The 136,784-nt window shown below is 44.7% G+C and overlaps 5 protein-coding genes and 1 pseudogene across 7 annotated transcripts in view; 3 read left to right on the plus strand and 3 right to left on the minus strand.

Moving 5' to 3' along the window:
- Positions 1–821: 821 nt before the first annotated feature.
- Positions 822–885, minus strand: LOC139581969 (U6 spliceosomal RNA; annotated as a pseudogene).
- Positions 886–18,930: 18,045 nt separating this feature from the next.
- Positions 18,931–19,491, plus strand: LOC139581925 (sodium/potassium/calcium exchanger 1-like). Its single transcript, XM_071412119.1, has one exon. The coding sequence runs from the start codon at positions 18,931–18,933 to the stop codon at positions 19,489–19,491; it is 561 nt and encodes a 186-aa protein (XP_071268220.1).
- An 8,319-nt stretch (positions 19,492–27,810) lies between these two features.
- On the plus strand, positions 27,811–47,189 carry gabrp (gamma-aminobutyric acid type A receptor subunit pi). The gene is made up of 10 exons (XM_071411636.1): positions 27,811–28,084; positions 36,234–36,323; positions 36,506–36,621; positions 36,840–36,907; positions 39,367–39,584; positions 40,329–40,411; positions 40,886–41,023; positions 42,959–43,111; positions 43,690–43,883; positions 44,094–47,189. Exons 2-10 carry the CDS (start codon positions 36,268–36,270, stop codon positions 44,418–44,420), a joined length of 1,353 nt encoding a protein of 450 aa, XP_071267737.1. The 5' UTR covers positions 27,811–28,084; positions 36,234–36,267; the 3' UTR covers positions 44,421–47,189.
- Positions 44,620–45,997, plus strand: LOC139581927 (phospholipid scramblase-like). Its single transcript, XM_071412120.1, has 2 exons — positions 44,620–44,624; positions 45,481–45,997. The coding sequence occupies exons 1-2, from the start codon at positions 44,620–44,622 to the stop codon at positions 45,995–45,997; spliced, it is 522 nt and encodes a 173-aa protein (XP_071268221.1).
- A 473-nt stretch (positions 47,190–47,662) lies between the features above and the next one.
- On the minus strand, positions 47,663–119,946 carry LOC139581650 (actin filament-associated protein 1-like 1). Of its 3 annotated transcripts, none has more exons than XM_071411633.1 (18): positions 119,827–119,946; positions 71,140–71,265; positions 70,412–70,495; positions 70,049–70,233; positions 66,837–67,074; positions 66,065–66,285; positions 65,703–65,882; positions 65,044–65,124; positions 60,759–60,843; positions 60,151–60,276; positions 58,930–59,141; positions 58,506–58,651; positions 58,207–58,279; positions 54,527–54,623; positions 52,917–53,084; positions 49,310–49,485; positions 48,871–48,984; positions 47,663–48,631 (listed from the first exon to the last, which is right to left on the minus strand). In XM_071411633.1, the coding sequence occupies exons 1-18, from the start codon at positions 119,843–119,845 to the stop codon at positions 48,605–48,607; spliced, it is 2,358 nt and encodes a 785-aa protein (XP_071267734.1). In that variant the 5' UTR covers positions 119,846–119,946; the 3' UTR covers positions 47,663–48,604. The 3 variants fall into 3 exon arrangements, with proteins under 3 accessions (XP_071267734.1, XP_071267733.1, XP_071267736.1); XM_071411632.1 differs by lacking the exon at positions 119,827–119,946 and adding an exon at positions 85,248–85,407; XM_071411635.1 differs by lacking the exon at positions 119,827–119,946 and adding an exon at positions 81,361–81,466.
- Positions 119,947–123,487: 3,541 nt separating this feature from the next.
- Positions 123,488–136,784, minus strand: part of LOC139581652 (actin-binding LIM protein 3-like) — a 94,368-nt gene continuing 81,071 nt past the window's right edge. The window contains exons 16-23 of the mRNA XM_071411637.1: positions 135,138–135,211; positions 134,698–134,866; positions 126,406–126,435; positions 126,145–126,197; positions 125,850–125,919; positions 125,728–125,735; positions 124,693–124,773; positions 123,488–124,526 (exon numbers count right to left, since the gene is read on the minus strand). Coding sequence (XP_071267738.1) covers positions 124,413–124,526; positions 124,693–124,773; positions 125,728–125,735; positions 125,850–125,919; positions 126,145–126,197; positions 126,406–126,435; positions 134,698–134,866; positions 135,138–135,211 — 599 coding nt within the window. The 3' untranslated portion in view covers positions 123,488–124,412. The remainder of the gene's footprint in view (positions 124,527–124,692; positions 124,774–125,727; positions 125,736–125,849; positions 125,920–126,144; positions 126,198–126,405; positions 126,436–134,697; positions 134,867–135,137; positions 135,212–136,784) is intronic.

Below are 136,784 nucleotides of genomic sequence, written 5' to 3' on the forward strand. Positions count from 1 at the left end.
ACCCCCAAAGCCAATTCCTCCTTCGGCCGCCTTTCCTTCCAGTTCTCTGCTGCCAATGACAGGAACGAACTGTAAAAATCACTGAAGCTGGAGACTCATATCTCCCTCACTAACTTTAAGCACCAGCTGTCAGAGCAGCTCACAGATCACTGCACCTGTACATAGCCCATCTGAAAAAGCACATCAAACTACCTCATCCCCATACTGTTATTTATTTTATTTATTTTGCTCCTTTGCACCACAGTATCTCTACTTACACACTCATCTTCTGCACATCTATCACTCCAGTATTTAATTGCTATTTTGTAATTATTTCGCCACTATGGCCTATTTATTGCCTTACCTCCCTTATCCTAACTCATTTGCACACACTGTATATAGACTTTCTCTATTGTATTATTGACTGTATGTTTGTTTATTCCATGTGTAACTCTGTGTTGTTGTTTGTGTCGCACTGCTTAGCTTTATCTTGGCCAGGTCGCAGTTGTAAATGAGAACATGTTCCCAACTAGCCTATCTCGTTAAATAAAAAAAAATAAAAAAAATAAAAAAAGTATTTTCACTTAAGTGCTTTACACCACTGACAAAGCATGCTTAGACTATTAATTTCAGACAGACAGCATTTCAGACTATATGATCATAGGCTAAACCCATAACAGGAGCAATGATTACAATGTGAAACAATGTATTCTAACTACAAAGCATGCCATCACTGATACATTTCAGATATCATTGTTTAACTACCACGGTTGAAAGTTGAAACAGTCAGACCACCAGATGCAACGCTTGTAGCTAACATTGTCAATGCTGTTATGTGATAGAGGGGCCATGCTAATCTTCTCTGTATCGATCCAATTTTAGTATATGTGCTGCCGAAGCGAGCACATATTCCAAGCCAGAAAGCACATGTTCCAAGCCAGAAAGCACATATTCCAAGCCAGAAAGCACATATTCCAAGCCAGAAAGAATCCAGGCTTGTCGTCATCTGACGAGCTGCAGCTTGCGCTCCTCTAGAAGTTTGGCACACAGGTATCTGTGCAGAAGTTACCATAAAATCCAAACAAAAACCGTGCCATTTACCAATTTAACATGATGACAGTTTTATGTCTAATGTTGCGACATCTATCAGGATAATTATTAGGCTAAAGCAAACATGCCATGCTAGCTAGCTAACGTTAGCCAACAGAACCTTTTACATAGATGGTTCTTCCACGTACCTCTTTCCATGCTCGTTTCCCTTGTTTTTGTTCTCCCTTGAGAACGATGTAAGGTTTCCCTACATCCCTCAAGTCTTCCATTAATTTATGTTTATTCTTCTATTTTTTATGATATTTGACGGGTTTCGCCCACTGCGCTCAGACAAACCACTGCCCTCTCCATTTTTTGCATTGGACATATAGGTTTTTCTGGGTGAGCCCAGTGCTTCATTTGAGCCGGATCCGGCACTTCTCGGTTTCATGTCAAATTAATTTCACTTTTAGCAAAGGGACTGCAGCACCCCTGATAAATTGAAATACATTTGCGAAAGTTATAGAATAACTGCTGTCTGTTCAGAAATAGATGAAATAATTCAGAGTAGCCTACTACACCACGATAATACCCATAATTTAGCCACAGAGGATCAATAGATACTTAAAAAAAATAGCCTAGCTGTGGATTGTAGCCAAATAAAAAGGAATAATCTATAGTCCGGAACGCGCCAAATCTGTCAGTGAAAAAACAGCATGCAGACAAACAGGCCTTTCGCAATACTTCAAATACAATCGAGGGAAAACACAGGTTGGGAAGCAAATGGTTCCTGCTGAAAAGAAGACTCTATGCTGTAGGCTACCAAAATATATTTGATCACCTTCCAAATAAAACAAGAGAGAGAGAGAGAGATAGGCTTTATCGGCCATCACCAGTGAGTGACCTGCTCATCGTTGGGTGAGTCAGTGAAACTGGAAAGCATGTTCATGACTATAATTTTAATTGAACTTAGATTCTCAGTTTGTCAGTGTCAAAGTATCCTGCCATTTTGATAATTTGTGTGGTTTAAAAAAAGATTCTGCCAAAGTCTCCAGTCATGTAAAATGAAGTGGAAGTGCATGAAATGCGTTTATGAAAGGACACATTTTTCCCGGACCCTAGACTGCTAAAAATGTTCCCCATGTGTGCAACCTCTGTAAGTGCCTCAACTCTACTGCTCTATGGCACTATGGAAATGCGAAGGTATGCACGCAACGCTTTATTACAAAGGAGATTTTTTTTCTCATGAGTTCCGGTACCTCGGAGCTTCCCAGATCCCCCCCCCCCCCCCCCCCCTCCCTTCCCTGCTCACTTTTTGCTCCGGCACCTCCCGATTTACAAATGAAGCACTGGGTGAGTCTATTTTAAAATGTGAAATACCGGCTAATGGGTGCGTAAAGAGTTTGCGTGACCACTTCATTTTATAGACAGGATATCAAAAAATGGTGTATGATGTTTATTTTAAAAGTAGTTAAATGTCAGATATGTGGTTCTTCGTCTGTAAGGCTCAACTATAGACAAAGAACATGCTTCATAACTAAGTCAAGAACATTTATTTCCAGTGCTGTTTCTTGTAGTTAATATAATGGTACATTTTTTTAAACTTTAGTTAATTTAGTAAATATTTTCTTAACTCTATTTTCTTAAAACTGCGTTGTTGGTCTTAAGGGTTTACAATTGGCTCATTCATCCCCCTCCTCTCCCCTGTAACTATTCCCCAGGTCGTTGCTGCAAATGAGAACGTGTTCTCAGTCAACTTACCTGGTAAAATAACGGTAAAAAAAATAAAATAATAATAAATAAAAGGGCTTGCAAGTAAGCATTTCACGGTAAGATCTACACCTGTTGTATTAGGCTCATGTGAAAAATACAATTTGATTTGATTTGAAATGTGTCCATATCAAATCAAATCAAATGTATTGGTCACGTACACAGATTTGCAGACGTTATCGTTATGTTTCTAGCTACAACAGTCAATAATATTATGTTTCCAACTCCAACAGTCAGTAATATTATGTTTCTAACTCCAACAGTCAATAATATTATGTTTCTAGCTCCAACTGTCAGTAATATTATGTTTCCAACTCCAACTGTCAGTAATATTATGATTCCAACTCCAACTGTCAGTAATATTATGATTCCAACTCCAACAGTCAATAATATTATGTTTCTAACTCCATCAGTCAGTAATATTATGTTTCTAACTCCAACTGTCAGTAATATTATGTTTCCATCTCCAACAGTCAGTAATATTATGTTTCTAGCTACAACAGTCAGTAATATTATATTTCCAACTCCAACTGTCAGTAATATTATGTTTCTAGCTACAACAGTCAGTAATATTATATTTCCAACTCCAACTGTCAGTAATATTATGTTTCTAGCTACAACAGTCAGTAATATTATGATTCCAACTCCAACAGTCAATAATATTATGTTTCTAGCTCCAACTGTCAGTAATATTATGTTTCCAACTCCAACAGTCAGTAATATTATGATTCTAGCTCCAACTGTCAGTAATATTATGATTCCAACTCCAACTGTCAGTAATATTATGATTCTAGCTCCAACTGTCAGTAATATTATGATTCTAGCTACAACTGTCAGTAATATTATGTTTCTAACTCCAACTGTCAGTAATATTATGATTCTAGCTACAACTGTCAGTAATATTATGATTCTAGCTACAACTGTCAGTAATATTATGTTTCTAACTCCAACTGTCAGTAATATTATGATTCCAACTCCAACTGTCAGTAATATTATGTTTCCAACAGTCAGTAATATTATGTTTCCAACTTCAATAGTCAGTAATATTATGTTTCCAACTATAACAGTCAGTAATATTATGTTTCCAACAGTCAGTAATATTATGTTTCCAACAGTCAGTAATATTATGTTTCCAACTTCAATAGTCAGTAATATTATGTTTCCAACTACAACAGTCAGTAATATTATGTTTCCAACAGTCAGTAATATTATGTTTCCAACAGTCAGTAATATTATGTTTCCAACTTCAATAGTCAGTAATATTATGTTTCCAACTTCAATAGTCAGTAATATTATGTTTCCAGCTCCAACTGTCAGTAATATTATGTTTCCAACTACAACAGTCAGTAATATTATGTTTCCAACAGTCAGTAATATTATGTTTCCAACAGTCAGTAATATTATGTTTCCAACTTCAATAGTCAGTAATATTATGTTTCCAACTTCAATAGTCAGTAATATTATGTTTCCAACTACAACAGTCAGTAATATTATGTTTCCAACAGTCAGTAATATTATGTTTCCAACTTCAATAGTCAGTAATATTATGTTTCCAACTACAACAGTCAGTAATATTATGTTTCCAACAGTCAGTAATATTATGTTTCCAACAGTCAGTAATATTATGATTCCAACTCCAACTGTCAGTAATATTATGTTTCTATCTACAACAGTCAGTAATATTATGATTCCAACTCCAACAGTCAGTAATATTATGATTCTATCTACAACTGTCAGTAATATTATGATTCCAACTCCAACTGTCAGTAATATTATGATTCCAACTCCAACTGTCAGTAATATTATGATTCTAGCTCCAACTGTCAGTAATATTATGATTCTAGCTCCAACTGTCAGTAATATTATGTTTCCAACTCCAACTGTCAGTAATATTATGTTTCCAACTCCAACTGTCAGTAATATTATGATTCTAGCTCCAACTGTCAGTAATATTATGATTCTAGCTCCAACTGTCAGTAATATTATGATTCTAGCTCCAACTGTCAGTAATATTATGATTCTAGCTACAACTGTCAGTAATATTATGATTCCAACTCCAACTGTCAGTAATATTATGATTCCAACTCCAACTGTCAGTAATATTATGTTTCTAGCTCCAACTGTCAGTAATATTATGATTCCAACTCCAACTGTCAGTAATATTATGATTCTAGCTCCAACTGTCAGTAATATTATGATTCCAACTCCAACTGTCAGTAATATTATGATTCCAACTCCAACTGTCAGTAATATTATGTTTCTAGCTCCAACTGTCAGTAATATTATGATTCCAACTCCAACTGTCAGTAATATTATGTTTCCAGCTCCAACTGTCAGTAATATTATGATTCCAACTCCAACTGTCAGTAATATTATGTTTCTAGCTCCAACTGTCAGTAATATTATGATTCCAACTCCAACTGTCAGTAATATTATGTTTCCAGCTCCAACTGTCAGTAATATTATGATTCCAACTCCAACTGTCAGTAATATTATGTTTCCAACTCCAACTGTCAGTAATATTATGTTTCCAACTCCAACTGTCACGCCCTGATCTGTTTCACTTGTCTTTGTGATTGTCTCCACCCCCTCCAGGTGTCACCCATATTCCCCATTATCCCCTGTGTATTTATACCTGTGTTTTGTGTCTGTCTGTACCAGTTTGTCATGTTTGGCAAGCTTACCAGAGTTTTGTCTTGTCAGATCCTGTCTTTTACCAGCCTCTCATTTTCTTGCCCTCCTGGTTTTTGACCCTTGCCCATCCTGACCCCGAACCCACCCGCCGGACCACTCTGCCTGCCCCTGAGCCTGCCTGCCATCCAGTACCTCTGCCTCTAGATGTTTTGCCTCTGTTCACCACAATAAACAATGTTACTTCGACATGGTCTGCACTTGGGTCTTTCCTAGTTCCTGATACCAAAAGTCAATAATATTATGTTTCCAACTGTCAGTAATATTATGTTTCCAACAGTCAGTAATATTATGTTTCCAACTTCAATAGTCAGTAATATTATGTTTCCAACTACAACAGTCAGTAATATTATGTTTCCAACAGTCAGTAATATTATGTTTCCAACAGTCAGTAATATTATGTTTCCAACTTCAATAGTCAGTAATATTATGTTTCCAACTACAACAGTCAGTAATATTATGTTTCCAACAGTCAGTAATATTATGTTTCCAACTACAACAGTCAGTAATATTATGTTTCCAACAGTCAGTAATATTATGTTTCCAACAGTCAGTAATATATTATGTTTCCAACAGTCAGTAATATTATGTTTCCAACTACAACAGTCAGTCATATTATGTTTCCAACAGTCAGTAATATTATGTTTCCAACAGTCAGTAATATATTATGTTTCCAACAGTCAGTAATATTATGTTTCCAACTACAACAGTCAGTCATATTATGTTTCCAACAGTCAGTAATATTATGTTTCCAACAGTCAGTAATATTATGTTTCCAACTACAACAGTCAGTCATATTATGTTTCCAACAGTCAGTAATATTATGTTTCCAACTACAACAGTCAGTAATATTATGTTTCCAACAGTCAGTAATATTATGTTTCCAACAGTCAGTAATATTATGTTTCCAACTACAACAGTCAGTAATATTATGTTTCCAACTACAACAGTCAGTCATATTATGTTTCCAACAGTCAGTAATATTATGTTTCCAACAGTCAGTAATATTATGTTTCCAACTACAACAGTCATGATATTATGTTTCCAACTACAACAGTCAGTCATATTATGTTTCCAACAGTCAGTAATATTATGTTTCCAACAGTCAGTAATATTATGTTTCCAACAGTCATTCATATTATGTTTCCAACTACAACAGTCAGTAATATTATGTTTCCAACTACAACAGTCAGTAATATTATGTTTCCAACTCCAACAGTCAGTAATATTATGTTTCCAACTCCAACAGTCAGTAATATTATGTTTCCAACAGTCAGTCATATTATGTTTCCAACTACAACAGTCAGTAATATTATGTTTCCAACTTCAACAGTCAGTAATATTATGTTTCTATCTCCAACAGTCAGTCATATTATGTTTCCAACTACAACAGTCAGTAATATTATGTTTCCAACAGTCAGTAATATTATGTTTCCAACAGTCAGTCATATTATGTTTCCAACTACAACAGTCAGTCATATTATGTTTCCAACTACAACAGTCAGTAATATTATGTTTCCAACAGTCAGTAATATTATGTTTCCAACAGTCAGTCATATTATGTTTCCAACTACAACAGTCAGTCATATTATGTTTCCAACTACAACAGTCAGTAATATTATGTTTCCAACAGTCAGTAATATTATGTTTCCAACAGTCAGTAATATTATGTTTCTATCTCCAACAGTCAGTAATATTATGTTTCCAACTCCAACTGTCAGTAATATTATGATTCTAGCTACAACTGTCAGTAATATTATGATTCTAGCTACAACTGTCAGTAATATTATGATTCTAGCTACAACTGTCAGTAATATTATGATTCCAACTCCAACTGTCAGTAATATTATGATTCTAGCTACAACTGTCAGTAATATTATGTTTCTAACTCCAACTGTCAGTAATATTATGATTCCAACTCCAACTGTCAGTAATATTATGATTCTAGCTACAACTGTCAGTAATATTATGATTCCAACTCCAACTGTCAGTAATATTATGTTTCTAACTCCAACTGTCAGTAATATTATGATTCCAACTCCAACTGTCAGTAATATTATGTTTCTAGCTACAACTGTCAGTAATATTATGATTCCAACTCCAACTGTCAGTAATATTATGTTTCCAACTCCAACTGTCAGTAATATTATGTTTCTATCTACAACTGTCAGTAATATTATGTTTCTAGCTACAACTGTCAGTAATATTATGATTCCAACTCCAACTGTCAGTAATATTATGTTTCCAACTCCAACTGTCAGTAATATTATGTTTCTAACTCCAACTGTCAGTAATATTATGATTCCAACTCCAACTGTCAGTAATATTATGTTTCTAGCCACAACAGTCAGTAATATTATGTTTCCAACTCCAACTGTCAGTAATATTATGTTTCCAACTCCAACTGTCAGTAATATTATGTGTCTAGCTACAACAGTCAATAATATTATGTTTCCAACTTCAGCTGTCAGTAATTGTAACGTCAGGTGAATGATGGGTGTAGAGTCAGGCGCAGAGAGAGCAAAAGTATTACGGGGACAAAACGCTTTAATGTCCACAGCATAAAACAGGAACAGGTACAAAAGGGTGACGCCAAAACACAGGCGCAAAACAACCCACAGACCACTGTTTAAATAAAGCTGGACAGCGAAAATCCCACAATCCAATAATCCACTCACGACGTAAAACATGAACACACAAAATAAGCCCGCACAAACACTAGCGGGCGAAACTAACCTAAATAGTACCCCTCCCAAAACCCCAACAAGAAACAGGTGAAAACAATTAGACAGACATAAACGAAAAGGAAAAAGGGATCGGTGGCAGCTAGTAGACCGGCGACGACGACCGCCGAGTGCCACCCGAACGGGAAGGGGAGTCACCTTCGGTAATATTCGTGACAGTAATATTATGATTCCAACTCCAACTGTCAGTAATATTATGTTTCTAGCTCCAACTGTCAGTAATATTATGTTTCCAACTCCAACTGTCAGTAATATTATGATTCCAACTCCAACTGTCAGTAATATTATGATTCTAGCTACAACTGTCAGTAATATTATGTTTCTAACTCCAACTGTCAGTAATATTATGATTCCAACTCCAACTGTCAGTAATATTATGATTCCAACTCCAACTGTCAGTAATATTATGTTTCCAACTCCAACTGTCAGTAATATTATGATTCTAGCTACAACTGTCAGTAATATTATGTTTCTAACTCCAACTGTCAGTAATATTATGATTCCAACTCCAACTGTCAGTAATATTATGATTCCAACTCCAACTGTCAGTAATATTATGTTTCTATCTACAACAGTCAGTAATATTATGATTCCAACTCCAACAGTCAGTAATATTATGATTCTATCTACAACTGTCAGTAATATTATGATTCCAACTCCAACTGTCAGTAATATTATGATTCCAACTCCAACTGTCAGTAATATTATGATTCTAGCTCCAACTGTCAGTAATATTATGATTCTAGCTCCAACTGTCAGTAATATTATGTTTCCAACTCCAACTGTCAGTAATATTATGTTTCCAACTCCAACTGTCAGTAATATTATGATTCTATCTCCAACTGTCAGTAATATTATGATTCTAGCTCCAACTGTCAGTAATATTATGATTCTAGCTCCAACTGTCAGTAATATTATGATTCTAGCTACAACTGTCAGTAATATTATGATTCCAACTCCAACTGTCAGTAATATTATGATTCCAACTCCAACTGTCAGTAATATTATGTTTCTAGCTCCAACTGTCAGTAATATTATGATTCCAACTCCAACTGTCAGTAATATTATGATTCTAGCTCCAACTGTCAGTAATATTATGATTCCAACTCCAACTGTCAGTAATATTATGATTCCAACTCCAACTGTCAGTAATATTATGTTTCTAGCTCCAACTGTCAGTAATATTATGATTCCAACTCCAACTGTCAGTAATATTATGTTTCCAGCTCCAACTGTCAGTAATATTATGATTCCAACTCCAACTGTCAGTAATATTATGTTTCCAACTCCAACTGTCACGCCCTGATCTGTTTCACTTGTCTTTGTGATTGTCTCCACCCCCTCCAGGTGTCACCCATATTCCCCATTATCCCCTGTGTATTTATACCTGTGTTTTGTGTCTGTCTGTACCAGTTTGTCATGTTTGGCAAGCTTACCAGAGTTTTGTCTTGTCAGATCCTGTCTTTTACCAGCCTCTCATTTTCTTGCCCTCCTGGTTTTTGACCCTTGCCCATCCTGACCCCGAACCCACCCGCCGGACCACTCTGCCTGCCCCTGAGCCTGCCTGCCATCCAGTACCTCTGCCTCTAGATGTTTTGCCTCTGTTCACCACAATAAACAATGTTACTTCGACATGGGCTGCACTTGGGTCTTTCCTAGTTCCTGATACCAAAAGTCAATAATATTATGTTTCCAACTGTCAGTAATATTATGTTTCCAACAGTCAGTAATATTATGTTTCCAACTTCAATAGTCAGTAATATTATGTTTCCAACTACAACAGTCAGTAATATTATGTTTCCAACAGTCAGTAATATTATGTTTCCAACAGTCAGTAATATTATGTTTCCAACTTCAATAGTCAGTAATATTATGTTTCCAACTACAACAGTCAGTAATATTATGTTTCCAACAGTCAGTAATATTATGTTTCCAACTACAACAGTCAGTAATATTATGTTTCCAACAGTCAGTAATATTATGTTTCCAACAGTCAGTAATATATTATGTTTCCAACAGTCAGTAATATTATGTTTCCAACTACAACAGTCAGTCATATTATGTTTCCAACAGTCAGTAATATTATGTTTCCAACAGTCAGTAATATATTATGTTTCCAACAGTCAGTAATATTATGTTTCCAACTACAACAGTCAGTCATATTATGTTTCCAACAGTCAGTAATATTATGTTTCCAACAGTCAGTAATATATTATGTTTCCAACTGTCAGTAATATTATGATTCTAGCTCCAACTGTCAGTAATATTATGATTCTAGCTACAACTGTCAGTAATATTATGATTCCAACTCCAACTGTCAGTAATATTATGATTCCAACTCCAACTGTCAGTAATATTATGTTTCTAGCTCCAACTGTCAGTAATATTATGATTCCAACTCCAACTGTCAGTAATATTATGATTCTAGCTCCAACTGTCAGTAATATTATGATTCCAACTCCAACTGTCAGTAATATTATGATTCCAACTCCAACTGTCAGTAATATTATGTTTCTAGCTCCAACTGTCAGTAATATTATGATTCCAACTCCAACTGTCAGTAATATTATGTTTCCAGCTCCAACTGTCAGTAATATTATGATTCCAACTCCAACTGTCAGTAATATTATGTTTCCAACTCCAACTGTCACGCCCTGATCTGTTTCACTTGTCTTTGTGATTGTCTCCACCCCCTCCAGGTGTCACCCATATTCCCCATTATCCCCTGTGTATTTATACCTGTGTTTTGTGTCTGTCTGTACCAGTTTGTCATGTTTGGCAAGCTTACCAGAGTTTTGTCTTGTCAGATCCTGTCTTTTACCAGCCTCTCATTTTCTTGCCCTCCTGGTTTTTGACCCTTGCCCATCCTGACCCCGAACCCACCCGCCGGACCACTCTGCCTGCCCCTGAGCCTGCCTGCCATCCAGTACCTCTGCCTCTAGATGTTTTGCCTCTGTTCACCACAATAAACAATGTTACTTCGACATGGTCTGCACTTGGGTCTTTCCTAGTTCCTGATACCAAAAGTCAATAATATTATGTTTCCAACTGTCAGTAATATTATGTTTCCAACAGTCAGTAATATTATGTTTCCAACTTCAATAGTCAGTAATATTATGTTTCCAACTACAACAGTCAGTAATATTATGTTTCCAACAGTCAGTAATATTATGTTTCCAACAGTCAGTAATATTATGTTTCCAACTTCAATAGTCAGTAATATTATGTTTCCAACTACAACAGTCAGTAATATTATGTTTCCAACAGTCAGTAATATTATGTTTCCAACTACAACAGTCAGTAATATTATGTTTCCAACAGTCAGTAATATATTATGTTTCCAACAGTCAGTAATATTATGTTTCCAACTACAACAGTCAGTCATATTATGTTTCCAACAGTCAGTAATATTATGTTTCCAACAGTCAGTAATATATTATGTTTCCAACAGTCAGTAATATTATGTTTCCAACTACAACAGTCAGTCATATTATGTTTCCAACAGTCAGTAATATTATGTTTCCAACAGTCAGTAATATTATGTTTCCAACTACAACAGTCAGTCATATTATGTTTCCAACAGTCAGTAATATTATGTTTCCAACTACAACAGTCAGTAATATTATGTTTCCAACAGTCAGTAATATTATGTTTCCAACAGTCAGTAATATTATGTTTCCAACAGTCAGTAATATTATGTTTCCAACTACAACAGTCAGTAATATTATGTTTCCAACTACAACAGTCAGTCATATTATGTTTCCAACAGTCAGTAATATTATGTTTCCAACAGTCAGTAATATTATGTTTCCAACAGTCAGTCATATTATGTTTCCAACTACAACAGTCAGTAATATTATGTTTCCAACTACAACAGTCAGTCATATTATGTTTCCAACAGTCAGTAATATTATGTTTCCAACAGTCAGTAATATTATGTTTCCAACAGTCAGTAATATTATGTTTCCAACTACAACAGTCAGTAATATTATGTTTCCAACTACAACAGTCAGTCATATTATGTTTCCAACAGTCAGTAATATTATGTTTCCAACAGTCAGTAATATTATGTTTCCAACAGTCAGTCATATTATGTTTCCAACTACAACAGTCAGTAATATTATGTTTCCAACTACAACAGTCAGTAATATTATGTTTCCAACTCCAACAGTCAGTAATATTATGTTTCCAACTCCAACAGTCAGTAATATTATGTTTCCAACAGTCAGTCATATTATGTTTCCAACTACAACAGTCAGTAATATTATGTTTCCAACTTCAACAGTCAGTAATATTATGTTTCTATCTCCAACAGTCAGTCATATTATGTTTCCAACTACAACAGTCAGTAATATTATGTTTCCAACAGTCAGTAATATTATGTTTCCAACAGTCAGTCATATTATGTTTCCAACTACAACAGTCAGTCATATTATGTTTCCAACTACAACAGTCAGTAATATTATGTTTCCAACAGTCAGTAATATTATGTTTCCAACAGTCAGTCATATTATGTTTCCAACTACAACAGTCAGTCATATTATGTTTCCAACAGTCAGTAATATTATGTTTCCAACAGTCAGTAATATTATGTTTCCAACAGTCAGTAATATTATGTTTCTATCTCCAACAGTCAGTAATATTATGTTTCCAACAGTCAGTAATATTATGTTTCCAACAGTCAGTAATATTATGTTTCCAACAGTCAGTAATATTATGTTTCCAACAGTCAGTCATATTATGTTTCCAACAGTCAGTAATATTATGTTTCCAACAGTCAGTCATATTATGTTTCCAACAGTCAGTAATATTATGTTTCCAACTTCAACAGTCAGTAATATCTAGCAATACAATAACAATACACACATAATCCAAAAGTAAAAAAATATTGGAAATATCAGAACGAGGAATATCATAAATTATAATATGGCATGATATAGATATATATGGCATAACCTTTTGTTCTTCGGTCTTCATTGGGCCTTCTGTCCTGTTATTCAGCATATGAACTGGTGCATGGTCCTGTCCCCTATAGCTGATGGTGTGTGTGTGTGTCTCCATTGAATCATGGCGGTGACTCAGTCCTCCAGGGCAAATCACACGCGCGCGCACACAAGCACAATACTCTCTCACACTCACACACACACACACACACACACACACACACACACACACACACACACACACACACACACACACACACACACACACACACACACACACACACACACACACACACACACACACACACACACACACACACACACACACACACACACACACACACACACACAACCACACACACACACACACACATGCACACACACACACACACACACTCATGCACAATGTACACACACACACTCATGCACAATGCACGTACAGTGGTTCCTTCTTTAAAAGCTGCGAGCTTGCACCGCGGGAATTAGAGGTGCCCAGCGTCACGGCTTTATTGCTCCAGACCACCACTAAGTGTCCACACTAAGTGGCTACAGAGTACTTTATGCAGAAAAACAGACACATGAGGACAAACAATAGAAGATAATGTCAATAGAAGATACTGTATGTGACACAGACACCTATCGGAGTGTACCTGAAACATTTAAATATAGAGAGCTATGTGTCTCACCACTTGGTTATTGCAAGGCTAACCCCCAGGGATATCATGACTTGGCAGCAACAGATAGTCCAGTGAAAATGGCTGTGTTTATGTTGTGTATCTCTGAAAATTAGCAACTGACAACTTAATGTTTTTTAAATTAATGCATGTGAGACAGGTTCCGTGTTCAACAAGACAGGCAGAGATAAAGAAAAATAACACAGAACTGTCACGACTTCTTCCGAAGTAGGTTCCTCTCCTTGTTCGGGCGGAATTCGGCGGTCGACGTCCACGGTATTCTAGCCATCGCCGATCCATTTTTCATGTTCCATTTGTTTTGTCTTGTTTTCACACTCACCTGGTTTCAATTCCCTAATTACATGTTGTATATGTTCCCTCTGTTTCACCCATGTCCTTGTCGGGAATTGTTTATTGTAAGTACGTGTGCATTGTGTACCAGGTGCGATACGGGTTTGGTGCCCATGTGTTTGTTGTTTTTTGTATGCCGGTAGTTATGTTTATTAAACAGCTCCGTCTATTTACCAAGTTCTGCTCTCCTGCGTTTGACTTCACTGCCACCAGTTACGCACCCCTTACAAGAACAGTTTAACTACCTCCGGTTATGGACACTTTTGCCAGCAATAAAGCTTCCACGGCCTGTTCCTCGGACAGTGAACATCTGACAATATCAACATTTTCGACCCATTGATCAGCTTGCTCTATGAAAGTAAAGAAAACAGATTATTTTTTATAGATATGAAAACAATAACTGAGATATGACCGTTCAATCTAAAGCAGCAGATGTCATTTTTAGGATATGTAAATACAGCCCAGTGCTGCTTACCTGAGATGCCATCTTTGTAGGTGTCCATAGAATTCTTGACGCACAACCGAAGATGCTGCCATATCCTGCCAGCACGCCCACAAGCGAGCCACTCAGGAGCAGAACGATGACACGTGGAAGAGGGAAAGGAATGAGATGGGAACAGCAATTTGTTGCAAGCTGGGGAGGAGGGCTAATAGCTGAACAATAGACTATTCAACCTTTACTAAATAATAGTCGAGCTAGGTGTGAAAATCCCCCCTCCTATCACAGAACAGGTTTGCCCTAACGACCAAGGTGTAGCTTGCTATTCAATGTAATAAAGTAATGACTTTTCAAATAAGTTACCTTACACGTTATGTTGGCTGACAATTTGTTAGCTACGCTATCCTTACGAACCACATAACATATCATTACAGCAGTATGTACCGGTATGTTATCTAGCTACCTAACGTTATACATCAAACTTGCCAGTATATTAACCATAGGCTATCTAACTACCCAACGTTTATTGACTTGATCCTTCCCGTCATTCTTAGCTAAATGGTATAGTCGTTGTGCTTTCTCAATGGACATTTGTGTTCTTTCGTAAATTCGCTCTGGCTATCTATAGGCTGGACAATAGAACGAGTCAAAATTCACCCAAGGCTGAAAAACGGCTTCAGGACGTTGGCTGAACTGGAACATTAGCGTGAGCCCGTAGCAAATTAATGGAATTGAACGTTCGCAGAGGATGTTTTGACTGGAATGATGCTTAGAATTCCATTTAAAAAATATATTTTTATTTTACCAATACAATCTGTTCGTCGGACGAAACTGGAAAAAACGACTTGTGTAGAAAGTAAACATCCGCACCTCAATGGTGTCAACTGTGCTTATGTCTGCGTAATGAAAAAGTGGGGGAAAAATTAAAACGTATGACTATTTCTGGTCTAGCGATCGATGACAAACGAGCTCGCTGCCCAGACTTACATAATTACAAAAATATTAAAATGGTGCCCTGATTAAAATGGTGCCCGTGTAACAGTTTTGCTTCCGTCCCTCTCCTTGCCCTTACCTGGGCTCGAACCAGGGACCCTCTGCACACATAGACAACAGCCACCCTCGAAGCATCGTTATCCATCACTCCACAAAAGCCACAGCCCTTGCAGAGCAAGGGCAACAACTACTTCAAGGTCTCAGAGCGAGTGAAGTCACCGATTGAAACGCTATTAGTGCGCACCCCACTAACTAGCTAGCCATTTCACACCGGTTACACCCGACTTGAAAAAAAATCTAAATATACAAATTGCGAGATATTTGCCGAAATAGACAGACATGCCTATAATTTCCCCCATAGGAAACAATGGGAAGACCGCAGAGTTCCAATATTATTTTTGTTGTTTAAATTTTAACTATAAAACAACGTGAGCAGGTCTCATTGCCAACAGCAGCGAAGCAGGCATTGTGACGTTCAACAATAAGCTGGGAATAGAACATTCGGAAGGCGAGTTGGTGCCACGGTGCTCAATAGAACTAAAGGGAGCTGGTGCTCAATAGAACTAATAGGAGCTGGCAGGGTGAAAAATGCACTAAAATAAGGCCTGTTGTTTCACGATTACTTTAAAACAATGGCAAGCAGCTGGGAAATATGGTCATATTATGAAACTGGGCGGATGGATGCAATGAACTAGTTATCAGAAAAGAACGTTGTTAAAAATTTCATGTGTTCAGCCTACTATCTACACAGATTTCAGAGCACTCTCGTCTGAGTGTACCAGAGCGCAGAATAATTACTTTACGAGCGCTCAACACCCATTGAATATGGACGGTGTCAGTAAACGTCGGAAAACTGCAGTTGTAAGGCCAGAGAGCTCAAACCAACCCTACTCCTCGGCCCGAAGGTCCAGTGTGCGCTACGAGAGCGAAACGGTCTCAATTTACAAACTGACAATTTTTCTCTGAATGGAAACACCATAACCATAATATTAATCAAATGAATCAAGCCACATTTCTTAAAATCAATCCCATATACTGTGTTATTACAAAAAAGGTTTTAAATTCTCTGTTAATGCCAATACGGAATACAATCAAATGCTTCTCAAAATGCCCTCTGGTGGTCAAACTAGCAATAACTTGCAGTAACAGAAGAAATGGCTAAGAATGAAATGACTTGCCACAGAACGCTGCAGCAGCATGCAGGGTGTGCAGCAGTATGACGCAACTTTTAAAGGAGGAACCACTGTACACACACACCCTCTGCTCCACTACCTCCTAAATGAGATGCCAACTCGTCATAGACACTAACTACTAGTGACACCCAGCTCATCTGAACTTCAAGCAGACAAACAGACGGATGGAGGGAGAGATAGAGAGAAGAGATAGATGGAGGGAGAGATAGAGGAAGGGAGGCCGGTAGCTCAGGGGAAAATTAGATTATTCCTGGAGAAGATAACATGGGTTGACGTGCTGGATAAACTTAATGTAAAGGCATGATTAACCAGTTCAGTGAATGTGAGTTGGATCCTGAGGCATAAGGCCTGCAAGGAAGACCAACATGTGCAATGACACATTTTTATTCAAGGAAATCTCTCTGTTTTGTTAGGAAAAGTGGACTTCAGAAATGTCAGTCACCAAACAAAGACAACACACTATGGAATATCTATAAAGGAGAACTGAAAAGTAACATAGAATGGACCAGCAGACCAACATGTTGTAGTATTCCGATGGGGAAAATCCTAATGGAAGGAAAACATGAAAAGGACTAGAGCGTTTATGTGTCCACCTTGTCTTCTCATCTCCCGCTCCGTTTACCTGGGTTACAGAACTGTTTCCTGGGTGACTCGGACCAGGGTTATTCCCAATGGGATACGGGATGGTTAGTAGAGAGGAAGAGATGGAGAGAGAGAGAGAGGGGCAGAGAGAGAGACAGAGGGAGAGAAAGAGAGAGACAGAGAGGAAGGGAGGAAGGGAGAGGGGGGAGGGAGAAAGCCTGCTTAGTACTAGAGAGAGAAGGGACAGATCGCTGTAAAGTTGGTGGGAAAATAATGATGCACTGATGAAGGAGAGAAAGACGAAAATAAATGAGGGATGAAGAGAGGGAAAGAAGGACATGGTGAGGCACAGACTCCAACACATTGTTTCCCTTGTAGAAAAAGTAGAAGAAGGAATGGAAGCGCTACTAAGGTACACAATAGTAAATGTTGGTAGACAGAAGGTACTCTTTGGTAAAATGGGTGAATTGGTCATCAAAAAGAAGCGAGGACCAAGGCACTCTTCATATAATATATTAAAATGTATTTGTATGGCATGTTCAATAGAAACAAAGTTTAAAAAATCCGACGCGTTTCGGCTGCATGGCCTTCGTCAGGGAGTACAAAGAAATCATACAATGTACTCTTTTGAACAGCTTTTCCAATTAGCCCTAATTTGGGAACGTTTTGGGATTTACAAACTACAGGCCACTAAATACCCTGGTTTAAATGAAGATATGGATTTACAAACTACAGGCCACTAAATACCCTGGTTTAAATGAAGATATGGATTTCTCACCCTTCCTGTAGGGTCGTGATAGGTCCATTTGCTGTCATCTAGTGGACATTTTGCTTAATTGCCCTCAGCTATGTTTAGACTGTTGTTGTTCATGTTTTGCTGTGTTCTAGTGTCCTATGGAATATATTGCTTTCTTATTCTTGACACTTCTCCCGGTCATATTTAAGGTTAGAACTACCTTTCTAAGTGTCCTGATACTTCTAGCTTGGAGTTGTATTTTTATGATAAGATAGCTACAGTATTTCACTTTTTAATGTGTATAGTATTGCTTACTTGGTGTGTCCAATCAATTTTGTAACCACTCCCTCTTCCAATTAGGCTAATTGGAAAAGCTGTTCAAAAGAGGACATTGTATTATTTCTTTGTACTCTCTGATGAAGGCCATGCAGCCGAAACGCGTCAGATTTTTAAAACTTTGTTTCTATTGAACATGCCATACAAATAAAGGCATTTTAATTAATTATATGAAGAGTGCCTTGGTCCTCCTTTCTTTTTGATGACATTGTTTCCCTTTTTCCTTTTCAGATACCTTGTTACAGATGGATAGATACCTTGTTACAGACGGATAGATACCTTGACACTGACAAACACACTAATTGTGGTGGAGAGAAAAAGAGAGAGGCGGGAGGGGCAGAAGGAGACGAGGGGAGAGAGTGTGGAGAGGAGGAGAAGATAGAGGCGGGAGGGGCAGAAGGAGACGAGGGGAGAGAGTGTGGAGAGGAGGAGATAGAGGCGGGAGGGGCAGAAGGAGACGAGGGGAGAGAATGTGGAGAGGAGGAGAAGATAGAGGCGGGAGGGGCAGAAGGAGACGAGGGGAGAGAGTGTGGAGAGGAGGAGATAGAGGCGGAGGGGCAGAAGGAGACGAGGGGAGAGAGTGTGGAGAGGAGGAGAGAGAGGCGGGAGGGGCAGAAGGAGACGAGGGGAGAGAGTGTGGAGAGGAGGAGATAGAGGCGGGAGGGGCAGAAGGAGACGAGGGGAGAGAATGTGGAGAGGAGGAGATAGAGGCGGGAGGGGCAGAAGGAGATGAGGGGAGAGAGTGTGGAGAGGAGGAGATAGAGGCGGGAGGGGCAGAAGGAGACGAGGGGAGAGAGTGTGGAGAGGAGGAGAAGATAGAGGCGGGAGGGGCAGAAGGAGACGAGGGGAGAGAGTGTGGAGAGGAGGAGAAGAGAGAGGCGGGAAGGGCAGAAGGAGACGAGGGGAGAGAGTGTGGAGAGGAGGAGAAGATAGAGGCGGGAGGGGCAGAAGGAGACAAGGGGAGAGAGTGTGGAGAGGAGGAGAAGATAGATGGTGGAATTTGTTCACTGACTGGCTTGAATATTAACTGAGATCCGTCATTGTATCTAATGAAGATGCCAATACCATGTCTATACTGCAGTGTCTGACAGCCTACAGCCAATCTATACTGGACTCCAATCCCTTGAGCTCTGTCTCTCCCTTTCTCTTTTCTTCTCTCTCTCTCCCTCCTTCTCTCTCTCTCCCTACTTCTCTCTTTCAAAAAATGTTCTGTAATGTTTTATTCATCCCTTTCTCCCTGCCTCTTTCTCCACTGGTGAATTGGCCTCAGAGATATTCTCTTGAAATATCTTCTCATATTTTCTTATAGGAAAACTACTGTGTGCATGTGTGTCCCATGCCATCCTACAGTATTATAGACCAACCTCATGCCATCCTACAGTATTATAGACCAACACCATGCATCCTACAGTATTATAGACCAACCCCATGCCATCCTACAGTATTATAGACCAACCCCATGCCATCCTACAGTATTATAGACCAACACCATGCCATCCTACAGTATTATAGACCAACCCCATGCCATCCTACAGTATTATAGACCAACCCCATGCCATCCTACAGTATTATAGACCAACACCATGCCATCCTACAGTATTATAGACCAACCCCATGCCATCCTACAGTATTATAGACCAACACCATGCCATCCTACAGTATTATAGACCAACCCCATGCCATCCTACAGTATTATAGACCAACACCATGCATCCTACAGTATTATAGACCAACCCCATGCCATCCTACAGTATTATAGACCAACCCCATGCCATCCTACAGTATTATAGACCAACCCCATGCCATCCTACAGTATTATAGACCAACACCATGCATCCTACAGTATTATAGACCAACACCATGCATCCTACAGTATTATAGACCAACACCATGCATCCTACAGTATTATAGACCAACCTCATGCCATCCTACAGTATTATAGACCAACACCATGCATCCTACAGTATTATAGACCAACCTCATGCCATCCTACAGTATTATAGACCAACACCATGCATCCTACAGTATTATAGACCAACCCCATGCCATCCTACAGTATTATAGACCAACCTCATGCCATCCTACAGTATTATAGACCAACCCCATGCCATCCTACAGTATTATAGACCAACACCATGCATCCTACAGTATTATAGACCAACCTCATGCCATCCTACAGTATTATAGACCAACCTCATGCCATCCTACAGTATTATAGACCAACCTCATGCCATCCTAAATCAAGGTCTCTCAGTTACATTCCTGGTAACTGGTTACCAACTGATAATATTTTTGAGTGCACTGTGGCAGTTCTCCATTTCAACACACTACAGTACATTACAGTACATTACCCCCATCCACAAAGGCTCTGTTTCGAGGATTAAATGTTGCTTTAATTCAAATGTAATTGTGAATTATTTTAATGAGCACATTTAGATATGCATATTTATGTTAATGTTGCCGCAGGATATTTCTAAAAATAAGCCAACAAGCAGAAATACTGATAGGAATCGAAGAGATTGTAAGCCGGAATTATCCAGCGGAGTCTCCTCACAAAGCACACACAGTGAGTTGCCAGGAAGCGCTGTTTTAATACTTTAGTTATCCTTTCCTCCTGTCTTCCTTGAAGGTTGGATAGAGAAATGTCAAAACAGAGAGGGAAAGTAAGCAGAGCCACTGCCTTACAAGTACTTTGAAATTATAGGCAGAAAGACAAATTCAACTCTATCTTTCATTGACTCAGATGGCTTATTCATCACAAAACCATTTGATGTCACCAACTATTTTAATGATTCCTTCATTGGCAAAGTGGGCAAACTTAGGCAGAAAATGTCAACAATGAACAGTGAGCTATCGTATTCATGTATAAAAAAACAAATAATGGAAAAAAAGCATTGCAAGTTAGAATTTTGTAAAGTAAGAGCGGGAGTGGTGGACAAAATATTGCTTTTGATTAATAATGGCAAACCTGGCATTGACAACTTAGATGGAAAGCTACTCTAGCTGACTCTATAGCCACTCCTGTCTGTCATATATTTAATTTGAGCCTAGAGGAAAGTCTTTGTCATCAGGCCTGGAGGGAAGACAAAGTCATCGTGCTACACAAGAGTGATAAAGTGGCCTTTACTGGTTCTAACAGCAGACCAATTAGCTTGCTGACAGCTCTGAGCTGTTTGACCAAATACAATGTTTTTTTTCTGTAAAAAAATTAACAACAGACTTTCAGCATGCTTATAGAGAAGGGCACTCAACATGTACTGCACTGACACAAATGACTGATGATTGGTTGAAAGAAATGTATAAAAAGAAGATTGTGGGAGCTGTGCTGTTAGATTTCAGTGCAGCCTTTGATATTATTGATCATAACCTGTTGTTGAGAAATCTTATGTGTTTTGGCTTTTCAACCTCTGCCATATCGTGGATTCAGAGCTATCTATCTAATAGAACTCAGAGGGTTTGATCGGGTTCAAGTCCGGGCTCTGGCTGGGCAACTCAAGGACATTCAGAGACTTGTCCCGAAGCCACTCCTGCGTTGTTTTGGCTGTGTGCTTAGGGTCGTTGTCCTGTTGGAAGGTGAACCTTCGCCCCAGTCTGAGGTCCTGAGCGCTCTGGAGCAGGTTTTCATCAATGATTTCTCTGTACTTTGCTCCGTTCATCTTTCCCTCAATCCTGACTAGTCTCCCAGTCCCTACTGCTGAACAAAATCCACACAGCATGATGCTGACACCACCATGCTTCACTGTAGAGATGGTGCCAGGTTTCCTCCAGAATTGACGAATGGCATTCAGGCCAAAGAGTTCAATTTTGGTTTCATTAGACCAGACAATCTTGTTTCTCATGGTCTGAGAGTCCTTTAGGTGCATTTTGGCAAAATTCAAGCGGGCTGTCATGTGCCTTTTACTGAGGAGTGGCTTCTGTCTGGCCACTCTACCGTAAAGGCCTGATTGGTGGAGTGCTGCAGAGGTGGTTGTCCGACTGGAAGGTTTTCCCATCTCCGAAGAGGAACTCTGGAGCTCTGTCAGAGTGACCATTGGGTTCTTGAACACCTCCCTGACCAAGGCCCTTCTCCCCCAATTGCTCAGTTTGGCCGTGCAGCCAGCTTTAGGAAGAGTCTTGGTGGTTCCAAACTTCTTCCATTTAAGAATGATGGAGGGCACTGTCAACAGTGGGACATCATATAGGCAGGTGTTTGCCTTTCCCAAAAATGTCCAATCAATTGAATTTACCACAGGTGGAATCCAATTAAGTTGTAGAAACATCTCAAGGTTGAGCAATGGAAACAGGATGCACCTGAGCTCAATTTCGAGTCTCATAGCAAAGGGTCTGAATACTTATGTAAATAAGGTATTTCTGATTTATTTATTTATTTTAATTTGCAAAAAAATATATCTGTTTTCGCTTTGTCATTATGGGGTATTGTGTGTATTGTTGATGAGGAAAAACATTAATTTGATCTATAAGGCTATAACTTAACAAAATGTGGAAAATGTCAATGGGTCTGAATACTTTCCAAATGCATTGTAGATAGTTTGTGTGTATGTATTGATACAGTTGAAGTCGGATGTTTACATGCACCATAGCCAAATACATTTAAACTCAGTTTTTCACAATTCCTGACATTTAATTCCAGTAAAAATGTCCTGTCTTAGGTCAGTTAGGATCACCACTTTATTTTAATGTCAGAATAATATATAATAAATGTCAGAATAATAGTAGAGAGAAGGATTTATTTCAGCTTTTATTTCTATTCAGAACTAGTCCAAAATCCCACAAATCTTCATCTGAAGGGAGAGAGAAAGACTAAACCTAACACTGAGCTGTGTTTTATAATCCCCTGGGGTGGCTGTGGGCAGAAACTGATTTGGGAATGATAAACAAAGGATAAACTCAATGTTTGGCTTCATCACCATCAGGGCCACTGTATCATGCATGAGAGACTTCTCCTTGAATGCCCTGTGTTCATCGCCAAATTGTGTGTGTGTGTTTTTATAGGCTCAAAGACAGGAGAGAGAAGAGGGACAGACACAGACAGGATCCATAGGAAGACAGAGAAGAGAGCCACTATACTACAGCCATGGAGAGTCAGTTTCTCCAGCTCTACCATTGGACAGGCCTGTAGAGTCAGTTCCTCCTGCTCTACCATTGGACAGGCCTGTAGAGTCAGTTCCTCCTGCTCTACCATTGGACAGGCCTGTAGAGTCAGTTCCTCCAGCTCTACCATTGGACAGGCCTGTAGAGTCAGTTCCTCCAGCTCTACCATTGGACAGGCCTGTAGAGTCAGTTCCTCCTGCTCTACCATTGGACAGGCCTGTAGAGTCAGTTCCTCCAGCTCTACCATTGGACAGGCCTGTAGAGCCAGTTCCTCCAGCTCTACCATTGGACAGGCCTGTAGAGTCAGTTCCTCCTGCTCTACCATTGGACAGGCCTGTAGAGTCAGTTCCTCCAGCTCTACCATTGGACAGGCCTGTAGAGTCAGTTCCTCCAGCTCTACCATTGGACAGGCCTGTAGAGCCAGTTCCTCCAGCTCTACCATTGGACAGGCCTGTAGAGCCAGTTCCTCCAGCTCTACCATTGGACAGGCCTGTAGAGTCAGTGCCTCCTGCTCTACTATTGGACAGGCCTGTAGAGTCAGTTCCTCCAGCTCTACCATTGGACAGGCCTGTAGAGCCAGTTCCCCCAGCTGGCCTGCCTGGACACTGGGTGAGTACTGGAAAGCATATAGTAAGGTCCAAAATGATTGGTACTCTTGATAAAGAGAAGCTAACAAAATAAGGGAAAATTATTTTAGTTTAAACTAATACAATTGCTAAGCAAGAGATTTTGTTTAACAAATAAAAACATGTTATTTTTAAGATAGGGGTAAAAAATGATTGGCACCCCTGTTTTCAGTACTCCAGCACCCTCCCCTTGCAAGGATAATGTTTTTCATCTGATAGTTTCAGAAGGCGAAGAAGGAAGGGAGGACTTAAATGTTTTTTTAAAATTTCTCTCTCTCATTAATCCACACAGCATCATTTTTTAATAACTGTCACTAATTAGCACAGGTGGGGTGGGGGGTGGGGGGGGTGTTGCATCATTTGTTGGGGACGACATGTTTACAGTTGCCTTGTTCATACATGTTGATGGCGTCAACATCCTTTTTAGAGAGATTTACCTCTCAACATGCCTGGGCTGAACCAGTTGACATTTCTATTTGTCTGCAGTACACGTCACGTGTCTATAAGTCATACTGCCCAAATGGCTCCCTATTTCCTACGTAGTGCACTAGCTCCACGGGCCATGGTTAGGGAATAGAGAGTCAATTGGGAGGCAAACAGCATCCAAAAGACGGCGTGGGGTTATTGATCCATGTTTCAGCCTGGCGTGGGGTTATTGATCCATGTTTCAGCCTGGCGTGGGGTTATTGATCTATGTTTCAGCCTGGCGTTGGGTTATTGATCCATGTTTCAGCCTGGCGTGGGGTTATTGATCCATGTTTCAGCCTGGCGTGGGGTTATTGATCTATGTTTCAGCCTGGCGTTGGGTTATTGATCCATGTTTCAGCCTGGCGTGGGGTTATTGATCCATGTTTCAGCCTGGCGTGGGGTTATTGATCTATGTTTCAGCCTGGAGTTGGGTTATTGATCCATGTTTCAGCCTGGCGTGGGGTTATTGATCCATGTTTCAGCCTGGCGTGGGGTTATTGATCCATGTTTCAGCCTGGCGTGGGGTTATTGATCCATGTTTCAGCCTGGCGTGGGGTTATTGATCCATGTTTCAGCCTGGCGTGGGGTTATTGATCCATGTTTCAGCCTGGCGTGGGGTTATTGATCCATGTTTCAGCTTGGCGTGGGGTTATTGATCCATGTTTCAGCCTGGCGTGGGGTTATTGATCCATGTTTCAGCCTGGCGTGGGGTTATTGATCCATGTTTCAGCTTGGCGTGGGGTTATTGATCCATGTTTCAGCCTGGTGTGGGGTTATTGATCCATGTTTCAGCCTGGCGTGGGGTTATTGATCCATGTTTCAGCTTGGCGTGGGGTTATTGATCCATGTTTCAGCCTGGCGTGGGGTTATTCATCCATGTTTCAGCCTGGTGTGGGGTTATTGATCCATGTTTCAGCCTGGTGTGGGGTTATTGATCCATGTTTCAGCTTGGCGTGGGGTTATTGATCCATGTTTCAGCCTGGTGTGGGGTTATTGATCCATGTTTCAGCCTGGTGTGGGGTTATTGATCCATGTTTCAGCCTGGCGTGGGGTTATTGATCCATGTTTCAGCCTGGCGTGGGGTTATTGATCCATGTTTCATGGTGATATCAGAGAAGTGGCGTTCTGAACTGAACTAAGACGGAGGGGAAAGGCAAGCGGGTGGAGGGGGAGGTAGATGGAAATAAGGAAAGAGGGGGTAGGGAAAGACAGAGAGAGAGAGAAAAGGAGGGATAGAGGATACAAGAGGAGCATTACATTATTCTGGACAAGCAGCACAAAATGAAATGAGGGGATGATGGATGGATGGATGGAGGAGATGGGTGGAGGGATGGAGGAGATGGGTGGAGGGATGGAGGAGATGGAGGTGATGATGGTAGAGATGGAGGATAGAGATAAATCTAACCCTAGCTCCTAACCCTAAACCTACAACTAACCCTAGCTCCTAACCTTAATATTTAACTTAATTCTAACCCTAACACTAATTCTAACCTTAACCCTAAACCCCCTAGAAATAGCATTTGACCTTGTGGGGACTAACAAAATGTCCCCAGCTGGTCAACTTTTTGTTCGTTTACTATTCTTGTAGGGACTTCTGGTCCCCACAAGAATAGTTAAACACGTCCACACACACACACACACACACACACACACACACACACACACACACACACACACACACACACACACACACACACACACACACACACACACACACACACACACACACACACACACACACACACACACACACACACACACACACACACACACACACACACACACACACACACACACACACACACACACTTGCTGGTGTCTCTCTTCCATCTGAGCAGGGTTCCTATTACCTGACAACAGCTACAGGCTGGGTCAGCGTCCCAAATGGCACCCTACTGTAGTGCTCTAATTTTGACCAGAGCCGTGTAAGTGAAGTAGGGCATTAAGTAAGGAATAGGGTGCCATTTGGGACGCAGACACAGCCTTGGAGATGTAAGACGTTCGTATTTATTTTTATTTTTAAACAAAACATACACGTACAAACAACAACATACAGACTCACCAACATCAGCAACATCACCCTGCCCAGACACACCACAACATCCCCCCTGTCCAGCCCCACCACAACATCCCCCCTGTCCAGCCCCACCACAACATCCCCCCTGTCCAGACCCACCACAACATCACCCCTGTCCAGACCCACCACAACATCCACCCTGCCCAAACCCACCACAACATCACCCTGCTCAGACCCACCACATCACCTCTACCCAGACCCACCACATCACCTCTACCCAGACCCACCACATCACCTCTACCCAGACCCACCACATCACCTCTACCCAGACCCACCACATCACCTCTACCCAGACCCACCACATCACCTCTACCCAGACCCACCACATCACCTCTACCCAGACCCACCACATCACCTCTACCCAGACCCACCACATCACCTCTACCCAGACCCACCACATCACCTCTACCCAGACCCACCACAACATCACCTCTACCCAGACCCACCACAACATCACCCTGTCCAGACCCACCTGCTCACACCCCCATCTCCAGCACCCACATCACTCTCCACCACATGTCCTCAAATAGCACCGCTGTGTTTGTAAGACATTCTGATACCTCGTCCACTATGCAATTCTACTATGGTTCAGTATGTACATGGGGCATTAAACCTGAACTACAATGGAATGGATATATGTCACAGTTGTCTGAGTGTCTTAGTGTTTGTGTGTGATCATCAGTCTCTCTTCAGGCAAAACTGTCTGTGTCTAATTATTCAACTCACCTCTGGCTCTCTCTGGCATTCCATCCCAGGCAAACACCTGTCACCACACACACACACACACACACACACACACACACACACACACACACACACACACACACACACACACACACACACACACACACACACACACACACACACACACACACACACACACACACACACACACACACACACACACACACACACACACACACACACACACACACACACACACACACACACACAGGCACACACACAGTGAGAGAGCAAGAAAGAGGAGCGAGAACATAAGAGGGGGGAAGGAAGGTGGTGGGGGGAGGGTGTGAAAGACTGAGAGGGGGAGGGGAGGGCAGAAGCGCAGAAGAGATTTCAGTGACAGAGAGAAAAAGACAGCGTACAGACACTCATTCCCACATACCAGACAGGCATACATTGTGACTGACAGTGATGTATTGGCTTATGTGGAAAACATTGAGATTAATCCATATTAATACGCAGGCTTAAGGACCAATCACTGTCACTGGACCCAGAGGAGCACAGGAAGGAGACAACAGAGGAGAGAAAGATCTGGATGAAGAAGTGGTGAAGGAATGACCTGAGTCTGTGAGACAGAAAAACAGAAACAAAGAGTTTTGGAAGACAAATAAACGAAAGGTAAGAAATAGAGGGTGGGCGGGAGGCGGGTTCTGAGAGGGAGAGAAACAGAGATAAATAGGAAAAGAGAGAGGTGTTGAGAGGGAGAGAAACAGAGATAAATAGGACAAGAGAGAGGTGTTGAGAGGGAGAGAAACAGAGATAAATAGGAAAAGAGAGAGGTGTTGAGAGGGAGAGAAACATAGATAAATAGGACAAGAGAGAGGTGTTGAGAGGGAGAGAAACAGAGATAAATAGGAAAAGAGAGAGGTGTTGAGAGGGAGAGAAACAGAGATGAATAGGACAAGAGAGAGGTGTTGAGAGGGAGAGAAACAGAGATGAATAGGACAAGAGAGAGGTGTTGAGAGGGAGAGAAACAGAGATAAATAGGACAAGAGACAGGTGTTGAGAGGGAGAGAAACAGAGATGAATAGGACAAGAGAGAGGTGTTGAGAGGGAGAGAAACAGAGATAAATAGGACAAGAGAGAGGTGTTGAGAGGGAGAGAAACAGAGATAAATAGGACAAGAGAGAGGTGTTGAGAGGGAGAGAAAGAGAGAGAGATAGGGAAAGAGAGAGATTGTCTGTTCAATTAAAGAGATAATTGGGAAAAAGTGTTCATCTGTGGAGTGGAGAGAGAGAGATGGAGAGAGTAAAGAGAGAGCTGGAGAGAGTGAAGAGAGAGAGAGATGGAGAGAGTGAAGAGAGAGAGAGATGGAGAGAGTAAAGAGAGAGAGAGATGGAGAGAGTGAAGAAAGAGAGAGATGGAGAGAGTGAAGAGAGAGATGGAGAGAGTGAAGAGAGAGAGAGATGGAGTGAGTGAAGTGAGAGAGAGATGGAGAGAGTCAAGAGAGAGAGAGATGGAGAGAGTGAATAGAGAGAGATGGAGAAAGTGAAGAGAGAGAGAGATGGAGAGAGTGAAGAGAGAGAGAGATGGAGTGAAGAGAGAGAGAGATGGAGAGAGTGAATAGAGAGATAGAGAGAGATGGAGAGAGTGAAGAGAGAGAGAGATGGAGTGAGTGAAGTGAGAGAGAGATGGAGGGAGTGAAGAGAGAGGGAGATGGAGAGAGTAAAGAGAGAGATGGAGAGAGTGAAGAGAGAGAGAGATGGAGAGAGTGAAGAAAGAGAGAGATGGAGAGAGTGAAGAGAGAGAGGTGAAGAGAGAGGGAGATGGAGAGAGTAAAGAGAGAGATGGAGAGAGTGAAGAGAGAGAGAGATGGAGAGAGTGAAGAGAGAGAGAGATGGAGAGAGTGAAGAAAGAGAGAGATGGAGAGAGTAAAGAGAGAGATGGAGAGAGTGAAGAGAGAGAGAGATGGAGAGAGTCAAGACAGAGCGAGATGTAGAGAGTGAAGAGAGAGAGATGGAGAGAGTGGAGAGAGAGAAAGAGATGGAGAGAGTGAAGAGAGAGATGGAGAGAGTGAAGAGAACAGCTCTACAGGAAACAGGGAGGGTAGCGAGTGACAGTGACAGTCAGTAAGAGAGACTGAAGGATGGATGATGGATGGATGGATGAGAAAAAGAAAGCAGGGATGACGGGGGGAGGTCTTAGATGCTGTGGGAAGAATGAGGGATAGGATTGAGTAGTGAGAGATGAAAGATGAGAATCGAAATAGAATCTAATGTTATTTGTCACATGCTTTGTAAACAGTTAGTGTAGACTAACAGTGAAATGTTTACTTAATGGCCATTCATAACAACACAGAAAAAGAAATGTAGAAATAATAGAGAAATAATAAAGATGAATAAACACACCATAGAAATAACCTGGCTACATGCAGTACACAGGGTACAAGTACCAGACGATGTGCAGTGTTACCAGTACCGAGAAGATGTGCAGGGGTACCAGTACCAGACGATGTGCAGTGGTACCAGTACCAGACGATGTGCAGTGGTACCAGTACCAGACAATGTGCAGGGGTACCAGTACTGAGACGATGTGCAGTGTTACCAGTACCAGACAATGTGCAGTGTTACCAGTACCGAGACGATGTGCAGGGGTACCAGTACCAGACGATGTGCAGGGGCACCAGTACCAGACAATGTGCAGTGTTACCAGTACCGAGAAGATGTGCAGTGGTACCAGTACCAGACGATGTGCAGGGGTACCAGTACTGAGACGATGTGCAGGGGTACCAATACCGAGACGATGTGCAGGGGCACCAGTACCAGACGATGTGCAGGGGCACCAGTACCAGACAATGTGCAGTGTTACCAGTACCGAGAAGATGTGCAGTGGTACCAGTACCAGACGATGTGCAGGGGTACCAGTACTGAGACGATGTGCAGTGTTACCAGTACCAGACAATGTGCAGTGTTACCAGTACCGAGACGATGTGCAGGGGTACCAGTACCGAGACGATGTGCAGGGGTACCAGTACCAGACGATGTGCAGAGGTACCAGTACCGAGAGGATGTGCAGGGGTACCAGTACCGAGACGATGTGCAGGGGTACCAGTACCGAGACGATGTGCAGGGGTACCAGTACCAGATGATGTGTAGGGGTACCAGTACCAGACGATGTGCAGGGGTACCAGTACCGAGACGATGTGCAGGGGTACCAGTACCGAGACGATGTGCAGGGGTACCAGTACCGAGACGATGTGCAGGGTACCAGTACCGAGAGGATGTGCAGTGTTAGTGTACCAGACAATGTGCAGTGTTACCAGTACCGAGACGATGTGCAGGGGTACCAGTACCAGACAATGTGCAGGGGTACCAGTACCAGACGATGTGCAGTGTTAGTGTACCAGACAATGTGCAGTGTTACCAGTACCGAGACGATGTGCAGGGGTACCAGTACCGAGACGATGTGCAGGGTACCAGTACCGAGACGATGTGCAAGGGTACCAGTACCAGACGATGTGCAGGGTACCAGTACCGAGACGATGTGTAGGGGTACCAGTACCAGACGATGTGCAGGGGTACCAGTACCAGACGATGTGCAGGGTACCAGTACCGAGACGATGTGCAGGGGTACCAGTACCAGACGATGTGCAGAGGTACCAGTACCGAGAAGATGTGCAGGGGTACCAGTACCAGACGATGTGCAGGGGTACCAGTACCGAGACGATGTGCAGGGTACCAGTACCGAGACGATGTGCAGGGGTACCAGTACCAGACGATGTGCAGGGGCACCAGTACCAGACGATGTGCAGGGGTACCAGTACCAGATGATGTGCAGGGTACCAGTACCAGACGATGTGCAGGGGTACCAGTACCAGACGATGTGCAGGGGTACAAGTGCCGAGACGATGTCCAGGGGTACCAGTACCAGACGATGTCAGTGTTACCAGTACCAGATGATGTGCAGGTTACCAGTACCAGACGATGTGCAGGGGTACCAGTACCAGACGATGTGCAGGGTACCAGTACCAGACGATGTGCAGGGGTACCAGTACCAGATGATGTGCAGGGTACCAGTACCAGACAATGTGCAGGGGTACCAGTACCAGACGATGTGCAGGGGTACCAGTACCAGATGATGTGCAGGGTACCAGTACCAGACGATGTGCAGGGTACCAGTACCAGACGATGTGCAGGGGTACCAGTACCAGATGATGTGCAGGGTACCAGTACCAGACAATGTGCAGGGGTACCAGTACCAGACGATATGCAGGGGTACCAGTACCGAGACGATGTGCAGGGGTACCAGTACCAGACGATGTGCAGAGGTACCAGTACCAGACGATGTGCAGAGGTACCAGTACCGATACGATGTGCAGAGGTACCAGTACCGAGAGGATGTGCAGGGCTACCAGTACCAGACGATGTGCAGTGGCACCAGTACCGATACGATGTGCAGGGGTACCAGTACCAGATGATGTGCAGGGCTACCAGTACCAGACGATGTGCAGTGGCACCAGTAACAGACCATGTGCAGGGGTACCAGTACCGAGACGATGTGCAGTGTTACCAGTACCGAGACGATGTGCAGGGTTACCAGTACCGAGACGATGTGCAGGGTTACCAGTACCGAGACGATGTGCAGGGTTACCAGTACCGAGACGATGTGCAGGGGTACCAGGTCATTGAGGTAGATACTGTGTGTACATATAGTTAGGGATAAAGTGACGAGCTAACAAGATAGATAATAAACAGTAACAGCAGTATACTGTAGGTGGGGATAAAGTGACGAGGCAACAAGATAGATAATAAACAGTAACAGCAGTATACTGTAGGTGGGGATAAAGTGACTAGACAACAAGATAGATAATAAACAGTAACAGCAGTATACTGTAGGTAGGGGTAAAGTGACTAGACAACAAGATAGATAATAAACAGTAACAGCAGTATACTGTAGGTAGGGATAAAGTGACTAGACAACAAGATAGATAATAAACAGTAACAGCAGCGTATGTGATGAGTCAAAAGACTTGTGTGCAAAAGAATCAAGAGATTCAGACAGCATAGAATGGAGAGCATAGAATGGACAGCATAGAATGGACAGCATAGAATGGACAGCATATAGAATGGACAGCATAGAATAGACAGCATATAGAATGGACAGCATAGAATAGACAGCATAGAACGTACAGCATATAGAATGGACAGCATAGAATAGACAGCATAGAATGGAGAGCAGATAGAATGGACAGCATAGAATAGAGAGCAGATAGAATGGACAGCATAGAATGGACAGCAGATAGAATGGACAGCAGATAGAATGGCCAGCATAAAATGGACAGCAGATAGAATGGACAGCATATAATGGACAGCAGATAGAATGGACAGCAGATAGAATGGACAGCAGATAGAATGGAGAGCAGAAAGAATGTACAGCAGAAACAGCAGATAGAATGGACAGCAGATAGAATGGACAGCAGAGACTGCAGATAGAACGTACAGCATATAGAATGGACAGCATAGAATAGACAGCATAGAATGGAGAGCAGATAGAATGGATAGCATATAGAATGGACAGCATAGAATGGACAGCATAGAATGGACAGCAGATAGAATGGACAGCATAGAATAGAGAGCAGATAGAATGGACAGCATAGAATGGACAGCAGATAGAATGGACAGCATAGAATAGAGAGCAGATAGAATGGACAGCATAGAATGGACAGCAGATAGAATGGACAGCAGATAGAATGGCCAGCATAAAATGGACAGCAGATAGAATGGACAGCAGATAGAATGGACAGCAGATAGAATGGAGAGCAGAAAGAATGGAGAGCAGAAAGAATGTACAGCAGATAGAATGGACAGCAGAGACAGCAGATAGAATGGACAGCAGATAGAATGGACAGCAGATAGAATGGAGAGCAGAAAGAATGTACAGCAGATAGAATGGACAGCAGAGACAGCAGATAGAATGGACAGCAGATAGAATTGTCAGCAGAGACTGCAGATAGAACGTACAGCCGATAGAATGGACAGCATAGAATAGACAGCATAGAACGTACAGCATATAGAATGGACAGCATAGAATAGACAGCATAGAATGGAGAGCAGATAGAATGGACAGCATAGAATAGAGAGCAGATAGAATGGACAGCATAGAATGGACAGCAGATAGAATGGACAGCAGATAGAATGGCCAGCATAAAATGGACAGCAGATAGAATGGACAGCATAGAATAGAGAGCAGATAGAATGGACAGCATAGAATGGACAGCAGATAGAATGGACAGCAGATAGAATGGCCAGCATAAAATGGACAGCAGATAGAATGGACAGCATATAATGGACAGCAGATAGAATGGACAGCAGATAAAATGGACAGCATATAATGGACAGCAGATAGAATGGACAGCAGATAGAATGGACAGCAGATAGAATGGACAGCAGATAGAATGGAGAGCAGAAAGAATGTACAGCAGAGACAGCAGATAGAATGGACAGCAGATAGAATGGACAGCAGAGACTGCAGATAGAACGTACAGCATATAGAATGGACAGCATAGAATAGACAGCATAGAATGGAGAGCAGATAGAATGGATAGCATATAGAATGGACAGCATAGAATGGACAGCATAGAATGGACAGCAGATAGAATGGACAGCATAGAATAGAGAGCAGATAGAATGGACAGCATAGAATGGACAGCAGATAGAATGGACAGCATATAATGGACAGCAGATAGAATGGACAGCAGATAAAATGGACAGCATATAATGGACAGCAGATATAATGGACAGCAGATAGAATGGACAGCAGATAGAATGGACAGCAGATAGAATGGAGAGCAGAAAGAATGTACAGCAGAGACAGCAGATAGAATGGACAGCAGATAGAATGGACAGCAGAGACTGCAGATAGAACGTACAGCATATAGAATGGACAGCATAGAATAGACAGCATAGAATGGAGAGCAGATAGAATGGATAGCATATAGAATGGACAGCATAGAATGGACAGCATAGAATGGACAGCATAGAATGGACAGCATAGAATGGAGAGCAGATAGAATGGATAGCATATAGAATGGACAGCATAGAATGGACAGCATAGAATGGACAGCAGATAGAATGGATAGCATATAGAATGGACAGCATAGAATGGACAGCATAGAATGGACAGCAGATAGAATGGACAGCATAGAATAGAGAGCAGATAGAATGGACAGCATAGAATGGACAGCAGATAGAATGGACAGCAGATAGAATGGCCAGCATAAAATGGACAGCATATAATGGACAGCAGATAGAATGGACAGCAGATAGAATGGACAGCAGATAGAATGGAGAGCAGAAAGAATGTACAGCAGATAGAATGGACAGCAGAGACAGCAGATAGAATGGACAGCAGATAGAATGGACAGCAGAGACTGCAGATAGAACGTACAGCCGATAGAATGGACCGCAGATGGAATGGACAACATATAGAGTGGACAGCAGATAGAATGGACCGCAGATAGAATGGACAGCAGAGGACAAAGAAAACCCAACAGGAAGGAGACAGAATATTGCAAAGGTGGAAAACCTGTGTGGTGAAGGTTCTAGAAGCTGTGTGGTGAAAGTTCTAGAAGCTGTGTGGTGAAGGTTCTAGAAGCTGTGTGGTGAAGGTTCTAGAAGCTGTGTGGTGAAGGTTCTAGAAGCTGTGTGGTGAAAGTTCTAGAAGCTGTGTGGTGAAAGTTCTAGAAGCTGTGTGGTGAAGGTTCTAGAAGCTGTGTGGTGAAAGTTCTAGAAGCTGTGTGGTGAAGGTTCTAGAAGCTGTGTGGTGAAGGTTCTAGAAGCTGTGTAGTGGTTCTCCAAGGTAGTTTAGATGCCACCACTAACTGTGATGAACTTGATATACAGTAAGTGGGATAATGAGCTATATAAATCAGTAGGGGCCAGACCTGCTGACATTGATGAGAGAGAGACTATTGGTACGACACTGCTAAAAAACTGTACATAGCTGATAACATAACACTTGAAATGTCTTTTTCTTTTTTAAATATTTTTGAGTGAAATGTTTACTGTTAAATATAATCGTTTTTTGTTGATGTTAAATTAGTTTCTTCTCACTTTTGTTTATTGTTTATTTCACTTGCTTTGGCAATGTAAACACATGTTTTCCATGCCAATAAAGCCAATAAAGCCCCTTTGAATTGAATTGAGAGAGAGAGTTAGCGACACAGAGAGATAGAGAGAGAGAGAGATAGAGAGAGAGAGAGAGAGAGAGAGAGAGAGAGAGAGAGAGAGAGAGAGAGAGAGAGAGAGAGAGAGAGAGAGAGAGAGAGAGAGAGAGAGAGAGAGAGAGAGAGAGAGAGAGAGAGAGAGAGAGAGAGGTGGGGGAAGAGAGGGTAATTGGTGGGAAGTAACACAAGAGACCACCGAACAGTAGAAAGAGAGTTACATCTGAAAGTCATATTCCTATTGACTTCCAGTGTAGTGAGAGAGACTTTATCACGGTGCTACGTCACACCGGACGGATTTCTACCTGCTTGAACGCCATTAACTCAGATACACATGAAAACCTAGAAATGCAAAAATCAATACAACATTCAAAACCTTTCCTTTAAGAACCAGGGCTAAAACAACACCAGGCACTGAAAGGAAGACAACGGTCTGAAACAGGTATCATTAACCAATAAAAAAATGTAATTTTAGTATTTTTTCACTAATGAATATGCCCCTAGTTGAGTAATAATCAACATGTTGTCTGTATATCTAGCAAGAAAACCTAGTAGACTCATTCACTTCCTGTTTCCCAGCTCTGTTATCTCTATCTCTGTCCACAGCTGCTGACCTTTGGAGACCTTTGACAGCCTGATCATGATACCTACCCACCCTTTGACCTTCCTGACCCTGGGCATGGTCCTAACTCAGAGGTGAGAAGTTAGGGGTCATGGGTCAGGGAGAATCAGGAGATTATATATGGAAGGACTTGAATACACAGTGGTTCTCATATTGGTACTAATCTCACAGTTACTGATCTTACAGGTGGCTAGCTCATATTCCACACCTTTCTTCTTCTCTTCTCCCCTCCACCTCTTCTCTCTTTCTCCTACAGTGGATGTATGCTCCCTGAGAGTCACCACTGGGAGGACTCGAATGGCTCCCAGCTGCATCCCACCATCCAGAAACTAATGAAGGGATATAACCGCTACATGAGGCCCAACTTCAATGGTGAGGAGAGTTAACACACACACACACACACACACACACACACACACACACACACACACACACACACACACACACACACACACACACACACACACACACACACACACACACACACACACACACACACACACACACACACACACACACACACACACACACACACACACACACACACACAAAACCTACTGAAGTGCTATAACAGTCTCTCTCCTCTCCAGAGGGCCCTGTTGAGATTGGGATGAGTCTGGATATCGCCAGCATTGATGCCATCTCAGAAATCAATATGGTAATGTTGAACCTGTGTGTGTGTGTTTGGGTCTGCTTGCATGCATGTCTGTTTTAATGTGTACATCTCTCTCTCTCTCTCTCTCTCTCTCTCTCTCTCTCTCTCTCTCTCTCTCTCTCTCTCTCCCTCTCTCTCTCTCTCTCTCTCTCTCTCTCTCTCTCTCTCTCTCTCTCTCTCTCTCTCTCTCTCTCTCTCTCTCTCTCTCTCTCTCTCTCTCTCTCTCTCTCTCTCTCAATTCAATGGGCTTTATTGGCATGGGAAACATGTGTTAACATTGCCAAAGCAAGTGAGGTAGGTAATATACAAAAGTCAAATAAACAATAAAAATGAACAGTAAACATTACACATACAGAAGTTTCAAAACGATAAAGACATTACAAATGTCATATTATATATATGCAGTGTTGTAACAATGTACAAATGGTTAAAGCACACAAGTTAAAATAAATAAACATAAATATGGGTTGTATTTACAGTGGTGTTTGTTCTTCACTGGTTGCCCTTTTCTTGTGGCAACAGGTCACAAATCTTGCTGCTGTGATGGCACACTGTGGAATTTCACCCAGTAGATATGGGAGTTTATCAAAATTGGATTTGTTTTCGAATTCTTTGTGGATCTGTGTAATCTGAGGGAAATATGTCTCTCTAATATGGTCATACATTGGGCAGGAGGTTAGGAAGTGCAGCTCAGTTTCCACCTCATTTTGTGGGCAGTGTGCACATAGCCTGTCTTCTCTTGAGAGCCATGTCTGCCTACGGCGGCCTTTCTCAATAGCAAGGCTATGCTCACTGAGTCTGTACATAGTCAAAGCTTTCCTTAAGTTTGGGTCAGTCACAGTGGTCAGGTATTCTGCCACTGTGTACTCTCTGTTTAGGGCCAAATAGCATTCTAGTTTGCTCTGTTTTTTTGTTAATTCTTTCCAATGTGTCAAGTAATTATCTTTTTGTTTTCTCATGATTTGGTTGGGTCTAATTGTGCTGTTGTCCTGGGGCTCTGTGGGGTGTGTTTGTGTTTGTGAACAGAGCCCTAGGACCAGCTTGCTTAGGGGACTCTTCTCCAGGTTCATCTCTCTGTAGGTGATGGCTTTGTTATGGAAGGTTTTGGAATCGCTTCCTTTTAGGTGGTTGTAGAATTTAACGGCTCTTTTCTGGATTTTGATAATTAGTGGGTATCGGCCTAATTCTGCTCTGCATGCATTATTTGGTGTTCTACGTTGTACACGGAGGATATTTTTGCAGAATTCTGCATGCAGAGTCTCAATTTGGTGTTTGTCCCATTTTGTGAAATCTTGGTTGGTGAGCGGACCCCAGACCTCACAACCATAAAGGGCAATGGGCTCTATGACTGATTCAAGTATTTTTAGCCAGATCCTAATTGGTATGTTGAAATTTATGTTCCTTTTGATGGCATAGAAGGCCCTTCTTGCCTTGTCTCTCAGATCGTTCACAGCTTTGTGGAAGTTACCTGTGGTGCTGATGTTTAGGCCGAGGTATGTATAGTTTTTTGTGTGCTCTAGGGCAACGGTGTCTAGATGGAATTTGTGGTCCTGGTGACTGGACCTTTTTTGGAACACCATTATTTTGGTCTTACTGAGATTTACTGTCAGGGCCCAGGTCTGACAGAATCTGTGCAGAAGATCTAGGTGCTGCTGTAGGCCCTCCTTGGTTGGTGACAGAAGCACCAGATCATCAGCAAACAGTAGACATTTGACTTCGGATTCTAGTAGGGTGAGACCGGGTGCTGCAGACTGTTCTAGTGCCCGCGCCAATTCGTTGATATATATGTTGAAGAGGGTGGGGCTTAAGCTGCATCCCTGTCTCACCCCACGACCCTGTGTGAAGAAATGTGTGTGTTTTTTGCCAATTTTAACCGCACACTTGTTGTTTGTGTACATGGATTTTATAATGTCGTATGTTTTACCCCCAACACCACTTTCCATCAATTTGTATAGCAGACCCTCATGCCAAATTGAGTCGAAGGCTTTTTTGAAATCAACAAAGCATGAGAAGACTTTGCCTTTGTTTTGGTTTGTTTGGTTGTCAATTAGGGTGTGTAGGGTGAATACATGGTCTGTTGTACGGTAATTTGGTAAAAAGCCAATTTGACATTTGCTCAGTACATTGTTTTCATTGAGGAAATGTACGAGTCTGCTGTTAATGATAATGCAGAGTATTTTCCCAAGGTTACTGTTGACGCATATTCCACGGTAGTTATTGGGGTCAAATTTGTCTCCACTTTTGTGGATTGGGGTGATCAGTCCTTGGTTCCAAATATTGGGGAAGATGCCAGAGCTAAGGACGATGTCTCTCTCTCTCTCTCTCTCTCTCTCTCTCTCTCTCTCTCTCTCTCTCTCTCTCTCTCTCTCTCTCTCTCTCTCTCTCTCTCTCTCTCTCTCTCTCTCTCTCTCTCTCTCTCTCTCTCTCTCTCTCTCTCTCTCTCTCTCTCACCTGGTCCTCAGGACTACACAGCCACTATCTTCTTGCGTCAGCGTTGGAGGGACTCACGGCTGGTGTTCCCAGGGAATGAGAGTGTGAGTGTGGATGGACGACTAGTCTCCCTCCTCTGGATCCCAGACACCTTCATTCCAGACTCCAAACGCTCCTTCCTGCATGACGTCACTGTGGAGAACCGTCTCATACGGATCTTCAGCAACGGGACCGTTCTCTATGCTCTACGGTACGTACTAATGTCTTGTGTACTTGTGGCTCAGTCGCTAGAGCATGGCGCTTGCAATGCCAAGGGTTGTGGGTCGGAATCCTTCTGGGGCCACCCGTACGTAAAAAATGCCTGACTATGCCTGACTGTGATTCGCTTTGGATAAAAGCGTCAGCTTAATGGCATGTATTATTATATTATTATAAACTGCCCTGGTGGTGTTGAAGTACAGATACTCCCCAAGAGTAGACTCCATTCCTGTGCATCTAACCCTCTCTGCAAAAACTATTCCCTTTCCAACTGGATGACCGTAAGGTACAGCAACAGGTTGTCCACAGACCAGCTGTTTATCAACAGGTTGTCCACAGACCAGCTGTTTATCAACAGGTTGTCCACAGACCAGCTGTTTATCAACAGGTTGTCCACAGACCAGCTGTTTATCAACAGGTTGTCCACAGACCAGCTGTTTATCAACAGGTTGTCCACAGACCAGCTGTTTATCAACAGGTTGTCCACAGACCAGCTGTTTATCAAAAGGTTGTCCACAGACAGCTGTCTATCAACAGGTTGTCCACAGACCAGCTGTCTATCAACAGGTTGTCCACAGCCCAGCTGTTTATTAGCATGTTGTCCACAGACCAGCTGTTTATCAACAGGTTGTCCAAAGACCAGCTGTCTACACACCACCTTTGCATCTATCACTCTCTATATCTCACTCCATCTCTCTCTCTCTCCACCCCCATCTCCCCACCCTCCCCATCACAGAATAACAGCGACCATCGCCTGCAACATGGACCTGACCAAGTACCCAATGGACAGACAGGTGTGCACCCTGCAGCTGGAGAGCTGTGAGTAGCCCACCCTTCCTGTTGGTCTTGGCGTGGACACACACACACACACACACACACACACACACACACACACACACACACACACACACACACACACACACACACACACACACACACACACACACACACACACACACACACACACACACACACACACAGACACAGTCTTGTACAGTCTTGTACACAATTCAGTCCCATTCAAAAATCCTATTTTCCCTATCCCTAAACCTAACCCTAACCTGTACTCTTACCCTAACCTTAACCTTAACCCTAACCTTTAACATAGTTCGAACAATAAATCTAACCTTAACCCTAAACTCCCTGAAAAATTGCTTTTGACCTCGTGGGGACTAACAAAATGTCACCAGTTGGTCAAATGTTTGTTCGTTTACTCTTCTTGTTGAGACTTCTGGTGCTAGTATAGTTAAACACGTCCATGGAGGATAAGTGTGCGATTGTGTGTGTTTCCAGGGGGCTATAACCTACAGGATGTAATCTTCTACTGGACTAGAGGGAATGACTCAGTGAAGGGTCTGGACACACTGCGCCTTGCCCAGTACAGTGTTGAGAGTTACTACACATCTGTTTCTGAGGCTGTCTATGAGACAGGTACCTGTGTGTGTGTGCGTGGGTGTGTGTGTGTGTGTGTGTGTACGCGCGTGCAAACATAACTTACCTTACAGTCTACTGGTCTACCTCACCAAGTACGACACTATAAAGTCAGATAACTGCTTCTAACCTGTTCGCGCATGCTTTGTGTCTGCGGGCCTGCTTGTGTGTGTGTGTGTGTGTGTGTGTGTGTGTGTGTGTGTGTGTGTGTGTGTGTGTGTGTGTGTGTGTGTGTGTGTGTGTGTGTGTGTGTGTGTGTGTGTGTGTGTGTGTGTGTGTGTGTGTGTGTGTGTGTGTGTGTGTGTGTATGTACAGTGGGGAGAACAAGTATTTGATACACTGCCGATTTTGCAGGTTTTCCTACTTACAAAGCATGTAGAGGTCTGTAATTTGTATCATAGGTACACTTCAACTGTGAGAGACGGAAAAAAAAAAAAAATCCCGAAAATCACATTGTATGATTTTTAAGTAATTAATTAGCATTTTATTGCATGACATAAGTATTTGATACATCAGAAAAGCAGAACTTAATATTTGGTACAGAATCCTTTGTTTGCAATTACAGAGATCATACGTTTCCTGTAGTTCTTGACCAGGTTTGCACACACTGCAGCAGGGATTTTGGCCCACTCCTCCATACAGACCTTCTCCAGATCCTTCAGGTTTCGGGGCTGTCGCTGGGCAATACGGACTTTCAGCTCCCTCCAAAGATTTTCTATTGGGTTCAGGTCTGGAGACTGGCTAGGCCACTCCAGGACCTTGAGATACTTCTTACGGAGCCACTCCTTAGTTGCCCTGGCTGTGTGTTTCGGGTCGTTGTCATGCTGGAAGACCCAGCCACGACCCATCATCAATGCTCTTACTGAGGGAAGGAGGTTGTTGGCTAAGATCTCGCAATACATGGCCCCATCCATCCTCCCCTCAATACGGTGCAGTCGTCCTGTCCCCTTTGCAGAAAAGCATCCCCAAAGAATGATGTTTCCACCTCCATGCTTCACGGTTGGGATGGTGTTCTTGGGGTTGTACTCATCCTTCTTCTTCCTCCAAACACGGCGAGTGGAGTTTAGACCAAAAAGCTCTATTTTTTAATCATCAGACCACATGACCTTCTCCCATTCCTCCTCTGGATCATCCAGATGGTCATTGGCAAACTTCAGACGGGCCTGGACATGCGCCTGCTTGAGCAGGGGGACCTTGTGTGCGCTGCAGGATTTTAATCCATGACGGCGTAGTGTGTTACTAATGGTTTTCTTTGAGACTGTGGTCCCAGCTCTCTTCAGGTCATTGACCAGGTCCTGCCGTGTAGTTCTGGGCTGATCCCTCACCTTCCTCATGATCATTGATGCCCCACGAGGTGAGATCTTGCATGGAGCCCCAGACCGAGGGTGATTGACCATCATCTTGAACTTCTTCTATTTTCTTCTATTTTCTAATAATTGCGCCAACAGTTGTTGCCTTCTCACCAAGCTGCTTGCCTATTGTCCTGTAGCCCATCCCAGCCTTGTGCAGGTCTACAATTTTATCCCTGATGTCCTTACACAGCTCTCTGGTCTTGGCCATTGTGGAGAGGTTGGAGTCTGTTTGATTGAGTGTGTGGACAGGTGTCTTTTATACAGGTAACGAGTTCAGACAGGTGCAGTTAATACAGGTAATGAGTGGAGAACAGGAGGGCTTCTTAAAGAAAAACTAACAGGTCTGTGAGAGCTGGAATTCTTACTGGTTGGTAGGTGATCAAATACTTATGTCATGCAATAAAATGCAAATGAATTACTTAAAAATCATACAATGTGATTTTCTGGATTTTTGTTTTAGATTCTGTCTCTCACAGTTGAAGTGTACCTATGATAAAAATTACAGACCTCTACATGCTTTGTAAGTAGGAAAACCTGCAAAATCGGCAGTGTATCAAATACTTGTTCTCCCCACTGTATACAGGGCTGTACCCGAAGCTGGTGCTCCACTTTGCTCTGCGCAGGAACGTGTTGTTCTTCATCCTGGAGACATACGCCCCTTCTACTCTGTTGGTGGTGCTCTCCTGGGTCTCCTTCTGGATCAGCCAATCATCTGTCCCCGCACGCACCTGCATCGGTCAGTCACACTGCGTGTGTGTTTTAACCATGTCACTTACATATTCAATCATTCATTTGAGTATAGAGTACAAGCAAGTTCCATTCCTCATCCATCCACCCATCCGCCTAGGTCTATTACTACTGACTATGACTGTCATTCTAATGATTCTCCAGGTGTGACCACAGTACTGACTATGACTGTCATTGTAATGATTCTCCAGGTGTGACCACAGTACTGACTATGACTGTCATTCTAATGATTCTCCAGGTGTGACCACAGTACTGACTATGACTGTCATTCTAATGATTCTCCAGGTGTGACCACAGTACTGACTATGACTGTCATTCTAATGATTCTCCAGGTGTGACCACAGTACTGACTATGACTGTCATTCTAATGATTCTCCAGGTGTGACCACAGTACTGACTATGACTGTCATTCTAATGATTCTCCAGGTGTGACCACAGTACTGACTATGACTGTCATTCTAATGATTCTCCAGGTGTGACCACAGTACTGACTATGACTGTCATTCTAATGATTCTCCAGGTGTGACCACAGTACTGACTATGACTGTCATTCTAATGATTCTCCAGGTGTGACCACAGTGCTGACTATGACTACTCTCATGATGGGTGCCCGTACCTCTCTCCCCAACGCCAACTGTTTCATCAAGGCCATAGACGTGTACCTGGGCATCTGTTTCACCTTCATCTTTGGGGCGCTGCTGGAGTACGCCTGCGCCCACTTCTGTACCGTGCAGCACCAAACCGTAGGAGACATACATAGGGTGGGTCAAATAGAGAAAAGTGTGTGTGTGTCAAATGAAATCAAATGCTATTTGTCACAAGCTTGGTAAACAACAGGTGCAGACTAACAGTCACGGGTCCATCCCCAACAATGCAGAGTGTGCATGTATATATGTGTACTTGTCTACCATATTTCTAAAATGAGACCCCCCCCCCCCCCCCCCATGACAAAATGTCTCTCTTCTCCTCAGGAGCTCCTTCAGGAGTTTGATGATTCCAACAGAAACGGTACCATGCCCGTGGTCAGCTCCAGCCAACCAAATCAGGTCCTGGAGCTAGGCTCCACCCAAAAGGATCTTGTTGACCAATCGGGGACGAGTGTCAACGAGGCCGAGGCTACAGAGAAGAAGCCGGGGAAGGGGTGTGGCCTGACGTCGTTTAGGAACGCGTCACGGCGTGCGGTGTCTGTGTTCAGTGTAGAGAACCCTCACAACATCGACCGCCACGCTCGCACCGTGTTCCCCCTCACCTTCCTGGCGGTTAATGTCTTCTACTGGCTCTACTATCTCTTCATCTGATCTGAGTAGCACACATCCCATCATCTGATCTGATAAGAGTAGCACACATCTCTTGATCTGATCTGAGTAGCACACATCTCTTGATCTGATCAGAGTAGCACACATCTCTTGATCTGATCTGAGTAGCACACATCTCTTGATCTGATCTGAACAGTCTCTTCTCATCATCTGATCTGATCCGAATGGCTCCCTATTTCCTATGAGGTACACTACTTTTGACCAAAGCACAGTAGTGCGCTATATAGGGACTGTGTCCAAAAATGGCCTCCTTTTCCCTATGTAGTGCACTACTTTGACCAACACCTATAGAGAAGGACCCTGGTCAAAAATGGTGCACTACACTCTTAGAAAAAAAGGTTCTAGCTAGAACCTTAAATGGTTCTTCAGTTGTCTACATAGGAGGACCCATTGAAGAACCCTTATTGGTTTAAGGTAGAACCTTTTTGGTTCCTGGTAAAACCCGTTTGGGTTCCATGTACAGTTCATTCAGAAAGTCTTCAGATCCCTTGACATATTCCACATTTTGTTACATTACAGCCTTGTTTTAAAATGGATGAAATAGTTAATTATTCTTCTCATCAATCTACACACAATATCACATAATGACGAAGCAAAAACAGATTTTTCGGAATATTAGCAAATGTATAAAAAATAAAAACTGAAATATCAAATGTACATGAGTATTCACTCTTTACTCAGTACGTTGTTGAAACACCTTTGGCAAAGATTACAGCCTCGAGTCATCTTAGGTATGACGCTACAAGCTTGGCACACATGTATTTGGGGAGTTTCTCCCATCCTTCTCTGCAGATCCTCTCAATTGAATTTTCCACAGGTGGACTCCAATCAAGTTGTAGAAACATCTCAAGGAGGATCAATGGAAACAAGATGCACATGAGCTCAATTTCTTGTCTCATAGCAAAGGGTCTGAATACTTATTTAAATAAGATATTTCTGATATTTCGAACCAAAAAGGGTTCTATCTGGAACCGAAATGGGGTTTCCTATGGAGACAGTCAAAGAACTCTTTTGGAACCCTTTTTTCTAAGTGTGTATATAGGGATGAGGTGCCACTGGACTGCCCCACACTGGACTGCCCTACACTGGACTGCCCCACACTGGACTGCCCCACACTGGACTGCCCTACACTGGACTGCCCCACACTGGACTGCCCTACACTGGACTGCCCCACACTGGACTGCCCCACACTGGACTGCCCCATACTGGACTGCCCCACACTGGACTGCTCCACACTGGACTGCCCTACACTGGACTGCCCCACACTGGACTGCCCTACACTGGACTGCCCCACACTGGACCGCCCCACACTGGTCTGCCCCACACTGGACTGCCCTACACTGGACTGCCCCACACTGGACTGCCCTACACTGGACTGCCCCACACTGGACTGCCCCACACTGGTCTGCCCCACACTGGACTGCCCTACACTGGACTGCCCCACACTGGACTGCCCTACACTGGACTGCCCCACACTGGACTGCCCCACACTGGACTGCCCCACACTGGACTGCCCTACACTGGACTGCCCCACACTGGACTGCCCTACACTGGATTAAACCTATCATTCAATGGTCTTCATAAACTTTGGATGCATTTTTTGTATCTGTACATTTTATTTAATGTTTTATCATGGGTATATTATTTATGATAATAATTATTTATTTGTGTACTTGTGTTTGTCTTGTGAATTTGCAACAATAAAATAGGACCATATATATTTCAATGTGATTTGTCTTTAGTCAGTAGGCCTATCCAGACATACTGACCACACTGCTCGGGTCGCGTGCGAGATCGTTGCAAAATAAATGTACAAATACATGTTATTCAATCATTGCACCCACACTCTCCCATCTCCTCATTGGTTTTTAGGAGCATATACCCACGTGGGTGATTGAAAGATGAACTGAGGTCCACACTCCAGTCCAGTTGGTGGTGGTAATGCACCTTAAAGTTAGTTACCAACTGCCATATAAAGTCAAAAGAAGAAGAAAAAGCCTTGAAAGAGGAGAGATTACTAGAAACAAACTCTATTTACCATTTTATCTGTGGATTAAATGTCGGAGTAGAGGACCTTATGCATTTCAGGTAAAATAACAACAATAATTGCTAAATTGCCGTACATGTTTAATGCTTTTCGACCTGTCCCCAAATTAATATAGATGGTTTAGGGTTCGTTTTGATATTTCAACCTGCATGTCCTGATGGCGTCTGGTGTGAGTGGACAAAATCAACATGCGCCCGGTCTAGTCAGCATGTAAGCTTAACTTAGAGTTAATACCTTTCTGAATCAAATGCTGGGAGTATTGCTCTTCAGAGACAAAGGCTTCATCTGACACTGATATACACTACATGATTAAAAGTATGTGGACACCTGCTCGTCGAACATCTCATTCCAAAACCATGGGCATTAATATGTAGTTTGTCCCCCCTTTGCTGCTATTACAGCCTCCAGTCCTCTGGGAAGGTTTTCCACTAGATGTTGGAACATTGCTGCAAGGACTTTCTTCCAATCAGGAGGAAACCTGGTACCATCCCGACGGTGAAGCATGGTGGTGGCAGCACCATGCTGTGGGGATGTTTTTCAGCGGCAGGGACTGGGAGACTATTCAGGATCGATGCAAAGCTCAATGGAGCAAAGTACAGAGAGATCCTTGATGAAAACCTGCTCCAGAGCGCTCAGGACATCAGATTGTGTCGAAGGTTCACCTTCCAACAGGACAACGAAGCTTAGCACAGCCAAGACAACGCAGGAGTGGCTTCGGGACAAGTCTCTGTATGTCCTTGAGCGGCCCAGCCAGAGCCCGGACTTGAACTAGATCGAACATCTCTGAAGAGACCTGAAAATAGCTGTGCAACGCTCCCCATCCAACCTGACAGAGCTTGAGAGGATCTGCAGAGAAGAATGGGAGAAACTCCCCAAATACAGGTATGCCAAGCTTGCAGCGTCATACCAAGAAGACTTGTGGCTGTAATCGCTGCCAAAGGTGCTTCAACAAAGTACTGAGTAAAGGGTCTGAAAATGTACGTAAATTCGAAAAACGTGTTTTTGCTTTGTCATCATGGGGTATTGTGTGTCATTTAAAAAATATATTTTTTTAGAATAAGGCTGTAACATAGCCAAATGTGGAAAAAGTCAAGGAGTCTGAATACTTTCCAAAGGCTCTGTAGATACAGTCTTATCAGCGGTGTGGATTCCTGTAGATAAGTATTGACACCTAGTGTACATCGTTCAGATAATATTTATTATTAGCACAATTTTATTTGTCATCATACTGTTTATAAAGTACATCTCAATTTGAGGGTAAAAGGAACATTGTGCAGTTTAAAAATCATCCTATAAACAAAACAGTAGGTATGGCTTCTGTCTGTACAGATAGAGGTGATGCTTCTGTCTGTACAGATAGAGGTGATGCTTCTGTCTGTACAGATAGAGGTGATGCTTCTGTCTGTACAGATAGAGGTGATGCTTCTGTCTGTACAGATAGAGGTGATGCTTCTGTCTGTACAGATAGAGGTGATGCTTCTGTCTGTACAGATAGAGGTGATGCTTCTGTCTGTACAGATAGAGGTGATGCTTCTGTCTGTACAGATAGAGGTGATGCTTCTGTCTGTACAGATAGAGGTGATGCTTCTGTCTGTACAGACAGAGGTGATAAGGCAAAGGGGGAAAACAATGTTAAAGGGATAGTTTCGGATTTTGGCAATGAAGCCCTTTTTTCTACTTAGCGAGAGTCAGATGAACTCATGGATACCAATTGTATGTCTCTGTGTGTAGTTTGAAGAAAGTTGAAGGGCGGTTCTGGAGCCATTTTTGCAGCTTAAATGCACTGACTGGAACTCTACAGAACAAGTTCAAGTAGCATGGAGCTAGGAAAAAGTCTTAATTTACAAAATCTGGAAGTATCCCTTTAAAGCGCATCACATACAGTAAATCACTCTGTTTTTCTTCCAACTCCATTGTCTTCCATTCCTGTTCTATGGAACATTCTCACCTTAAATCGCTCATTGTCCCTTTGTCATTTATTAAGGTATAATTTCATATCCTTTCTGTACACTGGCTCAAATATTCAATTTCGTCCATATCTCTACAACAATCTGAAAGACACATCCTCCCTCTGATATTCCTCCAATCATCTCCAATCTTTCCTTAACATCGTTATGCCTTAGGTGCATTTCTTTGACTCCCATTCCTGCAATGAAAATCAACAGTTTAATATTTGTGTGTGTTATACACACACACACACACATGCACACACACACGCTGTGTATTTTCTGTGAGCTCTCCTCACACTAACTGCTGGGACACCGTTAGACCCTGATGATGGAACTGGCTCAAGTGACAGACTGTGGAGCTGCGTCCCTCTAAGGTGCACAATTTGGGACGCAGTTAAACTGTGTGTGTGTGAGTGTGTGTGTCTTTCGTCCTTACCTTGGCTTTCTGCATGACTGTTCTTTTAGATGTTGAGTAGACAGGAGGTTTCATACGGGCCGCAGAGACACAGCTGACTGCTTTAGACTCAGAGTAGTAGGGCCTGCTATACACCTGAGACACACACACACATTCAAATCATTAGCATCAGTGATCACTCTTGAGTGGCACAGCGGTATAAGGCACTGCATCTCAGTCCTAGAGGCGTCACTAAAGGCACCCTGGTTCAAATCCAGGTTGTATCACAACCAGCCGTGATTGGGAGTCCATCGTGACGTGCACAATTGGCCCAGTGTCGTCTGGGTTTGGTCTGTGTAAGCTGTCATTGTATATAATAATTTGTTCTTAAATAAAGGTAAAAAAAATATATACATTTGCTGGTGGGTCTATGTGTGTGTCTGCACATACATGTGCAGATATATATATGTGTGTGTTGTACCTTGCTGGAGGGTTTGCTCTCCCCAGGTGCCCCCAGAGCCCCTCCTGCTAGACTCTTCTTCAGGTTGTCTTTAACCTGGGTGAGGCGGAGCTCCAGGTCCACCCTCTCACTCTCCTTCCCCCGGCACGTCTCCTCTAGCTGGGACACACGCTCACTCAGGGAGCCCTTCTGCTCCTCTGATCCAGGAACACACAGAAAAAGAGAGGAAAATGATTAGGGAGCCCCTGTATAGTTCTGCCAGTAGGTGTTGCTGGTGATCTGTTTGTATTTTGTGGGTGCATTAAGTGCTGTAGCCTACTGAGATTGTATTAAAGCGTTCTGTGCATATCTGTTTTGTGTGTTGTATTTATCAGGGATCCCCATTAGCTGTTGCCAAGGCAGCAGCTACTCTTCCTGGGGTCTAAACACATTAAGGCACTAACATTACATATAAAACAAAAGATAAAACAGTACATCATATAACATTATTACACCACTACACATCTACAATACAAAATGTTTGATACCACCATACTACAATATTACAATATTACAGTGTAGCTAGCGTGTGCGTGTGTCTGTTCCTGTGTGTGTGTGTGTGTGTCTTCACAGTCCCCGCTGTTCCATAATGTGTATTCTGATTATACTGCTTGCATCAGTTACCTGATGTGGAATAGAGTTCCATGTAGACATGACTCTATGTAGTACTGTACGTCTCCAATAGTCTGTTCTGGACTTGGGGATTGTGTAGAGACCTCTGGTGGCTTGCCTTGTGGGGTATGCATAGGTGCACTCAATGTGTCAACACTTCTTACAAAAAAAAGTAGTGTTGAAGTGAATCTCTCATCTACTTTGATCTATGAGAGATTTACATGCATATTTTAATGTTAGCTCTCCATGTACAGTTGAAGTTGGAAGTTTACATACACTTAGGTTGGAGTCATTAAAACTCGTTTTTCAACCACTTCAACCACAACCACACTGCAACACTTTGTTAAGTGAAGTGGTTGAAGTGGTTGATTTCACTCGCTGTAGTAGCTGACGCGTATAGTGATGAGTCATCCGCATACATAGACACACTGGTTTTACTCAAAGCTAGTGGCTTGTCATTAGTAAAGATGGAAAAAAGCAAGTGGCCTAGACAGCTGCCCTGGGGAATTCCTGATTCTACCTGGGATATGTTGGAGATGCTTCCATTAAAGAACACCCTCTGTGTTCTGTTAGACAGGTGATTCTTTATCCACATTATAGCAGGGGATGTAAAGCCATAACACATATGTTTTACCAGCAGCAGACTATGATCGATAATGTCAAAAGCTGCACAGAAGTCTGAAAAAACAGCTCCCACAATCTTTTTATCTTCAATTTCTCTCAGCCAATCATCAGTCATTTGTATAAGTGCTGTGCTTGTTGAATGTCATTTCCTATAAGCGTCTCCCACAGGAAAATAGCATTGTATCTGCTCAAACATATTTTTTTACAAAGGTTTACTAAGGGTTGAAAACAGGCTATTTGAGCCAGTACAGGGGGCTTTACTATTCTTGGGTAGCGGAATGACTTTTGCTTCCCTCCAGGCGTGAGGGCACACACTTTCTAGTAGGCTTAGATTGAAGATATGGCAAATAAGAGGGGCTATATCATCCACTATTATCCTCAGTAATTGTCCATCCAAGTTGTCAGACCCCAGTGACTTGTCATTGTTGATAGACAACAATCATTTTTTTACCTCTTTCACACTACAATGCTTGTCTTTCCTAATTTGATTAGTTATACTTGGATGTGTAGTGTCAGCGTTTGTTGCTGGCATGTCATGTATAAGTTTGCTAATCTTGCCAATGAAAAAATCATGAAAGTAATTGGCAATATCAGTGGGTTTTGTGATGAATGAGCCATCTGATTCAATGAATGATGGAGCTGAGTTTGTCTTTTTGCCCAAAATGTAATTTAAGGTGCTCCAAGGCTTTTTATTATCATTCTTTATATCATTTATCTTTGTTTCATAATATAGTTTCTTCTTATTTTTATTCAGTTTAGTCACATGATTTCTCAATTTGCAGTATGTTTACCAATCAGTTGTGCAGCCAGACTTATTTGCCATTGCTTTTGCCTCATGTCACGCCCTGATCTGTTTCACCTGTCCTTGTGCTTGTCTCCACCCCCCTCCAGGTGTCGCTTATTATCCCCGGTGTATTTATCCCTGTGTTTCCTGTCTCTCTGTGCCAGTTGGTCTTGTTTTGCCAAGTCAACCAACGTTTTTCCTAGCTCCTATGTTTCCCAGTCTCGGTTTATTCCTAACCCTCCTGGTTTTGACCCTTGCCTGTCCTGACGCCGAACCCGCCTGCCTGACCACTCTGCCTGTTCTGACCACAAGCCTGCCTATCCCCTTGTACTGTTTGGACTCGGACCTGATGACTGAACCCCTGCCTGTCCTGACCTCGACCTGCCTTTTGCCTACCCCTTTTATTATAATAAATAGCGGAGCTCAACCATCTGCCTCTTGTATCTGCATTTGGGTCTCGCCCTTGTGCTCTTTTACCGCATCCCTCTCAACCATACAATTTTTCAATTCCTCATCAATCTAGAGGGATTTAACAGTTTTTAAAGACATTTTCTTAATGGCTGCATGCTTATTAGTAACTCAAATAAGCAATTTCATTAATGTGTCAAGTGCAGCATCTGGTTGCTCCTCATTACACAGCAAAGACCAGCAACTGTTGAGTGAGCAGCTTGATGAAAGCCAGTCAATATTTAAATCCCCCAGAAAGTAGACCTCTCTGTTGATATCATGTACATTAACAAGTAGCTCATACATATTATCCAGATACTGACTGTTGGCACTTGGTGGTCTGTAGCAGCTTCCCACAAGAATGGGCCTGTAGCTATATTACTTCAACAGTAGATCCTACATTAGATCCTCTCTAAGCTTTACAGGAATGTGGTTCTGAATATAAACAGCAACACCTCCACCATTGGCATTTCTGTATTATAACCATGTATTGCTACCACTATATCATCAAATGTATTATCTAAGTGAGTTTCAGAGATAGTCAGAATATGAATATCATCTGTTACAAGCAATTTATTTATTTCATGAACCTAGTTTCTTAGGCTACATATGTTAACATGGGCTATTTTTAGCACTTTTCTAAGATGCTTGATTGTTTTCATTGCTTAATTAACTGGGAAGCTTAGCCGAAGTAGACATGCTAATGTTATTTATGTTTGAGCTGATAGTGCAGGGTGAGCTGCACACAGTGGACACAGTATAACTCTGGTTCATAGGTACATGATTACTGCATACAATAGCTGTAGGATCAACAGAGGCATTCAGCGCAGTTAGAGAGACATACAGTACATTAGGTATCTTACATTGTGTCTGCCAATGCCCCTGGGATAATGTACATTTGCTGAAACATTATGACAACTCAGCGACACAATGGTAGGGATTGTTTGAGCTGGGCTTGGGTCATTGATAAGCCATTGTCTCAATGCAGCCTTATAATGCTGTGAAAGGATCCAGGAACCCAAATTGTTCGGGTGGATCCCATCCTCCTTATAAAACGTGTTTTGTTTCCAAAGGGTTTGTGTGTATGTGTGTGTGTATGTGTGTGTGTTCTCTCCCTCTTACCTGTAGCAGTCTTAAATCTCTCCTTCACCTCTCTCCTCTCTTGTCTCAGTGTCAGCAGAGTGGTCCGTATCCCTTCCCTCTCTCTCTCCAGGTGTTCTTTCTCTCTCAGGAAGAGTTTAGCGTCCTCCTCTGCTCGTGTTTTTCCATAGAGGCCATACTGATTGGCGTCTGGGGGGGGGGGGGGGGGTCATAGAGGGTGAGATGTGAAAGGTCAGAGGTCAGACCTGGAGAGGTTATGGGAAGAAGACGTAACCTCATTCCTCTCTCTCTCTCTCTCTCTCTCTCTCTCTCTCTCTCTCTCTCTCTCTCTCTCTCTCTCTCTCTCTCTCTCTCTCTCTCTCTCTCTCTCTCTCTCTCTCTCTCTCTCTCTCTCTCTCTCTCTCTCTCTTCGTGAGTAACTCTTTCTCTACCTCTCACATATATAGAGTAGGAGAGAGACCACTGTGACTGACCCCAAACTGAAGGAAAGCTTTGACTATGTACAGACTCAGTGAGCATAGCCTTGCTATTGAGAAAGGCCGCCGTAGGCAGACCTGACTCTCAAGAGAAAACAGGCTATGTGCACACTGCCCACACAATGAGGTGGAAACTGAGCGGCACTTCCTAGCCTCCTGCCAAATGTATGACCATATTAGAACACAGATTTCCCTCAGATTACACAGATCCACAAAGAATTCGAAAACAAACCCGATTTTGATAAACTCCCATATCTACTGGGTGAAATACCATAGTGTGCCATCACAGCAGCAAGATGTGTGATCTGTTGCCACAAGAAAAGGGCAACCAGTGAAGAACAAACACCATTGTAAATACAACCTATATTTATGTTTATTTATTTTCCTTTTTGTACTTTAACCATTTGCACATCGTTACAACACTGTATAAATACATAATATGACATTTGAAATGTCTTTATTCTTTCGGAACTTTTGTTAGTGTAATGTTTACTGTTCATTTTTGTGTGTTTATTTCACTTTTGTATATTATCTACTTCACTTGCTTTGGCAATGTTAACATATGTTTCCCATGCCAATAAAGACCCTTGAATTGAATTGAGAGACAGACAGGCGGAGAGAGAGAGAGGCAGAGAGAGGGAGAGAGGCAGAGAGAGAGAGCAAGGCAGTGAGAGAGAGAGAGAGAGAGAGGTAGATAGAGAGAGAGAGCGAGCGAGAGACAGAGGTCAGCAGCGAAGCTAATGAACTTGTCTCAGAAATCTCAGGTTCCATTCTCTCATCTCATCTGTTCTCCTCTCCTCTCCTCTCATCTGTTCTCCTCTCCTCTCCAGATAGACAGACAGCAGGAGGCTTTGAAGTAAAAGACAGGGAAGGAAAGAAGGTTTCCCACTGGGCTTCATTTCAACAAAGAAATTCAATGTGAAGACATTGAATGATTGTGGAAAACTGATTGGATTTGCAAAAAGTCCTCAACGTAAGGGATTTTCATCTATTTTTCTAGTAATATTAAATCCAATAACTGTGTGACATTTTTTGTTGATTTCACGTTGAATTCAAGTCAGTTAAATACCATGTAAATCACAACAAGAAGTTGAAATGATGTCTGGGCCCAGTGGGATATGTGTGTGTGCATACATAAACGTGTGTGTGTCTTACTGGAGCCCGCGTGTTTCAGGGCCAGACCAGGTTTGGTCCTACCGGAGTCACTGCTGGTGGAACTGAACCTCTGCTTCGGGCCTCCATCCTCGCCAGGCTGTAGAAAAGAGGGATGGGGAGGAGAACCAGATGAAGAAGAGGAGAGGATGAAGGGAAGAGAAAGGAGGACCATGGTTAGAGGCATCACAACAAAGAGAATCAGTAAAAGGAAACAAGTGCCTAGGCTTTAGCTCAGCGGGATAGCACAGTCTGGTGGCATGCAGGAGACAGGAGTTCAACCCTGGTCTGTCATATAAGACAAGGCTGTGCTGTGTGTGTAGCAGAGAGCACAGTGAGGTTCAGCAGGGGGTCAACAGGCAATAAAACGGTCAAGACCCTTTAATACAAGCTCTCTCTCAAATGCAGACAACCACACTTTCTCTATCTGTGTCTCTGTTTCTCGCTCTCTGTCCCTGACTCACCACCATCTCTTTCCCCCATATTTATCAATTCAATTCAATGTAAGGGCTTTATTGGCATGGGAAACATATGTTAACATTGCCAAAGCAAGTGAAGTAGATAATATACAAAAGTGAAATAAACAATAAAAATGAACAGTAAACATTACACTCACAGAAGATCCAAAATAATAAAGACATTACAAATGTCATATTATGTCTATATACAGTGTTGTAACGATGTGCAAATAGTTCAAGTACAAAAGGGAAAATAAATAAACATTAATATGGGTTGTATTTACAATGGTGTTTGTTCTTCACTGGTTGCCCTTTTCTTGTGGCAACAGGTCACACATCTTGCTGTTGTGATGGCACATTGGTATTTCACCCAATAGATATGGGAGTTTATCGAAATTGTGTTTGTTTTCGAATTCTTTGTGGGTCTGTGTAATCTGAGGGAAATATGTGTCTCTAATATGGTCATACATTTGGCAGGAGGTTGGGAAGTGTGGCTCAGTTTGTGGGCAGTGTGCACGTAGCCTGTCTTCTCTTGAGAGCCAGGTCTGCCAACAGCAGCCTTTCTCAATAGCATGGCTATGCTCACTGAGTATGTACAGTCAAACTTGCTTTAAGTTTGGGTCAGTCACAGTTGTTAGTTATTCTGCCACTGTGTAGTCTCTGTTTAGGGCCAAATAGCATTCTAGTTTGCTCTGTGTTCTGGTAAATTCTTTCCAATGTGTCAAGTAAGTATCTTTTTGTTTTCTCATGATTTGGTTGGGTCTTATTGTGTTGCTGTCCTGGGGCTTTGTGGGGTATGTTTGTGTTTGTGAACAGAGCCCCAGGACCAGCTTGCTTAGGGGACTCTTCTCCAGGTTAATCTCTCAGTAGGTGATGGCTTTGTTATGGAAGGTTTGGGAATTGCTTCCTTTTAGGTGGTTGTAGAATTTAACAGCTCTTTTCTGGATTTTGATAATTAGCGGGTATCGGCCTAATTCTGCTCTGCATGCATTATTTAGTGTTTTACATTGTACACAGAGGATATTTTTGCAGAATTCTGCATGCAGAGTCTCAATTTGGTCTTTGTCCCATTTTGTGAATTCTTGGTTGGTGAGCAGACCCCAGACCTCACAACCATAAAGGGAAATGGGTTCTATAACTGATTCAAGTATTTTTAGCCAGATCCTAATTGGTATGTTGAATTTTATGTTCCTTTTGATGGCAAAGAAGGCCCTTCTTGCCTCGTCTCTCAGATCGTTCACAGCTTTGTGGAAGTTACCTGTGGTGCTGATGTTTAGGCCGAGGTATGTATGGTTTTTTGTGTGCTCTAGGGCAATGGTGTCTAGATGGAATTTGTATTTGTGGTCCTGGCGACTGGACCTTTTTTGGAACACCATTATTTTTGTCTTACTGAGATTTACTGTCAGGGCCCAGTTCTAACAGAATCTCTGCAGAAGATCTAGGTGCTGCTCTAGGCCCTCCTTGGTTGGTGACAGAAGCACCAGATCATCAGCAAACAGTAGACATTTGACTTCAGATTCTAGTAGGGTGAGGCCGGGTGATGCAGACTGTTCTAGTGCCCTCGCCAATTCGTTGATATATATGTTGAAGAGGGTGGGGCTTAAGCTGCATCCCTGTCTCACCCCCCATCCCTGTGGAAAGAAATGTGTGGTTTTTTTTTGTCACATTTTTTTGGGGTCAACACTTGTTGTTTGTGTGCATGGATTTTATAATGTTGTATGTTTTTTCCCCGAACACCACTTTCCAGCAATTTGTATAGCAGACCCTCATGCCAGATTGAGTCAAAAGCATTTTTGAAATGAACTTTAGCATGAGAAGACTTTGCCTTTGTTTTGGTTTATTTGTTTGTCAATTAGGGTGTGCAAGGTGAATACGTGGTTTGTCATATGGTAATTTGGTAAAATGCCAATTTGACATTTGCTCAGTACATTGTTTTCACTGAGGAAATGAACTAGTCTGCTGTTAATGATAATGCAGAGGATTTTCCCAAGGTTGCTGTTGACACATATCCCCCGGTAGTTATTGGGGTCAAATTTGTCCTTGGTTCCAAATATTGGGGAAGATGCCAGAGCTAAGGATGATGTTAAAGAGTTTATGTATAGCCAATTGGAATTTGTGGTCTGTATATTTTATAATTTCATTGAGGATACCATTAACACCACAGGCCTTTTTGGGTTGGGGGGTTTGTATTTTGTCCTGTAGTTCATTAAATGTAATTGGAGAATCCAGTGGGTTCTGGTAGTCTTTAATCGTTGATTCTAAGATTTGTATTTGATCATGTATTTCTTTCCATCTGATAGGGGTGTCAGTGGGTTGACTGTGAACGCTCTGAGAGACTCTGGGTTGAGGTCAGTGGTAAAGTAGTCTACAGTACTACTGCCAAGAGATGAGCTATAGGTGTACCTACCATAGGAGTCCCCTCGAAGCCTACCATTGACTATGTACATACCCAGCGTGCGACAGAGCTGCAGGAGTTGTGACCCGTTTTGTTGGTTATGTTGTCATAGTTGTGTCTAGGGGGCATATGGGGGGGGGGGGGGGAGGGAATGCTGTCACCTCAGGTAGGTGTTTGTCCCCCTGTGTGCTGAGGGTGTCAGGTTCTTGTCCGGTTCTGGCATTTAAGTCACCACAGACTAGTACATGTCCCTGGGCCTGGAAATGATTGATTTCCCCCTCCAGGATGGAGAAGGTGTCTTCATTATGGAGATTCTTGTGGGGGGATATAGGTACCACACAGGGGGACATCTTTCTCTGTTGAGATCATTTCCTTTTGAATTTCAAGCCAAATGTAAAATGTTCCTGTTTTGATTAATATAATAGAGTGAGTAAAGTCTGCTCTATACCAAATTAACATACTCCCTGAGTCCCTTCCCTGTTTCACACCTGGTAGTTTGGTGGATGCTCTCTGTAACTTAGAGGGCAACCAGTGGGTCCATCTCCTCTATACCATGTTTCTTGTAGGATGACAATGTCTGTATGTCTCTATCTCCCTCTCTCCTCTCTCTCTCACTCTCTTTCTCTCTCTCTCTCTCTACAAAGGTCATCTTTTGAAAGGCATGTAACAGAGTGTGATGTGTTTGGGTGAATGATCAGAGGTTTCATATTCGGACCAGACAGTGACTGTCCCAACAGCTGCACCCCCCCACCAAGACCAATCAGCCTGTTACCAACCCTACTGTCTGAGAATAATCCTTGTACAGTCCATCCATGTGTGTGTGTTCCCACCTGCTCTCCCTCATAGGGAACCTCGTCGTACGTCCTGGAGTCAGTAGAAGTGCTACTAGAAGATGTGGCCCACCTGAGAGAGAGATAGGGATAGAGGGAGAGAGAGGGATAGAGAGATAGAGAGGGAGGGAGAGAGAGGAAAGTGTGAGATTGTAAAATGTGATGATTAGAGACTCGAACATTTGACAAACACGTCATCTCTCCATTCCCCTCTCTCTCTCTCTCTCTCTCTCTCTCTCTCTCTCTCTCTCTCTCTCTCTCTCTCTCTCCCCCTCTCTCTCTCCTTCTCTCTGACTCACAGGAAAGAGTGTCTCGCGGCATCTTGGATGTTAGCGATGGTTTCCACGTCTACATAGTCGTAGTGTAGTGACTCTGGATCTGTGGCTGTACCTGTCTCTACCAGCAGAACACCCAGCCATCGCCCCAACTCCTCAGAGCTACACGCCTACAGGAGGAAGGAGGTGGAGGAAGATCGAGAGAGAGAGAGAGAGAGAGAGACAGAGAGAGAGAGAGAGAGAGAGAGAGAGAGAGAGAGAGAGAGAGAGAGAGAGAGAGAGAGATCAGATTAGACAGACTCATTATACAAACAATCTGACATTATCAGCACATGCAGAAGACATTTTCCAGTATTTCAGTGTTCCGATCTGCTAAACTTCTTGAAGTACTGTGTTGTAATGTATGGTGTCATGAATTGTATTCCATATTGCATGTAGAGTATTTTACCTCCAATGCAGCCACCTCTGTGCCTCCCTTCAGTATCCTGAGGGCGAAGGGGTGTTTGGGGCCCAGTCCTGGGAACACCTCACACCCATGGAGGGGTAGAGGGGCCAGGGAGGGCCGGGGGTCTCCTCTGTCAGGGTGGAAGTGGAGAGAACCCCCATACACACAACACCACTGGTCCCGCCATACCTGGCTCACCAACACAGACAGGTATCCTAGGGAGGAGAGGAGAGGAGTGGGGGAGGGGAGAGGAGGACTGTAAGGTATGGTTGGAATATCATTGCTGTTATCAATAGGTTATTGTGAAATGAAATGATTTTAGCTCAATTGTTTTTGTGAGTAAGTATGTGGAAATGTTTCAAGGTGAGAGAGAGACAGATGGAATGAAATAGAGAGAAAATATAGAATAGTTCAGGGTAGGAGTGAGAGGTGAGACGGAGGAGGAGTGAGAGGTGAGATGGAGGAGGGGTGAGAGGTGAGATGGAGGAGGAGTGAGAGATGAGACGGAGGAGGAGTGAGAGGTGAGACGGAGGAGGGGTGAGAGGTGAGATGGAGGAGGGGTGAGAGGTGAGACGGAGGAGGAGTGAGAGGTGAGACGGAGGAGGAGTGAGAGGTGAGACGGAGGAGGGGTGAGAGGTGAGATGGAGGAGGGGTGAGAGGTGAGACGGAGGAGGAGTGAGAGGTGAGACGGAGGAGGAGTGAGAGGTGAGACGGAGGAGGGGTGAGAGGTGAGATGGAGGAGGAGTGAGATGTGAGATGGAGGAGGAGTGAGAGGTGAGGCGGAGGAGGGGTGAGAGGTGAGACGGAGGAGGAGTGAGAGGTGAGACGGAGGAGGGGTGAGAGGTGAGACGGAGGAGGGGTGAGAGGTGAGATGGAGGAGGAGTGAGAGGTGAGATGGAGGAGGAGTGAGAGGTGAGACGGAGGAGGAGTGAGAGGTGAGACGGAGGAGGGGTGAGAGGTGAGATGGAGGAGGAGTGAGATGTGAGATGGAGGAGGAGTGAGAGGTGAGGCGGAGGAGGGGTGAGAGGTGAGACGGAGGAGGAGTGAGAGGTGAGACGGAGGAGGGGTGAGAGGTGAGACGGAGGAGGGGTGAGAGGTGAGATGGAGGAGGAGTGAGAGGTGAGATGGAGGAGGAGTGAGAGGTGAGATGGAGGAGGAGTGAGAGGTGAGACGGAGGAGGGGTGAGAGGTGAGATGGAGGAGGAGTGTGGGGGGGATGTCCCACCTCGTCGAGGGTCTGTGTCTGGGGAGGGGGGGCGTGCGTCGCCAGGTGGGAGGTTCTTCCTCTTGGAGAAACTGATGATACGTGTTATCTTACGACCTGCTGCTAGAGCCCCCCGCTTCACCTTACCTACACACACACACACACACACACACACACACACACACACACACACACACACACACACACACACACACACACACACACACACACACACACACACACACACACACACACACACACACACACACACACAAACACATGCAGACACACACATACACACACACACAAACACATGCAGACACACACACACACACACACACACACACACACACACACACACACACACACACACACACACACACACACACACACACACACACACACACACACACACACACACACGCGCGCACACACGCACACAGAATAAAATGTCATAGTTATAAATCAATCTCCATGTTGAGGGTCAAGCTCAGGTGACACAGCAATAAAGAATAGAATGGAATATTCCATTTAGCATTCAAAGCGACTTACAACAATGAGTGCATACATTTTCTTCCATCAGTGGCCCCAGCGAGAATCAAACCCACCACACTAGAACAGTCTCTCACCATTCTCTCTGTTGTCCCTGTTGTTCTCTCCTGTAGCCAATCCAACACTGTCTGACATGGTCTTAGTAGTCTCACCAGACAGCCGCTGAGAGGAAAGAGGAAGGACAGAATAACAGTATATTCAGTTCAATCAGGAAACACCAAACACACAACAGTTGAGCCAATTCCACCATGCTCCTCCCTTTCCCTTACCTCTCTCTCTAGCTGTATGTATGGCAGAGGGAGGGAGGGAGGGAGAGAGAGAGAGAGCAATGTCCTGCACAGAGAGAGTGACAAGCTTTAACCAGGGGTTGAAGGATATGTCAACTCTGTCAGTATTGTTTACAACCACCATGGCTACGTCCCAAATGGCACCCTATCCCCTATTCTGTTGTTCTGCTATTATTCTGTTGTTCTGTTATTATTCTGTTGTTCTGCTATTATCCTGTTGTTCTGTTACTATTCTGTTGTTCTGTTATTATTCTGTTGTTCTATTATTCTGTTGTTCTGTTATTATTCTGTTGTTCTATTATTCTGTTGTTCTGTTAATATTATGTTGTTATGTTATTATTCTGTTGTTCTGTTACTATTCCGTTGTTCTGTTATTATTCTGTTGTTCTATTATTCTGTTGTTCTGTTATTATTATGTTGTTCTTCTATTATTCTGCTGTTCTACTATTATCCTGTTGTTCTGTTATTATTCTGCTGTTTTGATATTATTCTGTTGATCTGTTATTATTCTGTTGATCTGTAATAATTATGTTGTTCTACTATAATTCTGCTGTTCTACTATTATTCTGTTGTTCTGTTATTATTCTGTTGTTCTGTTATTATTCTGTTGTTCTGTTATTATTCTGCTGTTTTGATATTATTCTGTTGATCTGTTAATATTCTGTTGTTCTGTTATTATTCTGTTGTTCTACTATTAGTCTGTTGTTCTGCTATTATTATGTTGATCTGTTATTATTCTGTTGATCTGTTATTATTCTGTTGTTCTGTTATTATTCTGCTGTTTTGATATTATTATGTTGATCTGTTATTATTCTGTTGATCTGTAATAATTATGTTGTTCTACTATTATTCTGTTGTTCAGTTATTATTCTGTTGTTCTTGTCACGTTCGTCGTAATGAATGGACCAAGGCGCAGCGGGCGTAGAGTTCCACATCTTTTAATTAATAGAAACTCACCAAACAAAATAACAAAAGCACAAATGAAACGTGAAGCTACTGGTGTGCACACAGGCAACTATCTGTAGACAAGATCCCACAAAACACAAAGGGGAAATGGCTGCCTAAATATGATCCCCAATCAGAGACAACGATAAACAGTTGTCTCTGATTGGGAAGCATACAAGGCCAACATTAACCATTAATCACCTAGATGACCCACCCTAGTCACTATCACGCCCCAACCAACATAGAGAATAAACAGCTCTCTATGGTCAGGGCGTGACAGTACCCCCCCCCCCCCCCAAAGGTGCGGACTCCGACCGCAAAACCTGACTCAATAGTGGAGGGTCCGGGTTGGCATCTACGATGAATGACACAGGACGCAGGGGGCGGCTCCAGTGCGGGGCGAAGTACCCACTCCGCTCGCAGATACTTCATCCTCCATGGCAGCTCTGATGCGGGGATTGTTGCCGGATGCTCCGGACCGTGGGTCGTCGCTGGAGGCACCGGACCGTGGATCGTCGCCGGAGGAACCGGACCGTAGATCGTCGCAGGAGGCTCTGGACTGAGAAACCCTGCTGAAGGCTCTGGATTGCCGACCGTCGCTGGAGACTCCGGACCGCAGACCGTCGCTGGAGACTCCGGACCGCAGACCGTCGCTGGAGACTCCGGACCGCAGACCGTCGCTGGAGGCTCCGGACCGCAGACCGTCGCTGGAGGCTCCGGACCGCAGACCGTCTCAGGAGGTTCCGGACCGTAGACCGTCTCAGGAGGTTCCGGACCGTAGACCGTCTCAGGAGGTTCCGGACTGTGGACCGTCTCAGGAAGTTCCGGACTGGGAACTGTCGCCGGAAGCTCTGGACTGGGACCTGTCGCCGGAAGCTCTGGACTGGGAACTGTCGCTGGAAGCTCTGGACTGGGAACTGTCGCTGGAAGCTCTGGACTGTGGAGGCGCACTGGAGGCCTGATGCGTGGGACCGGTACAGGTGGCACCGGGCTGATGACATGCACCTCAGGGCGAGTGCGGGGAAGAGGCACAGGACGTACTGGACTGTGGAGGCGCACTGGAGGCCTGATGCGTGGGACCGGTACAGGTGGCACCGGGCTGATGACACACACCTCAGGGCGAGTGCGGTGAAGAGGCACAGGACGTACTGGACTGTGGAGGTGCACTGGCGACACAGTGCGTATAGCCGGTGCAGGATATCCTGGACCGAGGAGACGTACTGGAGACCAGGAGCGCTGAGCCGGCACAACCCGTCCTGGCTGGATACTCCCTTTCGCACGGCAAGTGCGAGGAGCTGGCACAGAACGCACCGGGCTGTGAATGCGCACTGGAGACACAGTGCGCATCACAGCATAACACGATGCCTGACCGGTCACACGCTCCCCACGGTAAGCACGGGGAGTTGGCTCAGGTCTAAACCCTGATTCCGCCAATTTCCCCGTGTGCCGCCCCCAATTTGTTTTTGGGAGCTGCCTCTCGGGCTTCTTTTGTTGATATAACTCCTCGTATCGTCGCCCTTCCGCTCTCGCTGCCTCCGTCTGCTCCCTTGGACGGCGATACTCTCCGGCCCTTGTCCAGGGTCCTTCTCCATCCAGGATTTCTTCCCATGTCCACTCCTCCTGAACACGCTGCTTGGTCCTTGGTGGTGGGATCTTCTGTCACGTTCGTCGTAATGAATGGACCAAGGTGCAGCGGGTGCAGCATACCAGGCCAACATAAACCATTAATCACCTAGATGACCCACCCTAGTCAATATCACTATTGTTAGTTGTTCTGTTATTATTCTGTTGTTCTGTTATTTATCTGTTGTTCTGTTATTATTCTGTTGTTCTGTTAAAAGCTTCTTATTGCTGAAATCCTGCTAACGGAATTGATATGACAACAGCCAGTGAAAGTGCAGGGCGCCAAATTCAAACAACAGAAATCTCATAATTCAAATTCCTCAAACATACAAGTATTTTATACCATTTTAAAGGTAGTCTTGTTGTTAATCCCACCACAGTGTCCAATTTCAAAAAGGCTTTACAGCGAAAGCACCACAAACGATTATGTTAGGTCACCGCCAAGTCACAGAAAAACACATCAATTTTTCCAGCCACAGACAGGAGTCACAAAAAGCAGAAATAGAGATAAAATTAATCACTAACCTTTGATGATCTTCATCAGATGACACTCATAGGACTTCATGTTACACAATACATGTATGTTTTGTTCGGTAAAGTTCATATTTATATAGAAAAATCTCAGTATACTTTGGCGCATTATGTTCAGTAGTTCCAAAAACATCCGGTGATTTTGCAGAGAGCCACCTCAATTTCCAGAAATACTCATAATAAACGTTGATCAAAGATACAAGTGTAATACATGGAATTTTAGATCCACTTCTCCTTAATGCAACCGCTGTGTCAGATTTCAAAAAAGCTTTACGGAAAAAGCAAACCATGCAATAATCTGAGTACGGCGCTCAGAACCCAAACCAGCCAAAAAGATATCCGCCATATTGTGCAGTCAACAGAAGTCAGAAATAACATGATAAATATTCACTTACCTTTGATGATCTTCATCAGAATGCACTGCCAGGAATCCCAGTTCCACAATAAATGTTTGTTTTGTTCGATAATGTCCATAATTTATGTCCAAATAGCTACTTTTGTTAGCGCGTTTTGTAAACAGATCCAAAGTCATGAAGCGCGTTCACTAGGAGCAGACAAAATGTCTAAAAGTTACGTTACAGTCCATAGAAACATGTCAAACGATGTATAGAATCAATCTTTAGGATGTTTTTAACATAAACCTTCAATAATGTTCCAACCGGAGAATTCCTTTGTCTTCAGAAAAGCAAATGGAACAGAGCTCGCTCTTACGTGAACGAGCGTCACGAGCTCAAACCATTCTGCCAGACCTCTGACTCATTCCCATCTCATTCGGACCCACTTCACAGTAGGAGCATCAAACAAGGTTCTATAGACTGTTGACATCTAGTGGAAGCCTTAGGAAGTGCAACATGACCCATATCCCACTGTATCTTCAAAAGGGAATGAGTTAAAAAACGACCATTCTATTGGGTTTCTACACACAAACACACACTTACTCTAGTGTAACACACACTGACTCTAGTGTAACACACACCTTGTCCAGCTCAGTCTTTCTGGGCATCATGGGAGAAGTGGACTCTTCTGGTCCTTTTCCCTGACTCACTTTACGGACCACCTGAGAACACACACACACACACACACACACACACACACACACACACACACACACACACACACACACACACACACACACACACACACACACACACACACACACACACACACACACACACACACACACACACACACACACACACACACACACACACACACACACACACACACACACACACACACACACACACACACACATACACACACACACACACACACACACACACATAAGTTGAGGTCCTAATACCATCTCAAAAATGAGAACACACACACATACACATACACACACACACACACACACACACACACACACACACACACACACACACACACACACACACACACACACACACACACACACACACACACATACACACACACACACACACACATGGATGTGGAAAGGGAAAGGAAAAGTGTGTGTGTGACAGGTGTGTGTATTATATGTGTGTGTGTGTGTGTGTGTGTGTGTGTGTGTGTGTGTGTGTGTGTGTGTGTGTGTGTGTGTGTGTGTGTGTGTGTGTGTGTGTGTGTGTGTGTGTGTGTGTGTGTGTGTGTGTGTGTGTGTGTTGTCCTCACCCTGAGCCACCTGTGTGCCTGCTCCCTGCTCTGCACAGCCAGGACCAGAGCCTCTCCACTGGGGGGAGAGAACCTCAGCTCATGTCTCTTCCTGCGTCCCTCTTTAGGGGCGTAGACCACAGTGCACATGGGCAGGGGCAGGTCAACATACGGGGACACGTCCTTAGAGCTCTTATAGCACTGGAGGAGAGAACGCAGGGGTTAAGGATTGTGTGTGTGTGTGTGTGTGTGTGTGTGTGTGTGTGTGTGTGTGTGTGTGTGTGTGTGTGTGTGTGTGTGTGTGTGTGTGTGTGTGTGTGTGTGTGTGTGTGTGTGTGTGTGTGTGTGTGTGTGTGTGTGTGTGTGTCTACATGTGTGTATACCTGTAGCCTGTTGTCCCGTATGACAGTCAGTTGCTTGGCCCACTGTCCGAAGCGTTTCTTTCGCAGCAGGAAGGCACATATCATACAGTCTCTGACAGGGAGCATGGAGCTCTCATCACTAGGCCAGTGGTGAGTCAGCCTGGACCCTGGCCCTGCTCCCCTTTCCTCTTCATCTTCCTCATACGACTCATAGGAACTACTCAGAGCATCAGAGTCATTGTCTGGGGAGAGGGAGGGAAAGACCAATAAACTACAGTTAGACTGAGACCAATCAGAAGAAACTCCAGTTAAACTGAGACCAATAAGAAGAAACTCCAGTTAAACTGAGACCAATCAGAAGAAACTACAGTTAGACTGAGACCAATCAGAAGAAACTACAGTTAGACTGAGACCAATCAGAAGAAACTACAGTTAGACTGAGACCAATCAGAAGAAACTACAGTTAAACTGAGACCAATCAGAAGAAGCTACAGTTAGACTGAGACCAATCAGAAGAAACTACAGTTAGACTGAGACCAATCAGAAGATACTACAGTTGTCTGTGTTAAGGAATACAAATTCTTAAAAATGTCTTTAGGAGTGAAATGTTAACACACTTCTCTCTTGATTGTAGAAAAGATACACACACACACACACATTTGCACATGTTAATTACAAAGAACAAAATGTCAATGTCACCCTGGAAAGGGAGTTGTAACCACACAGACCAGACGCTGTGTATCTGGTCCCGTTGTGGTACTGTAGGATATGTTTTCTACTACGTTTGACTCACAGGAGTTTTTGCGTTGTCGTCCGTTGATGCAGGTAGAAGGAGAGTTGTTGTCTGCATCCTCATAGTAACCATCCTCTATGGAGTCAGGAGGGCTGGAGCTCCCGCGGGTGGTGATGTACTCTGGCTGCTTGCCAGGGCTGAGAGGAACTGCCTCTTCATAGTAAGCCTCAGGAGGGGGGGTGGTGGGCAGGGGCGGAGGGGTCTCTGATGAGCGGGGGGGAGAGGAGTCTGGACTGCTCTATAGGATAGGTAAACACAGGTACTGCACTTATATAACATATTACATACCAATACACGTGTAACCACACATGAAAAACAACAGTTTGTTTGCAATGTTTCTAGATGAATCACACACACACACACACATGAACGTACACACACACACCACACACACACACGCATGAACGTACACACACACACCACACACACACACGCATGAACGTACACACACACACCACACACACACGCATGAACGTACACACACACACCACACACACACGCATGAACGTACACACACACACCACACACACACTGTGCAAAGCTAGGTCACTTGGAAATAGAATGGGACTAGACAGGAAACACTCCACCACACCTCAGAATGATGCATGAGCTCTGAAAGCACTATGGGGGATCATCAACACTATGGGGGATCATCAACACTATGGGGGATCATCAACACTATGGGGGATCATCTAACACTATGGGGGATCATCTAACACTATGGGGGATCATCAACACTATGGGGGATCATCTAACACTATGGGGGACCATCTAACACTATGGGGGATCATCAACACTATGGGGGATCATCTAACACTATGGGGGGACCATCTAACACTATGGGGGATCATCTAACACTATGGGGGACCATCTAACACTATGGGGGATCATCTAACACTATGGGGGGACCATCTAACACTATGGGGGACCATCTAACACTATGGGGGACCATCTAACACTATGGGGGATCATCTAACACTATGGGGGACCATCTAACACTATGGGGGATCATCTAACACTATGGGGGACCATCTAACACTATGGGGGATCATCTAACACTATGGGGGATCATCTAACACTATGGGGGATCATCTAACACTATGGGGGGACCATCTAACACTATGGAGGACCATCTAACACTATGGGGGATCATCTAACACTATGGGGGGACCATCTAACACTATGGGGGATCATCTAACACTATGGGGGATCATCTAACACTATGGGGGACCATCTAACACTATGGGGGGACCATCTAACACTATGGGGGATCATCTAACACTATGGGGGATCATCTAACACTATGGGGGGACCATCTAACACTATGGGGGATCATCTAACACTATGGGGGGACCATCTAACACTATGGGGGATCATCTAACACTATGGGGGATCATCTAACACTATGGGGGACCATCTAACACTATGGGGATCATCTAACACTATGGGGGGACCATCTAACACTATGGGGGATCATCTAACACTATGGGGGACCATCTAACACTATGGGGATCATCTAACACTATGGGGATCATATAACACTATGGGGGATCATCTAACACTATGGGGATCATATAACACTATGGGGGATCATCTAACACTATGGAGGATCAGCAACACTATGGAGGATCAGTAAGACAGAGAGCACTATGGGGGATCATCTAAGTCCTGATGATATATCAACAGTGACAAGCATGTGCGGACAGAAAATCCCCTGCCTATCACTGTCTGTCTCTGTATTTCTCTCTGCCTCCCTCTGTCACTCTCTCTCTCTCACTCTCTCTTTCTCTCTCTCTCTTACTCTCGCTCTGTCTGTCGGTCTGTCTGTCTGTCTGTCTGTCTGTCTGTCTGTCTGTCTGTCTGTCTGTCTGTCTGTCTGTCTGTCTGCCTGTCTGCCTGTCTGTCTGTCTGTCTGTCTGCCTGTCTGTCTGTCTGTCTGTCTGTCTGTCTGTCTGTCTGTCTGTCTGTCTGTCTGTCTGTCTGTCTGTCTGTCTGTCTGCCTGCCTGCCTGCCTGCCTGCCTGCCTGTCTGTCTGTCTGTCTGTCTGCCTGCCTGTCTGTCTGTCTGTCTGTCTGCCTCTTATTCTCTATTGACTTTCTCACCACACCTCCTTCTCTCTCTCTCTCTCTCTCTCTCCCTCGGTCCCTCTCGCTCTATCTTTCTCTCCCTTGGTCCACCCCCCCCACCCCCCACCCCACCCCTCTCCCGCTCTCTCTCTCCCTCTCCCATCCTCCTTCTCTCTCACTGACTGGTAATAGTTCAGTGGGGAGCTGTAGCAGTTCTCAGAGGAGACTGACGTACGGACACTGACTGACAGATAGAGGGACTTGTTATAACTGCCCTGCAGCTGCAGAGAGAAAGAGAGAGAGAGAGGGTGAGAAAGAAAACAAGAGAGAGCGAGAGAGAGAGGGACCGAGAGAGAGAGAGAGAGCAAGAGAGAGACAGCACTACACTCCAGAACCATCTGTCTTGTCTGTCCTGTTCACATCTTTCTTACTGCCATACCCCTCTGGCATTCTCCCTTACTGCCATACCTCTCGGCTATCCCCCCTTACTGCCATACCTCTATGTCATCCTCCCTTACTGCCGTACCTCTCTGTCATTCTCCCTTACTGCCATACCTCTCTTTCATCCTCCCTTACTGCCATACCTCTCGGCTATCCCCCCTTACTGCCATACCTCTATGTCATCCTCCCTTACTGCCGTACCTCTCTGTCATTCTCCCTTACTGCCATACCTCTCTTTCATCCTCCCTTACTGCCATACCTCTCTTTCATCCTCCCTTACTGTCAATCCTCTTTGTCATCCTCCCTTACTGCCATACCTCTCTTTCATCCTCCCTTCTTGCTGTACCTCTCTGTCATCCTCCCTTACTGTCCATCCTCTCTGTCATCCTCCCTTACTGCCATACCTCTCTGTCATCCTCCCATACTGCCATACCTCTCTTTCATTCTCCCTTACTGCCATACCTCTCTTTCATCCTCCCTTACCACCATACCTCTGTCATCCCCCCACCCCTTTATGTACAGGATGATATCACAGCTTATGTTCCACATGGGCCAGCTATGATTTAATTCCAGAGCGTCATTGTTGTTGAGGGGAACGATTCAATGGTACTAGGATTGATATACAGTACTTCAGATTCATAGACACACATAAAAACACATGTATGAACACACAGGAACAGTACATGTGTGTAATGTGTAGCTCACCTGTTTTAATGGTATTGTGACATCTCTGTGTGTGTCAGTGTGTGTCTCTGTGTGTGTGTCAGTGTGTGTCTCTGTGTGTGTGTTAGTGTGTGTCTCTGTGTGTGTGTTAGTGTGTGTCTCTGTGTGTGTGTCCTGCTTGTCTTTCTGGTCCTCTGTCATGTCTTTCAGCTCCCCCAGGTCACAGTCTGGACAGAGAGGTAGAAGACCGTTAAAGGGACAGTTCAGGATTTTACAATTTGAAGTTAGGCGGTTGCTCACCCTGAAAATGGGCCAGGAGAAACTGTTGTAAAATCTTTAACTTCTCCTTCATTAATGCCCTGGTTGTTCAAATAAAGTTAGTATCGCTCCCAGGAGCAAACTCACCAAAGGTCTCGAAGAGGGATTCCACAAAACTGGTGCCATGTCTGTAGACTGACGTGTTCATGTACAAGTAGCCTGGTTCTGTCACTGGGGGAAAGATGGAAACAAAACTTACTGTATAAACACACTTTTATAAAGATATTATATTGTTTGATTTTACTTTATCTGTGATGTCTCTGTTTACTCTCTGTCTGTTCCTATCTGTCTATCTCTGTCTATTTCAGACCTGGGTTCAATTACTATTTGAAATCATTTCGACCTGCCTAGTTAAATGAAGGTTAAATAAAAATAAAATAATACAATTAATTCAAGCATCTGTGCTTGAATGAGTTTGCCTGTACAAACCCCCTTCTATCTGGCACTCTGGCAGACTAAAGCAAAAGCTAAAAAGTATTTGAAGGATTTCAAATAGAATTTGAATCCAGGTCTGATATATACCTCTGTTTGTCTCCTACCTGTGGGCTGTAGCTGTCTGTCTGTAGTCTCCTACCTGTGGGCTGTAGCTGTCTGTAGTCTCCTAGCTGTGGGCTGTAGCTGTCTGTCTGTAGTCTCCTACCTGTGGGCTGTAGCTGTCTGTCTGTAGTCTCCTAGCTGTGGGCTGTAGCTGTCTGTCTGTAGTCTCCTAGCTGTGGGCTGTAGCTGTCTGTCTGTAGTCTCCTACCTGTGGGCTGTAGCTGTCTGTCTGTAGTTTCCTACCTGTGGGCTGTAGCTGTCTGTCTGTAGTTTCCTACCTGTGGGCTGTAGTTGTTTCAGCAGGTTCCTAACAGAGGTCTTCTTCTCCTCAGTAGGAAAGCTCAGAGTCTCGTTGTCCAGCAGCTTCAGCAGAACGTTGAGCTCCGTCACCAGGACATCCATCGCTAAGGAAGTTAGAGTTCAGAGGTCAGAAGTTACAGGTCAGGGAGGGAGAGGACAGACGTCAATCGACCCAGACTAAACAACTTTCTGTTTCTGTCAACAAATATAGACACGTACGCATACCCATGCATCCCTCTCTCACTCTCTCTCTGGTCTACCTCCGTCTCCCCTCATCTCTGTCTCCCCTCTTTTATCTGTCTTTGTCTCTTCACCCTTCTCTCTGTCTCTCTCGGGGGTAGGGGAAACCCAGTACTGCACTTACATACATCCAATACGTAGATACATAACATCATGGTGTTTATGAAGTCCAGTCAGCTTTTTAGGAGTATATAAATCAGATGTTGGTGTGCGAGGTGGGACTAGACCGCTCCCTGTTTTCAGAACAGAGTGAAAATAAACCTTAAGCTCTGCAAGCAGGTTTATGCTCCTGAGAGTAGGTCTGTGAACTGTGTGTGTGGGTGTGTGTGTGCGTATGTTTGTGTGTGCATGTGTGCATGTGTGTCTGTGCGTGTGTGTCTGTGTGATCGTGAATCATATAAAGCCTGAACCTACAGACACAGTGACCTAGACTAACCATGAGCTCAATTTACAGCCCTACCCCATCTCTCTCTCTCTCTCTCTCTCTCTCTCTCTCTCTCTCTCTCTCTCTCTCTCTCTCTCTCTCTCTCTCTCTCTCTCTCTCTCTCTCTCTCTCTCTCTCTCTCTCTCTCTCTCTCTCTCTCTCTCTCTCTCTCTCTCTCTCTCTCTCTCTCTCTCTCTCTCTCTCTCTCTCTCAATTCAATTTCAATTCAATATAAGGGCTTTACTGGCATGGGAAACATATGTTAACATTGCCAAAGCAAATGAAGTAGATAATATACAAAAGTGAAATAAACACACAAAAATGAACAGTAAACATTACACTCACAGAAGTTCCAAAATAATAAAGAGATTACAAATGTCATATTACGTATATATACAGTGTTGTAACGATGTACAAATAGTTAAAGTACACAAGGGAAAATAAATAAACATTAATATGGGTTGTATTTACAATGGTGTTTGTTCTTCACTGGTTGCCCTTTTCTTGTAGCAACAGGTCACAAATCTTGCTGCTGTGATGGAACACTGTGGTATTTCACGCAATAGATATGTGAGTTTATCAAAATTGTGTTTGTATTTTAATTCTTTGTGAGTCTGTGTAATCCGAGGGAAATATGTGTCTCTAATATGGTCATACAGTTGGCAGGAGGTTAGGAAGTGCAGCTCAGTTTCCACCTCATTCTGTGGGCTGTGTTCACAAAGCCTGTCTTCTCTTGAGAGTCAGGTCTGCCTACGGTGGCCTTTCTCAACAGCAAGGCTATGCTCACTGAGTCTGTACATAGTCAAAGCTTTCCTTAATTTTGGTCAGTCACAGTGGTCAGGTATTCTGCCACTGTGTAGTCTCTGTTTAGGGCCAAATAGCATTCTAGTTTGCTCTGTTTTTTGTTAATTCTTTCCAATGTGCCAAGTAAGTATATTTTAGTTTTCTCATGATTTGGTTGGTTCTAATTGTGTTGCTGTCCTGGGGCTCTGTGGGGTATGTTTGTGTTTGTGAACAGAGCCCCAGGACCAGCTTGCTTAGGGGACTCTTCACCAGGTTCATCTCTCAGTAGGTGATGGCTTTGTTATGGAAGGTTTGGGAATCGCTTCCTTTTAGGTGGTTGTAGAATTGAACGGCTCTTTTCTGGATTTTGATAGTTAGCAGGTTTTGACCTAATTCCGCTCTGCATTATTTGATATTTTACGTTGTACACGGAGGATATTTTTGCTGAATCCCGCTTGCAGAGTCTCAATTTGGTGTTTGCCCATTTTGTGAATTCTTGGTTGGTGAGCGGACAGCAGAACCATAAAGGGCAATGGGTTCTCTCTCTCTCTCTCTCTCTCTCTCTCTCTCTCTCTCTCTCTCTCTCTCTCTCTCTCTCTCTCTCTCTCTCTCTCTCTCTCTCTCTCTCTCTCTCTCTCTCTCTCTCTCTCTCTCTCTCTCTCTCTCTCTCTCTCTCTCTCTCCATGGGGTAGTGGAAACCCAGATGTCCATACAATGGCTGTGAGAAAGAGTGGTCTAGGCCAAGACATCTCTCCCCCTCTCCTCACACACAGTGGAGTAAATCGGCGTGCCTCAACTGATTTGATATGCCAGCTACTCAGACAGTGTGTGAGGATGTCCATGTTTCATTAAGATGGAAGAGAATCGGATTGGTAGAGAAGCAAGCTGTTACATATACACACACACGCATGCCCACACACACACGCATGCCCACAGACGCATGTCCACAGACCAATGCCCACAGACGCATGCCCACAGACGCATGTCCACAGACCAATGCCCACAGACGCATGCCCACAGTCGCACGCCCACAGACCAATGCCCACAGGCGCATGCCCACAGACGCATGCCCACAGACGCACGCCCACAGACCAATTCCCACAGACACATGCCCACAGACGCATGCCCACACACACACGCATGCCCACACACACACGCATGCCCACAGACGCATGTCCACAGACCAATGCCCACAGACGCATGCCCACAGACGCATGTCCACAGACCAATGCCCACAGACGCATGCCCACAGACGCATGTCCACAGACCAATGCCCACAGACGCATGCCCACACTCACACTCTCTGACCGGCTGTTCTCTGCAGATACGTATGATAATTGCCTGGCAGTAGGTTGTTAAGCCCAGAGGAGGGCCCACATCAGAAAACGATGTCTTCAGTAAGGGAGCAAAACTGTTCAGACACGGGATGTCCCTAGAATTTATCAGCACACAGCTGGAGGCAGGGCTTTCTCCTGTAGAGCTCCATTTTTATGGAATGGTCTGACTACCCATGTGAGAGACGCAGACTCGGTCTCAACCTTTAAGTCTTTATTGAAGACTCATTTCTTCAGTAGGTTCTATGATTGAGTGTAGTCTAGCCCAGGGGTGTGAAGGTGAACGGAAAAGCACTGGAGAGACGAACCACCCTTGCTCTCTCTGTCTGGCCGGTTCCACTCTCTCCACTGGGATTCTCTGCCTCTAACTGTCATGACTTCCACCGAAGGTGGCTCCTCTCCCTGTTCGGGCGGCGCTCGGCGGTCGTCGTCACCGGTCTACTAGCTTCCACCGATTCCTTTTCCCTTTTCTGTTGGTTTTGTCTGTATTGTTTTCACCTGTTCCTTGTTTATGGTTAATTCGGGGCTATTTAAGCCTTCAAGGCCCGTCTGCTTTTGTGCGGGCTTATTTTCTGTTCTGTCAGTGGAGGTTTTGTGTTCTGTTCCATTACGGATTGTTTGGTGTCCTGTTTTGTTGGTCATTTGTGCCTGTTGTTTTTGGCGTGACCATTTTTGGGAATAAATACGTATTTTCTGGAACCTCTGCTCTCTGCGCCTGACTCCACACCCACCACTCCTAGCTAACGTGACAGAAGCCCGCAACCTAGCATGGTCAGCAGGAGCAGCTGCGCCCCCCTACCATCTATGGAAGAGCGTGTCCTCCATCACACGGCCATCCTACACCGAATAGGGACGGCGATGGACCAGATGATGGAGAGAATGTGGTCTCCCTACCTCGTCTCCAGCTCCTCCTCCGCCTGCTCTACCTACTTCTCCGGCGGCGTACGGACCCAGCGCTCTTCGGTTCACGCCCCCGAGGGAGTACGATGGAACGGCGGCCGGGTGCAAGGGATTCTTGCTCCAGCTAGAGCTGTACCTGGCTACCGTTCGCTCAACTCCTTCAGGCGAGGAGAGTCGTCTCCTGTCTGACGGGCAGAGCCCTGGAGTGGGCCAACACGGTTTGGGAGAGTCCAGACTCCGCAAGGGACCACTACCCTGAGTTCACCCGCCGGTTCCGGGCCGTGTTCGACCACCCACCAGAGGGCCAAGCGGCGGGTGAACGGCTGTTCCACCTTAGGGAGGAGACGAGGAGCGCGCAGGACTTCACGCTGGAGTTTTGGATCCTGGCCGCTGGAGCGGGGTGGAACGACAGGGCCCTGATGGACCACTACCGGTGTAGCCTCCGGGAGGATGTCCACAGGGAGCTAGCTTGTCGGGACGCCACCCTCACCCTGGACGAGCTCATAGACAAGTCGATCCGACTGGACAACCTGCTAGCTGCCCGCGGGCGTCCAGAGCGGGTCCTGTTTGTTCCACCCCCCAGCCCTCCCGCTCAAGCATCCATGGAGTTAGGGGGGGCCGCATCGAGGGGAACTGGAGGAGGAGGCTCCTGCTGCACCAGGTGTGGTCGGAGAGGGCACACTGCCGATCGGTGCTGGAGGAGCTCGTCTGGGAGTCGAGAGGGCAGGCAGAGCACTTCTCGGACACCCCAGGTGAGTCAGCACCAGACTCACCCAGAGCTCCCTGTTGGTCACATGTTCCTACTAATCTCTTTTCCTAAGATTTCCCCCTCTTTCCAGCATAAGGCACTAGTCGATTCAGGTGCAGCTGGGAACTTTATGGATCGCAGACTCGCTCGTAGTTTAGGGATTCCGCTGGTGCCGATAGGCCAACCCTTCCCCGTGCACTACATAGATAGCCGACCGTTAGGGTCAGGGCTGGTCAGGGAAGCCACGGTTCCACTGGACATGGTAACGCAGGGGGATCATAGGGAGCGGATTAGTCTCTTCCGTATTGATTCGCCTGCATTTCCAGTGGTGCTGGGGATTCCCTGGCTGGCTAGTCACAATTCTAGGATTTCATGGAAACAGGGGGCTCTAAACGGATGGTCAGAGGAGTGTTCAGGTAGGTGTATAGGAGTTTCCATTGGTGCAACGACGGTGGAGAGTCCAGACTAGGTTTCCACTGTGCGCATTCCCTCAGAATATGCCGATTTGGCTATCGCCTTCTGTAAGAAGAGGGCGACCCAATTACCACCTCATCGACAAGGGGATTGCGCGATAACCTCCAGGTAAACGCAGCACTTCCCAGGAGTCACGTGTACCCACTGTCACAGGAGGAGACAGTTGCTATGGAGACATATGTCGCTGAATCTCTGGGACAGGGATACATTCGGCCCTCCACGTCACCCGTCTCCTCGAGTTTCTTTTTTGTGAAGGAGAAGGAGGGAGGTCTGCGTCCGTGCATTGATTATAGAGGTCTAAATTCCACCACAGTGGGGTTTAGTTACCCACTACCTCTCATCGCTACGGCGGTGGAATCATTTCACGGAGCGCGCTTTTTCACAAAACTGGATCTCAGGAGCGCGCATAACTTGGTGCGTATCTGGGAGGGAGATGAGTGGAAGACCGCGTTTAGTACCACATCTGGCCATTATGAGTACCTCGTCATGCCGTATGGGTTGAAAAATGCTCCAGCCGTCTTTCAATCCTTCGCAGACGAGATTCTCAGGGACCTGCACGGGCAGGGTGTGGTGGTGTATATTGATGATATCCTGATCTATTCCGCCACACGCGCCGCGCATGTGTCTCTGGTGTGCAAGGTACTTGGGTGACTGCTGGAGCATGACCTGTACGTCAAGGCTGAGAAATGTGTGTTCTCCAAACAAGCCGTTTCCTTCCTGGGTTATCGCATTTCCACATCTGGGGTGGTGATGGAGTGTGACCGCGTTGCAGCCGTGCGTAATTGGCCGACTCCGACCACAGAAAAGGAGGTGCAGAAGTTTTTAGGGTTTGCCAATTACTACCGGAGGTTTATCCGGGGTTTTGGTCAGGTGGCTGCTCTCATTACCTCACTGCTGAAGGGGGGGCCGGTGCGTTTGTGGTGGTCTGCGGAGGCGGACAGAGCTTTTAGTCATCTGAAGGCGCTGTTTACCGATGCTCCCGTATTGGCTCATCCGGACCTCTCTTTGGCGTTCATAGTGGAGGTGGACGTGTCCGAGGCGCTCGGGCACGCCACCGAAGCTCCGCCCCTGTGCCTTTTTCTCGGGGAAGCTCGGTCCGGCGGAGCAAAACTATGACGTGAGGGCCCGGGAGTTGTTGGCTGTGGTAAAAGCTCTGAAGGTGTGGAGACATTGGCTTGAGGGGGAAAAACATCCTTTTCTCATCTGGACTGACCACCATAATCTGGAGTACATCCGGGCAGCGAGGAGACTGAATCCTCGTCAGGCAAGGTGGGCCATGTTTTTCACCAGATTTAGGGTCACCATCTCCTATAGACCAGGTTCCCTTAACACTAAGGCTGACGCGCTGTCCCGTCTCTATGACACCGAGGAGCGGTCCATCGATCCTACTCCCATACTTCCAGCTTCATGTCTGGTGGCACCGGTGGTATGGGAGGTGGACGCGGACATGGGTGATTTATAACTATAAATACCTAGGTGTCAGGATAGACTGTAAACTCTCCTTCCAGACTCACATTAAGCATCTCCAATCCAAAATTAAATTTAGAATTGGCTTCCTATTTCGCAACAAAGCCTCCTTCACTCATGCTGCCAAACATACCCTTGTAAAACTGACTATCCTACCGATCCTTGACTTCGGCAATGTCATTTACAAAATAGCCTCCAACACTCTACTCAGCAAACTGGATGTAGTCTATCACAGTGCCATCCGTTTTGTCACCAAAGCCCCATATACTACCCACCACTGCGACCTGTATGCTCTTGTTGGCTGGCCCTCACTACATATTCGTCGCCAAACCCACTGGCTCCAGGTCATCTCTAAGTCTTTGCTAGGTAAATCCCTGCCTTATCTCAGCTCGCTGGTCACCATAGCAACACCCACCCGTAGCATGCGGTCCAGCAGGTATATTTCACTGGTCATCCCCAAAGCCAACACTTCCTTTGGCCGCCTTTCCTTCCAGTTCTCTGCTGACAATGACTGGAATGAATTGCAAAAATCACTGAAGCTGGAGTCTTTTATCTCCCTCTCTAACTTTAAGCATCAGCTGTCAGAGCAGCTTACCGATCACTGTACCTGTACACAGCCAATCTGTAAATAGCACACCCAACTACCTCATCCCCATATTGTTACTTATCCTCTTGCTCTTTTCCTCCCCAGTATCTCTACTTGCACATCATCATCTGCACATCTATCACTCCAGTGTTAATGCTAAATTGTTATTATTTTGCCTCCATGGCCTATTTATTGCTTTACTTCTACATTTGCACACACTGTACATAGATTTTTCTATTGTGTTATTGACTGTATGTTTGTTTATGTGTAACTCTGTGTTGTTGTTTTTGTCACACTGCTTTGCTTTATCTTGGCCAGGTCGCAGTTGTAAATGAGAACTTGTTCTCAACTGGCCTACCTGGTTAAATAAAGGTGAAATACATTTTTTAAATAAAATACACACCAGCATTTAGTCACACACATAGCAGACATGTTAACATGCTTTCTGAGATGCAGACAAACGCAGACGACCCAGTGTCAAACCCACTGGGTCAAACATGAACAGATTGAGTTCCTGAATCAGGGCGCCTCAGCAGTGAAACAGATTGAGTTCCTGAACCAGGGCGCCTCAGCAGTGAAACAGATTGAGTTCCTGAGCCAGGGCGCCTCAGCAGTGAAAGAGATTGAGTTCCTGAACCAGGGCGCCTCAGCAGTGAAACAGATTGAGTTCCTGAACCAGGGCGCCTCAGCAGTGAAATAGATTGAGTTGCTGAACCAGGGCGCCTCAGCAGTGAAACAGATTGAGTTCCTGAACCAGGGCGCCTCAGCAGTGAAACAGATTGAGTTGCTGAACCAGGGGGCCTCAGCAGTGAAAGAGATTGAGTTCCTGAACCAGGGCGCCTCAGCAGTGAAACAGATTGAGTTCCTGAACCAGGGCGCCTCAGCAGTGAAATAGATTGAGTTGCTGAACCAGGGGGCCTCAGCAGTGAAACAGATTGAGTTCCTGAACCAGGGCGCCTCAGCAGTGAAACAGATTGAGTTCCTGAACCAGGGCGCCTCAGCAGTGAAACAGATTGAGTTCCTGAACCAGGGGGCCTCAGCAGTGAAACAGATTGAGTTCCTGAACCAGGGCGCCTCAGCAGTGAAACAGATTGAGTTCCTGAACCAGGGCGCCTCAGCAGTGAAACAGATTGAGTTCCTGAACCAGGGCGCCTCAGCAGTGAAACAGATTGAGTTCCTGAACCAGGGGGCCTCAGCAGTGAAACAGATTGAGTTCCTGAACCAGGGGGCCTCAACAGTGAAACACAAAGACACTATTTGTTATTGATACACCTCCTACTAGATACACACACTTCCTCACTCACTCCTCACAGCTGCAGGGCACTCCCACCAGTGGGTGTGTGTGTTTATGTATAGTCACTGAAAAAGGATTTGTTGAAATGCAGTCTTCTACCAAACAAAGAAAATCCTGCCCCAGTCCATGACCTATAGCTGGCCCAGGCAGGAAACATGGACCAAGTGGGGAGATAATCTGGTCCAACGAGCTAACTGTGAAAAGAGGGAGGGAAATAGAGAGAGAGATAACATTTTTATTTGTATTTATTTTTTTTAGGGAAAGAGAGAGAGAGAGAGAGCAAGAGCGAGAGGGAGGTAGGGATTAAAGAGATAGAGGGAAAGAGATGGAGAGAGAGAGAGCCTGCCAAGTCAACCAACTGCTTGTCTTTGCTGGGACTCACCCTCGATAGAGGAAGGGAATTGAACTAACTAAAGGAGGGAGAGGGGGAGAGAGGGAGAGGGGGAGAGAGAGAGAGAGAGAGAGAGAGAGAGAGAGAGAGAGAGAGAGAGAGAGAGAGAGAGAGAGAGAGAGAGAGAGAGAGAGAGAGAGAGAGAGAGAGAGAGAGAGAGAGAGAGAGAGAGAGAGAGAGAGAGAGAGAGAGAGAGAGGGCAGCAGCATGCTGGACAATATTTCCCAAAGGCCTTGTCATCAATCTTGTCAAATACCAACACTGTTTGTATAAGGAAGACCAACAAAGGAAAAACCCTTAATAACAGCTCTAGCATGAGAAAAAAGTCAGAATACACTGCAATGCCAAGCATGAAGAACACCTCCCTATTTGAATACTCAATGACCTATGTTATTACTACCCCATTATGAATCACATAAACCAACCAGGATGATCTCTCCACTGCCAGTTGGAGCTTGGTGTGGTCTGTCTGTTTGTCTGGATAAGTGGAACCGGTGTGAAATGGCTAGTTGATCTTCCTGTCCAGGTTGGCGCGAACCCCCCATGGGTTCGTGCCGTGGGTGAGATCTTTGTGGGCTATACTCGGCCTTGTCTCAGGATAGTAAGTTGGTGGATGAAGATATCCCTCTAGTGGTGTGGGGGCTGTGCTTTGGCAAAGTGGGTGGGGTTATATCCTGCCTGCTTGGCCCTGTCCGGGGGTATCGTCGGATGGGGCCACAGGGTCTCCTGACCCCTCCTGTCTCAGCCTCCAGTATATATGCTGCAGTGGTTTATGTGTCGGGGGGCTAGGGTCAGTCTGTTTTATCTGGAGTATTTCTCCTGTCTTATCCGGTGTCCTGTGTGAAATTCAGTATGCTCTCTCTAATTCTCTCTATTTCTCTTTCTCTAACTCTCTCCCTCTCTCTCTCTCTCTCTCTCTCTCGCTCTCTTTCTCTCTGAGGATCTGAGCCCTAGGACCATGCCACAGGACTAACTGGCCTGATGACTCCTTTCTGTCCCAAGTCCACCTGGTCAAGATGCTGCTCCAGTTTCAACTGTTCTGCCTGCGGCTATGGAACCCTGACCTGTTCACCGGACTTTCTACCTTGTCCCAGACCTGTTGTTTTAAACTCTCTAGAGACAGCAGGTGTGGTAGAGATACTCTGAATGGTCAGCTATGAAAAGCCAACTGACATTACTCCTGAGGTGCTGACCTGTTGCATCCTCGACAACCACTGTGATTATTATTATTATGACCCTGCTGGTCATCTATGAACATTTTAACATCTTGGCCATGTTCTGTTATAATCTCCACCCGCCACAGCCAGAAGAGGACTGGCCACCCCTCATAGCCTGGATTCTCTCTAGGTTTCTTCCTAGGTTCCTGCCTTTCTAGGGAGTTTTTCCTAGCCACTGTGCTTCTACACCTGCATTTCTTACTGTTTGGGGTTTTAGGCTGGGTTTCTCTACAGCACTTTGTGATATCAGCTGATGTAAGAAGGGCTTTATAAATACATTTGATTGATTGATAGTTGGCGGGGTGCGAGCTAATAGCGTTTCAATTGAAGACGTCACTCACTCTGAGACCTTGAAGTAGTTGTTTTCCTTGCTCTGCAAGAGCCGTGGCTTTTGTGGAGCGATGGGTAATGATGCTTCGTGGGAGGCAGTTGTTGGTGAGTGCAGAGGGTCCCTGGTTCGAGCCCAGGTAGGGGTGAGGAGAGGGACGGAAGCAACACTGTTACATAAGGATAGAACCAGCATCACCTCAATCTGTTTCCCACCAATCCAAAGGATTACAATCCCTTAAATTTAGCTGCACCTGTGTGTGTGTGTGTGTGTGTGTGTGTGTGTGTGTGTGTGTGTGTGTGTGTGTGTGTGTGTGTGTGTGTGTGTGTGTGTGTGTGTGTGTGTGTGTGTGTGTGTGTGTGTGTGTGTGTGTGTGTGTGTGTGTATCCACGCCAAGACAAACAGGGAGGGGAGAGAGGTGTCCATGCATTCCACCCCAGGGGAAACACACTCGCTCTGAGCTGATAATGCCACATCAAAACAAGGGGGAGGGGGGGGCTCGAGCTTTAGTGTTGAGAACAAAACCAGCTGCATCAACAAAGATGTGCCACTCATAACAGAGATTGATCACCTGTAGAGTTGTAGTAGACTGGTAGTTCTTAGTCTATTTCATGACTCATGTTTACTTCTGTTGTTTCAACAGGAAAACATTGTTGGAAGAGCAGCATTGTATCCGGACCACAGCCATAAAGAAGACCTTCATAAGCATTTCAAAGCAGAGACGGAGGCTCAGAGACGGAGGCTCGGAGACGGAGGCTCGGAGACGGAGGCTCGGAGACGGAGGCTCAGAGACGGAGGCTCAGAGACGGAGGCTCAGAGACGGAGGCTCAGAGACGGAGGCTCAGAAACAAAGGTTGCATCCCAATTGGCAAACCCATTCCCTATATACCGCACTACACCACTTTGACATGGTCTAAAGTAGTGCACTATATAAGGAATATGGTGCCATTTGATACGTGACTAGGGGGAGGCCCACACTCTTCACTATTTAACACTGCTTTGACAAACACTGTTAAACTCAGAAGATACATTCCACACCTTGTTACCTTGTTGAACTATTTGCACATCGTTACAACACTGTATATAGACGTAATAAAACATTTGAAACGTCTCTATAACAATGTAAACACGCACCACCATTCAAACGTTTGGGGTCACTTAGAAATGTCCTTGTTTCTATTTTTTGTCTATTAAAATAACATCAAATTATCAGAAATATAATGTAGACATTGTTAATGTTGTAAATTGCTATTCTAGCCGGAAACCCTTTGAATTTAATTGAATTGAGAGAGGGAGTGACAGAGAGTGACAGAGAGAGAGAGAGAGAGAGAGAGAGAGAGAGAGAGAGAGAGAGAGAGAGAGAGAGAGAGGGAGAGAGAGGGAGGGAGTGACAGAGAGTGACAGAGAGTGAGAGAGAGTGAAAGAGAGAGAGAGAGAGAGAGAGAATGAGAGAGAGAGAGAGAGAGAGAGAGAGAGAGAGAGAGAGAGAGAGAGAGAGAGAGAGAGAGAGAGAGAGAGAGAGAGAGAGAGAGAGAGAGAGAGAGAGAGAGAGAGAGAGAGAGAGAGAGAGAGAGAGAGAGAGAGAGAGAGAGAGAGAGAGAGAGAGAGAGAGAGGTGAGTGGTCTAGGAGATAATAGTTTATTTAACAGTGAGTCCCCCTGGTATTTAAAACAAGCGTTAGCAGAGCATACTGCCAGCTCGGTGTTACAGTGAGGCACTACTACAGTTTACTAGTCTAATCACAATATGACACTACTGGAGTTTACTAGTCTAATCACAATATGACACTACTACAGTTTACTAGTCTAATCACAATATGACAGTATTACAGTTTACTAGTCTAATCACAATATGACACTACTACAGTTTACTAGTCTAATCACAATATGACACTACTACAGTTTACTAGTATGATCACAATATGACACTACTACAGTTTACTAGTCTAATCACAATATGACACTACTACAGTTTACTAGTATGATCACAATATGACACTACTACAGTTTACTAGTCTAATCACAATATGACACTACTACAGTTTACTAGTCTAATCACAATATGACACTACTACAGTTTACTAGTATGATCACAATATGACACTACTACAGTTTACTAGTATGATCACAATATGACACTACTACAGTTTACTAGTCTAATCACAATATGACACTACTACAGTTTACTAGTCTAATCACAATATGACACTACTACAGTTTACTAGTATGATCACAATATGACACTACTACAGTTTACTAGTCTAATCACAATATGACACTACTACAGTTTACTAGTCTAATCACAATATGACACTACTACAGTTTACTAGTCTAATCACAATATGACACTACTACAGTTTACTAGTATGATCACAATATGACACTACTACAGTTTACTAGTATGATCACAATATGACACTACTACAGTTTACTAGTCTAATCACAATATGACACTACTACAGTTTACTAGTCTAATCACAATATGACACTACTACAGTTTACTAGTATGATCACAATATGACACTACTACAGTTTACTAGTCTAATCACAATATGACACTACTACAGTTTACTAGTATGATCACAATATGACACTACTACAGTTTACTAGTCTAATCACAATATGACACTACTACAGTTTACTAGTATGATCACAGTATTACACTACTACAGTTTACTAGTCTAATCACAATATGACACTACTACAGTTTACTAGTCTAATCACAATATGACACTACTACAGTTTACTAGTATGATCACAATATGACACTACTACAGTTTACTAGTATGATCACAATATGACACTACTACAGTTTACTAGTCTAATCACAATATGACACTACTACAGTTTACTAGTATAATCACAATATGACACTACTACAGTTTACTAGTATAATCACAATATGACACTACTACAGTTTACTAGTCTAATCACAATATTACACTACTACAGTTTACTAGTATAATCACAGTATTACAGAACTACAGTTTACTAGTATAATCACAGTATTACACTACTACAGTTTACTAGTCTAATCACAGTGTTACAGAACTACAGTTTACTAGTCTAATCACAGTATTACACTACTACAGTTTACTAGTCTAATCACAGTATTACACTACTACAGTTTACTAGTATAATCACAATATGACACTACTACAGTTTACTAGTCTAATCACAGTATTACACTACTACAGTTTACTAGTCTAATCACAGTATTACACTACTACAGTTTACTAGTCTAATCACAGTGTTACAGTACTACAGTTTACTAGTCTAATCACAGTGTTACAGAACTACAGTTTACTAGTCTAATCACAGTGTTACAGAACTACAGTTTACTAGTCTAATCACAGTGTTACAGAACTACAGTTTACTAGTCTAATCACAGTGTTACAGTACTACAGTTTACTAGCCTGATCACAGTATTACACTACTACAGTTTACTAGTCTAATCACAGTATTACACTACTACAGTTTACTAGTCTAATCACAGTATTACACTACTACAGTTTACTAGTCTAATCACAGTATTACACTACTACAGTTTACTAGTCTAATCACAGTATTACACTACTACAGTTTACTAGTCTAATCACAGTATTACACTACTACAGTTTACTAGTCTAATCACAGTATTACACTACTACAGTTTACAAGACTGTTTACGAGACAGTTTTCTAGTCTGATTGTCTGTTTTGTCTCTGCTACTTTGCCACTTTGCGAGTAAAGACTAAAACCACAAACAGGCTAACAGGCTAACAGGCTAAAAGGCTAGCACACTAAAGAAAGAAAACGAACACAAATGTATCACACAAAGAACCAAAACGGTTAACTGGATCATACTTAACTGTGAGAAAAGTAAAACCAGTTTTCTCAAAAAGTTTACTTTCGTACCTACCATTAGCAGATGAAGAAGAGAGGCCCACCATTATTCCAATGTTAGGACAAATACATTCATATTTTTCATTAATCTGAATAAAAGGTGAATGTTAAAAAGTCTTCCTCTGTAGTTTTGAGGTGAGTCTGACTACTGTTGAACCCCAAGGGACTTCCTCCCTCCCTCCCTGGTGTGTTATCTCTCCTCCCTCTCTCTCTTTCTCTGTGGGGAGGGGTGATGATGGTTGTGTGTTTGTGTGAGCCTTTCCAAGGTGCTGGGATTACAGCAGGGGGATGACACGGACACACACACACACACACACACACACACACACACACACACACACACACACACACACACACACACACACACACACACACACACACACACACACACACACACACACACACACACACACACACACACACACACACACACACACACACACACACAACCCCCAGCTAGCTCCAGCTTTCATTAATGCCTAACACATTCTGTCACTCTCACTAAAGATAGATTCACAAATAGTTACACACGAAACCAGGAATTAAACCTGCCTCTTTACACATTTAAAAATACCTTATATATTTGCTGTGTATTTGAATGACACCTGCATCTTAACAGTAACAGTCCAGTATAAGAATAATGTGTTACATTGAAAGTGTAAGAGGCCTCTGTAGGTGAGTTTATCTGGTACAATCTCAAACCATTTTAACAGACACTCTTATCCACAGCAATTTACAGAAGACATTAGAGTTCAGTGCCTTGCTCAAGGGCACATTGACCGACTTTTCACCTAGACAGCTCAAGGATTTGAATCAGCGACCTTCAGTTACTGGCCCAACTCGCTTAACCACTAGGCTACCTGCTGCCTATTACACAACCCAAGTGGCTAGGCAATTGTTTGGGAAATATGGAGCACTACAAAGGCCCTTTCTCCCTGGTGAGTAGATATGCTGTGACACTGTTCAACCATGTAGAGAGAGGTGAAGAGAGAGAGAGAGGGAGAGAGAGAGAGAGAGAGAGAGAGAGAGAGAGAGAGAGAGAGAGAGAGAGAGAGAGAGAGAGACGGGGCAGAGGGGCAGAGATAGAGAGAAAGAGACATGTTCAGACTCCTCAGTAGAAGACGTGTGTGAGTCTGCCCTGAGGCCAAGCCTGGAGCCTAGAGCATGACCAAACATGCTGCACAGTACCTCTTCTCACACTGGTACCACACACACACGCACACGCACACACACACACACCTGAGTGAGTCTGTTTCACGGATGCCTCATAGGTAAGGCATTCAGATAAGCTGTCCATATCAGCTCTCCCCATCGTCTCTCCAAGGAGAGCCCATTTGTCTCTTTGTCTGTCTCTCAGTCCACTAATCTCTCAGCCCACTGCTCTCTCAGTCCACTTCTCTCTCAGCCCACTGTTCTCTCAGCCCACTGTTCTCTCAGCCCACTGTTCTCTCAGCCCACTTCTCTCTCAGCCCACTGCTCTCTCAGTCCACTTCTCTCTCAGCTCACTGTTCTCTCAGTCCACTTCTCTCTCAGCCCACTGCTCTCTCAGCCCACTTCTCTCTCAGCCCACTGTTCTCTCAGCCCACTGTTCTCTCAGCCCACTGTTCTCTCAGCCCACTTCTCTCTCAGCCCACTGCTCTCTCAGTCCACTTCTTCTCTCAGCCCACTGCTCTCTCAGTCCACTTCTCTCTCAGCCCACTGTTCTCTCAGCCCACTGCTCTCTCAGTCCACTTCTCTCTCAGCCCACTGTTCTCTCAGCCCACTGCTCTCTCAGTCCACTTCTTCTCTCAGTCCAATGCTCTCTCAGCCCACTTCTCTCTCAGTCCACTGCTCTATCAGCCCACTTCTCTCTCAGTCCACTGCTCTATCAGTCCACTTCTTCTCTCAGTCCACTGCTCTCTCAGCCCACTGCTCTCTCAGCCCACTTCTTCTCTCAGCCCACTGCTCTCTCAGCCCACTTCTTCTCTCAGCCCACTGCTCTCTCAGTCCACTTCTTCTCTCAGTCCACTGCTCTCTCAGCCCACTTCTTCTCTCAGCCCACTGCTCTCTCAGTCCACTTGTTCTCTCAGTCCACTTCTTCTCTCAGTCCAATACTCTCTCAGCCCACTTCTTCTCTCAGCCCACTGCTCTCTCAGTCCACTTGTTCTCTCAGTCCACTTCTTCTCTCAGTCCAATACTCTCTCAGTTCACTGCTCTATCAGTCCACTGCTCTCTCAGCCCACTTCTTCTCTCAGCACACTTCTTCTCTCATCCCACTGCTCTCTCAGCCCACTGCTCTCTCAGTCCACTGCTCTCTCAGTCCAATGCTCTCTCAGTCCACTGCTCTCTCAGTCCAATGCTCTCTCAGTCCAATGCTCTCTCAGTCCACTTCTCTCTCAGCCCACTTTTCTCTCAGCCCACTTCTCTCTCAGTCCTCTGCTCTCTCAGTCTACTTCTTCTCTCAGTCCTCTGCTCCCTCAGTCTACTTCTTCTCTCAGCCCACTGCTCTCTCAGCCCACTGCTCTCTCAGTCTACTTCTTCTCTCAGCCCACTGCTCTCTCAGCCCATTGCTCTCTCAGTCCACTGCTCCTCTGGACAGGTTGGGATCTGCCTGGTTACAGGACCACAACATACCCGTAGTCTGGGTATCTCAAGACAAACCTTATCTCTGTTTTAAAACATGGATATGATTGGTTGTGACAGTTGATACTGTATGTCTTTATTATGACTGTGTTATGTAGACCCTATGACTGAATGATCATGTCAACGGTCAGATTTCCAACAGGTTTTGCTAAAGGCATCACACTGTAACAAGGTAACATCAATGGTCAGATTTCCATCAGTTTCTGTTAAAGGCATCACTCTGGAACAAGGTAACATAATTTAAACATTTATGTTCACTTCTCCTGTTGACCTTTCTTGATATTTAATTCCCAACATGTTTCACGTTCCATGTTTATTGTTTCCTAATGTTACGCGCCCCTAATGTCTATGACACTACAGATCTGAGCATGGCTGTGACCTGACAGGAGAGGTCATATGATGTCTGTGACCTCTGACCTCTGCAGTAGAGCAGTGGTCACATACACAGTTTAGCAGATGTTACAGCAGGTGCAGCAGAAGGCTTGTGTTTCTAGCTCCTACACTGTAGTAGAATGTCAAACAAGTACACAAATAAGAAATAAGAAAAATGTAGAAAAAAGAACGTAGGCAGAGGTACGGGCCTAGTATTCATAGCTGATTTTGAAAAGGCCTTTGATAAAGTACAACTAGAAATTATATGTAAATGCCTCGAGAATTTTAATTTTTGAGAATCTCTTATACAATGGGTTAAATTTGTGTATAGTAACCCTGAATTCAAATTAGTAAATAATGGTCACATCTCTGAAAATATCTGAAAACTGTCAAGAGGAGTGAAACAAGGTTGTCCGTTATCGGCATATTTTTTATTATGGCCATTGAAATGTTAGCTATTAAAATCAGATCCAACAATATCAATGGGCTAGAAATCCAGGTCTTAAAAACAAAGGTGTCATTGCACGCTGATGATTCATGTTTTCTTTTACATCTGCTATCTGGATGCCTGCACAGCCTCATAGAGGATCTAGATACGTTTTCTAACCTCTCTGGTGTACACCTGAACTATGATAAATGTACCATATTACGTAATGGATCGCTAATAAATACTACTTTTACATTACTGTACTGTATAGTATACAAATAAAATGGTCTGATGGTGAAGTGGACGTACTCTGTACTCATATCCCGAAATAAAAAAAGCTACAATACTGTACATTTTAATAGAAAGAAAAATAGATAATATGTTGCTAGCATGGAAAGATAAATACCTGTCTATTTGTGGAAAAAACACCATGATAAATGATTTAGTCATATCCTAGTTTACCTATTTACTTATGGCCCTGCCTACACAGAAAGCAAAAAATATTTCACTTTATTTGGAATGACAAGCCAGACAAAATTAAACAGGCTGATTTATTTAATGAATATGAATTCGGAGGGCTGACATGATTAAATATTAAAGAATTGAACCTCTCACTAAAGGCTTCAGTCATACAAAAGTTGTACTTAAATCTGAACTGGTTCTCTAGCAGATTAGTAAGGATGTCTCATCCCATGTTCAAAAATGGCCTTATTACATTTACGTCATTTAGCAGACGCTCTTATCCAGAGCGACTTACAAATTGGAATGTTCATACATATTCATCCTGGTCCCCCCGTGGGGAATGAACCCACAACCCTGGCGTTGCAAGCGCCATGCTCTACCAACTGAGCCACATCCCTTTATTCAGATTACAACCTCTCACTTTTAGTTATTTGAGAATTAAATCATCTCCAGAATATTGCTATTTTTAAAACAAGTCATAGAAAGCTGGTTGCCATTTCAGTTTAATCCACCAGAAAAGACAAAACAAAATTTAAAACAAATATAATGGATAAACTCAAATACACTAACTGATTTAAAAAAAAACGTTATAATTTTTTTTTTTAATAATCTTTGTTCAAGAATATCATAAATATGACTGGTGGAGTTGTCACACATGCAGCTAAAATAAATCTATGGAAATGTCTGCTCAATCCAAAACTACAACCAACTGATTGCAGCATTACCACAAAAATGGAGGAGGCAAGTGGAAAGGAGAGAAGGCAAGGAACTTGTTTGTCGGTCCTACATTAAAGACCAAAATTGTGATAATTAAAAAATATACACATTTCATTTAAAGACCAAAGATTGACAGCTGCGCCATACAGGTTGCAAAATAGAAGAGATTTTCGATGTGCCTGTAACGTCCTGACCAGAGTTATTATGTGTTTTCCTTGTTTAGTGTTGGTCAGGACGTGAGCTGGGTGGGAATTCTATGTTGTGTGTCTAGTTTGTCTGTTTCTATGTCCAGCCTAATATGGTTCTCAATCAGAGGCAGATGGTAATCGTTGTCCCTGATTGAGAATCATATATAGGAGGCTTGTTTTGTGTTGGGATTTTGTGGGTGTTTGTTTCCTGTCTCTGTGGTTGTCTGCACCAAATAGGTCTGTCTCGGATTTTGTTATTTTGTATGTTGTTTGTAGTGTTTCACTTGTTCTTTTATTAAACATGTTTAACACTAGCCGCGCTGCACTTTGGTCCTCTCCTTCACCTATGGATGAAAGCCGTTACAGTGCCAATTCCATGGCAAATGGTTTATGAACTGATATATAAAACGATGCCGGATTCAGAACTTAGAGTCTTTCAATGTAAATTATTATACAAAATTCGTGCAAACAATAGAATGTTAAATATACTGTATACAACCGTCCCAGCTTTACAGCTTTTGCTGCGAAGAGACAGAAAAATTAGATCACTTGTTTTGGTACTGCCCATATGTAGATTCAGGAATGTCTGAAGAATTGCAACATTTACCTGGAGCTAACTTTGTAAATAGCACTGCTGGATGACTTGAAAAGCCATAGTCAATCGATCAATAATATAATACAACTTTTAAGAATATATTAATCAAAATGTACAATCTGTAGAAACTGTGAGAATATGAAGGTTTATAACTTTTGTGAAACATTACAACACAGTGGAAAATATATGGCAGCTAGACATCTAAACTGGATGGTCTTCAGAGAGAGATGGGAGAGGTTGAGGGGAGCTGAAGGCTGGGACTGGATGGTCTTCAGAGATAGATGGGAGGGGTTGAGGGGAGCTGAAGGCTGGGACTGGATGGTCTTCAGAGATAGATGGGAGGGGTTGAGGGGAGCTGAAGGCTGGGACTGGATGGTGTTCAGAGATAGATGGGAGGGGTTGAGGGGAGCTGAAGGCTGGGACTGGATGGTCTTCAGAGATAGATGGGAGGGGTTGAGGGGAGCTGAAGGCTGGGACTGGATGGTGTTCAGAGATAGATGGGAGGGGTTGAGGGGAGCTGAAGGCTGGGACTGGATGGTCTTCAGAGATAGATGGGAGGGGTTGAGGGGAGCTGAAGGCTGGGACTGGATGGTCTTCAGAGATAGATGGGAGGGGTTGAGGGGAGCTGAAGGCGGGGACTGGATGGTGTTCAGAGATAGATGGGAGGGGTTGAGGGGAGCTGAAGGCTGGGACTGGATGGTCTTCAGAGATAGATGGGAGGGGTTGAGGGGAGCTGAAGGCTGGGACTGGATGGTCTTCAGAGATAGATGGGAGGGGTTGAGGGGAGCTGAAGGCGGGGACTGGATGGTGTTCAGAGAGAGATGGGAGAGGTTGAGGGGAGCTGAAGGCTGGGACTGGATGGTCTTCAGAGATAGATGGGAGGGGTTGAGGGGAGCTGAAGGCGGGGACTGGATGGTCTTCAGAGAGAGATGGGAGGGGTTGAGGGGAGCTGAAGGCGGGGACTGGATGGTGTTCAGAGATAGATGGGAGGGGTTGAGGGGAGCTGAAGGCGGGGACTGGATGGTCTTCAGAGATAGATGGGAGGGGTTGAGGGGAGCTGAAGGCTGGGACTGGATGGTCTTCAGAGATAGATGGGAGGGGTTGAGGGGAGCTGAAGGCTGGGACTGGATGGTCTTCAGAGATAGATGGGAGGGGTTGAGGGGAGCTGAAGGCGGGGACTGGATGGTCTTCAGAGAGAGATGGGAGGGGTTGAGGGGAGCTGAAGGCTGGGACTGGATGGTCTTCAGAGATAGATGGGAGGGGTTGAGGGGAGCTGAAGGCTGGGACTGGATGGTCTTCAGAGATAGATGGGAGGGGTTGAGGGGAGCTGAAGGCTGGGACTGGATGGTCTTCAGAGATAGATGGGAGGGGTTGAGGGGAGCTGAAGGCTGGGACTGGATGGTCTTCAGAGATAGATGGGAGGGGTTGAGGGGAGCTGAAGGCTGGGACTGGATGGTCTTCAGAGATAGATGGGAGGGGTTGAGGGGAGCTGAAGGCGGGGACTGGATGGTCTTCAGAGATAGATGGGAGGGGTTGAGGGGAGCTGAAGGCTGGGACTGGATGGTCTTCAGAGATAGATGGGAGGGGTTGAGGGGAGCTGAAGGCGGGGACTGGATGGTGTTCAGAGAGAGATGGGAGAGGTTGAGGGGAGCTGAAGGCTGGGACTGGATGGTCTTCAGAGATAGATGGGAGGGGTTGAGGGGAGCTGAAGGCGGGGACTGGATGGTCTTCAGAGAGAGATGGGAGGGGTTGAGGGGAGCTGAAGGCGGGGACTGGATGGTGTTCAGAGATAGATGGGAGGGGTTGAGGGGAGCTGAAGGCGGGGACTGGATGGTCTTCAGAGATAGATGGGAGGGGTTGAGGGGAGCTGAAGGCTGGGACTGGATGGTCTTCAGAGATAGATGGGAGGGGTTGAGGGGAGCTGAAGGCTGGGACTGGATGGTCTTCAGAGATAGATGGGAGGGGTTGAGGGGAGCTGAAGGCTGGGACTGGATGGTCTTCAGAGATAGATGGGAGGGGTTGAGGGGAGCTGGAGGCTGGGACTGGATGGTCTTCAGAGATAGATGGGAGGGGTTGAGGGGAGCTGAAGGCTGGGACTGGATGGTCTTCAGAGATAGATGGGAGGGGTTGAGGGGAGCTGAAGGCGGGGACTGGATGGTCTTCAGAGATAGATGGGAGGGGTTGAGGGGAGCTGAAGGCTGGGACTGGATGGTCTTCAGAGATAGATGGGAGGGGTTGAGGGGAGCTGAAGGCTGGGACTGGATGGTCTTCAGAGATAGATGGGAGGGGTTGAGGGGAGCTGAAGGCTGGGACTGGATGGTCTTCAGAGATAGATGGGAGGGGTTGAGGGGAGCTGAAGGCTGGGACTGGATGGTCTTCAGAGATAGATGGGAGGGGTTGAGGGGAGCTGAAGGCTGGGACTGGATGGTCTTCAGAGATAGATGGGAGGGGTTGAGGGGAGCTGAAGGCTGGGACTGGATGGTCTTCAGAGATAGATGGGAGGGGTTGAGGGGAGCTGAAGGCGGGGACTGGATGGTCTTCAGAGATAGATGGGAGGGGTTGAGGGGAGCTGAAGGCTGGGACTGGATGGTCTTCAGAGATAGATGGGAGGGGTTGAGGGGAGCTGAAGGCTGGGACTGGATGGTCTTCAGAGATAGATGGGAGGGGTTGAGGGGAGCTGAAGGCTGGGACTGGATGGTCTTCAGAGATAGATGGGAGGGGTTGAGGGGAGCTGAAGGCTGGGACTGGATGGTCTTCAGAGATAGATGGGAGGGGTTGAGGGGAGCTGAAGGCTGGGACTGGATGGTCTTCAGAGATAGATGGGAGGGGTTGAGGGGAGCTGAAGGCTGGGACTGGATGGTCTTCAGAGATAGATGGGAGGGGTTGAGGGGAGCTGAAGGCTGGGACTGGATGGTCTTCAGAGATAGATGGGAGGGGTTGAGGGGAGCTGAAGGCTGGGACTGGATGGTCTTCAGAGATAGATGGGAGGGGTTGAGGGGAGCTGGAGGCTGGGACTGGATGGTCTTCAGAGATAGATGGGAGGGGTTGAGGGGAGCTGAAGGCTGGGACTGGATGGTCTTCAGAGATAGATGGGAGGGGTTGAGGGGAGCTGAAGGCTGGGACTGGATGGTCTTCAGAGATAGATGGGAGGGGTTGAGGGGAGCTGAAGGCTGGGACTGGATGGTCTTCAGAGATAGATGGGAGGGGTTGAGGGGAGCTGAAGGCGGGGACTGGATGGTCTTCAGAGATAGATGGGAGGGGTTGAGGGGAGCTGAAGGCTGGGACTGGATGGTCTTCAGAGATAGATGGGAGGGGTTGAGGGGAGCTGAAGGCTGGGACTGGATGGTCTTCAGAGATAGATGGGAGGGGTTGAGGGGAGCTGAAGGCTGGGACTGGATGGTCTTCAGAGATAGATGGGAGGGGTTGAGGGGAGCTGAAGGCTGGGACTGGATGGTCTTCAGAGAGAGATGGGAGGGGTTGAGGGGAGCTGAAGGCTGGGACTGGATGGTCTTCAGAGATAGATGGGAGGGGTTGAGGGGAGCTGAAGGCTGGGACTGGATGGTCTTCAGAGATAGATGGGAGGGGTTGAGGGGAGCTGAAGGCTGGGACTGGATGGTCTTCAGAGATAGATGGGAGGGGTTGAGGGGAGCTGAAGGCGGGGACTGGATGGTCTTCAGAGATAGATGGGAGGGGTTGAGGGGAGCTGAAGGCGGGGACTGGATGGTCTTCAGAGATAGATGGGAGGGGTTGAGGGGAGCTGAAGGCGGGGACTGGATGGTCTTCAGAGATAGATGGGAGGGGTTGAGGGGAGCTGAAGGCTGGGACTGGATGGTCTTCAGAGATAGATGGGAGGGGTTGAGGGGAGCTGAAGGCTGGGACTGGATGGTCTTCAGAGATAGATGGGAGGGGTTGAGGGGAGCTGAAGGCTGGGACTGGATGGTCTTCAGAGATAGATGGGAGGGGTTGAGGGGAGCTGAAGGCTGGGACTGGATGGTCTTCAGAGATAGATGGGAGGGGTTGAGGGGAGCTGAAGGCTGGGACTGGATGGTCTTCAGAGATAGATGGGAGGGGTTGAGGGGAGCTGAAGGCTGGGACTGGATGGTCTTCAGAGATAGATGGGAGGGGTTGAGGGGAGCTGAAGGCTGGGACTGGATGGTCTTCAGAGATAGATGGGAGGGGTTGAGGGGAGCTGAAGGCTGGGACTGGATGGTCTTCAGAGATAGATGGGAGGGGTTGAGGGGAGCTGGAGGCTGGGACTGGATGGTCTTCAGAGATAGATGGGAGGGGTTGAGGGGAGCTGAAGGCTGGGACTGGATGGTCTTCAGAGATAGATGGGAGGGGTTGAGGGGAGCTGAAGGCTGGGACTGGATGGTCTTCAGAGATAGATGGGAGGGGTTGAGGGGAGCTGAAGGCTGGGACTGGATGGTCTTCAGAGATAGATGGGAGGGGTTGAGGGGAGCTGAAGGCGGGGACTGGATGGTCTTCAGAGATAGATGGGAGGGGTTGAGGGGAGCTGAAGGCTGGGACTGGATGGTCTTCAGAGATAGATGGGAGGGGTTGAGGGGAGCTGAAGGCTGGGACTGGATGGTCTTCAGAGATAGATGGGAGGGGTTGAGGGGAGCTGAAGGCTGGGACTGGATGGTCTTCAGAGATAGATGGGAGGGGTTGAGGGGAGCTGAAGGCTGGGACTGGATGGTCTTCAGAGAGAGATGGGAGGGGTTGAGGGGAGCTGAAGGCTGGGACTGGATGGTCTTCAGAGATAGATGGGAGGGGTTGAGGGGAGCTGAAGGCTGGGACTGGATGGTCTTCAGAGATAGATGGGAGGGGTTGAGGGGAGCTGAAGGCTGGGACTGGATGGTCTTCAGAGATAGATGGGAGGGGTTGAGGGGAGCTGAAGGCGGGGACTGGATGGTCTTCAGAGATAGATGGGAGGGGTTGAGGGGAGCTGAAGGCGGGGACTGGATGGTCTTCAGAGATAGATGGGAGGGGTTGAGGGGAGCTGAAGGCGGGGACTGGATGGTCTTCAGAGATAGATGGGAGGGGTTGAGGGGAGCTGAAGGCGGGGACTGGATGGTCTTCAGAGATAGATGGGAGGGGTTGAGGGGAGCTGAAGGCGGGGACTGGATGGTCTTCAGAGATAGATGGGAGGGGTTGAGGGGAGCTGAAGGCTGGGACTGGATGGTCTTCAGAGATAGATGGGAGGGGTTGAGGGGAGCTGAAGGCTGGGACTGGATGGTCTTCAGAGATAGATGGGAGGGGTTGAGGGGAGCTGAAGGCTGGGACTGGATGGTCTTCAGAGATAGATGGGAGGGGTTGAGGGGAGCTGAAGGCTGGGACTGGATGGTCTTCAGAGATAGATGGGAGGGGTTGAGGGGAGCTGAAGGCTGGGACTGGATGGTCTTCAGAGATAGATGGGAGGGGTTGAGGGGAGCTGAAGGCTGGGACTGGATGGTCTTCAGAGATAGATGGGAGGGGTTGAGGGGAGCTGAAGGCTGGGACTGGATGGTCTTCAGAGATAGATGGGAGGGGTTGAGGGGAGCTGAAGGCTGGGACTGGATGGTCTTCAGAGATAGATGGGAGGGGTTGAGGGGAGCTGAAGGCGGGGACTGGATGGTCTTCAGAGAGAGATGGGAGGGGTTGAGGGGAGCTGAAGGCGGGGACTGGATGGTCTTCAGAGAGAGATGGGAGGGGTTGAGGGGAGCTGAAGGCGGGGACTGGATGGTCTTCAGAGATAGATGGGAGGGGTTGAGGGGAGCTGAAGGCTGGGACTGGATGGTGTTCAGAGATAGATGGGAGGGGTTGAGGGGAGCTGAAGGCGGGGACTGGATGGTCTTCAGAGAGAGATGGGAGGGGTTGAGGGGAGCTGAAGGCGGGGACTGGATGGTCTTCAGAGAGAGATGGGAGGGGTTGAGGGGAGCTGAAGGCGGGGACTGGATGGTCTTCAGAGAGAGATGGGAGGGGTTGAGGGGAGCTGAAGGCGGGGACTGGATGGTCTTCAGAGAGAGATGGGAGGGGTTGAGGGGAGCTGAAGGCGGGGACTGGATGGTCTTCAGAGAGAGATGGGAGGGGTTGAGGGGAGCTGAAGGCGGGGACTGGATGGTCTTCAGAGAGAGATGGGAGGGGTTGAGGGGAGCTGAAGGCTGGGACTGGATGGTCTTCAGAGATAGATGGGAGAGGTTGAGGGGAACTAAAGGCTGGGACTGGATGGTGTTCAGAGATAGATGGGAGAGGTTGAGGGGAGCTGAAGGCTGGGACTGGATGGTCTTCAGAGATAGATGGGAGGGGTTGAGGGGAGCTGAAGGCGGGGACTGGATGGTCTTCAGAGAGAGATGGGAGGGGTTGAGGGGAGCTGAAGGCTGGGACTGGATGGTGGTCAGAGATAGATGGGAGGGGTTGAAGGTAGCAGAAGGCTGAGACTAAAAACAAATAAAAAAAGAGAACTAACGTAAAATGTACTGTCATAAAATATATATAGTATGTATAAGCTGGAAGTAAAAGCATAAGTATTGTTGTCCATTAGTTTACTTCAATTAGGGGAGGGGTGGTAGGGTTAGGGGGAAATAATAAAGAATTAAAATATATTTAACAAAATATATATGGGGGATTGGAAATGATGCAGACATTTACATTGATAGAACTCCCAATCTATCTGCAATATTAAAGCTGATCCACCACCAGCTAATACTAAAAAACAACCATTTCAAAAAAAGTAGACATCGGTACGTAACACAAACTGTAGAAATATTTTGTCCCAACAGACAAAGGAGGAACTTCGACACACATACCGGTTCGGTTCCTATCTAGCCTTTCAGGTTTGTGAAATGGACATCCACATACATACTCAATTCATCCAAAGACAATGATAAGGAAACTTTCCCAACCTAGTGTGTTCCATCAGATACTGGACTGCTCTGGAGAGACAGATGTTATGGGTGGGTTGTTTGGTGTTTGGTGGTTTGGTGTTTGGTGTTTGGTGTTTGGTGTTTGGTGTTTGGTGTTTGGTGGTTTGGTGTTTGGTGTTTGGTGGTTTGGTGTTTGGTGGTTTGGTGTTTGGTGTTTGGTGTTTGGTGTTTGGTGGTTTGGTGTTTGGTGTTTGGTGTTTGGTGTTTGGTGGTTTGGTGGTTGGTGTTTGGTGTTTGGTGTTTGGTGGTTTGGTGTTTGGTGTTTGGTGTTTGGTGTTTGGTGTTTGGTGGTTTGGTGGTTGGTGTTTGGTGGTTTGGTGTTTGGTGGTTTGGTGGTTGGTGTTTGGTGGTTTGGTGTTTGGTGTTTGGTGTTTGGTGTTTGGTGTTTGGTGGTTTGGTGTTTGGTGTTTGGTGGTTTGGTGGTTGGTGTTTGGTGGTTTGGTGTTTGGTGGTTTGGTGGTTGGTGTTTGGTGGTTGGTGTTTGGTGGTTTGGTGTTTGGTGTTTGGTGGTTTGGTGTTTGGTGTTTGGTGTTTGGTCAGACAATAAGATATCTTCATCTCATCTGGAGTGAGTCAAAAGAGAGTTTCTTTATCTCATGAATCTTAAAGTTATCTCAATGTTATCTGTAGGTAACTACCCTCCTAGTCATCAATTACCTGAACACACATGTACGCATGCACACGCACACATCCTGTATGTCACCAGACATGCCACCAGGGGTCTTTTCACAGTCCGCAAATCCAGAACAAATCCAAGAAAGTGTACAGTATTATATAGAGCCATTATTGCATGGAACTTCCTTCCATCTCAAATTGCTCAAATAAACAGCAAACCTGGTTTCAGAAACCATAAAGCAACACCTCGCAGCACAACGTCTCTCCCCTATTTGACCTAGATAGTTTGTGTTTATGGATTGATATGTAGGCTACGTGTGGCTTTTTAAAAAATTATGTAGTTTTGTCCTTGAGCTGTTCTTGTCTATTGATGTTCTGTATTATGTCATTCTGTATTATGTTTTATGTTTTGTGTGGAGCCCAGGAAGAGTACCTGCTGCTTTTGCAACAGCTAATGGGGATCCTAATAAAATACCAAAATACCAATACCAAATAAAGGGCAAGGATGGAGAAAGTGATGAAATCTCAAAAGGTAACTTCCCCATCTTGGGGTTGTGGGATCTGTATCTCAGCTAGATAGGTGTGTTCAGATGGAGAGGTAACTTCCCAATCTTAGGGTTGTGGGATCTAGATAGGTGTGTTCAGATGGAAAAGTAACTGAGGAGCACAAACACCAACCACACTTTCCAGATATAGTTTTTCCTTCTTTTCTGTGTCATCCTCGATGATTTTAAATGCATTATATCTACATGTGCTTGTGTTGTGTTTTTAAACGGTCACATAAATAAAATCAAATACATCTTCCCTCCTCCTTCCCCCTCCCCCTCCTGTTCTGTTCCCCTCCTCGCCTCCCCTCACTCCTCTCCTCCCTCCCTTTCTTCCCCCTCCCTCCCCCTCAGATTCCGGGCATATCCAGAGTGTGGCTGTTGTCATCTCTCAGAGTGAGAAAGAGAGAGAGAGAGAAAGAGAGAGAGACATCACCAGGACAGCCGATAACAGCGGTTACCAGATTGGGTAATATCCTGCCCAACTGTGACATTCTAGAAGATTGAGTGGGATTTTGCCTCTGATTGAGTTCACAGTTGTTAATAGAATCTGGCTGCACTGGATAGCAGTATTCCCCAGCACTAATAGATACTGTATCTACAGACAAGAGAGAGGAAGAGAGGGGAAGAGAGGAAGAGAGGGGAAGAGAGAGAGAGGAAGAGAAGGGAAGAGGTAAGAGGGGGGGGAGTTTCATGTCCCTCCTGCTGCTTTATGATGGATAGGACTCGCTGCAGGTCATCATAAAACACCCAGAGAAACACTCTCAACATGCTCAACTACAAACAAGCACGTGTGCCCAGACACTGTACTGCATGTTGCAATACCTCAAGCTGTCAATCACTACAGTAATGTGTACTCTACAGCCTCAATTCATCAGGGCATGGACTTTACAACGTGTTATAAGGGTTCCACAGGGATGCTGGCCCATGTTGACTCCACAGGGATGCTGGCCCATGTTGACTCCACAGGGATGCTGGCCCATGTTGACTCCAATGCTTCCCACAGTTGTGTCAAGTTGGCTGGATGTCCTTTGGGTGGTGGACCATTCTTGTGACACACGGGAAACAGTTGAGTATGAAAAACCTAACAGCATTGCAGTTCTTCACACAAACCGGTGCGCCTGGCACCTACTACCATAGCCCGTTCAAAGGCACTTAAATATTTTGTCTCGCCCATTCACCCTCTGAATGGCACACATACACAATCCATGTCTCAGTTGTCTCCTTTAACGTGTCTCCTCCCCTTCATCAACACTGATTGAAGGGGATTTAACAAGTGACATCAATAAGGGATAATAGCTTTCACCTGGATTCACCTGGTCAGTATATGTCATGGAAAGAGCAGGTGCTCTTAATGTTTTGTACACTCAGTGTACAGTATTTATTAAGGGAGGCCTCTCCCGGGTCGCAGGGGCGTCTCCATGGGAATTATAGTCTGTGTGTACTCCCACCGACCTGTTTGAGCATTAACCCTCTTTGAAGGCCGGCTGAGACAGTGGGAAGTAGAGGACTTAGATGTTCACACTGAACACACACACACACGCACACGCACACGCACACGCACACGCAAACACACACACACACACACACACACACACACACACACACACACACACACACACACACACACACACACACACACACACACACACACACACACACACACACACACACACACACACACACACACGAACAAACAAACATACAAATACACACACACGTGCACACTCACACACACACACACACACACTAACACGTGCACAAAACACACACACATACGGGCACCACTCTCATCTCTCTCTCACTCTCTGTCTCTCATATACACACTACCCAGCCCCCCCCCCCCCCCCCCACACACACACTCTCCCACTCCCCACTCCCTAAACTACTGATCCAAGATGGCGTAGCAGTGCAGACGTGTTTGTCGTTGTCCCATGTAAATTTAGTAGTTTTTCTTCTCTTTTTGTATATATTTCAATCTCTATTTCCATTTTTAAATTGAATATACTTTCCGGCAACCCGTCTCACCCAATGTGATACGGATCCACTATTTTTAGACCTTATAGCTACAACCCCCATCAGAAGCTAGCCATCAGCTGCTAACCACCTAATTAGCTACTAGCTATTCAGTCATTGTTAGCCACTGCTAGCCGCTTTAACCTCCAGCTCAGATACCAGCCGCTTTTATCCTGCATAACACCCGCCAGTCTACACAACGCGATATCAACCCTGAGCATATCAGGACTGCTTTTCTCCACCATTACTCCAGATTACTGGACCCTTATTCCAGATCCTCGCAGCTAGCTAGCTGCTACCAAGTGGACCAGCCCCGAAGCTAGCCTTTGAGCCAGGCCCATTTCGCAGGCCTGCTCAATGGACCCTATGATCATTCGGCTACACAATTGATGCCTCACGGACTCTTCACTAACACGACTAGATTCCTGCCGTAAGCTCTGGACCTTTGCATAGGATCATCGCAACTAGCTAGCTGCTACCGAGTGGCTATAGTGGCTAACGCCCTTGTCCCAAAGCTAGCACCAGTTTGAGCCAGGAGCAAACGATATTACTCCAGCTACATTACCTCTTTTGCCAATTGGCCTGGATCCTTTGTCGACACGGAGACCCGCAGATCCATCACGACTGGTCTGACGACGTAATTCCATCCGATGTGCTCTCAACCGGCCATTTTCGGACGTCGATGAAGACGCTTCTGCTAGCCCCAGCCTGCTAACTTTGTGAACGCCATGTCTCCCGCTAGCTAGTGTAGTAACAACTTCCCTGTTTCATCTATTGCTGTTCACTGGACCCTATGATCACCTGGCTACATAGCTGATGCCTGCTGGACTGTTCATTAATCACGCCACTCCATTTTGTTTGTTTTGTTTATCTGTCAGCCCCAGCCTCGAACTCAGGCCCTGTCTGTAGTTAACTGACCCTCTCTGCCCATTCACCGCCATTTTATCTGTTGTTGTTGTCTTAGCTGATTAGCTGTTGCTGACTTACCCGTTGTCTTAGCTAGCTCTCCCAATCAACACCTGTGATTACTTTATGCCTCGCTTTATTTCTCTCTCTAATGTCAATATTCCTTGTATACTGTTGTTTAGGGTAGTTATCATTGTTTTATTTTACTGCAGAGCCCCTAGCCCCACTGAAAATGCCTCAGATACCTATTTTGTCCCACCTCCCACACATGGGGGGGAACTCATCTAGCATAACTAGTGCCTCCAGAGATGCAAACTCTCTTATCGTCACTCAATGCCTAGGTTTACCTCCACTGTACCCGCACCCGACCTACACCTGTCTGTATATTATGCCCTGAATCTATTCTACCACACCCAGAAATCTACTGCTTTTATTCTCTGTCCCCAACGCAATAGACGACCAGTTTTGATAGCCTTTAGCCGTACCCTTATCCTACTCCACCTCTGTTCCTCGGGTGATGTAGAGGTTAATCCAGGCCCTGTGTGTCCCCAGGCGCTCTCATTCGTTGACTTCTGTAACCGTAAAAGCCTTGGTTTCATGCATGTTAACATCAGAAGCCTCCTCCTTAAGTTTGTTTTACTCAATGCTTTAGCACACTCCGCCAACCCTGAAGTCCTTACCGTGTCTGAATCCTGACCTAGGAAGGCCACCAAAAATTCTGAGATTTCCATCCCCAACTACAACATTTTCCGTCAAGATAGAACAGCCAAAGGGGAGGAGTTGCAATCTACAATCTGTAATTACTTTGCTACGACAGCTTATTTATTACCTTACCTCCTTATTCCATTTGCACACACTGTATATAGATTTTTCTATTGTGTTATTGACTGTACTTTTGTTAATCCTATGTGTCACTGTGTTGATTTTTGTCGCACTGCTTTGCTTTATCTTGGCCAGGTCGCAGTTGTAAATGAGAACTTGTTCTCAACTGGCCTACCTGGTTAAATAAAGGTGAAATAAATAAAAAAAATATATAAAAACCCACCACTTTCAGGCATGACTGTCCCATGGCCCCCCCTACCAGGGCCCTCTGGTCAAAAGTAGTGCCCTATATAGAGAATAGGGTGCCATTTGGGACGTTGGAAGAACACACCGAAAACAGCTCATAATACATATACAATATCCTGCTTTCCCCTCTAGACAACCTGCATCCATCCATCCATCCTGCTTTCCCCTCTAGACAGCCTTCATCCATCCATCCATCCTGCTTCCCCCTCTAGACAGCCTTCATCCATCCATCCATCCATCCTGCTTCCCCCTCTAGACAGCCTGCATCCATCCATCCATCCTGCTTTCCCCTCTAGACAGCCTTCATCCATCCATCCATCCTGCTTCCCCCTCTAGACAGCCTTCATCCATCCATCCATCCATCCTGCTTCCCCCTCTAGACAGCCTTCATCCATCCATCCATCCTGCTTCCCCCTCTAGACAGCCTTCATCCATCCATCCATCCTGCTTCCCCCTCTAGACAGCCTTCATCCATCCATCCATCCTGCTTCCCCCTCTAGACAGCCTTCATCCATCCATCCATCCTGCTTCCCTCTCTAGACAGCCTTCATCCATCCATCCATCCATCCTGCTTTCCCCTCTAGACAGCCTTCATCCATCCATCCATCCTGCTTCCCCCTCTAGACAGCCTTCATCCATCCATCCATCCTGCTTCCCCCTCTAGACAGCCTTCATCCATCCATCCATCCTGCTTTCCCCTCTAGACAGCCTTCATCCATCCATCCATCCTGCTTTCCCCTCTAGACAGCCTTCATCCATCCATCCATCCTGCTTTCCCCTCTAGACAGCCTTCATCCATCCATCCATCCTGCTTTCCCCTCTAGACAGCCTTCATCCATCCATCCATCCTGCTTCCCCCTCTAGACAGCCTTCATCCATCCATCCATCCTGCTTCCCCCTCTAGACAGCCTTCATCCATCCATCCATCCTGCTTTCCCCTCTAGACAGCCTTCATCCATCCATCCATCCTGCTTCCCCCTCTAGACAGCCTTCATCCATCCATCCATCCTGCTTCCCCCTCTAGACAGCCTTCATCCATCCATCCATCCTGCTTCCCCCTCTAGACAGCCTTCATCCATCCATCCATCCTGCTTTCCCCTCTAGACAGCCTTCATCCATCCATCCATCCTGCTTTCCCCTCTAGACAGCCTGGATCAATCCATCCTGCTTTCCCCTCTAGACAGCCTTCATCCATCAACCCTGCTTTCCCCTCTAGACAGCCTGCATCCATCCATCCATCCATCCTGCTTTCCCCTCTAGACAGCTTTCATCCATCCATCCATCCTGCTTTCCCCTCTAGACAGCATTCATCCATCAATCCATCCTGCTTTCCCCTCTAGACAGCCTTCATCCATCCCTCCATCCTCCCTCCCTCCATCATTCATCCATCCTTCCTCCATCCTCCCTCCATCCCCCTCACTCCCTCCATCCTCTCTCCCTCCATCCCCCTCACTCCCTCCATCCTCCCTCCATCCTCCCTCCGTCCAACCATCCTCCCTCCATCCTCCCTCCATCCCTCCTCCCTCCCTCCATCCTCCATCCATCCTCCCTCCATCCTCCCTCCATCCTCCCTCCATCCTCCCTGCCTCCAACCATCCTCCCTCCCTCCATCCCCCTCACTCCCTCCATCCTCCCTCCATCCTCCCTCCATCCATCCTCCCTCCCTCCATCCCCCTCACTCCCTCCATCCTCCCTCCATCCTCCCTCCCTCCATCCCCCTCACTCCCTCCATCCTCCCTCCATCCTCCCTCCATCCTCCAACCATCCTCCCTCCCTCCATCCCCCTCACTCCCTCCATCCTCCCTCCATCCTCCCTCCATCCTCCCTCCCTCCAACCATCCTCCCTCCCTCCATCCCCCTCACTCCCTCCATCCTCCCTCCATCCTCCCTCCATCCTCCCTCCATCCTCCCTCCATCCATCCTCCCTCCATCCTCCCTCCCTCCAACCATCCTCCCTCCCTCCATCCCCCTCACTCCCTCCATCCTCCCTCCATCCTCCCTCCATCCTCCAACCATCCTCCCTCCCTCCATCCCCCTCACTCCCTCCATCCTCCCTCCATCCTCCCTCCCTCCAACCATCCTCCCTCCCTCCACCCCCCTCACTCCCTCCATCCTCCCTCCATCCTCCCTCCCTCCAACCATCCTCCCTCCATCCTCCCTCCATCCCACCTCCCTCCCTCCATCCTCCATCCCACCTCCCTCCATCCTCTATCCATCCTCCCTCCATCCTCCATCCATCCTCCCTCCATCCTCCATCCATCCTCCCTCCCTCCATCCTCTATCCATCCTCCCTCCCTCCATCCATCCCCCCTCCCTCCCGCCATCCTCCCTCCATCCTCCCTCCATCCATCCATCCATCCCCCCTCCCTCCCGCCATCCTCCCTCCATCCTCCCTCCATCCATCCACCCTCCATCTTTCATTCAGTCTATAGAGTGGCACAGAGGAGTTAAGTCAGCCATTTAGCAGACAAAGAGTCCAATGATCTTATTCAGTATAATAGAGATCTGCTATCTGATATCACCACACAGATATGTGGCTGTGTCTAACAGACAGGCTGGCTTCCTATGACGGGGCAGGAACACACGCACACACGCACACGCACACACACACACACACACACACACACACACACACACACACACACACACACACACACACACACACACACACAAGGGAAATAGTAGCTGCTTTGTCTGTCTGTGGGTGTTATTAGTCATATAGAGAGGGGTGTTCCCCCGGAACACTGGAGTTCACTCATAACCCCCTGATCCCTAACCTCTGCTCTGACTTTCTAGGCATCCCAAATGGCACCCTATTCCCTTTATAGTGTACTACTTTTGACCTGAGCCCATATGTATGTACTATGTAGGGAATAGGAGAAAATAGAGAACTATGTAGGGATTAGGAGCCAATAGAGCACTATGTGGGGAATAGGATCCAATAGAGAACTATGTAGGGAATAGGAGCCAATAGAATACTATGTAGGGAATAGGAGCCAATAGAGAACTATGTAGGGAATAGGAGCCAATAGAATACTATGTAGGGAATAGGATCCAATAGAATACTATGTAGGGAATAGGAGCCAATAGAATACTATGTAGGGAATAGGATCCAATAGAGAACTATGTAGGGAATAGGAGCCAATAGAATACTATGTAGGGAATAGGATCCAATAGAGAACTATGTAGGGAATAGGAGCCAATAGAATACTATGTAGGGAATAGGAGGCAATATAATACTATGTAGGGAATAGGATCCAATAGAGAACTATGTAGGGAATAGGATCCAATAGAATACTATGTAGGGAATAGGAGCCAATAGAATACTATGTAGGGAATAGGAGCCAATAGAGCACTATGTGGGGAATAGGGTCCAATAGAGAACTATGTAGGGAATAGGAGCCAATAGAATACTATGTAGGGAATAGGAGCCAATAGAGAACTATGTAGGGAATAGGAGCCAATAGAATACTATGTAGGGAATAGGATCCAATAGAATACTATGTAGGGAATAGGAGCCAATAGAGAACTATGTAGGGAATAGGATCCAATAGAGAACTATGTAGGGAATAGGATCCAATAGAATACTATGTAGGGAATAGAATCCAATAGAGAACTATGTAGGGAATAGGAGCCAATAGAATACTATGTAGGGAATAGGAGCCAATAGAGAACTAAGTAGGGAATAGGATCCAATAGAATACTATGTGGGGAATAGGAGCCAATAGAATACTATGTAGGGAATAGGAGCCAATAGAGAACTATGTAGGGAATAGGAGCCAATATAATACTATGTAGGGAATAGGATCCAATAGAGAACTATGTAGGGAATAGGATCCAATAGAATACTATGTAGGGAATAGGATCCAATAGAGAACTATGTAGGGAATAGGATCCAATAGAATACTATGTAGGGAATAGGATCCAATAGAGAACTATGTAGGGAATAAGATCCAAAAGAATGCTATGTAGGGAATAGGATCCAATAGAGAACTATGTAGGGAATAAGAGCCAATAGAATTATATGTAGGGAGTAGGATCCAATAGAGAACTATGTAGGGAATAGGAGCCAATAGAGAACTATGTAGGGAATAGGATCCAATAGAGAACTATGTAGGGAATAGGATCCAATAGAATACTATGTAGGGAATAGGATCCAATAGAGAACTATGTAGGGAATAGGAGCCAATAGAGAACTATGTAGGGAATAGGATCCAATAGAATACTATGTAGGGAATAGGATCCAATAGAATACTATATAGGGAATAGGATCCAATAGAGAACTATGTAGGGAATAGGAGCCAATAGAGAACTATGTAGGGAATAGGATCCAATAGAATACTATGTAGGGAATAGGATCCAATAGAATACTATGTAGGGAATAGGATCCAATAGAATACTATGTAGGGAATAGGATCCAATAGAGAACTATGTAGGGAATAGGATCCAATAGAGAACTATGTAGGGAATAGGAGCCAATAGAGAACTATGTAGGGAATAGGATCCAATAGAATACTATGTAGGGAATATGATCCAATAGAGAACTATGTAGGGAATAGGATCCAATAGAATACTATGTAGGGAATAGGATCCAATAGAGAACTATTTAGGGAATAGGAGCCAATAGAGCACTATGTGGGGAATAGGATCCAATAGACTACTATGTAGGGAATAGGAGCCAATAGAGAACTAAGTAGGGAATAGGATCCAATAGAATACTATGTGGGGAATAGTAGCCAATAGAATACTATGTAGGGAATAGGAGCCAATAGAGAACTATGTAGGGAATAGGATCCAATAGAATACTATGTGGGGAATAGGAGCCAATAGAATACTATGTAGGGAATAGGAGCCAATAGATAACTATGTAGGGAATAGGAGCAAATAGAATACTATGTAGGGAATAGGATCCAATAGAGAACTATGTAGGGAATAGGATCCAATAGAATACTATGTGGGGAATAGGAGCCAATAGAATACTATGTAGGGAATAGGATCCAATAGAATACTATGTAGGGAATAGGATCCAATAGAGAACTATGTAGGGAATAGGATCCAATAGAATACTATGTAGGGAATAGGATCCAATAGAGAACTATGTAGGGAATAGGATCCAATAGAATACTATGTAGGGAATAGGATCCAATAGAATACTTTGTAGGGAATAGGATCCAATAGAGAACTATGTAGGGAATAGGAGCCAATAGAGAACTATGTAGGGAATAGGATCCAATAGAATACTATGTAGGGAATAGGATCCAATAGAATACTATGTAGGGAATAGGATCCAATAGATTACTATGTAGGGAATAGGATCCAATAGAATACTATGTAGGGAATAGGATCCAATAGAGAACTATGTAGGGAATAGGAGCCAATAGAGAACTATGTAGGGAATAGGATCCAATAGAATACTATGTAGGGAATAGGATCCAATAGAGAACTATGTAGGGAATAGGATCCAATAGAATACTATGTAGGGAATAGGATCCAATAGAGAACTATGTAGGGAATAGGAGCCAATAGAGAACTATGTAGGGAATAGGAGCCAATAGAGAACTATGTAATAAATAGGGTGAACTTGGGACGCAACCCTTCTCTCAGTCTGTCAGGAAGCAGGAACACATAGACAAACTGATCAAAGGTCAGTTTCATTTTCCCACTCTGATGGTTAAGGATAGTATTTAGAGGGGTATGCTGGTACTAGATCTGTGCCTAACAGGTTCAAGGCTACTCACTAGTCTAGGACTTGAGTTCTGATACAGCTCAGACACTGTGAAGGTACCAAGAGAGAGCTGAGTTGACAACTAACAGCCTGTAACTGGCAGGTCCAAAAACCATGCAAATCATATCACAATGAGCATAATGCTGAGAATATGAATGTCTGCATCAGGTTTGATGACAGCAGTGACATTTCACACAACAAGTTGTTGATGCAGATTAGTCATGAGAAGTAAACTTCTGAACCCTCTCTCTCTCCCCACTCTCTCCCTCTCCCTCCCTCCATCCCTCCCTACTTCTCTGTAATCCTCTCTTTCTTCTCCTCCCCCTCCCTCCCTCCCTCCCTCCCTCCCTCCCTCCCTCTGCTTCTCTCAATTCAATTCAATTCAAGGGGCTTTATTGGCATGGGAAACATGTGTTAACATTGCCAAAGCAAGTGAGGTAGATAATATACAAAAGTCAAATAAACAATAAAAATGAACAGTAAACATTACACATACAGAAGTTTCAAAACAATAAAGACATTACAAATGTCATATTATATATATGCAGTGTTGTAACAATGTACAAATGGTTAAAGCACACAAGTTAAAATAAATAAACATAAATATGGGTTGTATTTACAATGGTGTTTGTTCTTCACTGGTTGCCCTTTTCTTGTGGCAACAGGTCACAAATCTTGCTGCTGTGATGGCACACTGTGGAATTTCTCCCAGTAGATCTGGGAGTTTATCAAAATTGGATTTGTTTTCAAATTCTTTGTGGATCTGTGTAATCTGAGGGAAATATGTCTCTCTAATATGGTCATACATTGGGCAGGAGGTTAGGAAGTGCAGCTCAGTTTCCACCTCATTTTGTGGGCAGTGTGCACATAGCCTGTCTTCTCTTGAGAGCCATGTCTGCCTACGGCGGCCTTTCTCTATAGCAAGGCTATGCTCACTGAGTCTGTACATAGTCAAAGCTTTCCTTAAGTTTGGGTCAGTCACAGTGGTCAGGTATTCTGCCACTGTGTACTCTCTGTTTAGGGCCAAATAGCATTCTAGTTTGCTCTGTTTTTTTGTTAATTCTTTCCAATGTGTCAAGTAATTATCTTTTTGTTTTCTCATGATTTGGTTGGGTCTAATTGTGCTGTTGTCCTGGGGCTCTGTGGGGTGTGTTTGTGTTTGTGAACAGAGCCCTAGGACCAGCTTGCTTAGGGGACTCTTCTCCAGGTTCATCTCTCTGTAGGTGATGGCTTTGTTATGGAAGGTTTGGGAATTGCTTCCTTTTAGGTGGTTGTAGAATTTAACGGCTCTTTTCTGGATTTTGATAATTAGTGGGTATCGGCCTAATTCTGCTCTGCATGCATTATTTGGTGTTCTACGTTGTACACGGAGGATATTTTTGCAGAATTCTGCATGCAGAGTCTCAATTTGGTGTTTGTCCCATTTTGTGAAATCTTGGTTGGTGAGCGGACCCCAGACCTCACAACCATAAAGGGCAATGGGCTCTATGACTGATTCAAGTATTTTTAGCCAGATCCTAATTGGTATGTTGAATTTTATGTTCCTTTTGATGGCATAGAATGCCCTTCTTGCCTTGTCTCTCAGATCGTTCACAGCTCTGTGGAAGCTACCTGTGGTGCTGATGTTTAGGCCGAGGTATGTATAGTTTTTTGTGTGCTCTAGGGCAACGGTGTCTAGATGGAATTTGTGGTCCTGGCGACTGGACCTTTTTTGGAACACCATTATTTTGGTCTTACTGAGATTTACTGTCAGGGCCCAGGTCTGACAGAATCTGTGCAGAAGATCTAGGTGCTGCTGTAGGCCCTCCTTGGTTGGTGACAGAAGCACCAGATCATCAGCAAACAGTAGACATTTGACTTCGGATTCTAGTAGGGTGAGACCGGGTGCTGCAGACTGTTCTAGTGCCCGCGCCAATTCGTTGATATATATGTTGAAGAGGGTGGGGCTTAAGCTGCATCCCTGTCTCACCCCACGACCCTGTGTGAAGAAATGTGTGTGTTTTTTGCCAATTTTAACCGCACACTTGTTGTTTGTGTACATGGATTTTATGATGTCGTATGTTTTACCCCCAACACCACTTTCCATCAATTTGTATAGCAGACCCTCATGCCAAATTGAGTCGAAGGCTTTTTTGAAATCAACAAAGCATGAGAAGACTTTGCCTTTGTTTTGGTTTGTTTGGTTGTCAATTAGGGTGTGTAGGGTGAATACATGGTCTGTTGTACGGTAATTTGGTAAAAAGCCAATTTGACATTTGCTCAGTACATTGTTTTCATTGAGGAAATGTACGAGTCTGCTGTTAATGATAATGCAGAGTATTTTCCCAAGGTTACTGTTGACGCATATTCCACGGTAGTTATTGGGGTCAAATTTGTCTCCACTTTTGTGGATTGGGGTGATCAGTCCTTGGTTCCAAATATTGGGGAAGATGCCAGAGCTCTCTCTCCCTCCCTCCCCTCTGCTTCTCTCTCTCTCCCTCCCTCACTCCCTCTGCTTCTCTCTCTCCCTCCCTCCCTCTCTCCCTACTTCTCTGTAATCCTCTCTTTCTTCCTCTGCTTCCCTCCCTCCCTCCCTCCCTCTCTCCCTCTCTCCCTCCCTCCCTCTCTCCCTACTTCTCTGTAATCCTCTCTTTCTTCCCTCTGCCCCCCCCTCTCCCCCCTCCCTCCCTCCCTACTCTGTAATCCTCTCTTTCTTCCTCTGCTTCCTTGCCTCCCTCCCTCCCTCCCTCCCTCTCTCTCTCTCTCTCTCTCTCTCTCTCTCTCTCTCTCTCTCTCTCTCTCTCTCTCTCTCTCTCTCTCTCTCTCTCTCTCTCTCTCTCTCTCTCTCTCTCTCCCTCCCTCCCTCCCTCCTTCTCTCCCTCCCTCCCTCCCTCCCTCCCTCCCTCCCTCCCTCCCTCCCTCCCTCCCTCCCTACTTCTCTGTAATCCTCTCTTTCTTCCCTCTGCTCCCCCCTCCCCCCCTCCCTCCCTCCCTACTCTGTAATCCTCTCTTTCTTCCTCTGCTTCCCTCCCTCCCTCCCTCCCTCCCTCCCTACTTCTCTGTAATCCTCTCTCTCTCCCCCCTCTTTCTCTCTATATCTCTCGACTCCCAATCCAAATTAAATTCAAACCTACTAACTTAAATTCATATTTCAATTAAACCCTGCTAATTTAAAATCATTTTTAAATTCAACGCTGCTTACCCAAATCCATGTATAAATTCAAACATTACATTACTCAAAAGCCTGAGGGAGTATGTATTTGTGTCAACTTGCAACTATCTTTGGAATGTGTGGAATTCCAACCTGTGACACAGAGAGGTCAAGGTATGAATACAGAGATCAGATCTATTATGTAGACCAGAGAGGTCAAGGTATGAATACAGAGATCAGATCTATTATGTAGACCAGAGAGGTCAAGGTATGAATACAGAGATCAGATCTATTATGTAGACCAGAGAGGTCAAGGTATGAATACAGAGATCAGATCTATTATGTAGACCAGAGAGGTCAAGGTATGAATACAGAGATCAGATCTATTATGTAGACCAGAGAGGTCAAGGAATGAATACAGAGATCAGATCTATTATGTAGACCAGAGAGGTCAAGGTATGAATACAGAGATCAGATCTATTATGTAGACCAGAGAGGTCAAGGTATGAATACAGAGATCAGATCTATTATGTAGACCAGCGTGTTTTATGTCATTCTGTATCATTCTGGTCTTTATAACGATATACTGTATGTTCTGTTTCTGCTAAACCTTTCCATATGCTCCCAGACACAATGAAGAGACAGTAACCATGATTCAACCCAGACACAGCCTGGGATGATGAGGGGATGATGAGGGGATGATGAGAGGATGATGAGAGGATGATGAGAGGATGATGAGGGGATGATGAGAGGATGATGAGGGGATGATGAGGGGATGATGAGGGGATGATGAGATGATGATGAGGGGATGTGCCCCAAATGCCATTTTGTTCCTTTAATAGTGCACTACTTTTGATCAGAGATCTATGGGTTCTGGTCAAAAGTAGTGCACTAAATAGGGCATAGGGTGTCATTTGGGATGGTACAATCCAACTAATGCTATGTGCCTCTGAGGAGTCAACCTCAACCTCTCCCCTCCCCTCTCACACACCCACCTGATGCTCCTTGAACTCAGAACACACACACACACACACACACACACACACACACACACACACACACACACACACACACACACACACACACACACACACACACACACACACACACACACACACACATATACTGGGCACTAGCCCATTCCACTATTTCTCCAGTCAGTTGGCTAGGCTTTCTGCTGTGTTTGCTTTGTGAACGCTCCACTTTACAAACTGACGATTTGTTGGCTTGGCTGAGGAGAGAAGAAAAAGAGAGAGGAAGAGGAGGAGGGAGGAGAGAAGAGTTAGAAAAGAGGAAGGGAGAGGTAACCAAGAGAGGAGAAGAAGAGAGGAAAAGGAGAAAGATGAGGACAGAGAAGAGAGGAGAAGGGAGGAAAAGGAGAAAGATGAGGACAGAGAAGAGAGGAGAAGAAGGGAGGAAAAAGAGGAAGATGAGGACAGAGAAGAGAGGAGAAGAAGGGAGGAAAATTAGGAAGATGAGGACAGAGAGGAGAGGAGAAGAAGGGAAGAAAATGAGGAAGATGAGGACAGAGAAGAGAGGAAGAGGAGAAGAAGGGAGGAAAATTAGGAAGATGAGGACAGAGAAGAGAGGAAGAGGAGAAGAAGGCAGGAAGAAATGTTAATAAAATAATTGCCTTAATAACATTCCTATGGTCGAAACATGGTAAGACGGGCTCCTGAGTGGCGCAGCAGTCTAAGACACTGCATCTCAGTGCTAGAGGCGTCACTATAGACACTCTGGATAGAATCCAGGCTGTATCACAACCGGCTGTGATTGGGAGTCCCATAGGGCGACGCACACTTGGCCCAGTGTCGTCTGGGTTTGGCCGGTGTAGGCTATCATTGTAAATAAGAATTTGTTCTTAACTGACTTGCCAAGTTAAATCAAGGTTAAATAAAAGAAGAAAAAACCTGCCTCATAAAATAAAATTAAAAGGTTTTAAGTAATTATGGTTAAATAGTTTCAAAATGTTGACTGCCAAAAAAATTGGCACTGACCTTTCTGTCCTATCAGAACGAACAGGCACTGGCCTTACTGTCCTATCAGAACAAACCTTAATGTCCTATCAGAACGAACAGGCACTAACCATTCCGTCCTATCAGAAATAACAGGCACTGACCTTTCTGTCCTATCAGAATGAACAGACACTGACCCTTTCTGTCCTATCAGAACGAACGGGCACTGACCTTTCTGTCCTATCAGAACGAACAGGCACTGGCCTTTCTGTCCTATCAGGATGAACAGGCACTGACCCTTTCTGTCCTATCAGAACGAACAGGCACTGGCCTTTCTGTCCTATCAGGATGAACAGGCACTGACCCTTTCTGTCCTATCAGAACGAACAGGCACTGACCTTTCTGTCCTATCAGGATGAACAGGCACTGACCCTTTCTGTCCTATCAGAACGAACAGGCACTGGCCTTTCTGTCCTATCAGGATGAACAGGCACTGACCCTTTCTGTCCTATCAGAACGAACAGGCACGGACCTTTCTGTCCTGTTGGAATGAACAGTTCCTCAAGTATGTCACAGAATCCAGCCTTTAGATAGTAATAATTATCCTATATTATATCTGTAAAACATCACTGGTGTTTAGCTTATTTATATATACTGTATATATATACAGTACCAGTCAAAAGTTCAGACACACCTACTCATTCAAGGGTTTTTCTTTATATTACTATTTTCTACATTGTAGAATAATAGTGAAGACATCAAAACCATGAAATAACACATATGGAATCAAGTAGTAACCAAAAAAGTGTTAAACAAATCAAAATATATTTATATTTCAGATAGCTTCAAATAGCCACTCTTTGCCTTGATGACAGCTTTGCACACTCTTGGCATTCTCTCAACCAGCTTCACCTGGAATGCTTTTCCAACAGTCTTGAAGGAGTTCCAGCATGTGATGAGCACTTGTTGGCTGCTTTTCCTTCACTCTCCGCCCGGTCCAAATCATCCCGAACCATCTCAATTGGGATGAGGTTGGGTGATTGTGGAGGCCAGGTCATCTGATGCAACACTCCATCACTCTCCTTCTTGGTCAAATAGCCCTTACACAGCCTGGAGGTGTGTTGAGTCATTGTCCTGATGAAAAACATATGATAGTCCCACTAAGCGCAAACCAAATGAGATGGTGCATTGCTGCAGAATGCTGTGGTAGCCATGCTGGTTAAGTGTGCCTTGAATTCTAAATAAATCACTGGCAGTGTCACCAGCAAAGTACCCCCACACCATCACACCTCCTCCTCCATGCTTCACGGTGGGAACAACACATGCGGAGATCATCCGTTCGCCTACTCTGCGTCTCACAAAGACACGGCGGTTGGAACCAAACATTTGTAATTTGGACTCATCAGACCAAAGGACAGATTTCCACCAGTCTAATGTCCATTGGTCGTGTTTCTTGACCCAAACAAGTCTCTTATTCTTATTGGTGTCCTTTAGTAGTGGTTTCTTTGCAGAAATTTGACCCTGAAAGTCTGATTCAAGCAGTCTCCTCTGAACAGTTGATGTTGAGATGTGTCTGTTACTTGAACTCTGTGAAGCATTTTTTTGGGGCAGCAATTTCTGAGGTGCAGTTAACTCCAATGGACTTATTCTCTGCAGCAGAGGTAACTCTGGGTCTTCCTTCCTGTGGCGGTCCTCATGAGAACCAGTTTCATCATAGCGCTTGATGGTTTTTCCGACTGCACTTGAAGAAACTTTAAAAGTTCTTGACATTTTCCGGATTGACTGACCTTCATGTCTTAAAGTAATGATGGACTGTCGTTTCTCTTTGCTTATTTGAGCTGTTCTTGCCATAATATGGACTTATATATGGACTTGGTCCAGCCGACCCAGTGGTCAGCTGGACCAAGGGGCTGGTTTCTCTGACTAATGAGGAGTCCGACCCAGTGGTCGGCTGGACTGAGGGGCTGGTTTCTCTGACTAATGAGGAGTCCGACCCAGTGGTCAGCTGGACCAAGGGGCTGGTTTCTCTGACTAATGAGGAGTCCGACCCAGTGGTCAGCTGGACCAAGGGGATGGTTTCTCTGACTAATGAGGAGTCCGACCCAGTGGTCAGCTGGACCGAGGGGCTGGTTTCTCTGACTAATGAGGAGTCTGACCCAGTGGTCAGCTGGACCAAGGGGCTGGTTTCTCTGACTAATGAGGAGTCCGACCCAGTGGTCAGCTGGACCAAGGGGCTGGTTTCTCTGACTAATGAGGAGTCCGACCCAGTGGTCGGCTGGACCAAGGGGCTGGTTTCTCTGACTAATGAGGAGTCCGACCCAGTGGTCAGCTGGACCAAGGGGCTGGTTTCTCTGACTAATGAGGAGTCCGACCCAGTGGTCAGCTGGACCAAGGGGCTGGTTTCTCTGACTAATGAGGAGTCCGACCCAGTGGTCAGCTGGACCAAGGGGATGGTTTCTCTGACTAATGAGGAGTCCGACCCAGTGGTCAGCTGGACCGAGGGGCTGGTTTCTCTGACTAATGAGGAGTCCGACCCAGTGGTCAGCTGGACCGAAGGGCTGGTTTCTCTGACTAATGAGGAGTCCGACCCAGTGGTCAGCTGGACCGAGGGGCTGGTTTCTCTGACTAATGAGGAGTCCGACCCAGTGGTCAGCTGGACCAAGGGGCTGGTTTCTCTGACTAATGAGGAGTCCGACCCAGTGGTCAGCTGGACCAAGGGGCTGGTTTCTCTGACTAATGAGGAGTCCGACCCAGTGGTCAGCTGGACTGAGGGGCTGGTTTCTCTGACTAATGAGGAGTCCGACCCAGTGGTCAGCTGGACTGAGGGGCTGGTTTCTCTGACTAATGAGGAGTCCGACCCAGTGGTCAGCTGGACCAAGGGGCTGGTTTCTCTGACCCAGTTCTAAAGCACAGACAGACAGTAGACACCACACTGGCACCGGCACCAAATGGCACCCCATTCCCTATATATCGCACTTTGGGGATTCACACCAAATGTTTATCAAGAATTGCCTGCATTTCTTAATGTCCATCTCAAGGCAATATGGCCTTGGATTAGAGGATCAGGGAGATAGAATTTCAGGAATAACAAGTTACCTATTTTGTGTTTGTTTGGTGAAAGCTCATGATCATAGTCTGAGAACACGGTAAGGGGAAGAATAAAACTAACAGAGCACTGTGGGTGATCTAGAGCTGTCCTACTACACACACATACACACACGCACGCACGCACACACACACACACACGGCCAAGCCAAGCTAGCAACTACCCAAACAGTGTGACATCCAGGACGTCTTAAAAATACAAACGCTCCGCTGTGGGAGACCTGACAGAGCTTATCTCCTTATAAAGTCAACCTTTACATGTTATAAACAGACAGAGAGAGAGGGAGAGAGAGAGGGAGAGAGAGAGAGAGAGAGAGAGAGAGGGAGAGAGAGGGGGAGAGAGAGAGAGAGAGAGAGAGAGAGGGAGAGAGAGAGAGAGAGAGAGAGAGAGAGAGAGAGAGAGAGAGAGAGAGAGAGAGAGAGAGAGAGAGAGAGAGAGAGAGAGAGAGAGAGAGAGAGAGAGAGAGAGAGAGAGAGAGAGAGAGAGAGAGAGAGAGAGAGAGAGAGAGAGAGAGAGAGAGAGAGAGAGAGAGAGAGAGAGAGAGAGAGAGAGAGAGAGATGGGGTGCAACACCAAGCCCAGACTGTCAAGAAAGACCAGTCCAAGAGAAATGGAAAACCAACCCTTGTGTCTGTAAAACCCCTATCCCACACAGACTGTCTCAACAGGCTTATTATCACACACAGACTGTCTCAACAGGCTTATTATCACACACAGACTGTCTCAACAGGCTTCCTTTCAAAGCGTCATGACAACGTATTGTAGTTGAGAGTGAGGTATCAACATCAAAATGAATATCTTTCTCTCAATGGGAACTGGAAGCTGTAGTTGGAGAGAGAAAGCATGGTCCTGTCACAGTAAAACAGCTTGAGAAATGGTGCTATGGCTGCGACCAATTCCAGAGGTGTTGCTCCCTTCCCGTAATGGCCTTATCCACTACCCTTCACAGATTTAGCTGTAAATGCCAGGATACACAGTTGAAGTCAGAAGTTTACATACAATTAGGTTGGAGTCATTAAAACTTGTTTGTCATCCACTCCACAAACTTCTTAATAACAAACTATAGTTTTGGCAAGTCGTTTAGGACATCTACTTTGTGCAAGACAAAAGTAATTTTTCCATAAATTGTTTACAGACAGATTATTTAACTTATAATTCAATGTATCACAATTCCAGTGGGTAAGAAGTTTACATACACTAAGTTGACTGTGCCTTTAAACAGCTTGGAAAATTCCAGAAAATTATGCCATGGCTTTAGAAGCTTCTATTAGGCTAATTGACATAATTTGAGTCAATTGCAGGTGTACCTGTGGATGTATTTCAAGGCCTACCTTCAAACTCAGTGCCTCTTTGCTTGACTTCATGGGAAAATCAAAAGAAATCAGCCAAGACGTCAGAAAAGAAATTGTAGACCTCCACAAGTCTGGTTCATCCTTGGGAGCAATTTTCAAACACCTGAAGGTACCACGTTCGTCTGTACAAACAATAGTATGCAGGTATAAACACCATGGGACCACGCAGCTGTCATACCGCTCAGGAAGGAGACGCGTTCTGTCTCCTAGAGATGAACGTACTTTGGTGCGAAAAGTGCAAATCAATCCCAGAACAACAGCAAAGGACCTTGTGAAGATGCTGGAGGAAACAGGTACAAAGTATCTATATCCACAGTAAAACGAGTCCTATATCGACATAACCTGAAAGGCCGTTCAGCAAGGAAGAAACCACTGCTCCAAAACCGCCATAAAAAAGCCAGACTACGGTTTGCAACTGCACATGGGGACAAAGATCGTACTTTTTGGAGAAATGTCCTCTGGTCTGATGAAACAAAAATAGAATTGTTTGGCCATAATGATCATCGTTATGTTTGGAGGAAAAAGGTGGACTCTTGCAAGCTGAAGAACACCATCCCAACCGCAAAGCACGGGGGTGGCAGCGTCATGTTGTGGGGGTGCTTTGCTCCAGGAGGGACTGGTGCACTTCACAAAATAGATGGCATCACGAGGGAGGAAAATTATGTGGATATATTGAAGCAAAATCTCAAGACTTCAGTCAGGAAGATAAAGCTTGGTCGCAAATGGGTCTTCCAAATGGACAATGACCCCAAGCATACTTCCCAAAGTTGTGGCAAAATGGCTTAAGGACAACAAAGTCAAGATATTGGAGTGGCCATCACAAAGCCCTGACCTCAAACCTATAGAAAATCTGTGGGCAGAACTGAAAAAGCGTGTGCGAGCAAGGAGGCCTACAAACCTGACTCAGTTGCACCAGCTCTGTCAGGAGGAATGGGCTAAAATTCACCCAACTTATTGTGGGAAGCTTGTGGAAGGCTACCTGAAACTTTTGACCCAAGGTAAACAATTTAAAGGCAATGCTACCAAATACTAATTGAGTGTATGTAAACTTCTGACCCACTGGGAATGTGATGAAAGAAATAAAAGCTGGAATAAATCATTCTCTCTACTATTATTCGGACATTTCACATTCTTAAAATAAAGTGGTGGTCTTAACTGACCTAAAACATGGAATTTTTACTCGGATTAAATGTCAGGAATTGTGAAAAACTGAGTTTAAATGTATTTGGCTAATGTGTATGTAAACTGTAGGTGTGGGCCTAACTAAGAAAGTGATACATATATAACTAACTTCTGCTAAATTACTATCACTTATCCAGTTCTATCAGATCCACGGAGAAGAGTAAACGAAGGTAGAGAGAAGGATAGGATTACTGAATGGAGCGCAGCCTTGGTGCAGGAAGGCTAGGGGAAAACGCTCTGCCTGCAGCATGGGGAGACGATTTGCACCGATTTGCACCGCCACAGTAAAGTGGTAAACCAACAGTCATTCCAACTATTCTGGACGTGGACACTTTTCTATAGCCTATCACTAGGCAACGGCCACTGGACAGCGCAACTAGACTATAGTCATAAATAATAATAATTCCAACAATACCATTTCTCTGCTCCATTCTCGGTAAAATGTTGTTCTGACGTTTAATAAGTTGTCAACAAAATTATGAGAATCTTAAACAGGCAATTAGACTACAATTAGCTTTCATTACGCATGAAATAAAACACTGGCTTATGCAGCAGTATGGTGCAATTAATACAAGTGCAATTTATGCGCAAATCGCTATTGTTTGATTTATAAAATCCAGTTGCACATTTTAAGTTGCATAATAGCTTACTTTGTTTCAGTTAACATTTTGGATTAACTTAAATGAAAAGCGGATTAAGACTGACACTCACATCTGTTGTTGGTGTCCATCCCGGTGGAAGTATCGGATGAGAGAGAGGTGGTTTCCCGGGCTCACCCGGAGAGTGTGACGGAGAACAGCCCCATGTGAGACCGCGCGGACAGCTACACTTGATACATAGCAGACTCTCTCTATCTCTCTCAATGAAGTTACTGAGAAAAGAACAGCGCGCTCTTTGCTGGGTCCTAAAGCTATAATGTCAAAAGTACAGTATGGCAATAGCTCTAACTACCTATATCCAGTGGCGGCCATCATTCAGGTTAGGTGGGGCTCATCCACACTTTTTGCAAACATGCATATTTTGAATTAATACGTGTCACACATCAGTTTGTAAACAATGTAAAAACATATACATATATATAATTGAGTTAATAAAGCTTCATACAGACATGGTCTATTTTTTGTATTCTTCAGTAAGGCAGCTCCAAAATGCAGGTGTTTCAGCCTAGCTCAGTGGTTTCTGTGGTGGTGGCGCAAGCAAGCAGAAAATATGGAGCGCTACGCCGTGATTGGCTCAGTTCTCTGTCACTCATGGGGACACCACGTCGCCGCCAAGTTTAAGGGTAGAGCTCAAAAATTCTAGCCCCTTGGGTGGTGCCATAGAGTTATATATGAAGTGCCCATCCAAGAAGGCTCAAGGTCATGATGTCAAATCACGTCATATCTACAGTAGCTTTGATTGGACTGATCATATCAACATCATACTTTCAAAACCTTAGCTAGCAGTCATCATCATGAATCAAGTCGACAATCTACTGGCAAATCCTATTTAATCCTTGACATATGAGGATAAATAATGAAGAGAAATTATTGATAAAACGTATCGGTGCTCATTGACCATTGGACATTACATAATAAGTTGGAAATCACAAATTCAACAATGAGTGGTTTGGAAGGAATCAGTTCCTAACTGCAAGCATTGCAAATCAATCATTAGCCTGCTATTTAGTGGAGTGGCTGTGTGGTCCCAAGTCTAAGATTAAGGGTCTCTTTTCCTAGTTTAAAATGATAAACATTCAACATTGGCCATGCTGTCAATGAAGCATGATTTGTGCCGCACAAAAACAACTGTTAACTTGGAACTGGGAAATCTGACTTTTGTGAGTTCAAGACAACTGAGAACTCGGGAAAAATGAGCTACGACTGGGAAAATACGTTTTGAACTTTCATCCAACTCAGAAATGTAAATCGGGAACTCGGGCCTCTTTATAGAGCTACGACCTGAAGATCACTGACGTCATCATGATTCAAACCTTTTTTCCGAGTTCCCAGTTGTATTGAAAGCACCATAAGTTCAGAGAATGCCAGACTTTGATGACAAATTTGCCCATGAAGGACCGCCGCACCACATTCCTATTCAAGTGAGCACAGCACAACAAGGTGAGTCCAAACATGTATTGTCTGCTGCTGCATAAATGATGTAATATGCCAGGGAGATATGTACACTGTAGCTAAGAAAGTAATACTAAGTGTATGTTGTGTAGTGAGCTGTTAGTAGCCCATGTGCCTTACCCTAATAATTTGGTCAATTTTCACCTCTTAATTTCGACTTGGTGGTGCACATGTAGCCTATAACCTGTTTTTGAGAAATATAATCATTGAATATTGTAAGAGCTTTCATTGTCTGCTTATATGCCCACTTTATTTATCCTACGGTTCTGAATTGGTGTACAAGGAGAACACTGTAAGAACGACCCATGTTCTGAATTCTGTTGCTGTACATTTCAAAAGTGCTGAACATATAGTTGTATTGACTACGTCTGTCCTAGCTCGCTCATTAATGTCTTCATCGAAATTACAGATTGCCTCTAATCCACTTGTCGTCCCCTTATGCTATAGTTTGTATATCTCAATTGTCAGCAGAAACCGCATTTGTTTAAGCAAGTCAGCCATATCAGATATGTTGTTTAAAAGGCAGTAAATGAGGCTGAATGAACTGTTTCACTGCCAGACAAGGCTCCGCTGATAGCCAGGTGTAGCAGTGGTATAGTGAAATTAATGTATTGTTTAGTGTTGTGTTGTGACTTTGCTGGCATTCATCCTACATGTTTAATTTTTTGCCCCACCAAGGTTTACATGCTACAATCGCCACTGCCTACATCTAACTGCAAAAAGGTCTGGACCTTAACAGCACAGATAGTTGTGGGTTCACCCCATGATGCGGAGGCACAACATACAGACACGCATATGAATTGATTGATTGTTCAATTGACAGTCACATACACATACACAGGAAATCAGTATTTTAATTGGAATAAATTATACATGATGTAACTGTGAAAATTAGATAGTTACAGTATGTTTTATAGATTCAAAATGAAACAAATTATACAATTCATAAAATAAGTCCTGGACTAAAAATAATGAATCTCTATTGAAAATGCTTTTTAGTCCAAGAGTATGATTAATCTGTGTTAAGGAAACCAACTTCATAACTGCAAACAAGTGTAGTCTATAACTGCATGTTAACCAAGCTGCACACTTCTCATTTCATGTCTGAAATACAAACTGTATTTAATGTTTATTTATGCAATGATCCAGGATGAATACGTATTGATAATTCAACTAAAGAGTGACATTATCCTTTGTGTAACCAATACTGTTCTCTCTTTCACAACGCTACAGCAGGTACGTCTAGCATGTCTTTGTTTTCCTGACAGTGAATACATCCAGTCTGTAGCCTATCGTTGCGTGAATAGTTATCATAACTGGTGGACCAAAAAGTCTTAGGTTTGACCTAGTCTCACCCGTCAAGGTTTGTTCAGACACCAATATGGATTCACTGAAGCATCTTTTGCTGTACATGTTCACTATCTGACTTTGGATTTAAGGATCAGAAAAATATTTCAAATATAGGTATGATGTCATTAAAAGATTTGTATGATGTCATTATAAGATGGGTATGATGTCATTACAAGATGGCTGCCAGCATCACTGTAAACCACAAGATACTAGTGATAAAGTGAAAGAAGAAAAAAGGAAAGGAGAAATGATCATCAGTAAGCACCATTTTAAAAACTAAAACAAAAGCATTGTTTGTTCATTCGTCCATCCATCTATCCATCTATTCAGTCATTCTGATAAAGTGGTGTAAATGATATCTACATTCTAGTCATTCAGTTTGCTGGTGCTGCACACTAACAGTTTATAAAATAATCCACAATAGTAAGGCAAAGCCAAAAGTCTCCTGACCTCCGTGTCTCTCCCTCTGTCTCCCCCTCTGTCTCCCCCTCTGTCTCTCCCTCTGTCTCCCCCTCTGTCTCTCTCTCTGGACCCTGGACAGTGGTGGGGAGGGTTTAGTTGAGTCTGTGGCAGTGAGATTACATCTGTCTGTCTGTTTGTTGCCTGTCTGCTTGTCTGTCTGTCTCTCTCTCTGTATGTCTGTCTTTCTGCAGCAACATTCTCATTCTGATGTAAATTCTCCCTCTCTCTCTCTATCTCTGTTTTCATTGACAGTCTCTCTCTCTCTATCTCTGTTTTCATTAACAGTCTCTCTCTCTCTCTCTCTCTCTCTCTGTTTTCATTAAGTCTCTCTCTCTCTATCTCTGTTTTCATTAACAGTCTCTCTCTCTCTCTCTCTATATCTCTGTTTTCATTTAGTCTCTCTCTCTCTGTTTTCATTAACAGTCTCTCTCTCTCTCTCTCTTTCGCTCTCTCTCTCTCTCTCTCTCTCTCTCTCTCTCTCTCTCTCTCTCTCTCTCTCTCTCTCTCTCTCTCTCTCTCTCTCTCTCTCTCTCTATATCTTTATTTTCATTAACAGTCTCTCTCTTTCTATATATCTTTGTTTTCATTAACAGTCTCTCTCTCGCTCTCGCTCTCTCTCTCTCTGTTTTCATTAAGTCTCTTTCTCTCTCTCTCTATGTCTGTTTTCATTAACAGTCTCTCTCTCTCTATATCTTTGTTTTCATTAACAGTCTCTCTCTCTCTCTCTCTCTCTCTCTTTCGCTCTCTCTCTCTCTCTCTCTCTCTCTCTCTCTCTCTCTCTCTCTCTCTCTCTCTCTCTCTCTCTCTCTCTCTCTCTCTCTATATATATCTTTGTTTTCATTATCAGTCTCTCTCTCGCTCTCGCTCTCTCTCTCTGTTTTCATTAAGTCTCTTTCTCTCTCTCTCTATCTCTGTTTTCATTAACAGTCTCTCTCTCTCTCTCTCTCTCTTTCGCTCTCTCTCTCTCTCTCTCTCTCTCTCTCTCTATATATCTTTGTTTTCATTATCAGTCTCTCTCTCGCTCTCTCTCTCTGTTTTCATTAAGTCTCTTTCTCTCTCTCTCTATCTCTGTTTTCATTAACAGTCTCTCTCTCTCTATATCTTTGTTTTCATTAACAGTCTCTCTCTCTCTCTCTCTTTCGCTCTCTCTCTCTCTCTCTCTCTCTCTCTCTCTCTCTCTCTCTCTCTCTCTCTCTCTCTATATATATCTTTGTTTTCATTATCAGTCTCTCTCTCGCTCTCGCTCTCTCTCTCTGTTTTCATTAAGTCTCTTTCTCTCTCTCTCTATCTCTGTTGTCATTAACAGTCTCTCTTTCTTTAATTAGAACAGTTTCTCTTTCTCAATTTCCTCTAATTGTCTCTCTCTCTCCATGGTTAGAAGAGTCGGGCCTGTTTCTTCATTTCATTCCTCTTCCAGAGAGCCAGCCGGTCAAACTCTGCCATGGCCATCCCAAACACCTGTAGGAACTCCTCGGGACTCAGATGACGCTGGAAGACAGAGAAACACGGGGAGACACTGTAGTATGGCTCATGTAGACTATGTGGATAATGTCTGGAATAGTGACCTTTAACTTTTCGTAAGGATAGGAGGCAGCATTGAACAGATTATTTAATGGAAAATCAAACACCAAACTAAGCCAGATCTTAACCTCACCTCTAGTCTGGCTCTGTCTACATCTTTAGGCACTCTGTGTCGCCCCCTGGTGGTCACGATTAGCACTTCATACGGGTAAACCTGCAACAGACAGGTCAGATAGAGTTAGAAGATATATGTAGTCAACAGGGTTGGGGTCAAATCAGGAAGTACACTTAAATTCCAATTCATATTCTGATAATACTTTGAATTTCATGGTACTTCCTGAATTGATTAAAGTGAAATGGAATTGACCCCAAACCACGTGAGATGAAAAGCTTCAGCAGATGTCTCAGTCATAAAACAGCTGTTTCCTTTGCAATCACAGCGTAGAACCCATTGTATGGAACATAGCAGAGGTGTTCTATAGAATGAGATGATTTTTGGCGGCCCTTCCATTTACTCTCTCTCAGCAAGTCTCTCTTAACCTCTTTTCATACGGACTGGAAGCAGAATTTGGAATTTGTGACACAAAGTTTATCGAAAGGTCAGGATGGGCTGAGAGAAATGTCCAGTGACCTCTTGACCTGGAAGCTCTTTGTTATGTCAGTACATGTCCTGTTAGAATTCTTTAAGAATGCATTTACCTTCCTCTCTCCCTTGAAGAAAATTCCTAATCTGACATAGCTGGGTGAAAGCAATTTCTTAAAGTTATAAATTTGTGTTAGATCAGTGATTACTTCAAGGAAAGGAGGAGGGAAGGGTGTGTTTTTAAAGTATTCAAACAGGGCCCTGGTCCTGACTGTGGAAGCTGCCCTGTGACCTACAGTATGACCCTTTGACTAGGGCAGACCAGGGCAGGATGCCATAACTCTACTGCTGCTTCCTCTGGTAGGGTCATTGGGCCAGGAGTGAGAGAGAGCAGCTATACTGGCCTATAGTGTCCTATTGCCTTTGTATGAACAAACCCCAGTCTTTGTGATCCAGTAGGAATGGAATTCTCCCCACCAGTGGTTCCTCACACACCACTTAGAGAACAGTCTTACATCCTTCTGATTATTGAAGCCGACTGCTTGACAGTCCACTCCACATTACAATCAACTTTCAGACCCTTACCTTGTATTCTGTAGGAGAGAAAAATAGGAAAAATACCTGATTACAATCATGCAATAAGGAAATCCCACAATGTTATAAATGTATTGAGACCTGAACCCAGGGAGGTTATACAGCACTCCTACCTCTGGTTCCCCAGTTGACATCACTGCTGCTGTCATACTGCTGGTAGTAGTCTGGGGCTGCACTCTGGGGCTGCAGGGATACACACAGAGACCTGTTAGTGATGCTACAGCTGTGTTTGTCAAGTAAGCTTCCATGACAACTAGGAGGTAAGCTTGAATTACAGCCTTCAACTGTATGTAAATCATTTTTGGTTGCTGTCTCCAAGAAATAGGTCTCTCTGTCGAAAGATACTTTAATCTCAATATATTTGACCATAACTGTATAAATAAAGAATAGTATAGTGTTGATGGTCACCCTGTTGACACCGTTCCGCCTGTATCCTGGTAGAGAGGCTGACTTGTACGAATCTAGAAAACAGGATGCTGTCAGAAGTTGTCATAATTGCTTTACAGTTGGGGGTCATATATACATGTCAAAATATCAGAGCAGGTCAGGAAAGAGATGCACGACCACCTGAATGTGCCTTCATGTCTCTCTCATCAATGTACAGTAGAGGGCGATGTTTACAAACATATGGATTTCATGTATGTAATGCTGTTTTACTGTTGTACTCACCATTGTCTAGGCTGTAATTGGATCGAGGAGCTGAAAGAGAAAGGAGAAAAAACAGGATTACTGAAAGAGCGAGAGAGAGAGAGACAGAGAGAGAACGAGAGAACAAGGCAATCAAACAAGCTAAGCGTCAGTATAGAGACAAAGTAGAGTCGCAATTCAACCGCTCAGACACGAGAGGTATGTGGCAGGGTCTACAGTCAATCACGGACTACAAAAAGAAAACCAGCCCCGTCGCGGACCACGATGTCCTGCTCCCAGACAAACTAAACAACTTCTTTGCTCGCTTTGAGGACAATACAGTGCCACTGACACAGCCCGCTACCAAAACCTGCGGGCTCTCCTTCAGCCAACATGAGTAAAGCATTTAAACGTGTTCGCAAGGCTGCCGGCCCAGACGGCCTCAGAGCATGCGCAGACCAGCTGGCTGGTGTGTTTACGGACATATTCAATCAATCCTTATCCCAGTCTGCTGTTCCCACATGCTTCAAGAGGGCCAGCATTGTTCCAGTTCCCATGAAAGCGAAGGTAACTGAGCTAAAGGACTATCACCCCATAGCACTCACTTCTGTCATCATGGAGTGCTTTGAGAGACTAGTCAAGGACCATATCACATCCACCCTACCTGACACCCTAGACCCACTCCAATTTGCTTACCACCCCAATAGGTCCACAGACGACGCAATCGCAATCACACTGCACATTGCCCCATCCCATCTGGACAAGAGGATTACCTATGTAAGAATGCTGTTCATCGACTACAGCTCAGCATTTAACACCATAGTACCCTCCAAACTCTTCATTAAGCTCGAGACCCTGGGTCTCGACCCCGCCCTGTGCAACTGGGTCCTGGACTACCTGACGAGCCGCCCCCAGGTGGTGAGGGTAGGTAACAACATCTCCACCCCGCTGATCCTCAACACTGGGGCCCCACAAGGGTGCGCTCTCAGCCCTCTCCTGTACTCCCTGTTCACCCATGACTGCGTGGCCATGCACGCCTCCAACTCAATCATCAAGTTTGCAGACGACACTACAGTGGTAGGCCTGATTACCAACAACGATGAGACGGCCTAAAGGGAGGAGGTGAGGGACCTCGGAGTGTGGTGTCAGGAAAACAACCTCACACTCAACGTCAACAAAACAAAGGAGATGATCGTGGACTTCAGGAAACAGCAGAGGGTGCACCCCCCTATCCACATCGACGGGACAGTAGTGGAGAAGGTGGAAAGTTTTAAGTTCCTTGGCGTATACATCACGGACAAACTGAAATGGTCCACCCACACAGACAGCGTTGTGAAGAAGGCGCGGCAGCACCTCTTCAACCTCAGGAGGCTGAAGAAATTCGCTTGTCACCAAAAACACTCACACACTTCTACAGATGCACAATCGAGAGCATCCTGTCGGGCTGTATCACCGCCTGGTACGGCAACTGCTCCGCCCACAACCGTAAGGCTCTCCAGAGGGTAGTGAGGTCTGCACAACGCATCACCGGGGGCAAACTACCTGCCCTCCAGGACACCTACACCACCCGATGTCACAGGAAGGCCAAAAAGATCATCAAGGACAACAACCACCCGAGCCACTGCCTGTTCACCCCGACATCATCCAGAAGGCGAGGTCAGTACAGGTGCATCAAAGCTGGGACTGAGAGACTGAAAAACAGCTTTTATCTCAAGGCCATCAGACTGTTAAACAGCCATCACTAACATTGAGTGGCTGCTGCCAACATACTGACTCAATCTCTACCCACTTTATAATTAAAAATTGTATGTAATAAATGTATCACTAGTCACTTTAAACTATGCCACTTTATATAATGTTTACATACCCTACACTACTCATCTCAAATGTATATACTGTACTCTATACCATCTACTGCATCTTGACTATGCCGTTCAGCCATATATATTTGTATGTACATATCCTTAGTCATTCCTTTACACTTGTGTGTATAAGGTAGTTGTTGTGAAATTGTTAGATTACTTGTTAGATATTACTGCATGGTCGGAACTAGAAGCACAAGCATTTCGCTACACTCGCATTAACATCTGCTAACCATGTGTATGTGACAAATACAATTTGATTTGATTTGAAGATAAAGAGAGACAGAGAGAGATAGAGAGAGAGAAAGAGACATAGAGAGAGAGTCCAAAGAGAGAGAAAGAGACAGAGAGAGAGTCCAGAGAGAGAGGCGAGAGAGAGACAGAGACAGAGACAGCGAGAAAGAGAGAGAGAGAGAGAATGAGAGAGAGAGAATGAGAGAGAGAGAGAGAGAATGAGAGAGAGAGAGAGAGAGAGAGAGAGAGAGAGAGAGAGAGAGAGAGAGAGAGAGAGAGAGAGAGAGAGAGAGAGAGAGAGAGAGAGAGAGAGAGAGAGAGAGAGAGAGAGAGAGAGAGAGAGAGAGAGAGAGAGAGAGAGAGAGAGAGAGAGAGAGAGAGAGAGAGAGAGAGAGAGAGAGAGAGAACCTCCTAAGAAATTTGACAAAGGCCTTCATTCAGCTAGAGAAGAGTTTCACCACAGAGTTTCTAAACCCAGAGGCACAACATTGTGATACTTCCGGGGAAACGCTTGCAAAACAGACCAGGCCAGGGTTAGTTGATAACTTTCTATGAATCTAAAGGTACAACCTAGATTGGAGCCAATGTCTTAAGTAGTTGAACATGTTATTACTCCAACCTCGTTTCAATCCCACTGCAGTGTTTGTGGTCTGTGCCCATCCCATCCGAGTCCCCTTCCTTCTGAGCTGATTTAATGAGACAGAAGAATGAGAAGCATGTCACCTCTTACTACTCAGAAATAAACCACAATATGGGACGCCAGCTGAGAGGGTTCAGGAGATTAGAGATAGATATAGCGTGAGAGAGCGAGAGCGAAAGAGAGAGAGAGAGAGAGAGAGAAAGAAAGAAAGAAAGAAAGAGAGAGAGAGAGAGAGAGGAGGAAAGAGAGAGAGAGAGAGAGGGAGAGAGAACAATTATTATGAAGTGAGCTAAGGGCATAGACTCTCCGTCTAAACATGCATTATAGTCACCACAATCTGACTAGGGGGAAAAAAATACAGTTTCAGAGGCAAAGTCAAATGGTTGACGTACCCAGAGAGACCAGCTCACCGGTTTCTCTCCATCTTGTTGAACGCTGTCGAAACCTTAACTAAAGACCTCGGTTTAAAAGCTGACAGTGTTTTTATACACTTTTATTTATTTTGGATCCTGCGGCTCTGTTGGGCTAAATAGCTGTGAGCGTTGCTATCTGCCCCGGGATCTCTCCAGATTCCGTATAGGGGGAGAGACGTAAAAGCCCAGGTAGCCTAGCTGGCTCGGCAGTCTCAAATGGAGGCCGCTATCGAACGTTTCCAGCGTTGCAGGAGCTGTGTTGACTTTGCTTTGTTCCCGGGACAATGTGGACCACGCTGACTTTCAATGTAGCAACTGCTTGCTTGCGGAGTACTACAGGAGCGAAGTAGCTACTCTTAGCAAGCAAGTAGCAAACCTACATCAGCTACTGTGGAACCCACACCCACCTACTTTTTATTTTTCTTCCACCCCAGTAGCCGGACGCCACTCTGATCTGGTGGAAGTTTCACCACCATGGCGGCTCTCCACATCCTAGTCCCTGAAGGGGTCTCCTCCTTCCCTGGAGAACGGAGCTGTTCTCGACCCAACAAACCAGCCATGGAGGTACGTCACTCGCCGTGGAAGTCGAAGAAAGTGTCCTCTGGCAATGGGGTCTCTTTGGAGATGTTGAGCCCGGACCTGACACAGACCAGAAACAGCTTTGCCGCCCTGGATCCAGAGGTTCCGGCGCCTTCGTACTTGGTGCCTTCCCAATCAAGATCGGATCTGGAGGTACCTGTGTCTTGGTCCTCGGTTCTATCTCCCTCTCCGGTGGCTTCTACCTCGGGTTCAGATCCTTGGAGCTCCCAGCCTCACCAGTCCGTGAGGCTGCCTGAGAGACCGGCCCATTCAACAACGTCGGCAGATCTATGGTGAGAAACATCTTGGTCCCCAAGGCAAAAACCCTGTGCTTGTCACGCCCTGATCTGTTTCACCTGTCTTTGTGATTGTCTCCACCCACCTCCAGGTGTGACGTGTTTTCCTCATTAGTCCCTGGGTACTTATTCCTGTGTTCACTGCTTGTCTGTTGCCAGTTCGTCTTGATTGTCAAGTCAACCAGCGTGTTTTTCCCATTCTCCTGCTTTTTTCTTCTCTCTGTTTTACTAGTCTCCCGGTTGTGACCCTTGCCCGTCTGGACTCTGAACCCGCCTGCCTGACCATTCTGCCTGCCCTGACCTCGAGCCTGCCTGTACCTTCTGGAATTTGACCTGGTTTTGATATTTTGCCTGTCCATGACCATTTTCTTGCCTACGCCTTGGAATATAATAAATATCAGAGACTAACCATCTGCCTCCCGTGTCTGCATGTGGATCTCGCCTTGTGCCCTTATAGTGCTACCCAGGAGCACGAGTACAGGACATCACAAGGCTGCGTACGACTGTTCTACCCAGGAGCATGAGTACAGGACATCACAAGGCTGCTTCCTACTGTTCTACCACAGATGCCGGGAGCTGACACTGTCGTAGTCCATGTGGGGTCAAACGACATCAGGAGGGCTAGCTCGGAACATTTGACAATGGATTTTAAAGAACAGATTTTAGCATTATAAGACTCCAAAAAATTGCCAATAATTTCAGGTCGAGTACCAGCGTTGATCCGCGGGTGTGAAAGATTCAGCAAACTGCTGGCATTACACATCTGGTTAAAAGACTACTGTAGCTCTGCTGGAGTCACTTTTATTGATAACTTTGACACCTTCTGGAAACAGAAGATACTCTACAGGAATGACGGACTCCATCCAAATCATCTTGGCTCCTGGACTCTATTCACGCATTTCAAGGCTGTGTTGAAACAATGACTGGTAAATGATCCAAGACCAGCTCAGTTAATCCCTACCATTGTGACAATGAGTCATCATAATGCTGCATCAAATGTACATAATCTTAGGGGCATTGGCAAACGCAATGTAAGTAATTTAATTTATGTACCCCTAATTCCCCCGAATACATCTGTTTATTCTACAGCTATTGTAAGCAGTAATCATGAGCCTATAAAACAGAGTTACACTGTTAGCACTGAGGCGGTGTGCAATAGTAGAAAGACTCCAATGTAAATAACATGAGTAAGTCTACCTCTGAAAGCTTCCCAGTAAAGCATTAAAAACAATCAATCAACCCAGAAAAGTGCTAAAAACCGCCCATATTAACATATGTAACCTAAGAAACAATGTCCATGAAGTCAATAACTTGCTTGTAACAGATGACATTCATATTCTATCTCTGAAACTCACTTAGATAATACCTCTGATGATACAGTGGTAGCAATACATGGTTCTTACATCTACTGAAAAGATAGAAATGACAACGGAGGCGCTTTTGCGGTCTATATTCAGAACCACATACCTGTAAATATTAGAGACGATCTAATGTTAAATACTGTTGAAGTAATATGGCTACAGGTTCATCTGCCTCACCTAAAGCCCATTCTGGTGGGAAGCTGCTACAGACCACCAAGTGCTAACAGTCAGTATCTGGATAATATGTGTGAAATGCTTGATAATGTATGTGATATCATCAGAGAAGTATATTTTCTGGGTGAACATTGACTGACTATCATCAAGCTGCCCACTCAGGAAAAAACGTCAAACTGTAACCAGTGCCTTAAACCTGGATCAGGTTGTCAGTCAACCTACCAGGGTAGTTACAAACAGCACAGGAATTAAATCATCAACATGTATTGATCACATCTTTACTAATGCTGCAGATATTTGCTTTAAAGCAGTATCCAAATCCATAGGATGTAGTGATCACAGTATAAAAGCCATATCTAGGAGAACCAAAGTTCCAAAGGCTGGGCCTAATATAGTGTATAAGAGGTCATACAATACGTTTTGTAATGATTCATATGTTGATGTAAAGAATATTTGCTGGTCTGTGGAGGGTAATGAGGAGCAACCAAACGCTGCACTTCACGCATTTATGAAACTACTTATTCCAGTTATTAATAAGCATGCACACATTAAGAAAATGACTGTAAAAACGGTTAAATCCCCTTGGATTGCTTGTATGGTTTGTATGGTTGAGAGGGATGAGGCAAAAGCTATGGCAATTAAGTCTGGCAGCCCAACTAACGCTGAGACTACTCATCCAAGTATATCGGACCAAATTATGAAAGACAATAATTGTACTTTTGAATTCCGTAAAGTCATTGTGGAAGAGGTTAACACATTATTGTTGTCTATCAACAATGACAAGCCACCGGGGTCTGACAATCTGGATGGAAAATTACTGAGGATAATAGCAGACGATATTGCCACCCCTATTTGCCACATCTTCAATTTAAGTCTACTAGAGAGCGTGTGCCCTCAGGCCTGGAGGGAAGCTAAAATCATTCCGCTATCTAAGAATAGTAAAGCCCCCTTTACTGGCTCAAATAGCCGACCAATCAGCCTGTTACTAACCCTTAGTAAACATCTGTAAAAAATGGTGTTTGACCAGATTCAATGCTATTTCACAGTAAACAAATGTCAGCATGCTTATAGGGAAGGACACTCAAAAAGCACAGCACTTAAACAAATGACTGATGATTGGCTGAGAGAAATTGATGATAAAATGATTGTGGGAGCTGTTTTTTCAGACTTCTGTGCAGCTTTTGATATTATCGATCATAGTCTGCTGCAGGAAAAACATGTGTGTTATGGCTTTACACCCCCTGCTATAATGTGGATAAAGAATCACCTGTCTAACAGAAAACAGAGCCTGTTCTTTAATGGAAGCCTCTCAAATATAATCCAGTTAGAATCAGAAATTCCCCAGCGTAGCTGTTTAGGCCCCTTGCTTTTTTCAATTTTTACTAACGACATACCACTGACTTTGAGTAAAGCCAGAGTGTCTATGTATGAGGATGACTCAACACTATACACGTCAGCTACTACAGCGACTGAAATGACCGCAACACTCAACAAAGAGCTGCAGTTAGTTTCAGAGTGGGTGGCAAGGAATAAGTTAGCCCTAAATATTTCTAAAACTAAAAGCATTGTATTTGGAACAAAACACTCACTAAACCCTAAACCTCAACTAAATCTTGTAATAAATAATGTGGAAATTGAGCAAGTTGAGATGACTAAACTGCTTAGAGTAACCCTGCATTGTAAACTGTCATGGTCAAAACATATTGATGCAGTAGTAGCTAAGATGGGGAGAAGTCTGTCCATAATAAAGCGCTGCTCTGCCTTCTTAACAACACTATCAACAAGGCAGGTCCTACAGGCCCTAGATATGTCGCAACTTGACTACTGTTCAGTCGTGTGGTCAGGTGTCACAAAAAAGGACTTAGGAAAATTGCAATTGGCTCAGAACAGGGCAGCACAGCTGGCCCTTGGATGTACACAGAGAGCTAATATTAATAATATGCATGTCAATCTCTCCTGGCTGAAAGTGGAGAAGAGATTGACTTCATCACTACTTTTATTTATGAGAGGTATTGACATGCTGAATACACCGTGCTGTCTGTCTAAACTACTGGCACACAGCTCAGACACCCATGTATACCCCACAAGACATGCCACAAGAGGTCTCTTCACAGTCCCCAAGTCCAGAACAGACTATGGGAGGCACACAGTACTACATAGAGCCATGACTACATGGAACTCTATTTCACATCAAGTAACTGACACAAGCAGTAAAATTAGATTGAAAGAACAGATAAAAAACACCTTATGGAACAGCGGGGACTGTGAAGCAACACAAACATTGGCACACACACACACACACACACACCCACACACACACACACACACACACACACACACACACACACACACACACACACACACACACACACACACACACACACACACACACACACACACACACACACACACACACACACACACACACACACACACACACACAAACACAAACACATAGTGTGTAGTGAAATTATTGTAATGTTTTTAAAATTGTATAAACTGCCTTAATTTTGCTGGACCCCAGGAAGAGTAGCTGCTGCTTTGACAGCAGCTAATGGGGATCCATAATAAATACAAATACAAATAACCTCAGGCCTTCCAGCTACCTTGACCTCCTTCCTCCCAATCACTCATTCCTCCACCCCTACATCCATCTCTCCATCCCTCTATCTTCCCAACCCCCTGCATTTATGATTGGCAGTAGATATTGAAGCTCATAAAGGATCTGGGTTGACACACACACGCGCACACACACTCGCACACACACAGACATACAGCCATTAACAGTATTGTTGTAGCCGGTGCTGTTGTAGCTGGCAGTGGTGAGAGTCTCCTTGCTGCCGCTGCGGGAGTTCCGAGTGCTGCCCCAAGGGTCGTTGTCATAGCAACCAGATCTAGCTTTCATCTCCTCCTTTAGGATCATCCTCCCTATACCACTCTGGATCTGAGAGAGAGAGAGACAGAGAGAGAGTCGAGAGAGAGACAGAGACAGCAAGAGACAGAGAGAGAGAGAGAAAGTAGGGGTAGAGAGAGGGGGATGGGGGGAGAGGTAGGGGGAGAGGGGAGATGGAGAGAGAGAAAGTTTAAGAGAATAACTAAAAAACATTATCCCACAAATCTCCCACAAATTTGTAGGCAGAGTAAATATGGAATAATGAGAGAAGGGGAGAAAGAGGAGGTGGGGGAGAGGGAGAGAGGGGGAGAGAGAGTCTCACTCTTTGAAGACTGCTGTGACTCCAGCTCTCTTCATCTCCTCCTGTAGAGTACCTTCTTCTAGGAGCACAGAGAACTGGGGAAAGAGAGAGAGAGAGAGAGAGAGAGAGAGAGAGAGAGAGAGAGAGAGAGAGAGAGAGAGAGAGAGAGAGAGAGAGAGAGAGAGAGAGAGAGAGAGAGAGAGAGAGAGAGAGAGAGAGAGAGAGAGAGAGAGAGAGAGAGAGAGAGAGAGAGAGAGAGAGAGAGAGAGAGAGAGAGAGGGGAAGACAGAGAGAAAGAGAGAGAAACAATGAAAGAGAGAGAGATTGAGAGAGATCCTTAGGAATGGCTTACTCTTTGAAGACTGAGATATAGTAACCGATGGTAACGTAAAAACAACTGTTAGTAGTATGGTTAGAAATGTCATTGGTATTCACTGCAATGTTGTAGTTCCCAAGGTACGTCAATCCTGATTATTAGTTCAGCGCAAGACCACCCACCACGCCTCTCCCGTCAAATTCAGAACCAAGGGCAGGACTGAAGATGAGAGATTCCTTTTCACATGGCTAGCAGCTAGGTTGTAGGGTATAACCTTTAGGGGATCTGGGATAGGGGTAGGAGTCAGACTCTGACTGTGTGTAGGGTTCTGGAGAGTAGGGTGTAGGTTGTAGGGTATAACCTTTAGGGGATCTGGGATAGGGGTAGGAGTCAGACTGACTGTGTGTAGGGTTCTGGAGAGTAGGGTGTATGGTGTAGGTTGTAGGGTATAACCTTTAGGGGAAATGGAATAGGGGTAGGAGTCAGACTGACTGTGTGTAGGGTTCTGGAGAGTAGGGTGTATGGTGTAGGTTGTAGGGTATAACCTTTAGGGGATCTGGGATAGGGGTAGGAGTCAGACTGACTGTGTGTAGGGTTCTGGAGAGTAGGGTGTATGGTGTAGGTTGTAGGGTATAACCTTTAGGGGATCTGGGATAGGGGTAGGAGTCAGACTGACTGTGTGTAGGGTTCTGGAGAGTAGGGTGTATGGTGTAGGTTGTAGGGTATAACCTTTAGGGGATCTGGGATAGGGGTAGGAGTCAGACTGACTGTGTGTAGGGTTCTGGAGAGTAGGGTGTATGGTGTAGGTTGTAGGGTATAACCTTTAGGGGATCTGGGATAGGGGTAGGAGTCAGACTGACTGTGTGTAGGGTTCTGGAGAGTAGGGTGTAGGGTGTAGGGTGTAGGTTGTAGTGTATACCTTTAGGGGATCTGGGATAGGGGTAGGAGTCAGACTCTGACTGTGTGTAGGGTTCTGGAGAGTAGGGTGTAGGGTGTAGGTTGTAGGGTATACCTTTAGGGGATCTGGGATAGGGGTAGGAGTCAGACTCTGACTGTGTGTAGGGTTCTGGAGAGTAGGGTGTAGGGTGTAGAATGTAGGTTGTAGTGTATACCTTTAGGGGATCTGGGATAGGGGTAGGAGTCAGACTCTGACTGTGTGTAGGGTTCTGGAGAGTAGGGTGTAGGGTGTAGGTTGTAGGGTATACCTTTAGGGGATCTGGGATAGGGGTAGGAGTCAGACTCTGACTGTGTGTAGGGTTCTGGAGAGTAGGGTGTAGGGTGTAGGGTGTAGGGTATACCTTTAGGGGATCTGGGATAGGGGTAGGAGTCAGACTCTGACTGTGTGTAGGGTT

Source organism: Salvelinus alpinus, chromosome 7, assembly GCF_045679555.1.
Source record: "Salvelinus alpinus chromosome 7, SLU_Salpinus.1, whole genome shotgun sequence".
In the NCBI taxonomy this organism is placed as follows: domain Eukaryota; kingdom Metazoa; phylum Chordata; class Actinopteri; order Salmoniformes; family Salmonidae; genus Salvelinus; species Salvelinus alpinus.

Bases quoted from the DNA above. Each gene is read 5' to 3' on its own strand.
- LOC139581925 (XM_071412119.1), top strand. From the start codon at position 18,931: ATGTGGAGAGGAGGAGAAGATAGAGGCGGGAGGGGCAGAAGGAGACGA.
- gabrp (XM_071411636.1), top strand. From the start codon at position 36,268: ATGATACCTACCCACCCTTTGACCTTCCTGACCCTGGGCATGGTCCTA. The intron at 43,112-43,689 runs GTCAGTCACACT...ATGATTCTCCAG, and splicing joins CCCCGCACGCACCTGCATCG to GTGTGACCACAGTGCTGACT. The intron at 43,884-44,093 runs GTGGGTCAAATA...TCTTCTCCTCAG, and splicing joins CCGTAGGAGACATACATAGG to GAGCTCCTTCAGGAGTTTGA.
- LOC139581650 (XM_071411632.1), bottom strand. From the start codon at position 85,278: ATGGTGGGCCTCTCTTCTTCATCTGCTAATG. The intron at 60,277-60,758 runs GTGAGAGACTGT...GTGTGTGTGTAG, and splicing joins CAGGGACAACAGAGAGAATG to GTAAGGTGAAGCGGGGGGCT. The intron at 49,486-52,916 runs GTAAGAGGGAGA...TTCCTGGATCAG, and splicing joins GAGATTTAAGACTGCTACAG to AGGAGCAGAAGGGCTCCCTG.